At 44.6% G+C, this 144,179-nt stretch overlaps 1 protein-coding gene across 2 annotated transcripts; it reads left to right on the top strand.

The window, feature by feature from the left end:
* The first annotated feature begins 72,882 nt into the window (after window positions 1–72,882).
* Window positions 72,883–122,987, top strand: LOC118881846. Of its 2 annotated transcripts, none has more exons than XM_036827128.1 (3): window positions 72,883–72,914; window positions 120,155–120,341; window positions 122,363–122,987. In XM_036827128.1, the coding sequence occupies exons 1-3, from the start codon at window positions 72,909–72,911 to the stop codon at window positions 122,821–122,823; spliced, it is 654 nt and encodes a 217-aa protein (XP_036683023.1). In that variant the 5' UTR covers window positions 72,883–72,908; the 3' UTR covers window positions 122,824–122,987. The 2 variants fall into 2 exon arrangements, with proteins under 2 accessions (XP_036683023.1, XP_036683024.1); XM_036827129.1 differs by lacking the exon at window positions 72,883–72,914 and adding an exon at window positions 97,356–97,432.
* The last annotated feature ends 21,192 nt before the right edge of the window (window positions 122,988–144,179 follow it).

Below are 144,179 nucleotides of genomic sequence, written 5' to 3'. Positions count from 1 at the left end.
CTTTCTTCTGAGCTGCCACAATACAGTAGGTCAAATTCAGGTCCTTCAAATCAGTCTATTTTGTATTGCAAAAGACAAAAAAAATTTTTTTTTTTTACTTGCTGGAGGTTCTCCCCTGCCTTTGATGGCGTGTTTTCTTCCCTGTACATTTTCTCTGTGATTCTTTAAGAGGATGCGACTGGGAAGGTGCTGCTTGTTTGTTTGGTGCCAGAGAGGAGCAGGTCTTCCCTGAGCTTTGAAGCATTTGTACAGCAGCCAGACAGCATCACAGATACCCAACAAAGAGACCCAGGGGGACAACAGCGCTCCCTATCCCCACTCCATTCTTTTTTTTTAAAAAAGGGAGGTTGGCTAACTTGTGAGCTTCCCATACCTCATGGACATTGCAGGCGTGTCTGAGGACTCAGGTGAGCATTTTCTGAGCTGTGGAAATGTCAGGGGAGTTCCGTTTCCAAGACTCTGGGCTCTGTAAGCTGTGTCTTCTGAGGAATGTTGCAGACTACGATTCCAGCCAGAAATAAAATGGAATGTGAGAAATAAAAGAGTTGTCAACAGTCCTATTTTTATTTCCATACATCGCAACGAAAAGGTAACCTGTTTGGAGCATTCAGTGTGGAGGAAATGATGTTATCCCAGCACAGGGCCACGCAGGCAGGTTGGGTCTGTCCCCGGGGCCCCCAAACACTGTAAGTCACCCCAGAAACAGATTAATAGAAATCTACAGAACAGAATAGTGTAGAGGAAACAAATGTGAAGTCTCATATTTGCTTCTGTCACTTGAAAATGAACAGATGCAGAGAAAATCAAGTTCACTTTATATACTTAGCACCCATCACACTTTTGCATTTGAATTGGGCTTTATTTTCTGCTAATATTTGTTCTTTTGACAAGGAATATTTTCTCATAATATGCAGTGTTATATCACTCAAATTCCAGCATACGTTTCCTTGATTTTAATGTCTCCATAATGATCACGTTCACTAGATGAATTTCATGGGTGAATAGGTTTTATCGTTTGTAGAACAGCCATTAATGGAGTCCACAGGAAGAATAATGTTATTTGAATAATACCATCTTCTAGGGTACTCACTGGGTTGGTTTCCAAATAGATCTCAGGTGGAATATTTTTATGCTTTCTTCTTCCTGAATTATAGGGGAAGTATGCTAGATTCTTATGTTGATGTCATGAAAATACCTGTTTTCTAAATCTGGAAAAGTAAAAATTAAACAAGCAAGGGCAAGAAGTAAATGTGTACAGTGTTGGTTATATTATATTTTTTTCTCTTTTATTTACTATTGGTTAATAGAAGCTTTGAGATTTCTTGGTTGAGGTGATTGTTAAAATCAGAAACAGAGTATCTGTATTATATAAAATGTTAATATAAAAAAGATAAAGAAAAAGTCAAAGAAAAGGAACATGCATGCATAAAAGGTAGCATATCAGTGCTGATCAGAGCCTATTTCAAATAAGTATAGCAAAATCTAATTGATGGATGAGTTTGTTTGGTCCCAGCATTGACTGTGAGCTGTTTTGGAAAAAAAAGAAAGAAAGCAATAGGAATATGATGCTAAGAGCATATATGTCATAAAAATTCAGATTTCTGGAGTTTCACTAAAAATTAGTACATTTGGCAAAATTGTGTTTGAATTTCCATGAAGCGTCAGTTAGCTAGAGGTGAGTCGTGGCTGCCTCTTTGAGAGGCTTTCCTGTTGATCTGCTCTAATCCCCACCACTCCCTATTACTCACCAATATGGAGTCCTCACACTAGCACCGTTTCTCATCTCTTTGTGCTTCAAAATAACTCAAGCTCTTTTCTAGTGCATTTTATACCCTTCAGGAACACTTCTTAATTTCTTCTCTCCCCACCCGTTCCCTACCCTCACAGTCACCACTTGCTTCCCCTAATTTAAAAAAAAGTATTCCTCCAACCCCAGATCCTGCCACCAAGAATCAGTGGGTTTGTCCTTTGTTCCCATGGGGCAGCGCTTCTCCGACACTGTTCCATCCTGTGGCCCGAGGTCGGGTTCTCAGCCCATTCTGGGGCAGTTGGAGGGAGGCAAACATGTCCACTTTATTCAGCCTCAGATATTAAGATAGGACATCATATTTAGTTTGAAAATCAGTTCTCTTGTTAGATGTGAGCTCATCACTATAGGCAAAAAGGGATCCCATGAAAACTAACCCTGGTGCTCCATTGGCATGGGCGGGCCTGGAGATCTGGAGACCCTGCAGAGCGGGATTCAGCATGAGCCTTGCAGGCGCCGTGGGTCACCAGGGACGAAAGAATCGGAAAAGTCTTTAAGAGGTGGAAGCAAGGGGTCTGTAACCACAGAGGACTATAAGAAAGGAATAAATCCTGGACAGGGGTTTGCTGGGAAACAGCGTTAGTGAATGTGGCCCTTTCATGCCTGTGGTACACACGTGTAACATGGCACTGAGGCTCTATTGGGAGTGACCTGTGTTTCTGGATGATGTGTGTGTGCATGTGTGTGTGTTCATGCACACTTATATATGTTGTACACAATTTCACAAACATTACATGTTCCCTTGAGAAAATTTGGACCTCTCGCCAAAAAAAAAAAAAAAAAAAAAAAAGGCACAAATAGAAGTTGCCCATACTATCCACCTAGAGCTCAGTGTGATTAATATTTTCTGGGTTTTGTTCTTGTTTTACTTCTATGTCTTCTTAAAAAGTTTTTCAGAAGACTAAACAGTATTTTTTTACTTGAAAAATACACAATTCACAAGTCCTATAACCTTATGTCTGTGTCACATTGTATGTTTCTCTGTATTTCAGAGAACTGAACATATGTAAGCATTTCAGTTCTCTGGCTCACTCCCACTTTTTTCTTTTCCGTTATAAACAATGAAGCAATGGACATTTTTGTGCATTCGTCACGTGCGTGTGGGGAGCAGAGAAGAACGGAGCTCTTGTCCTGTGCTCTGGCTTCTGGAAGGTCTGAGCCTCACGCCCTCTCATCCTAGTTGTCACCTTTGCAAGATGATAGTCGTGAGTCCCTACTTCACAGAGTTTTGTGAGGATTAAGTGAAGCAATCCCAGTAAAGAATTTAAGACAGAGCAAATGCAATAAACGTTTACCTAAGCAAACGAATGAGCAAACAAATAAACCTGTGTTTGATTTCTGGTTCAAATGACATGCAGTATTTTAAAGCTTTTGATAGACAGACCTACTGCCAAGTTGTCTTCCAGGAACATTTTGCCAATTTCAACATTCACCAGTAATGCATTCAACTACTCTTTTTACTCTGTTTTCACCAGCTCTTGAAAATGTTTCTTAAATGCACATATTTTCAGTGTGGCAGCTTAACAAATGATATTCATGGCTGTTTAAACTTTAATTCCTTTGATCATTACTAAGTTTGAACATTGCCTTTTCTACTCATTAGCTATTTGTGATTCTTTTGTGATTGTTTATTCTTGTGAATTGCATATTACTCTGTTTTTGTGAGGATTCATAAATTAGCTATATATATAAAGAGATTAACATTTTCTGTCTTATAGGGCAATTTTTTGCCAATTATATGGCATACCTTTCAATTTTTGTAGTGTATTTTGTATAGAAAGTATTTTATTTTTTCTGCAATTACATATGAGGTTAATGGAATCATGATTGCTTTTCTGTTTTTTAAACTTAGGATTTCCTTGAAATGTGGAATATATGTGGACACATGTAATTCTTTGCAGTTTCATTTTTCACATTACCTGAAATCAAATTAGATATTGATATTTTTCTCTCATCTTAGTGTTGGTATTGTTTTGTTTGCTTTTATTCATGTATGTAAAGTGAGAGGTCAGAACATTTCTCAGCATTCCAAATGGTAATTAATATCCTTCTTAAAAGGTGTTGGGCAATTTCCACTTTTCCCTCTGAATTGATTCACCACCCTTATCATTCTCTAACTCACTGCATAGTTTCTTTAACATCTTTAATATTATAATTTTACAATCAATATTTTCTCATCTTAATTTTCAGACTTTTTTTAGCCACTATTATCTATTCATTCTTCAACATAAGGTTTAAAATATTTTGTCTAATTGAAAAAGAAAAAAATTCTGTTTGCTTTTGATTACAATTCATTAAATTTATAAATCATCACAGCAAAATTTAGAGTATCGTGAATCCCTTCCCAGCAATAGAGGACATAAAACCAACCATTTAATTATTTAGTTTAAACATTAATTTGATAATTATCTTCATATGGAACCTATACATTTCTTATTAAATTGATTTTAAACATTTTACATGTCCATGTCTGCCGTGAATATGATCCTTAATCAGTCATATTTTTTAACTTGTTTGGCTCTTATATAGTAAAACTACTGATCTTTGTCCTTTCTGTAACTCAACACATTAGTGGACACTCATTATTTTTATACTTGCAGTTGATCTTATCAGTCTTTCAAGATGGACAGTGTCACCAGCAAGAATAATTCGATCTTCTGTTTTCTAATAATTATACCATATTGATTTTTTTCTTGTTTTGTTGAATGAGCTATATTTTCTGAATGTTGTGATGTAATAGTGGTAATAATGAGAATCCTTGTCTTTTCCTTTCATCTCTGAGATTCTCATTCTAATTCCTTCAACTGTGGTCCAAATCACCGAAGCCTGACCTTTGGAGTCAAAGAAGGGCATAATATGGCTGTGCATCAATATTTAAGTATAAACATATTATTTCAATTTTATTTATGATAATTAGATATGGAAAACAATCTAAATATCAAAAGAGTTTGGTTAAATTAAATTACTCTGTAGCCATGAGATCACACCACTTACAGTCACTAAAAGTAACTGCTTTAAAGAATATATCTTGGCACGGGAAAGACTTATAAATGTGTAAGATAAACTGAAGTATCAGGTCACATGAATGTGAGCTGTGCATAGGAACCCCTGGGTTCTAATCCCATCCAGGACCCACGAGCTGAGTGAGCAGAGCAGTCTACTTAAACCTCCGTGACCTGTTTCCTCATTTGTTAAATGGGGTCATAATGTATGTCTCTTCTGGGGTCCTCACAGCTATAAGATACTACGTGTCCTTGTGCCTGACACATAAAAGGTGCTCATTAAGCATTGGCTGATACCGTATTATCCTACACAACACACTTCAGGCCTAAGACTTGAAACACAGTGACTTTTTAACAGAGTGTTTTTCTTATTGGTGGAATTCAGGGCAAATTAAAGATGTTTCTTCATATTTCCTTCAGCATTTTTCACAATACTGGCATGTAGTTTTTAATAAAATCAGAAAAATAAATAAAGACAAAGGTAGATAATTCTGATGAGTTAAGACTGTGTTACGGGACAGGACATAGGAGAAGGATGAGATGGCTTCAAATCCAGAAAGAGGTGTGGAGCTGAGGGACAGAGTGACCAGTGAAAAGGGTGTGCGTTAGGGTTCTTCAGAGGAGCAGAACCGGTAGGGTGGAGTTACATGTCATATGCCTATATATGATACGTATATGCACACACTATGTATGTATGTATAAAACCTCTGTGTATACATATATGTCTTATACATGTACATATATAACCTATATGTATACATGTGTACCTACATATGTACATATAGATAGATAGGTAGATAGATTTATTACGAAGGATTGGCTCACACAAACATGGAGGCTGACAAGTCCCAGATCTGCCATCTCCAAGTTGGAGATCCAGGAAAGCCGGTGGTGCAGTTCATTCCAAGTTTGAAGGTCTGGGAACCAGGGGAGCCAGTGGTGTAACTCCCAGGCCAAGATCCAGAGGGGATGAGATGAGAATTCCTGACTCAAGCAGGAAGGAAAAGGGGAGAATTCCTCCTTCCTCCACCTTTTGTTCTATTCATGCCCTCAACACATTGGGTGATGCCCACCCACGCTGGGGAGGGAAATCTACTGAGTCCTCCGATTCAGACGCTAATATCCTCCAGAAACACCCACAGAGACACACATAGAAACAATGATGAATCTGGGCACCCCGTGGCCAGTCAGGTAGACACATAAAAGTTAACCATCACAGGGTGGACCATCTATACAGTGGAGATGCTCGACCACAGGCGGTGGTGTGTGCACCCAGACTGCAAGCTCCCCAACCTGACCCACTTTACCCTGCAGATGCTGAGGGTGCCCAGAAGTGGGGTCCAGCAGTCAGCAGGACCTCAGGACACAGGTGGGGCTGCATATGGTGTGATGAAAGCCCCAACGCTGAATGCAGTGCCCAGGCTGAGCTTGGAGGGCAGAAGTAAACTCACCTTAAACCCAGATGCTCCTTTGCTGGACCATGCACTGCGTTTGTCACACTGTTAATGTTTTATGTGTGACAGAATGTTCTAGGCTTTTTAAAGAGGTTTTTGTTTGTTTTGTTTTTTTGCATCCTCTACTTGTCTTTTTCTCTACTTTGCAGAGTTTTGCAGAACTCTGTGTACTACATGGATATACTAAGTAAATTAGCACATATTCAATATTTATTCATGTTTGTTCAGATACGGCTGTTTTGGAAACAAAAAGAAAAAGTTGTGATGGATGCCTCAGAAATGCAGTTGGCATCATTACGCTTTATAATTCAGATGTTGTGAAAAATGGGTCGCTACCAACTACAAAACCCAATCGACGCATGCAATGTCATATTGCTAAAAATACTTAGTGCTTTCCAAGGTGAAGAGAGCATTTTATTTTATTTTATTTTATTTAACATCTTTATTGGAGTATAATTGCTTTACAATGTTGTGTTAGTTTCTGCTGTATAACAAAATGAATCAGCTATATGTATACATATATCCCCATAACCCCCCTCCCTCTTGTGTCTCCCTCCCACCCTCCCTATCCCACCCCTTTAGGTGGTCACACAGCACCGAGCTGATCTCCCTGTGCTATGTGGCTGCTTCCCACTAGCTATCTATTTTACATTTGGTAGTGTAGATATGTCAGTGCTACTCTCTCACTTCGTCCCAGCTTACCCTTCCCCCTCCCCGTGTCCTCAAGTCCATTCTCTACGTCTGCGTCTTTATTCCTGTCCTGCGCCTAGGTTCGTCAGAACCACTTTTTTTTTTGGATTCCATATATATATATGTTAGCTTGCGGTATTTGTTTTTCTCTTTCTGACTTACTTCCCTCTATATGACAGTCTCTAGGTCCATCCACCTCACTACAGATAACTCAATTTTGTTCCTTTTTTATGGCTGAGTAATATTCCATTGTATATATGTGCCACATCTTCTTTATCCTTTCATCTGTCGCTGGACACTTAGCTTGCTTCCATGTCCTGGCTATTGTAAACAGAGCTGCAATGAACATTGTGGTATATGACTCTTTTTGAATTATGATTTTCTCAGGGTATATGCCCAGTAGTGGGATTGCTGGGTCATATGGTAGTTCTATTTTTAGTTTTTTAAGAAACCTCCATACTGTTCTCCATAGTGGCTGTATCAATTTACATTCCCACCAACAGTGCAAGAGGGTTCCCTTTTCTCCACACCCTCTCCAGCATTTATTGTTTGCAGATTTTCTGATGATGGCCATTCTGACCGGTGTGAGGTGATACCTCAATGTAGTTTTGATTTGCATTTCTCTAATGATTAGTGATGTTGAGCATCCTTTCATATGTTTGCTGGCAATCTGTATATCTTCTTTGGAGAAATGTCTGTTTAGGTCTTCTGCCCATTTTTGGATTGGGTTGTTTGTTTTTTTGATATTGACCTGCATGAGCTGCTTGTATATTTTGGAGATTAATCCTTTGTCAGTTGCTTCGTTTGCAAATATTTTCTCCCATTCTGAGGGTTGTCTTTTCATCTTGCTTATTGTTTCCTTTGCTGTACAAAAGCTTTTAACTTTCATTAGGTCCCATTTGTTTATTTTTGTTTTTATTTCCATTTCTCTAGGAGGTGGGTCAAAAAGGATCTTGCTGTGATTTATGTCAAGAAGTGTCCTGCCTATGTTTTCCTCTAAGAGTTTTATAGTGTCTGGCCTTACATTTAGGTCTTTAATCCATTTTGAGTTTATTTTTGTGTATAGTGTTAGGGAGTGTTCTGATTTCATTCTTTGACATGTAGCTGTCCAGTTTTCCCAGCACCACTTATTGAAGAGGCTGTCTTTTCTCCATTGTATACTCTTGCCTCCTTTATCAAAGATAAGGTGACCATATGTGCATGGGTTTATCTCTGGGCTTTCTATCCTGTTCCATTGATGAAGAGAGCATTTTAATTGAAGAAAATTTATTATGCCAAAAAAAAGGAAAGATGTATCTTATTGTCCCAACATTCAAAGGTAACTACTTGTAATATTTCATAAATTTGTTTTTTCTAAATTTGTTTTTCCCATTCAAAGATCATCTGTATATCTGTTTGAGATTTTAAGTAATCACAAACCATCCACAGCCTACAGTGAGGTGTGGGAATGCCATAGTGAATGACTGTCTCGAACAGAGTTTAGGTCATAGAAATTTTGGAAGGTGACAGACTGGTTGAAAGAGAGCTGCCCCACCCCCTATTCCTGAATAGAGTAGTGGTTGGCTAATAGTAACATTTAATAAATATTTGATGAAGGAATGAATGAATGAACATGAGACTTAAATCAGTAAAACAACACATGCTAGGTATGATGAATAATATGCTGTCCTAAAGAGAGAGACGGCCCTTCAGAAAAAGCTGGCCTTTCTTTAGGTGAAGGCATTCGGGTTTATAAACAGTGCTTGGCCTTTCATAATATGCAGGAAAAGAGGGTATGGGAGTAACTTGCGTCTGGCCTTAAATCATGAGACTTCCGTGAGGGCACAGAGTTCAGAGGTCTGGCCACCATCCTGGAATGAGGAATGGGAAACATGGGGAGCAAAACACAAAATAGTATCTCAGTAAGTCATCCTGCCGTGAGCAGCTCTACAAGCCAGTTAGGAATCTAGGTTTGAGGCTGTGGGGAACATCATAGCCTCTAAACACGTGAGGCCGCATCATTTCTGGAGCTGGGCAGTTTTGTCAGGTGAAATCCCTGGGCTGCAGGGATTCCAAAGGAGAGAAATGGGCAAAGTTGACAAATGGCTGGGCCGTCCTCTGCTGGAAGAGCCGGTCCCTGGGGGGAGGAAGATGAGCACACGCAGACAGAGGTTTGCAGGAGGCTGCTGAGGGGGCCCTTGGGGTCCTCAGATCTGGGTCACACTCAGTGGCGGGAGATCTTGGACAAGTCTTTGACTAGTCAGACCTCGATGTCCCCATCCTCAGGAGGAGAGGATCGTGCACTCGTGGCGAGTGAGGATTCCTGGATGACGTGTGGCTTGTCCCCCACACATTAAAGTTTCACAAGGAGCAGCCCCATTCTTTCCTTAGAACTCAGTTGTGTCACTTCCCAGCTGGTGGCCTGCTGAGAGGCAGTCCCTCCGGAGCCTGTGCCTTGTGATTTAAGCATAAACTCTTGCAGAATTTCTAAATGGTTTTGCTTTACACGTTCAAAAATATAGGCATCACCTTGAGCAGTGTCTGAGAATTAGGTTTAATTTTACTTAAAGCAAATGATGTGGTAGCATTTTGTATATTTGCGAAAGTTGGGGAGAACCAAACCCACTTCAGACCACCTGCCGATGGTGGCCCCCATTTAAAGAGTTAGGGAAGTTTTTTCTTTTCTTTTTTAAACAGATTTATTGAGGTATAACTGACGTACAAAAAACACTGCACATTTAACAGATACAGTTTAATGAGTTTGGACATATGCATGCCTGCATGGTCCTGTTATCACAGTCAAGGTAACAAACATATCCAGAACCTCCAAGTTGTGTGTGTGTGTGTGTGTGTGTGTGTGCGCGCGCGTGCGCGTTAAGAACGCTTAGCACGAGATGACTTTTGAACGAATCTTTAAGTGCACGATGCTGTTGTTAACTCCAGTCCCAGTGGTGTACAGCCGATCTCTAGGACCTGTTCATCTTGCATAACTAAATCTCCATGCCCATCGAACGACTCCCCATTCCTATGAAGGAAGACCACCCAGGGGCCCACGCCGAGATGTGCCTGCAGTAGGCGTCCCGGAGCAAAGCCCGTGCCTGGCGTCAGCCAGCAGTTCGGTTCAGAGAGCCCACAGCAGCCAGCTCTGTCCTCCTGACACTCCATGCCCTGGAAGCATGGAGACGCCCAGAGCCGTCTAAAATATAGCATGCATCGCTTCTTCCAGGAGCAAGCCCGCATCCCTCATTCTTGCAACTGTCTTCATCCACCGAGTTTATCCCAATGCAAACTAGGACAGCGGCAGAGAAAGTGGACAGCCTGCTGTCCTCCCGGGAAGCCACTCTCACTGGAAGAAGATGTGCGATCCCACCTCTTCTTACTGGAGTCAAGACCGCCTGGAGTTCGGGAGATCCCCACTCCTGTGGGGAACGGGGTGCTAATCCTTCCCCAGTAACTTGGGCTGGGAGCCTGCCTCTCTGCCCAGACAAGGCAGCTGAAGCCAGAGCCGGCCACGCTGGGTCGCAGGCAGGGCTGAACCAGTTGTCAGCGTTACAATTATCGTCCCTGTCATCTTCGTCATCATTGCCCTTGGAGCTGCCACGTATGTGACCGACGCTGCATCAGATACGCTAGTGTGGTGCAAACACTCGGGCTCAACAGCCCATCTCAGGTTCAAGTGCCGCCTTCATCACTTGCTGGCTCTGTGACCTCAGGCAAGGTGCTTATCCTCTTTGTGCGTCAGCGTTCTCATTTGCAAAATGGGTGTCATGCTACTGGCACTTCACTGGGCTGCTGCGGTGGAATGAGTGGTACAGAGCCCACAGAGCACAGGAAAGGGCACGTGCACAAAAAACAATGGTTTCTATCATCTCATACAATCCGATAACAACCCCATGGAGAAAGGAGTGTTTTTATCCTCATTTTAAAAGTGCATGTTGAACAGACTCGGTTCTTACGACTGGGGATCCATTTATGAACCAGACTGAAAGCACCTTTGCCCCTGTGGAGTTTTCACTCTAGACTTGGAAGACAACAATAAACAAGAAGGCAAATGAATCAGTCACAAAATTTTAGCTCATGGGAGATGCCAGGAAGGAAACCAGGTGGGGCCATTGCTGGGGAATAAATGGGAGGGAAGACCTACCAGACAGTGCAGGCAGAGAAGGACCACTTGAGCTGAGACCTGAGTGCAGAGAAAGGAGGTCAACCCTTTGAATATCAGGCGGAATTGAACTGCAGGTGAAGGGAGTGAGCGTGCAAAGGCCCCAAGGCAGGAAGCAGACATCGTCTTCCAGGTAAGGCAAGGCCGTCGTGGCTGGAGCTTAGTGAGCAGTGGCTTCTGCCCTCCTCTGACTGGCTTTGCTCTTGCCAGAGTTTTTAGACATAGTCCTTGATTGTGAAAAAGAGTCTTTCTGTAAGCAAACATTTTGTAATGCCTCCTCTTCATCCTGAAATGAAATCCGTAAGTAACACACACTACCTATTACATATATTTTTTAAAATTCACTATAAAGCCCTACTTGTGACATAGGGGAGAACAGAGGAGCATAATGTTAATAAAATAAGAGGTATTCAATATTTACATGCTCAGTACGATGGAACTAGAACCGAAATGCCCCCACAGGCTTCAGAATCATCTCCTGGGGACATCACGGCTGTTGGGAGCCTGTGACCTCACAGCAAAGTGGGAGTGCAGCGTGGTGGAGACCCCGCTCCTGAGATGATTTGGGGCAATGAAGGCCCTCTCAGCAGCCTCATCCGGGGCCCCGTTGAGCCTGGGCCCCTGCTCATTTCCCCAGTGAAGGAGCTGCTGCCTCTGAGCAGTGAGTGTGATAAGCTCCTCCTGTGGCCCCCGGGGAGTGCAGAGGACAGGCGGGATGTGGCTGGGACCATCTGGAGGAGTTTATTCTCAGTGTCGCTCTGAACACGAGTCCTTTCCCGACCCGCACTTGCTGAGTCATCAGCCTCTGCCGCCACCCCTGGAGCCCGCCTGTGCCTGTGCCTGGGGTGAGAAGTGAGGGTCCAGCACCCTCTTCTGGGTCTGAAGACACAGCCCCATGCATTCCAGATGGGGAGGCGGCAGTCTGTGAAAGCGTGCCCGAGCCGGGGGTCTCCCTGAGGTCTGTAGACAGGGCCGGGGGAGGTGTGGTCATCAGAACTCAACCTCAGCGACCCCCTCCGATCTGCCCACGCAGGAGGAGCGTCTCCCCGAATCCTCCAGTTCAGGAGTCCCCAGCCCCAGGGCCGCAGACCGCTACTGGTCCTCGGCCTGTTAGGAACCGGGCTGCACAGCAGGAGGTGAGCGGCAGGTGAGCGAACGAGGCTTCATCTGCCGCCCCCCGTCGCTCCCCGTCGCTCGCGTCACCGCCTGAGCCATCCCCGCCACCCCCACCCCGTCCATGGAAAAATTGTCTTCCACGGAGCTGGTCCCTGGTGCCAAAAAGGTTCAGGACCACTGCTCCACTTTACCTTCAACTGTTTGGGTCTTTGTTTTTAAACCTCGCCCTGAACTTGCCTTCTGTTCTCAGTCAATTCACACATGTTTATTGAGGTTCCAGCGTCATTGTATGGACTGCGTTCCACTTAGTAAATGTTTACTGAGCCCTCATTCTGAAAGGATAGGGTGAGCAAGGATCCCGAGCAAATACGGAGCTGTCTTCTCACTCCAGGAGGCTGAGGGCTCTCCGGGAAGCTGGGCAGGCGCACACACTTTACAAGGAAGAGTGGCTGAGAGCGGAGGCTGGGCTGGTTCCCCGGATGGATGTGCCCGTCAGTGAGCAGAGGTGCCCCGCGTCATGCTGACATGGGGGCACGTCCCCTTGGGTGGGGACCAAGGGAGCTGGTTTTGAACAAAGCAACCTCATTGTCGTGCACCCCCGCCTCCTTCCTTCCCTCCCTTCCTTCCTTTATGTTTTTCCTTAGATGTAGAGTTGGGTTTATCAGGCTCCAGCTCATAGCACATCATCTTTATCCATTGTGAAAGTCCCTTTTTTTTCCCCCCATTGCCCAAGAGCCCCACCTCTATCTGTCTTCTCCCTTTTGGGACTCACTCAGATGTGACTGATGTTGGTCCATAAAATACACATGTATCCTCATAAAATACAGAGGGTCGTTGTGATGTGGCATTGTGCTCTAACTCTCATTCTGTTTCTCACATCTTTCAATCAACACAACATTTTAAAACAATCTGTGCCTCTGCGTGCACATCGAGTCTGTTACTTCTCACTGCATCATAGCCTCGCACGTGTGTATCCACGGCATCACATACCCCAACATACAGAGGCTAGTTTGCTTCCGGCCCCCAGCGCCTCAAAGACTGTGCACCGAACATTTCTGGGCATATCTTGGAACAGTCACTTTAAGTCTGGTCGCAGGGCACGGTTCAAGTGGGCAAATGCTGCCCCACCGGGAGTGGATGCGCTGGAGGGACTGGGCGTGGATGAAGCTGTTTCCTTCCCAGAAGCAGCTGCTGGAGACAGAGGAGAAGAGGCTACATTCCCTCCTCTGTTGACAGGAAAGCCGAAGTCTCAGACAAGGAGGAAGGTGAGAGCAAACTAGGTGCACGTGTGTGACATCGGGTGAAGCATTAGCGGACGCCTGTGTGTGGTGCCTGGACACCCGAAGTCTGTACTTGAAGAAATGAGTGAGGGGGTCTGAGCAACTCTTCTGGAAGAGGAGAGGCCGAGGGCGCAGGCAGCTCCTGAGCTCAGCTCCTGGGATAACGACGCTGAGCAGCCGAACTCGCCCTCCCCTGCGAGCGTCCACAGAGGACCTCACTGTGGGCCGCCCTGTGCTTGTCCTCCCGCCTTGGCTGGAAGGGCCGCCGGAAGGAGCAGGACGGGGTCATCGCACGTCCTCTGAGGACGTTTCCTAGGCCCCCATCAAGGGGGCAGTTTCCATGATCACCAGACAACCCGGAACCTGAGACTGGGGCCAGTTAGCGCCTTGCTAGCTCCACTAAGGAGACTTCAGAAGAGCTATCCTGTTTGCTTTCCAGGCCATCAGACGCAAAGGTGCCGAGGGCCGCAAGGGACCATTAGGGATGACGGCGCCTGCTGGGATGTCGGGAACGGCAGGGGCTGGGCTGCTGGGCTGATCTCAAGGCAGGAGCGGTGCCTGCAAACCAAGTGGGGTTTGTGCAAGCAGTGTCCCCAGACGCAGGGCAGCCCGGGCTCCGCTGCCTGCCTTTGTCCCAGTGAATTGCTTGGTGAGCCCCTGTCTCTGTGGCTCATGGGCACCAAAAATGCCACCACGTTAGGCCAGGTCTGGTTCCCTGAGGATGAAAGAGGTTGACTCCAGGATCAGTTTCCCCCAAGACTTTCTCGATGTGCTGAGATTCATTAAGGAAACTTTCAAAAAGGAGAAAATGACAATAAGCGGCCCCTGAAAGTGTGTTTTTGCACCTTGCTATGCAGCCGCTCTGTGGAGGGGCCGATTCTGTGTGAAGAAGTGAAATTCATTTTTTCATCCATTGAGAACACTCCGAGTCACTGTCTCGCGGAGCTTACGTTTAGTGTCGTGAGGGCAGATAAACACACAACTCAGTACACACAGAACAGAATGAGGCCGAGGGCAGAAGTGCTGTGAGGGGAAATAAAGGAGCAGAAGCCTGAAGGAGAGAGCGAGCCACACACGTGGGACAAGATTCCTCAGAAAGGGGGACATGCGTGCAAAGGCCGGGAGGTCAGAGACCCATGAGGAGGCCAGTGCAGCAACTGGAGGAAGGGAGATGTCACAGGAGGGCTGAGAGGTGGTCGGCAGCCAGGTCACTCAGGGTGTGTGGACCACGGCTGGCGGGGGCTTCACTTCTCATCCGGCAAGATGAGCAGCCCCTGGGGGTTCCTGAGAAGAGGGGTGACGTTGGTCTAACTGCTGAGTGGTGAACAGACCAGAACAGGACAGACATCAGCGCATGGGAACAATTCAGGGAACGTCCAGGGGCAGACAATGGCCGCTCAGACCAGGGTGGGGAGAAGTGGTTGGATACGGTTGACTTTTGAGAATAAATCTGTCGTTAAGGGGAGGAAATACATTGTCTTCATTTCTGCAGAATCTGAGCTTTGAGACAAAAAGGAATCCAGTGCTTCTGTAATGTGAAAGGAGAATGCATAGATGCCATGGCGCGTGGCCCAGATCCTCCCATCAGGACCGAGACCCTCAGCCCCACCCCCCCATTGCAGGGCTTGTGGGTGCTTATGGATGCCTCACAGCTCTGTCCCTCTCTGGACACGGACCCGGCCCGCGGCCGCCACCTCGCCCAAGACCCGCCCCTTCCCGGCAGCCTGGGTCCCATGTCCCCTTGGGGTTCACCTTCTCCCTGTGCCTATTCCTTGTCCCCTCCTCTCAGGTTGTTCCTGAGACCACTCCCTAGTGAACCCGCTAAGGACAAATCTCCACCTCACATCCTGTTTTCTGGAGACCCCAACTTCTGGCAATTATCACCTTTTCAGTGGTTGGACTGCACGTAGAGACCCATTTAATTCTACCTTCTAATGGAAGGTTTGGGGCAGGGGAGATTCTTGTTTCAAAGAGCAAGATCTCAAGGCAGTGAGGGAAAGCACTCATGGATATGCGTGACTAATAAACTCCTAAAGATGAGTTTTACATTGTGAATACAGAGGTAGGTGGAGAAGAACAAGCTATAGAACTTTCCAGAACATGGCAAAATAGGGGCAGATAAATGGGGTGCCTTGTAACAGAGCCGTCCTGAAGTCAGATATTTGGTCACCATGTCTGAATCATGAAAATCCTAAATATGATATGGCCAGACGTGCCTCTCCTTTGTCGTTCACTGCTCCTGGAAACCCATCCCTCAGCTCATTTTGTAGTGTTCTTCAGAGATTGATGGGAAAAAAAAAAAAAGCATGTCCTCAGTTACCAGACAGTACGGGCAGCGTGATCTCAGTGGAGATTGAGTCCGGGAATGCTCTTTGTTGTTCTGTGACGAGCTGGGAAGCTCTGGGAGCCTGCTCAGTCCCGCAGGCATTTGCGCTTGTCAGAGGGAGAGAAGAGCCCAGGCTTGGAAGGCATCTGTTCACGGCAGAGGGAACATCCCCAAGGGCTCCCTGGAGGAACAGGAAGAAGGCTGTGCTCATGGAGATGTTATTTTCCATAACAGAGAAGAGAGAGGGGACAGGATGACAGGTAGACTGAGCACAAGCCAGTGACAAGAGGTGGGTGACCGTGGAGAGGGAAGACATCAGAGAACCCAGGATCTGTGACTGAGACAGGAGTGCTCTGAAACCCGACATCGCCTTCAAGATTCCCGCCCGAGAGCAGGTTAGTTCACACCTGTTTCCTCTAAGCAGCGATGGACACAGGTGCCAGAACCTTTTGACTGTGGTTTGTCCAAAGGAAGCCACTACCATTGGCTTTCAGTGGAGAACCCCCCACGTGTCATTTGGAAGGCGGGGCGCGTGGGCTCCATAATTAGCAGAAAGGGCCGCCTCCAATTCCAGCGGTTAGAATGAGGCCCGAGGCTGTGGCGATTGATCTGAGGAACCAGCAGCAGGCCTGCTGGAGCAAATTGTACCTGTCAAGGTGTTCTGCAGGAAAGGCGCAGGTATGAAGAGTGCCGAGTCAGCAGCAGAGGGCCTAGGAGTCTCCTGGGGTCTGGTCCAGGAAGATGCGCTTTAACAAGCTCCCCAGAGGATTCTGGGACTAGATGAAAGGCCCTTTCCCATCTGTGAGTCCTCACCTCCTTCCAGGAAAGATGAGATTGTTTCATTCCTCCGTCTCTGCCCCCACCCCGTTACATTTTCCCCCAGCAATGGATTTTTGCCATAATCTATATACAAGGTACACAACCCCACTGAGAATTTAGCCAACTAATGAAACCTCAAATTCCACTCCAAATCTTTCTTATTGATTTGCTTTCGGAAAGTGGGCCCTAATTGGCCATTAAGAAAGTGTGCCGTAGGTTCCTTTATGGGCCCCCTGGATTTATCCAGCTGGGACCCGAGTCAGAGGGAACGAGAGGCTTTCACTCAATGTCACAGAACGTTTAACTAACCGTTTCATTTCTTCCCAGACCTAAAGGAACAAACACATTTATTAAAGCATTTTGATCCTTTGGAGACAGATTAATACGAAGTTTGTGTCAGTTTTGTAGGATAAAATGAGTCAATAAAGAGAAATGCACACTGACAGGAGATCCTCTGAGCCACAGGCGGGACGATGCACATGTGTATTGTCACAGAGAAACATTACTTAGGAAGAATAATCCGCAGTGTTGTATTTCTCTTACTGAGTGGATACTCGAAATCTCAGTTTGCATGTGTGTGTTTGTGTGTGTTTGGGGTGAGTCTATTTTTTTTTTTAACTGAATATAGTGAACACATTTGAATAAGGTTTTGAACTCAAGTGTAGCAATGCCATGAGTTTCTATTTAGCCTCTGCCATGATTTGGGGGGCCATGTGGTCTCCATCGAAACTGCCCATCTGTCACAGTTATTGTGCCAAAGTGAACACAGACATCACTTAAACACACTGTGTGGCTGCATTCCAATAAAACTTTATTTATAAAGTAACAGGAGGAGACCCACTGAAGCCAGGAAAAGCCCCATATCTGTCCATCCTGAAGAGGCAGTCTGTTTTCATATCTCGTTACTAAAGGATTGTTTATTCATTGGCGATGTATTCTGACCTTGTATTCGGGGGGTAGTTCAACTCTCAGGAACTAATTCAGGAAGTATGTATGTGTATTATACTTCTTGTAGTTGGAGACTCTTCCTGGCAGATGCTTTATTCTAATTTAAATGAGTTCTCCTTTTAGAACAGGAGTTTAACATGGAAATAATGTAGATTGTATTTTGCAAGCAACACCTTCATATCTAAGAACAGTCATTTGCTTTAAAGACAATTCAGACCCTGACTTCTTTTACTTTAAAAAAAAATTAAATTTGAGTAAAATTTAATTGTGTTGAAATGGAGATTAGCATTATGGTTTAATAATAACTAGGAAAAGGTCTTTCATTTTGACTAGGGAATTCCTGAATTCAATAAATGACAAAGTTAATTAGACAACAAGGACAAAAGCGTCTGTTTCATTAATCCTGTAAGCAAAATGAGACTTGATGGGGTCACTGGCAAATTGGTGTTTCTGAAGTTCCCAGTAAACACCCCACTCGTGTTCCCAATTTGGGGAAAAAGAAATTCAGAACAAGTGTTACTACAGGAACACCAAATCTCTTTTTTGTTTTGCTAATAATGGATTATTATTCATGCCTCAAAGCCAACATTATTAACCTTTAAAACTACATGCTTAAAAAGGAATGACTCCATCTAAAACCAGGAGCAAAATTAGATTCAGGTGATGGTATCTGTGGCTGTCTTCTGATAACCTGGTTCCTTCCTAATTAATTAGCCTCTCAGAACCAGGAGTTGCCAAGCAGGAGAGTGTGTGGGGAAGCTTCTCCAGGAACGTGAGACAAACGAGATGCAGGCCAATCATGGCTTTCCTCCTGGGAAGCACAGCTGTTCACAGCCCATATTTGTGTTTAGACAGGGGAGGAGGAGAGGAGGGGGAGACAGAGACACGGAGAGATTCCAAACTGGGGAAGCCATTTCCCTTTCTAGTTGGAAACAAACACATTCTGAACCTTTCCTCCATCTGTGCAGCAGAAAATTATGACAACAAATGTTTGCCAGTCACAACGTGATTTGCCATATTATCTTACCATTTAACGATCACACACGCCTCATCAAGTAAGTGCTAATATGCCTAAATTACAGATAAAGAAACTGAGGCTTAGAGAGTTCAGGAGGTTTCCTGGGATCATAAAGGAGATCCTGGAAAATCTGACTTTTTTCGGTCCAAAGTCACTGGGTGCACTTTCATCACCATTGGTTTTGGCCCAGGGTTCCCTGGATTCAGTGTAAGTAGCAGAGACTGATTATAAGCGCTTCAGTAAATGCTGTCTGCCTGCCTGCTCGTTCTCCAGGTCATTGCTTTTGTATCAGCAGCTCATCCGCAGCGGGGGCAGCACACACATCTGTGACTTTCCTTTTCTTCTTGATACCTCACTGTCTCAGGCCACACTGGGGTTCATCAGAAAGAAAGAGGGCCAAGGGTTCCGTACTGAGCCACAGCTGTCATCGTCCCCACGCTGCAGTTCTCACCTGGGCAGTTATCCCTCTGAGCCCTGGATGGACGCCGTTTCTCACAGCAGTTCACCTCCTGGCCACACAGGACGTCAGTGGGCTCCGCGGCACAAAACTCACTTGCCAAATATTGGATAACTGTATCCTGTTGTAACATTGTACACAGTTGTGTACAGTTACATATATTGTACAGCATAAAGGAACATTTACAGGAACACGTTTATTTAGAGATAAACTCATAGACGAACAGCTCCTGAAAGAAAGCTGAAAGTTTAGCATCAAGCAGACAGACAGAATTTGCCTTTGTAGGGGAATTCAGTGTCTAGCTGAGCCTGAATGGAGGCTGCGAGATTGCCACGTCCCTCGGTTATTCCCGATGGGATCGATTGGCAAACTAAAAATAAGGTGAAAAGGAGTGATTCTGGCACCCTGCTCTCCATCTGTTACTCCTAGCTCAAAAGATTCCCAGGCTGAGATCTGACTTTGATCAGAACCCCATTCTCCCATGGGTGAGGCCACCAAGGATGGAGACCTTGGGTTGAAAGATGCGTTGCTAAGGAGACCAGGATGTGGACGCGGCAGATGAGCCCTGAACCCCGAACACACTTCCTCTGGAACAGACGATTTGCTCTTTCCAGTCTCAGCTTCCCCATAAATCAGACACAGGCCCTGTATTAATAACGGGGCAAACTTTGGTTTTGCCACTACGTAAAGACGTTTCCCCCACGACTTTTCTTCCTGCTTGCTACGAAAGGACAGCTAAGAAAACAAGATGCCTATTTGGCATTTAATGGTGTGACAACAAAAACACTGGTGATAATTACATGTTATTCATACGCATCATGAACCATTCGCTTTCACCCATTCCGCCACGCCGTCGGGTATTTGCAGCGGCCCTCTGAGGAAGGGGCTGTGTGATTATTAGAATGACCGTATGGCCTGGTTTTACTGCAATGGTCCCACTTCCTGTTGCATGGCATAATTATACCTCACCGCCTTTCTATTCTTGAAAGTGTCGCAGCTTGGACAACAGGATGCATGGTCACCCTAACTTTCAAATCCACACTTTACAAATCTGGAAGTCGAGAGTCGGAGAGGCTAGTTGCCCGGGCATACCCAGGGCAAAGGGCAGCCTTGGGATCCAAAGTCAGAAGGAAGATTCTGAACCACTCGTGGTCTCCTGAGTCTCACACGATGGCAAGGGGCATGTCGCTGACCACAGCCCTCCTGACCGTTCTGCCACAAGAAGGCTAGTTTATGAGTCGCTGAAGGCAGGCCAGGGGGCCCTGGGAGCCCACATGTTAACATAACAACAACAGTCACATTTGGGGAAACTGAGATCATCAGCCAAACCCTAGCAGTGCCTGCCTGCTTCTTCTTGTTCCTGATGTTCAGGCTCAGGCTTCGGGCTGGAATTGTCAATGGACAGGCTACCCCTGTCTGGGCTACCAGCCCAATGGAGAAAGCGGGGGTTTGGGGGGAAAGTGCTCTAAAAGCTGTTTCTATATCATAAAAGCATAAAGTCTTACGGGAAAATCAAATTTTTGATGGACTTCCTTCACCCTAGTTGGCACGTCTATTGTTTAAATTTTAAATGATGGATGTGAGAGTGGGGGCACCACGTTTTTTCCTGATGCTGTGGATTCCCCAGGCCTTCATGGGACTCGACCTCTGTCTTGAAGACGGAACGTCCTACCTAGTAGAATTTGGAAGGTTGTGTCTGTGTCTGGAGGTGAAGTCCACTGACAAAGGCCCTCCAGCCATCAGTAGCCAGGAAATTAGTATGTGTGCATCCACGGTCTGTCTCAGCAGGAGAATGATTTACCTAATGCCTGTGATCAGCAGGACACCTAGTAGATCAGAGGGTGTTTGGAAGGTCTTGGGCTGGACCCTCCGGTGAGAAAGGCTCTTGAGACAGGACACATAAAATAACAGGGCCCTCAGGGGCGACGGAGCGTCTCTGCCCCTGCCTTTGATTCCATATGTTTGCGTTCAAAACTGGCCTCTTAACAACATGGGGCTTCCCGCTTTTGACCTGAGTTGCCTAATTCAAGGCCCATCCTTCCAGGAGGTGTCAGGGCCTCCTGTTTCCCAGTTAAAGGTTAGGAGCACCCAGTGGTGACCATGCCAACATGGGTTGGAATTCACCAGATTCTACAGCTTTAAAATTATGTGATTCTGAGACTAGATAGAAATTACAGGGAAAAATCTGTAAAAAATACAAACACATGGAGGCTAAACAATACACTACTAAATAACCAAGAGATCACTGAAGAAATCAAAGAGGACATCAAAAAATACCTAGAAACAAATGACAGTGAAAACACAATGACCCAAAACCTATGGGATGCAGCAAAAGCAATTCTAAGAAGGAAGTTTATAGCAATACAATCCTACCTCAAGAAACAAGAAAAATCTCAAATAAACAATCTAACCTTACACCTAAAGCAACTAGAGAAAGAAGAACAAAAAACCCCCAAAATTAGCAGAAGAAAAGAAATCATAAAGATCAGATCAGAAATAAATGAAAAAGAAATGAAGGAAACCATAGCAAAGATCAATAAAACTAAAAGCTGATTCTTTGAGAAGATAAACAAAATGGATAAATCATTAGCCAGACTCATCAAAAAAAAAGGGAGAAGACTCAAATCAGTAGAATTAGAAATGAAAAAGGTGAAGTAACAACTGACACTGCAGAAGTACAGAGGATCATGAGAGACGACTACAAGCAACTCTATGCCAATAAAATGGACAACCTGGAAGAAATGGACAAATTTTTAGAAAAGCACAACCTTCTGAGATTGAACCAGGAAGAAATAGAAAATATAAACAGACCAATCACAAACATGGAAATTGAAACTGTGATTAAAAATCTTCCAACAAACAAAAGCCCAGGACCAGATGGCTTCACAGGCGAATTCTATCAAACATTTAGAGAAGAGCTAACACCCATCCTTCTCAAACTCTTCCAAAATATAGCAGAGGGAGGAACACTCCCAAACTCATTCTACGAGTCCACCATCACCCTGATACAAAAACCAGAGAGAGATGTCACAAAAAAAATTACAGGCCAATATCTCTGATGAACATAGATGCAAAAATCCTCAACAAAATACTAGCAAAGAGAATCCAACAGCACATTAAAAGGATCATACAACATGATCAAGTCAGGTTTTTCTCAGGAATGCAAGCATTCTTCAATATACGCAAATCAATCAATGTGATGCACCATATTAACAAATTGAAGGAGAAAAACCATATGATCATCTCAATAGATGCAGAAAAAGCCTTCAACAAAATTCAACACCCATTTATGATAAAAACCCTCCAGAAAGTAGGCATAGAGGGAACTTACCTCAACATAATAAAGGCCATATATGATAAACCCACAGCCAACATCGTTCTCAATGGTGAAACACTGAGACCATTTCCATTAAGATCAGGAACAAGACAAGGTTGCCCCCTCTCACCACTGTTATTCAACATAGTTCTGGAAGTTTTAGCCACAGCAATCACAGAAGAAAAAGAAATAAAAGGAATCCAAATCAGAAAAGAAGAAGTAAAACTGTCACTGTTTGCAGATGACATGATACTATACATAGAGAATCCTAAAGATGCTACCAGAAAACTACTAGAGCTAATCACTGAATTTGGTAAAGTAGCAGGACACAAACTTAATGCACAGAAATCTCTTGCATTCCTATACATTAATGATGAAAAATCTGAAAGAGAAATTAAGGAAGCACTCCCATTTACCATTGCAACAAAAAGAATAAAATACCTAGGAATAAACCTATCTAAGGAGACAAAAGACCTGCATGCAGAAAACTATAAGGCACTGATGAAAGGAATTAAAGATGATACAAACAGATGGAGAGATATGCCATGTTCTTGGATTGGAAGAATCAATATTGTGAAAATGACTATACTACCCAAAGCAATCTACAGATTTAATGCAATCTCTATCAAGCTACCAATGGCATTTTTCACAGAACTAGATCAAAAAATTTCACAATTTGTATGGAAACACAAAAGACCCCGAATAGCCAAAGCAATCTTGAGAAAGAAAAACGGAGCTGGAGGAATCAGGCTCCCAGACTTCAGACTATACTACAAAGCTACAGTAATCAAGACAGTATGGTAGTGGCACAAAAACAGAAATATAGATCAATGAAACAGGATACAAAGCCCAGAGATAAACCCATGCACATATGGTCACCTTATCTTTGATAAAGGAGGCAAGAATATACAATGGAGAAAAGACAGCCTCTTCAGTAAGTGGTGCTGGGAAAACTGGAGAGCTACATGTCAAAGAATGAAATTAGAACACTCCCTAACACCATACACAAAAATAAACTCAAAATGGATTAAAGACCTAAATGTAAGGCCAGACACTATAAAACTCTTAGAGGTAAACGTAGAACACTGTATGACATACATCACAGCAAGATCCTTTTTGACCCACCTCCTAGAGAAATGGAAATAAAAACAAAAATAAACAAATGGGACCTAATGAAACTTAAAAGCGTTTGCATAGCAAAGGAAATCACAAACAAGACGAGAAGACAACCCTCATAATGGGAGAAAATATTTGCAAATGAAGGAAATGATAAAGGATTAACCTCCAAAATATACAAGCAGCTCATGCAGCTCAATATCAAAAAAACAAGCAACCCAATCCAAACATGGGCAGAAGACCTAAATAGACATTTCTCCAGAGACGATTTACAGATTGCCCACAAATACATGAAAGGATGCTCAACATCACTAATCATTAGAGAAATGCAAATCAAAACTACAATGAGGTGTCACCTCACAGCGGTCAGAATGGCCATCATCAAAAATCTGCAAACAATAAATACTGGAGAGGGTGTGGAGAAAAGGGAACCCTCTTGCAGTGTTGGTGGGAATGTAAATTGATACAGCCACTATGGAGAACTGTATGGAGGTTCCTTAAAAAACTAAAAATAGAGCTACCATACGACCCAGCAATCCCACTACTGGGCATATACCCTCAGAAAACCAGAATTCAAAAAGAGTCCACAATAGCCAGGACATGGAAGCTTACTTTAATTTAATTTTTATTTTATTTGTTTATGTAAAAAGCCCATCTGTGAACCCCTGGCTTATTTTCCTTTGAAAATGACTAATTTCATATTTTATAAGTGCACAGTGAATGCCGATGAGTCTTCATTTGTCACTGGGTGCCTGTGATTGGAACAGTCATTCCCCAAATATATCTTGCAGAAGAGCCAGCGGGATCATTGGTGCTGGTTGCACAGAAGGGAGGCTTTTTCCTGCCACGTCCCTGTCCATCTGGCTTAGTGACCTCCCTCAGACTGCAGGTGTGTCAGCATGATTTACACTCATATTCCGTGTGGTCCTTTGCCAATAGAATTGACTGGCCATTAAAGAGGAGGAGAGAATTCTGTAGACATCCATACACATCCATTTCAGGATATATGGCCCATCAGCTGCTGGTGGTTAAAGTAATACAGAGGCCTAAAACCATTTTGAATATCAATATCCATCCCCAACTTTCAACAGCATTCTAATTTGGCAATGCTTGGTGGTGCTTCTGCCTTTCCAGCCAAATGACATTTGTCACACTCAAGTAGGAACAATTATTAATAATTTTCATTTCATTAGAAGCACTACAATAAAATGTCAGCAGTCTTAAAAGTGCATCAGAAGTGTACAAATTAATTTTGATTTTCTGAAGTGTAATTACTTTTGTAAGTACTAGACTGTGTAATCACTTTGGGCGTTGTTACTTGTGCAATCAATTATACTTAAATGCACTTATCTGTTTTCAAACATGATTTTCAGAGGTCACCTGTTGGTGCTTTTTGCTATTATAATAGGAAGTTGCTATAGTTCATATTGGACATGCAGTAATAACCAAGGCATGGTTAAGGTAGTGATGAGATGAATAGAAATATAATAGTAAAAATTGTCTTAGTAAGAGACCAACCCAACCCACAGAAGACTTTGGGGCTTAGTTTTGATTTAATTCTGGCTGGGGGACTACCTAGTGACTACAAAATGTTTTTACAGTGGAAAAATAAAGGTGGTAGTTCATATCTATTTTAGAATGTGGATGTTGAAAACTTGGTTTCTGATAGCTGACTTTCCAACTTGCTAGCTGTGTACCATTGAGTACATTCCTGCACACCTGTTTGCTGTTTACTCACTTATAACATGAAGGGGATGGAGCATCTATTCCCATGAATCTCTGGGCCTGCTTCCATCATTTCATCTTTACTACACAGCCTGGTGCAGAGTAGATGTGAAATTAATAGTTATTGAAGAAGTAAATGAATAAGCATTGATGAAAATTCAGTGTTAAAACATAGAACATGATGATTAGCTGTTAGCTAGTATTATTAATCATCATGATCAATATAGTATTAATAATGATCATTTCAATCTTAGAAAAATCTATTGATTCCATTTATTTTGACCAGGAAATGGAACCAAACTCAATATAGCCATGGAAAGATTCTACACGTCACTAATAATTACATAAATGCAAGATAAAGCATCAATTGAATACCTTTATTGCTTACAGTATATCGAAATGAGATCAATAGCATTCAGAGATGGTGGAGTGGTGGAGACACGGGTGCTTTCATACACTGTTGACAGGACTATAAATTGGCTCAACCTTCCTGAAGAGTGATTTGGCTAAATATATCACAATTAAACATGTACACATGTACTTTTGGCATCTAAGTTACAGAAATAACGTTTAAGTAGACAAAGATATATACACGAATGATTTTTTTTGTAGTATTAAATGCATAAAATGGATACACCATAAATGTCCATCAATAAGGTATAGCTAAACAAGTTATGGTTTGCCCAAGATCAAAATTTTATATATACGTTAAGAAGAAGAATCTTTGTGAATTGGCATGTACGTTTTTCTAAATTACTGTGCTAAGTGATACAAGCAAGTTGCAATCCAACATGTATCATAAGCTTATATATATTTTTAAAGAATGGACTAGATTGCATAAAACCTAAGAAGAAACTAGAAAGCGAGTTATGATCAAGCATAAAGAATTACTGTCTTTTGGGGAATGGATTGCATGTGTGTGGCTTTGACTTTTATTTATTATTTCACATATTTTAAGTAGTGGTATTATGTGTGGTTTTAATTTATTTGGCATTGGTAAGAAATTTAAATAAATGCATCACATTTATTTAAAAATAGATGTAAGCCTATGAGAACACTCTTGGTAAGTAACCAACTGAATCAATGAAAGAAGGGTAACCAGACCCATCTGAATCATCCCCCCGCCGGGTCCATTTGGGCTGTGTTCCCAGGCTTATGCCTTAATTGGCTCCCAGCTGGAATTGATTAGCAAGTGTACCAGTATAAATGGACGCCTCATGAAAAGGGGTTGGTAGATCCCTATAATTTATACAAAGAATCTTTACTTAAACTTCAACATTCTCAGGACCTTCCAGTAATAAAACTCGGAAAGTAGGACTACTCTCAGTACTTTCCAAAAATATGGATAAACTCTCAAAATTATGTCTTTCTCCTCAAAATGATTTCCTTAGCTGTTAGCTAAATTCCTGCCAAAACGTCATTGTACGGAAATGGTGAGGTCCTGCCTCCATGGAAATGGAAATAACAGCTCCAGCTCTTTGTGAACGGGAAACAGAGTGGTGGTTTCTTGTCTTTGTTAGAATCCATTCCATTTGAGGTCCATGAATGGGGTGTCTGCCTCACTTTTACCATGTTGATTTTTAAGAAAGAATCACATTTTAAAACATTGTATTAGTAAGTAAAGTCATAATTACAAGAAAAATGAAATAAATAAAATAAGAAAATAACATAAAATAAAAAAGTAAGACCTATTTTTTTAAAAAAATCTCCTGCTCTAAATAACATAAAACCTTGCATTGACCTGAGTACTTGGCTAATGAGGCATTTGCCAAGTTGTTTAGTTTTTATGGCTTGCCAAGTGTGTAATTACTTTGCTTGGCACTTTTAGAAAATGTTATTATGAACCCTTCTTCCAAAGAAAATTATGCAACATAATTATTAACTCTAAAATTACACACACATTTATCTGCTAGTATTCGCTTTCATGCTTCAGCTGTCACTTAAACATCGCCCGCTTGAATCACGCACCTGTTCACAATGATGTTTTCAATGTGTTTCTGCTAATTTCCCATTATATGGTAGAAAGCCAAACACTGGGAAAAGGAAAGTAACAAAAACTGGGCTTTAATGGAAAATCACTTCCTGTAACGTCTGAGACCCTGATAGCCTTCACACGGAAGGAGGACCATTGAATCCTTGTCCATCGTGATCATGTTATTCACGGCCTCTGTTGTACATTTTCACCCATTTTGAATATTTCAACCAGAAACAACAGCACTTCTGACTCACACACAAAGGCAGGCTGGATCATGTCTGGGTTAGATTCTATTCTTGCTTTCTCTTGAATGTTGCCTCTGAAAAGAAAGAAAAGAATGCCTTTTTTTTTTTTTTTTATTAAATTTATTTATTTATTTTTTATTTATTTATGGCTGTGTTGGGTCTTCGTTTCTGTGCGAGGGCTTTCTCTAGTTGCGGCAAGCGGGGGCCACTCTTCATCGCGGTGCGCGGGCCTCTCACTGTCGTGGCCTCTCTTGTTGCGGAGCACAGGCTCCAGACGCGCAGGCTCAGTAATTGTGGTTCACGGGCCCAGTTGCTCCGCGGCATGTGGGATCTTCCCAGACCACGGCTTGAACCCGTGTCCCCTGCATCGGCAGGCAGATTCTCAACCACTGCGCCACCAGGGAAGCCCAAGAATGCCTTTTTTAATGGACAGAAGTGAAAATGTCCAAGGACAAAGTTTCATGAATAAAACTTTCATTTCAAGGTGGTCTTCACCCAGATTTCATCTTTGAATTCCCTTTATGTGAGACATCTGCTGTCTGCTAACCAGAAGCTCCCCAAGGGCAGGGCTGGGTATCATAACTGCCCAGCCTCAGCACGTGCTCAAGCTTGGGGGTCCCCCTGATGCTCAGGAATTATTTATTAATAGGCTGTTTTCCTTTTGCTTCAGTTCATCAGTGATCAGAACATAAGAACTATTATGGATTGAATTGTGTCCCCCACTAAATTATATGTTGACATCCTAACCCCCAGGACCTCAGAATGTGACTATATTTGGAGATGGGACATTTAAAGAGGTGTTTAAGTTAAATGAGGTCATGTGGATGGGCCCTCATCCAATGTGGCTGATGTCTTTATAGGAAGAGGAGATTAGGACACAGACACATGCTCAGAGGGAAGACATGGGGAGAAGACAGCCGTCTAAAGGACGAGGAGAGAGGCCTTAGAAGGAACCAGTGCTGTCAACACCACTGTCTTGAACTTACAGACTCCAGAAAGGTGAGAAAATAAATTTCTTTTGTTTAAGCCCCCCTCCCCCAGTCTGTGGCCCACTGTTATGGCAGCCCTAGCAAACTAATATCTTGCTCTGCTTAGTAGAGAACTCTTTGTGAGTAGCTATGGAATAACTTGAGCTAATTCCGTTGAAGCTTCATTTTGAATTTCAAGACAGAAGAGAAATGGATTCAGCAGTGGCAGTGTGGTGGGATCTGTCCGTAGGGAACTTCCACCCCCCAGAAACCCTGGGGAGTCAGGAGTCCGTGGTTCACTGGGTGACCACGTCCAGGGAGACGGGAAAGTGCAGAGTCAATATATCTGGACGATTGTGGCTTTCTTTGTAAGATATTGTGCCAGCATTTTCCTGGACAGTAGTGGACAGCTTTACTGTCATATTTTAATCCATTTCCATTATACAAACTTCCCAAATTGTCAGGTTAAAGATCCACTGTAAATTGCTGGAAATGTCATAGTTACGGTGCAAAGGGGAATTCTAAAAATGCACTAACCTATGCACATGGACACTGGCTTCCCAAGACCTGAGGGGCAGCTGTCATCTTCTTCTTGTAAAGTGATCAAGCTCCAGACGTTGGGTTGGTTGCCCTCTTCTTGTAGAAATGTGATAGTGGATCAAACTCCAGCTAATCTTCATGGGTGCCCCAAGTCAAATGAAAGTCTGATGCTGAATACATTGTTGTTTGCAGGGAAACAGCTTTTATTGAAGCTTTACATGTTGAACTAGGATGTATATCACTCAAATAATTTTTTAAAAACCTGTGTTTAGAGTTCTTGAGACACAGTGCTGGATTATTTCCGCATTTACTGGCCCTACACTTCCTAAATTGATTGCTTCTTTTGCTTCTGGTTTAGCAATAGAGATTAAAATTTATTTCTCTGGGGAGAGAAAAAGGACACAAATAAGAAAGCTCTGGGAACATAACCTTTTTTTCCCCTGTGAGCCCTGAGAGTTTATCAATATAGACCCATGTGACCATACTCTCTGGTATGTTATCAGATATTATTTTGCTTTTTGCTGGATGCCTCCTTAGATAATCCAAGAGAAATGACATGCAAATCTGCATGTTGCATTCTTAGAAAACATTTTTAGGTCCCATTTTAAGGAAAGAGTGAGACATATTTTCACTTTTACACCTTCTGTTCCCAAATGAAAACATTGACTTGAAAGCCAGGCTTGCAAACAGCTTCCCACTTAAACAATGAAAATGCACTGAAATCTTTCCAGTGATACAGAAGTTATATGTAAGATGTAGAATTCAGGTGCTTATAAGCATATAGAATATATGGAAATTCACCAAATTAAACCAATGAAGCATATTACTTTTCAATGCAAAGTGATATATTAAAGAAAAGTAGCAACAGTCTCTGCTGGAATGTTCACTTAGCCCTCACGGAAATACCAAATTAAGCAACAAAGAAAAAGATGGTTCTGCTTATTATGCATTGGATATAAGAAAAGAATACAACCATCTAAGTTGTATTCATGGGGAAACCCCCACCTTTTTGCAGGAAGAAGTGACTCTCCAAATTGAAGGCGAAGTTTATTATCACAGAGTTAGTTCATGTGAAAAATGGAGCATTCAAATAGGGACTCCTAGACCGTTAACAGCAGAGATCCCACGGTGATTACAACTGTAAACCTGGAGTGTGCATTTCCCTTTGCCAAATGTATTGGTTTTTTTTCCTAGTGATTAACTGGAGGAAAAAGGTAAAGTCAGGCACATATTAATTTCCAAATTCAAATAAAGTGGTGTGACACAGTACCTGGCTAGCCTCATTTTAATTTCCACTTGGTACAAGGACATTCTCTTAGATTTGTATCTTACTGTTCTTTTTTATTATGTCTCAGAAGCTTGCCATGTGGGGAAAAAATCATGCTGCTCATCAGATAGACTTGCTCTAATACAATCTCAGCTCTAATCCCTGGAAATGTCTTGCGTTAATGCTTCGTAAAGCTCATCAGTTTTTACTATCTAACTCAAATCAGGAACAAAAAGATATACTGTTTCCTTGAGTCCATATGTATTTAGCAAATTTACCTTAAAACCCACTGTCTACAATAGACAATGCATATGTTATATAATGTGCTTATAACTCTAGGAAAGCTTCTTTGTTTAATGAACGTAATATCCTGCGAAGTTTATCTGAACAATAAATGGTGTTTTAGGTGCACGAGGAGCATTTGAAGCTACTCTTTCAGAAAAGCCACATTTGCTGAAATTTGTCTGGTTTCCTGAATCGTGTTGAGATCACAGGGTTTTCAGGTAAGACACCAAAACTTGCTTTTTACTGGAACTCTTACTTTGGAAGGCACAATTCTAAGCATCACACATTTGGTGGTAAATTGATGTTTAGCCGTGGCCGCAGTGACTTTTCACACCATCACAGAGGAGTGTGAGAGTATGAGAACCTCTCATGGAAGTGGAGTGAGTGCCTGGGGTGGAAAGCGCTATTTTAACCCAGAGATGGAGACAGCGCTCCAGGGCGGGGCGGGGGGGGCGGGCCTGGGTGTGCGATGCTGGGCATCTTGAGGTCTGAACTCGGCAGCAGAGGGTCCCTCACCGTGTCCTCCTGGAGCACACTCCCCATAACGTCATCTCTGGACCCAGGGAGCGAGGACCTGTGGGGCATTCAGCCTCCAGCGTGGTCCCTTGCTGCCCATTCACGTCTTTGCGCCTCATCACCTTCATTGCGTCGCCAGGAGCACCAGGCAGGACCTTCTCAGGTGGCGGGTCAGCCGTGCGCTCACACGAGACCACGAAGTGTGAATAAAACGCAGCTTTCAGTTTGCACTGACGTTATTGAATCTTGCTCATCAGCATATTCCTCCCCACCCCCCACCCGCTGCTCAGCCGGAAACAGACTTGCCAGTGAACACTCCCTTGCTTTCCCTGGTCTAACTAGTTGCCCTCGGCTTGGATCGCCCCTTCTGTGTGATGCCCAGTTTTTCAGGTTCGGCTTCTTCCCTCTTCGTCTCCCCAGATGAAGATGGTGCCGCCGGGGGCGCTGCTGATGGCAGTGGGTAGAGGAGGCTTCTGAGCGGCGTGTGGACCCTGGACCACCTCTCGGGTCTTGGTTGGCCTCCGTGGAGGTGCTGCCCCTTGTGCCTGGCCAGGCCACTGTCCAGCTCCTACTGGCCTGTGATCCAGCTCGGGTCTCACTGGCCCTTTTGGGTCTGGCTCATGTTCCATCCTTAGCCGAATGGTTCCCCTTGTACCTCTCTGTCATATCGTCACTTCTGAACACCTCCTGGGACCCATGGAGACCCCAAGGGGAACCTAGGCCCTCCTCTGCCTCATCCTGCCACTCTGAAGGCTTGCCCTGGGTGTGGTCATCTCTGCTGGGGCAAGAGGGAGCCACTCCTGCAAAGTGCTGTCCTCCTAGGCGGCCAAGGGGGAGTCAGATTCCCCACACGAGGCAACCTGGTTTGGTAAAACAGGTCTTGCATTCATATTCCTGATTGCCTGTATTGGAGTCCGGGCCACTTAGGACCTGTGAGAACTTGGCCCAGTTACCTCCATTTCTAATGCTTCAGTTTCCTCATCTGCAAATTGCGGATGATGAAGATAGCAGCCTCTACCTCTTGTGGTAATACTCTTGCAGTATTTAGAGCAGAGAATACCATGTCGTTAAGCCTCAGCAATGACTGCTGTTATTGCTAATACAACCTGAGTCCACGATGGTAGATGAGGTGGAGGGAGAGAGTCAGTGCTTTATTGCTGGGCCAAGGTGATGCTAAGGACACTCCAGGAATGCACCTCTACGGCTGGATAACACACGGCTGCTTGCTGTGCGCCAGGTATCAGAGCGGCTTGAGAGTGGCTCTAATTTAGCCCAATTTTACAGACAAACCAGATCAGAGAAATTATGTTACCTGCCCTAGGTAAAGAAATCTATCTTTTTTTTTTTTTTAAACATCTTTATTGGAGTATAATTGCTTTACAATGGTGTGTTAGTTTCTGCTTTATAACAAAGTGAATCAGTTATACATACACATATGTCCCCATATCTCTTCCCTCTTGCGTCTCCCTCCCTCCCACTCTCCCTATCCCACCCTTCCAGGCGGTCACAAAGCACCGAGCTGATCTCCCTGTGCTATGCGGCTGCTTCCCACTAGCTATCTATTTTACGTTTGGTAGTGTATATATGTCCATGCCACTCTCTCACTTTGTCCCAGCTTACCCTTCCCCCTCCCCGTATCCTGAAGTCCATTCTCTAGTAGGTCTGTGTCTTTATTCCTGGCTTGCCCCTAGGTTCTTCATGACCATTTTGGGTTTTTTTGTTTTTTTTAGATTCCATATATATGTGTTAGCATATGGTATTTGTTTTTCTCTTTCTGACTTACTTCACTCTGTATGACAGACTCTAGGTCCATCCACCTTCCTACAAATAACTCAATTTCCTTTCTTTTGATGGCTGAGTAATATTCCATTGTATATATGTGCCACACCTTCTTTATCCATTCATCTGTCGATGGACACTTAGGTTGCTTCCATGTCCTGGCTATTGTAAATGGAGCTGCAATGAACATTTTGGTACATGACTCATTTTGAATTACGGTTTTCTCAAGGTATATGCCCAGTAGTGGGATTGCTGGGTCATATGGTAGTTCTATTTTTAGTTTCTTAAGAAACCTCCATACTGTTCTCCATAGTGGCTGTATTAGTTTACATTCCCACCAACACAGCAAGAGGGTTCCCTTTTCTCCACACCCTCTCCAGCATTTATTGTTTGTAGATTTTTTGATGATGGCCATTCTGACCAGTGTGAGATGATATCTCATTGTAGTTTTGATTTACATTTCTCTAATGATTAATGATGTTGAGCATTCTTTCATGTGTTTGTTGGGAATCTGTATATCTTCTTTGGAGAAATGTCTATTTAGGTCTTCCGCCCATTTTTGGATTGGGTTCTTTGTTTTTTTGATATTGAGCTGCATGAGCTGCTTGTAAATTTTGGAGATTAATCCTTTGTCAGTTGCTTCATTTGCAAATATTTTCTCCCATTCTGAGGGCTGTCTTTTCATCTTGTTTATGGTTTCCTTTGCTGTGCAAAAGACTTTAAGTTTCATTAGGTCCCATTTGTTTATTTTTGTTTTTATTTCCCTTTCTCTAGGAGGTGGGTCAAAAAGGATCTTGCTGTGATTTATGTCATAGAGTGTTCTGCCTATGTTTTCCTCTAAGAGTTTTATAGTGTCTGGCCTTACATTTAGGTCTTTAATCCATGTTGAGTTTATTTTTGTGTATGGTGTTAGGAAGTGTTCTAATTTCATTCTTTGACATGTAGCTGTCCAGTTTTCCCAGCACCACTTACTGAAGAGGCTGTCTTTTCTCCATTGTATACTCTTGCCTCCTTTATCAAAGATAAGGTGACCGTGTGTGCACGGGTTTATCTCTGGGCTTTCTATCCTGTGCAATTGATCTATATTTCTGTTTTTGTGCCAGTACCATACTGTCTTGATTACTGTAGCTCTGTAGTATATAGTCTGAAGTCTGGGAGCCTGATTCCTCCTGCTCTGTTTTTCTTTCTCAAGATTGCTTTGGCTATTCAGGGTCTTTTGTGTTTCCATACAAATTGTGATTTTTTTGTTCTAGTTCTGTGAAAAATGCCAGTGGTAGTTTGATAGGGCTTGCATTGAATCTGTAAATTGCTTTGGGTAGTGTAGTCATTTTCACAATGTTGATTCTTCCAATCCAAGAACATGATATATCTCTCCATCTATTAGTATCATCTTTAATTTCTTTCATCAGTGACTTATAATTTTCTGCATACAGGTCTTTTGTCTCCTTAGGTAGGTTTATTCCTAGGTATTTTATTCTTTTTGTTGCAATGGTAAATGGGAGTGTTTTCTTAATTTCACTTTCAGATTTTCATCATTAATGTATAGGAATGCAAGAGATTTCTGTGCATTAAGTTTGTATCCTGCTACTTTACCAAATTCATTGATTAGCTCTAGTAGTTTTCTGGTAGCATCTTTAGGATTCTCTATGTATAGTATCATGTCATCTGCAAACAGTGACAGCTTTACTTCTTCTTTTCCGGTTTGGATTCCTTTTATTTCTTTTTCTTCTGTGATTGCTGTGGCTAAAACTTCCAAAACTATGTTGAATAATAGTGGTGAGAGTGGGCAACCTTGTCTTGTTCCTGATCTTAATGGAAATGGTCTCAGTTTTTCACCATTGAGGACGATGTTGGCTGTGGGTTTGTCATATATGGCCTTTATTATGTTGAGGAAAGTTCCCTCTATGCCTACTTTCTGGAGGGTTTTTATCATAAATGGGTATTGAATGTTGTCAAAAGCTTTCTCTGCATCTATTGAGATGATCATATGGTTTTTCTCCTTCAGTTTGTTAATATGGTGTATCACATTGATTGATTTGCGTATATTGAAGAATGCTTGCATTCCTGGGATAAACCCCACTTGATCATGGTGTATGATCCTTTTAATGTGCTGTTGGATTCTGTTTGCTAGTATTTTGTTGAGCATTTTTGCATCTATGTTCATTAGTGATATTGGCCTCTAGTTTTCTTTTTTTGTGACATCTTTGTCTGGTTTTGGTATCAGGGTGATGGTGGCTTTGAAGAATGCGTTTGGGAGTGTTCCTCCCTCTGATATATTTTGGAAGAGTTTGAGAAGGATAGGTGTTAGCTCTTCTCTAATTGTTTGATAGAATTCGCCTGTGAAGCCATCTGGTCCTGGGCTTTTGTTTGTTGGAAGATTTTTAATCACAGTTTCAATTTCCATGTTTGTGATTGGTCTGTTCATATTTTCTATTTCTTCCTGGTTCAGTCTCTGAAGGTTGTGCATTTCTAAGAATCTGTCCATTTCTTCCAGGTTGTCCATTTTATTGGCATAGAGTTGCTTGTAGTAATCTCTCATGATCCTTTGTACTTCTGCAGTGTCAGTTGTTACTTCACCTTTTTCATTTCTAATTCTGTTGATTTGAGTCTTCTCCCTCTTTTTCTTGATGAGTCTCACTAATGGCTTATCAATTTTGTTTATCTTCTCAAAGAACCAGCTTTTAGTTTTATTGATCTTTGCTATGGTTTCCTTCATTTCTTTTTCATTTATTTCTGATCTGATCTTTATGATTTCTTTCCTTCTGCTAACTTTGGGGTTTTTTTGTTCTTCTTTCTCTAATTGCTTTAGGTGTAAGGTTAGGTTGTTTATTTGGGATGTTTCTTGTTTCTTAAGGTAGGATTGTATTGCTATAAACTTACCTCTTACAACTGATTTTGCTGCATCCCTTAGGTTTTGGGTCGTTGTGTTTTCATTGTCCTTTGTTTCTAGGTATTTTTTGATGTCCTCTTTGATTTCTTCAGTGATCTCTTGGTTATTAAGTAGTGTATTGTTTAGCCTCCATGTGTTTGTATTTTTTACAGGTTTTTTTCCTGTAATTGATATCTAGTCTCATAGTGCTGTGGTCAGAAAAGATACTTGATACGATTTCAATTTTCTTACATTTACCAAGGCTTGATTTGTGACCCAAGATATGATCTATCCTGGAGAATGTTCCATGAGCACTTGAGAAGAATGTGTATTCTGTTGTTTTTGGATGGAATGTCCTATAAATATCAATTAAGTCCATCTTGTTTAATGTATCATTTAAAGGTTGTGTTTCCTTTTTTTTTTTCATTTTGGATGATCTGTCCATTGATGAAAGTGGGGTGTTAAAGTCCCCTACTATGATTATGTTACTGTCAATTTCCCCTTTTATGGCTGTTAGTATTTGCCTTATGTATTGAGGTGCTCCTATGTTGGGTGCATAAATATTTACAATTGTTATATCTTCTTCTTGGATTGATCCCTTGATCATTATGTAGTGTCCTTCTTTGTCTCTTGTAATAGTCTTTGTTTTAAAGTCTGTTTTATCTGATATGAGAATTGCTACTCCAGCTTTCTTTTGATTTCCATTTGCATGGAATATCTTTTTCCATCCCCTCACTTTCAGTCTGTATGTGTCCCTAGGTCTGAAGTGGGTCTCTTGCAGACAGCATATATACGGGTCTTGTTTTTGTATTCATTCAGCCAGTCTGTGTGTTTTGGTGGGAGCATTTAATGCATTTACATTTAAGGTAATTATTGATAAGTATGTTCCTATTACCATTTTCTTAATTGTTTTGGGTTTGTTATTGTAGGTCTTTTCCTTCTCTTGTGTTTCCTGCCTAGAGAAGTTTCTTTAGCATTTGTTGTAAAGCTGGTTTGGTGGTGCTGTATTCTCTTAGCTTTTGCTTGTCTGTAAAGGTTTTAATTTCTCCGTCAAATCTGAATGTGATCCTTGCTGGGTTGAGTAATCTTGGTTGTAGTCTTTTCTCCTTCATCACTTTAAATATGTCCTGCCACTCCCTTCTGGCTTGCAGAGTTTCTGCTGAAAGATCAGCTGTTAACCTTATGGGGATTCCCTTGTGTGTTATTTGTTGTTTTTCCCTTGCTGCTTTTAATATTTTTCTTTGTATTTAATTTTTGATAGTTTGATTATTATGTGTCTTGACGTGTTTCTCCTTGGATTTATCCTGTATGGGACTCTCTGTGCTTCCTGGACTTGATTAACTATTTCCTTTCCCATGTTAGGGAAGTTTTCAACTATAATCTCTTCAAATATTTTCTCAGTCCCTTTCTTTTTCTCTTCTTCTTCTGGGACCCCTATAATTCGAATGTTGGTGCGTTTAATGTTGTCCCAGAGGTCTCTGAGACTGCCCTCAATTCTTTTCATTCTTTTTTCTTTATTATGGTCTGCAGTAGTTATTTCCAGTATTTTATCTTCCAGGTCACTTATCCGTTCTTCTGCCTCAGGTATTCTGCTATTGATCCCTTCTAGAGAATTTTTAGTTTCATTTATTCTGTTGTTCATCACTGTTTGTTTGCTCTTTCGTTCTTCTAGGTCCTTGTTAAACGTTTCTTGTATTTTCTCCATTCTATTTCCAAGATTTTGGATCATCTTTACTATCATTGTTCTGAAATCTTTTTCAGGTAGACTGCCTATTTCCTCTTCATTTGTTAGGTCTGGTGGGTTTTTGCCTTGCTCCTTCGTCTGCTGTGTGTTTCTCTGTCTTCTCATTTTGCTTAACTTACTGTGTTTGGGGGTCTCCTTTTTACAGGCTGCAGGTTCATAGTTCCCGTTGTTTTTGGTGTCTGCTCCCATTGGTAACGTTCGTTCAGTGGCTTGTGTAGGCTTCCTGGTGGAGGGGACTGGTGCCTGTGTTCTGGTGGATGAGGCTGGATCTTGTCTTTCTGGTGGGCAGGTCTACATCTGGTGGTGTGTTTTGGGGTGTCTGTGGCCTTATTATGATTTTAGGCAGCCTCTGTGCTAATGGATGGGGTTGTGTTCCTGTCTTGCTAGTTGTTTGGCATAGAGTGTCCTGCACCGTAGCTTGCTGGTTGTTGAGTGGAGCTGCGTCTTGGTGTTGAGATGGAGATCTCTGGGAGATTTTCACCGTTTGATATTACGTGGAGCTGGGAGGTCTCTTGTGGACCAGTGTCCTGAATTGGCTCTCCCACCTCAGAGGCACAGCCCTGACGCCTGGCTGGAGCACCAAGAGCCTGTCATCCACACAGTGAGTGGCAGAGGTGCTGTTAATTTCCTGCGTTGTTCACAAAGAGAGCAGCTTAAATCCTCAGTGGCATCGGCAGTTGGCGACAGGGAACCTGAATTGCAGAGTGAACATCTGTCTGTGACCATCTGTCTGCAAGCCTGCTGGGGGTCAGAGGCACAGTGAAATATAGACCTGACCTGTTGTGTGGTAAAGGGGGCAAGAGGGGAATCTATCGTAATTTTAATTTGTAGTTTGACTTATTATCTTCAAATTAAGGTGTAACTAATTCAACGCACATGTGTGTACTCAGGTATTGAATATACACATATATAGATAGGCATTCAAATTGGCTTTCTTCATTCATTTTGCTGATGTGTTGAATATAGGTGGGATTTAAAAAATAGCTGTATTTCCAGGAAATAATAAAGTAAAACCTGCCATCTTAAAAGGACAACATGATGTTGGCATCTGTATTAGTTCTCTCTTGCCCCCAAACTTAGAAGGTTAAAACGGCAAACATTTATTATCTCCCCTAGTTTCTGAAAGTCAGGAATCCAAGAGCAGTTTAGCTAGTGGATTCTGGCTAAGGGTCTCCCGGGAGGTTGCATCCCAGCTGTCAGTGGGGCTGCATCTGCTGAAGGCTTGAGTAGGGCTGCAGAACCCGCCTCCAAGGTGGCGCCCTCACCTGGGTGTGGGTGGGAGGCCTGGGTTCCTCACCACCTGGGCTCTGCACAGGGCTGCCTGAGAGCCTCCTGGGATGGCAGCTGACGCCCCCTAGAGACTGATCGGTAAAATACACAGCAAGCAAGAAGCCACCGTTTATCACCTGGTCCCCACCATCACTTCTGTTTTATTCGTTAGAAGTGCATCAGTAAGTCCAGCCATTCTCAGAGGGAGGAGAATCAGGCTCCACCTTTTCAAGAGGGGATTATCAAAGGATGTGTGGATGTTTTAAAACCACCACCGCATCCATTCATACTGCTTTAAACCCTGGTACCCCACTGTGCACCAAGAGAGCCCTGTGGTTTGCCCATGGCTTCTTCGGGGGTGCTTTGGTTGTGCTTCAGATGGCGTGCATCGGGCATGCACATTATTGCCTGGAGTCACCGCAGACGGGGCACACACCTGGTCAGCTGCTGTGACAGAGATACCTGGCTTTCCCCCATCTAGGCAAGGACCCAAAAGCATCATATTTCTAGGTTGTAAGTGCTGCGAAGGTGATTTTGCTCCAAATGTGTACTCAGCACCTAAAACAGTTTTTAGCACATAGTAATTGCTCAATAAATAATAGTCTATTGAATGAATGAATGAACAAATGAGTGAATGAATCAATGACCATGCCTATCGACATGCAAGGACTGCATGTCAGTCTCAAAGAAGGAAGAGCCTCTGAAGGGGAAGGAAGGCTTAAGCACCAATGGGGAAAAAAAAATCCAAAACAGAGTGTGTGTGTGTTTTCAGACATTTATACAGATTATAGCTAAGAAAATAGGGAGAAGTCTATGCAGACATTGTCAGCTTCAATCACATATCCCTGAACTTGTAGCTAAAAGATAATAAAATCCAGCATCTCTGTTAGCACTCAGAGTTATTAATTCACAGGCAGGCACTTTGGATGAATTCTGGATGAGAAGCTGAATTTTCAGGAGCACAGCAGGAAAATCATCACTTACCGCAGTTGAGAATGGTTATCAGTGATTAGCGTCCCTGTGTTTGATGTGGTAGCTTTTGTGCTACGCGCAGCGTGGGGTGAAGTAGCCGACTCTCTAGACGAGAGTCTCAGTGCACTGAAACAAGCCGTGTATACAGGGCGCAGTGAGCATGGCCAGGCGTTGAGGGCAGATACAAGAGGCTTCTTCACCTGGGAAAGAAGAGGGGCGTGCTGCTGGCCAGGGCTCCACACCCAGGTCAGAACGCTTCCATCAGGGGATCGAACGGTCATGGGAAGGAGACGTGGACAGAGCACATTTCATACCCAGGCTTAGCCTCACATTTGTGAACAGATGGACATTTAGATCATTTTTCTAGCCTGAGATGATTCCCTGCATGGAGCCAAGATGCGCAGTTGAAAAGTGAGAAGTATAGCCTCTCAACATGAAAATTGGCGTCCGTGCACTGGAACTATGGTTAATTGGTATTTGGCTGAAGCATTGACTTTAGCTGGAGTGTTCAGTGTGGTGCCACGAGGGTGTCTTGTGAGCCTGCCTTGCTCCAGGGTGTGTAGCCCTGGGAACTCAACACGTTGATCAAAGTCTCTGCCATCGCGGGGGTTTCTCTTAAAAGACACTGTGGTTGGTGCTGCAATTTCATCTAAAAATGAAGCAACAAGAATCTCTCCCTACATGTGCACACCTTACATCTTTTGGAGTGTAAGTGGGTGGGCATGTGGATCTGTGTGTAGAATCCCAGCCTCTCAGAGCTGATAGTAGCCTCTCTGTAGGATTAGGGACTTTGGACAGTCTGTTGACTCTTTCCTCAGAGCACAAATGTGGTAAATTATCCTCAGAGAAGACAGGCTGGGGTCCCCGGGGACGGATGATTAAAGAGGAGAGTAGGCATCCGTGACTCATTGGCAGTTGGACATATGAATTGTTGCTAAGCTTTGCTCAGTGCTGATCATTTATCAGAAAACAAACCCACATGGCTTCTTAAAATGCCTCATAATCATCCATAAATGGTTTTTTAAATTATTCCATTTCATAAGTACAGTCAACTTGGTTGCCTCTAAAAATACATATACCACAGAAATTTATTTGGACAATTGACAGTTTCTCTCAAGCTTGTTCCATTTTAATATTTACTGTGATCTGTAACCAGGTTATAAATGATTATATTCCTGGTAAATTTATTTGCCTCGGTGAAATACAAAATTTAGCTTAAATATCTCGAATCTGTGATTGGTTTTAGGATATAAATATTCTCTCTGCTGTGAAATAGGTATGAATCATCAGGTACCAGTGGAAAACATTACACAGTCATTATGCACTCTCCAAAGGTGACTGATGACTGCTTATCACAATTTCTTCAGAGAGGTATTAGGCATCAAATGATTCATCAGTCATATTTCAGGAAGCTGTTTGACTAACAGGGGTAGAATTATCTGAGCATCCTTTCACACTTATATCGCTTCCGGTAAAAACCACTCCTGTCTCTTCTGCGTGCACTTAATGAAGTCTGTGATCTTGCCAGCCTGTGACATTTGACATGCTCAAATGAAAGCAAATAACAAAGATGCTAGATGACAGTCCATGTTCTTAATTAAAAGATTTATTTTTCAACACTGTGTGTGGCATTTCTTCACTCTCTTATAAATAGTTTACAAATTTTGAGAGCGTCAAACTTAAAACACCAATAAGCTAATAAATTAACTCAGATAATTGAAGAACAGTATCCTTAGAGTTCTAGGTGTTTAATTTTTATTTTTGATCGTCATTGGATTTGAATTTTCTAAAATTAAGCACTGTAGAGAAATCTATATCTGCAGGGCATGTTTAGCCTTCTAAGTAACTTCTTTAGAATGGCCCAAACTTGGTTGCCCTAAAAGTATCAGAAAAATTAATTATTAAGAACTCATCACTTAATATAAATAGTGAAAATGTTTTGGAAGCTGCCTTTCTCCTTTTCTTCTCCCTCCATTTCTGTGGTCACTGACATTCCCTCTGCTGGAAGCACTTTTCCCCACGTAACCACCTAACACACTCCCTCATCTTCCCCAAGTACTTGCGGAGATTTTCACCTTTCAATGTGCTCTACAGACACCATGCTATTTAAAATGGTAACACCCCCTCCCTACCCCCTCCCCAGACCTCCTGCTTCCCCTGGCCCTGATTTATGTTTTTCATGGGGCTTTTCACTTTCTGACATGTTGTGTTAGTATTGACTGGCTGTCTTCTCCCACAGGCAGGGAACCTCCGTGTGGCTGTTTGTTTTGGTCACCACTGGTCCCCCTAACCGCTAAGATGGTGCTTCTCCCCTTCTGGGCACTCAGTTAATGCCAGCAACCTGGGGTGACCTCTACCTGCCAATTCATCTGAGCACCTGGCCAGCTGGCTAGAACATCCACCTTTAGTGTAGTGATGCTTACATCTCTGGACCACGTGGATGTCTTACAAACATTTCTGGATTGAGAACCAAAACGTGAAAGCTGAGTATTTGGTGAGGATTCACCCACTTCTGCATTCTCCATTCCTTGGAGTGTACAGCTGTCTCAAAAATACTGCTACTAACCTTTCTGTAAACAAATTCCTACCCAACACCAGAAGCTATTTAGTTACACTAAAGCATGAGATGTGAGTCAAGTGGATTTTATATTTTAGGTTATAAAAATGGAACTTTGGCACAATACTCAGACCTTTCACAAAAGGGAACATTTTTCCCTCTTGTTATTGTAGGCAGATCTGGATCTAGAACTAATCATTTTCAGATTGTTCTCATGGCCCTGAAATAGGATTGTCCTTTCCACGCCTGCTTCTGTCATGTGCATCCAGAGAAAAACGTTTCCCCTCAGTTCCTTTCTTCTTCCTGCATTTTGATCCATAGTCTAACCTCTTAAAATGTATGAATTAACATTGGGATATATACTTAACAGAAAGTCAAGATAAACTCCGTATAAGATGGCTACCTTTAGAAATATTTAAAATATGTTATTATAGAATATTCTACTTTACGGGGATTTTTCCATTTATAGATAAATTGGTCTATTTGAGGAAGCTAAAATTATGATTTTGCTTTCCCACAAAACTCTCTTTAATCCTGGCGTGACCAGGCTGACCTGTAAAGATAATATCCTAAATCTACCTTAAACTTCTTCCATTTCGGTTTAATTCTGATTCCTTTTCCTGCAAGGCAGCATTTGTAGTCTCTAGGGGAAAAAAGTCACGTGGGTTTAAAAATGCTGAGGCAGGCCAGGGTGACCCGTTTGTACATCCCCACCCAGCTCATCTTTCCAGAGGATGTCTCAGGGGTCCCTTGGGGTCTGGACTGGTGGATCCTGGTGTCTGGTGACATGGAGTAAGTCCACAGTGGAGGGGGAGGCGCCTGATTGGACCTCATTGCCCTAACCTTGTGGTTGCTTCCGAGAGTCTCCTGGTCTTGGCTTGATTTTGGCCACACTTTCGCTCTTATTGTCTCTGAGACATCAACAGGCGTTATTCAACAAGTAAATGGTGCTAATTAGTGCCAGACACACCTCTACACACTCTACAAGATGACCTCATCGAAGACCACATGACCCCCCGCCACGGGGTAGGTATTGCTGTGATGCCCATTTTATAGAGGAGTAGATGGAGGCGAAAGCAAGCTTGGTGTCTGGTAGCAACAGGGTTAAACAGGGTCTTGTGGGAAAGCAAAATCATCTAGCCCTAATCACCTCCCCAAGTGCCCTCTCCAGAAACCATCTCACCGTTAGGGCTTCAACATAGGAGTTTGGGAGGGACGCAAACATTCGTCCATAACACAGGGCCTCCCGGTCTCAGCACTACCGACATTTGGGGCCGGGTGATTCTTGGCAGTAGGGGCCGTCCTGGGCATTGGCGGATGTTCAGCAGCTTCCCTGGCCTCCACCCTCAAGATGCGAGTAGCTTCCCTCCAGCCATGACCCCAAAGTGTCTCCAGACAGGGACAAACCTCCTCTTGGAGGTAGAGTTACTGCCACTTGTGAATCACTGGGCCAACCCACCTCTGAAGCTTGGGCTCTCAGCTCCGATGCCATCCAAGGTCACCTTGCAGATGATCCCGTGGCTCTGGTTTTAGTGGCAGGGGTTGAACAAAATGTCTTTAAACTACCCTCTAGCCCTGACATCCACAAGCCTTTAATCAAGAAGCTTATGACTTTGTAGGGACTTCCCTGGCAGTCCAAATGGTTAAGAATCCATGCTTCCACTGCGGGGGTGACACAGGTTCGATCCCCGGTTAGGGAACTAAGATCCTGCATGCCTCGGCACAGGCATTAAAAAAAGTTTATGACCTTGTAGAAGAGGCAAGGCATATGCAGAATTAACCTTAAGCATCTTAGTGCTTTGTTTTGATTTTTTTCTCTCCTGAATTGAGAAAGTGGAAGGTACTCTCTGTCCTGGAGAAGCAAGGGCACACTTTTAAAGGGCCAGTTACCTCTGGCTTTCTTGAATACAGCCCATGAAAGATCTTAGCCAGCTCCACGCCAAACTCCTTGGGGCAGCCTTTTCCTTGTAGGGCTTACAGGATCCTTTGGTCCTGAGCAGGACTAGGTGATGGCTTCCTAGGAAGGAAGGCCTTTGCACAGGGGCCTGTTCTGGCAACCACACCTGCATGCTCAGTAGAGGGACCGCTTGCTGCCTGTCACTGACGGGAGGTGCTCTGAGACCACCTACATATTCAGAAGATGGAACCAAATACGTGAGGATTAAGTACTTCGGTGAACCTGAAATTACAATTGTAATATATTTTTTAACAGAAGTGAACATGTGGTGTTTTAAATTTATCCAAGATTAACCCATATTCAACACTTTAAGCACCCAGGCTGCTGTAATAAACATTGTCTAATTATGCATTCTTGGGAGTGCACTTTATGTTGGGTTTTCGAGTTGGAATTTGGATCCGACTGAAGTTATCTACACAGTGCAGTTTTTGTGTATAATAAACTAGGGATTCAAAATAGTAAGTCTTTTTTGAGTAACTCCACTTTGGGGTCTCCTTGTAGCTTCTCTCTAGAAAGGAATGTAGTTGAGCGCAGTGCTTGCCTGAGTTTAGAGTGGCCTCTCTACCTTTGACATTCTGGTTGCATTCAGGTACATTTTTGGTTGGTACAGGGTAGCAGTGCAGTTTGCAGTCCTGCGTTTTCCTAAAATTCAGCTTTTTCTCCATGTTCGGTGATATTATTGGAGGTTTCATCATGACCCAGATTCTGCCAGTTTTGATTTTAAACACGAAGCAGTGCATTTACATCACTCGAGTAAAGGGTCTGGTCCTTCCTGACTTCTGCTTCAAACTAATGCAACGTGGAGGTAGGTGGCCCCCAGATGATAGCAATAGAAGTGACACTTTTGGCAGAGGCAGTAGGATAACCCGATGTCTTACTGGTTCCCACTCTCTTGGGAGATTTCTTAGCTCCACCTCAGGCTGGGCACTGCAACATTTTGAGCCCAGCTGATAAAAAGAATATTTTGATAACTTTTTTTTACCCTTTCCATGACAGCATTTTAATGGTCCCCTTCCATCTTCCTAACAATGCATCTCCTTCCGGGAGCATCCAGCTGGGGATGGGAGAGGCAGCCTGTTGAGATCAATTCTGAGGCCTGATTCCCTGCCCACCCTACCCTGCCACCTCCTGCTCTTGAAATGTAGACACATGGACTCCTAACGTCTATTCTGTACCCTGTGGGAGTTTAAAACCCTCCCAGGATTTCTGCAAATGCCCCAGGGCTTACATTCCCATAGTCATGTTGAGATCAGAGCCCTCACTTCCTCGGGGGGTAAGTTGCTGTAACATTCTGCATGAGGTGTTTCTTTAAACTTCTGACCCAGAAGCCCAAACCAGCCCCTTTCTCTGTTTCTCACCCTCCCCGCAGAAGAAGCCACTTGAGGAGCTTTGTGTCTCTGGCACACTTTCGTCAGTGTTTGTAGGGACTGAGACAGGGCAGGACTCAAGCTGTAGGATCACACACTGGGTTTTCTTACGCAGCAGGTTAATCCAGATTCCTCCCCCAATTTAGCTCCGGGCTGCTCTTGGCACAGGCAAGCCCATCCCAGAGCTCAGAGCATGAAGGCTTTTTCCTATGAGAAGGGAGGCTACCGAGACGATGGGGAACGCACCTTCCCTCGCTGGCTCCAATCTCCTATCCTCCCTGTGGCTTCTCAGCTTATAGGACCCACTGTGTCCTCACAGGAGCATCAGAGCTCTTTCACATGTCACAGGAGCTGTTCAGAAAGCGACCTTGCCCAACAGGAACCAAGGATAGTTCTTGAACCTTATCACCAAGGACAGCTCTCACGCCCCACCCCCATGCTCAGCCGCAGAAACAAGAAAGGTTCCCACATTATATACAATTTGCAAATTAAACAGGGAAATATCAAAGGCAAAAATGTTCTAAGGCCAAAGGCAATGCCGTTTGCTTCACATGCAGCTGTACCTTGTTTTATTGTGCTTCTCAGATACTGTGTTTTTTTACAAATTGAAGGTTGTGGAAACCCTGTGTTGTCAGATGATGGTTAGCATTTTTTAGCAAGATAGTTTTTTTTAATGAAGGCATGTACATTGCTTTTTTTAGACATAATGCTATCGCACACCTAATAGACTACAGTCTAGTGTAAACATAACTTTTGTATGCACTGTGAAACCAAAACAATTGTGTGACTCACTTTCTTGTGATACTCACTTTATTGCGGTGGTCTGGAACCAAACCGGCAATAACTCTGAGGGGTGCCTGTATAAGGAAACGCAGGATATTACAAGATTGTTATGGTCCTGAATTTGATGAAAAAAGCAGAGCAATATGGACCAGGTTAAGTTTTAACTTTCAGCCAACCTTGGGCCAGGTGCTGGAATTTTCCCCCCCGCTCCATGCCCTGAACCCCATAGAGGTCCCAACATCACCACTTTACTCCTCTGGGATGGTGAACCCTTGCCCAGTGTGGAACCCTTAGGTTGGTGTTTGTGATTCATGAAAGAAATCATGAATCAATATATTTGGTAAATTATGCCTTAGGTGCAGTTATATAACTTCTTGTAAAGAGCAGGATTGCGTGGCGTCTGTAGCATAACAATTGCAGTTGGATTATTCAAGGGAGGTGTGAATATGCATGTCTCAAATGTTAGACAAAGAAAATCCTTTTTTTTGTAGGGGGGGCGGATGATGTCCATCACTAATGACCAGAGCTGTAAGGGCACACTTGTGGAGATGCTGGGTTTGGGAAGAAGCACATGCTCTCGGAGGTGAGACTCTGGCTTCTCCAAAATGAGGGAGAGGACTCAGTTTAATCATGTCAGTCTGGCTCCCATCCACCCAGCAGGTGCCCACACACCTGCTCTCTGCATCTTGGCTCTGGATGTCGTTTCTCGTTCCCCCGCCCGTCTGCTCCATTCCGGGTCTTTCCTCCTATGCCCCTAACCATCCATCACCTGTCTCAGCCTTGGCCCCCCTCCTCTCCCTGGTCCTCGCTCCTTCTAAAGGCCTCAGGCTCGCATTCTCCAAGGCCCTTCACTCCGCTCCAGCCCCGCGCATCCTCACGTGGGGTGTGGGTTAGAGGAGTTCCTGCGAAGAGAACAGACATTCTCACCAAGGGGAACAATTGCATCATTCTGCCTCCTTGATAAGCAAAGGTTCAGCAATGAGAAGATGTTCTGTGGAGGGAAGAATCTTGGGCATTTGCTGGATTCCCGGCTGTCAGTCTGGAATCCCCTTCTTAGTGTCTATAGGAACATAGATTTGGTGCCTGCAGGTCTGTGTTCATTCGAGTGTCAGCCCTGCCAGGCACTGAGAGTCCGGAAGAGTCTCAGAAGAGAGGTTAAATGACTTACCCAGAGACTCAACACTTCTTCTGGAAATTAGTGAAGAGTCTGATCAAATCTGTGAGTCTTTTAGTCACGTGTAACATTCTTAATCTCGGTGTCGGGCACATAGGAAATGAGGAATACAGATTATCTGACGCTATTATCATTATTAGTGTTGTTATTGTCATCCTCGACTGATTCCAGCACCATAACGCAGAGGACCATCCAGAAGCCCAGAGCCTCCACCCTCAGGGCCCCCACTCCCTGGTCCAGGCAGTGGAAGGGAATGGACTCCTTCCCTTGGAATCAGAACCTGCCTCTCCCTGGGGGCCTCTTGAAGGGAGCTGCATCTCTCCAGATTAAACGCTGCCGTTGCTTTGAAGCACACAGATTTATTCGGTTGTCATATTTGTTGGGTTGCTCTGCAAGAAAATGATTGCTCCTAATTAACATATCAACACATGAATCATTTCTGGAGCCCTAGCAGCACACACTGCCCAGCTGCTGGTCATTTCTTGCAGAAGGCAATCAGGGAAAATATGACAAGCCTGCAGTTCTCACCCTAGCTCGATGCTCCCCTGCCACCGCCCCCGTCTCCCCTGCTGTTCCGGTAACATGACAGGCACTGTGGGATGGGGAGGTGTCAGCTGAGAGCAGGCTGGGGGCTGAGGGAGTGACTTGGTCTTTCTGATGACAGATGTTCTCAGCTAGGTTGCAGGACTCTAATGGGGGCAGGAGGAGGACTTTACAAGACCATTCTGTCTTGAGGACAGAGTTGAGTCTTGTTTAACTGAGGAAGCATTTCGCGGTATCTAAATCAGAGCATGGGCTCAAGCCTCTCCGTCTCTTCCTAAGTGCATAGACCAAGTCCTCATCTTGGCCCGTGAAGCACATCTCCACGGGCATCAGACCCAACCAGCATGGCAGGGCTTCCCAAGTCAGAAACAGGCTCATGGAGGGGGTTTGGGGGAAGGATGCCTTAACACTGAACAAGGTGTGCCCCAAGGCAGTTGTATGTCCACCTTGCATCTCAAAATGCGTGTCCCTGTGTTTGATGACAATTAGAAAAAGAAGATGCGTTTGGATGCCCACTCTTAACGTTTAAATTCCTCAAGGCCTCTGGTATCATGAGAGACACATTTCCAGCCAAAATTTCATTTAGTTGCACTCACAATCCAAGCACACACTCCTATATTGATCATCACAGACAATTAAGTTTGTGAAGAAAACCACAAGCCAGGCAGCACGGTGGTTTTTCCTCCGTCAGATTCTGTCCAGTGTTCACCCGTTTGCTAATCCTACACACATGTATTGCCATCCCTAGATTCCACACCAGGTTATCCCTTATTTGAGTCAGTTCTCAACATATTCAGCCCATGGAGACTTCTCCATGTATAAAGGACAATAGATATGTCAGAACGATGATGAGAAACGCATCTGGTGAATTTGGGTGGTATCTTGGTTAACTGCAACTAATGAATCAAAAATCCTGTTGTTACTTTTAAACTATGTTTGTATTGGCCAGTGTATTTTGATTTCCTGTGGACATTGTGTGTTCTATCAGAAGATAAGTGATACTTGGCTTCACGATTCCTGTTACTGTAAACTCTTAAGAGGTCCTGAACCATATGTGTTTTTGTTCCTCATTGAGTCTCCGGCACTTACAACAGTGGTTAGTACATAGCGGGTGACCAACATATATCAGTTAATCAAATTTTATTTAATGAATGCATGGAGAGGTGGATGGATGTAGCAGTACAGGGGCTTTGAGACAGATGTTGGGTTTTAGTAACTTACATGGCATCTTTCATCCATCTGTACTGAACACCAAGAGTTTTGGAACACAGGCACCTGGCACCTGCTGGACCTTAGCTAGTGACGACCACATCTGCAATGTTTGATTTAAGCATATCTCAATGAGTGACTTCTTACTTCTCGTCTCAACCCTGGATACACACTGGAATCACCTAGGGAACTTTTGAGATGATGAAAATGTAATTATGGTGATGGTTGCTCTATAAATACCCTAAGCCTCCTCAATTGTATACTTTAAGCAGGTTAGCTTTATGAGATGTAAATTATATCTCAGAAAAGCTGTTAAAGAATAGTGAATCCCTCACCCGGAGGTTCAAATTCAACTGGTCTGGAGTGTAGCTGGTAAAATCTCCCTGGGTGATTCTAATATGTGGCGAAGGTTGAGAATTACTGGTTTCCAATCTATCCAGGACTCTGTGACAAATCAATTTCTGCAGACATCTGGGAATCCCGGGCCTACTATGGAGACCATTGATTATTCTATTTGCATAGACCTGGCTACCCAGGGACCCACATCAAGTGTCATGTACTGTCAATAATGTCTTAACTCCACTGTTCCTAAACCTGACCGAGCATCTTACGAAACGGAGATTTTGTAGAAGACATCTCCCCTTGGCCTACCTGCCGACTTCCTGAGTCACCATCCCCTGAGGCAGGGCTTGGAAATCCGAGTCTTTAAGAGCTCTTCCACGGAGCCCGAGACCCCTGATCAGCATTCATAGGGCTACTACATACATGTTAAAATCAGGCACCCAAGACCCCAGCTAAACAGCATATATTCCCAGAAGTGTCTTGTGTGTCACCTTGTTGGAAACTGCACGCACAGTCACAAGGCTGTTGAAACAAATGGCAGTTAGTTTACTTAAAGGGAGAGGGATGTTTGTATGAGGCCATCCAGAGAGAGAGGCTGGCCCCTGCCACGTGCTGGCTGTCCAACCCCGGGTGGTGTGTTTTCCCCGGCACTGCTCCTTCTCTGTCTCGCATACTGTGAAGGCGCTGACTCCTTACACGTGAGGTCTGCTTTCCCGTCTCTGGTCTGAATCCCACGCTTTCATAGGACGCTTAGGTTCTCACTGGCACTTCTTCCCTCCCATAACCTCAATTTCTCAGGAGCCATCTCTTCCAGCTCGTAAACATCCTTCTCTCCCATCTTAACAACAACAAAAAAACCCTCAGTCCCTTCCCGCACGTCCCACACCCTGCAAGCTATACCCCAGTTCCACCTCCATTTTGCATCCAGACTCACTGCTGAAAATACTTGACTGACAGACCACTTTCTGCCTGTTCCTCCGTGTCAGTCCCCTCCCCCCGCCCCCAGCATGGACCCCAGCTCTCTGACCTGCCTTCCTCACCCTTGCCTACCTCACATTCCATTTCAGCATTCTTGAGACTCTGGCCTTTCTCTTTTTTCTTTATTTGTCTTACTCTTTGTTCATCTTGATTTTTATTTGTCTCTTCTTCTTTATTCTTCCCTAGAGGTTCTCATCCACTTCAGTGTATCACTGTCTATAAACTGAAGACACCCAGATGATCACTCAACCCAATCAAAAGCTCATCAGTGCTGCATTTCAAATGCTTCTCGAATTCAGTATCACCTGCAGTTTTCCCTACAGATCTCTGTCTGTGGTCCCCGTCTCGGTGCCTAGCACCACGCTCCATCCAGTGGGTTAACGCAAACTGGAGCCTTGGCGTCTTCCTTCTTTATCCTCCTTCGTCAGTGTTCCCTACATGTTAAAAGTTTTACCTCCAGGTATTTCTCAAATCTCTTTGGTGCTCTTCGTCTCTGCAAACTTGCACTTTTCCAAATTGTTCTTTCAGAATGCAAGACTCATCACCTCTTACTCCTAAAAGGAATCCATAAATGATTCTCTGTGGCTCATTGGATAAAGAACAAAATTTCTAACCACTTCATGTAAGACCCTGGAGAGTCTCACCCTGCTGGCCCCTCCAGCTTCTGGCGGGACCCTCTCCCCCCTGCTCACTGCTCCCCAACCACACCAGTCTCTACCCTCCATGGAGAGAGAGAGGGAGAGAGCGTTCAGTTTTCTGACACTGGTGTCTCAGTGCTTAGCATAGTTGCAGCCTTATGATGGGCCCTGGAAGAATATCTGTGGACCAAGTAAATATTGAACTACCTAAGCCTCAGTCTGCCCGTATGTAAACTGGAGCTGATGATTGTAGCTAACATTTAGGATGACTTCATTCAGATGGCATGTGATAACACCGGTGAGATACTCACACAGTGTCCAGCACATCATTAGGGCACTGATACTGATGGTGATGATGACGATGATGATAAACCCACCAGGGGCATCGTATGGACAGAGCCCAACTCATGCTAGATAGTTAAAGCTATTCCTCTGGAAGCAGGATCTTAGAGGGTTTGTGGGTAGCACCCAATGTGGGCCTCCATTTCCTCTAATATGAAATGGGGGTGTGGGCCTGGAAAGGTTTTCTACTTCTTTCCCCAAGACTTTGATGTGGTTGTGTACCCTGCGGATGGGCCAGAGTTGAGGGCTGGGGAGCGCCAGGGGCACCCCAGCTGCTTGATTGAGAGCAGGGCCCATGTCACGGTTTCCATATTAAGCTCTGGCACAAACAGTCTGTGGCCACAGCCCTGATAGTGATACCTCACTGTGGGACTGGGGGAGGTTTGATGCAGTCAGGATTCCTTGTGCTATAAGCAAACAAAACCCAACCCAAACTGGCCTTGCCATGAAGAAACTATTGACAGCTGGGCTTGCGCCCAGACTCAGGTCCCCATCTGAGCTCCCTGCTCTGCCTTCTCCCGAGAACGCCTCGTCCCAGCCCGTCTCCCCCCGTCTCTCCCCAGGAAGGGCTGAGGGGCCGGCTGACGTCCCAGCTCAAAGGTGCCGCCAGGTGAAGGGCAAGTCTCCAAGCAAGTCCTGAGGTCCACTCTGATTGGGCTAGCCTGGGTCGTCGCATGCCCACCCCCATTCGTGCCCTTGGGAATACGAGGTGCTGATGACACCCCAACCAAGTTGGGTTCTGCACCCCACTTTTGGGGGTGAGGATAAAACCTCCTGTGAGCGTGTGAGCCGGGAGTGTCAGAGGCTTCTCCGGGGGAAATTGCCAAACGGTTGCTAGGAGGAGTGCTGAGAGCAAAATGCAAAGCCCAACATTCTGATGCTTAGACAGTTTTAAATCCTCAGAAGAATCTAAATTCACTCAAGCCATTTCGGTGAAAATTGCTGCTTCAGCTCCAGCTGCCAAATAAAACATTCCTGACCCCCGGCACCTCTGGACTATCTCTCGGACTAAAGAATTTAAACTTCAGTCTCGAGGCCCTAGAAGAAACCAACTGGCCTTCTCTTAACTCCAGCATTGCTAACAGAATAGTCAGGAAATGAACAAAGCTTGCCGGAGTGCTGGTGTCGGCAGAATTCCAACTGTCACGTCTTCCTTCCCCGAGCTGTTTGCACGGCTCTTATCCTCTCTATCTTGAAGATCTTGACAAGTTCCTTACCCATTCAAGCAGCTCCCTCTCCATTACGTCCTTGCTGACCTAGAATATTAGTCTTTTGTGTGCTACTATATCAAACGCTTGCTTGAAGTCCAAGTAAATTATAGCCGGGCTTTCTCCTGTTGACTCTTTGTGCTGTTTCCTTGAAAAATTCTATCAGATTGACCAAGCGTGGTTTTCCTTTGGTGCGTCCATGCTGACTACCTGTAATTAAGCTCAGGCGCGTGCGCCCTGCTTGGTGCCTGGGCTCGTGTTCCGCGTTCTGCGCTGGCTCCCTCTGCAGCCAAGGTGGAGCCCAGCAAGGTCCTGAGGAACACAGAGACGCTGCGGCTCTTTCCCAAAGAACCAGTCCAGGGCTCTACTGCCTCCTTTCCTGTGGATATTCCCATCATGCCTGAGAAGGAGCATCCCCAGGGATGCTAACTTCAGTCCAGGAGGCAGAAGACACCTGGGCTTTGGAGGCTGATGTCTTGGGTCCAGATCCAGCTCTGCCTTTTAGTAGCTTTGTCGTCCTGAGCGAGTCACCAGATACCTCTGAACCTGTATCCTCATCTGTCCAGTGGCAATGACAGTGAGCCCCATTTGCAGAACATCCGTCAGAGGTGTTCTTTCCACAGTAAGCCATACAGTAGGTGAAGAGTGATGGTGTCAATGGCTTATTTCTGCAAGTTGGCTACTTCCCCAGTCTGTATCTAATCTTATTTCCTACTGTAACTGCTTTCACTGTATATGACTTTAAATATATTTCTAATTTAATTTACACATAAAATTTAAATATATTTAAATTTTTATCATGCTTAATAGACTATTTCTTCTACAGTCTTGATGCTTACCTAGGAAAGGGCTTGGCTAGATGCTTGGTTTCTCTCTACCACTTATCCCCGGGGGAGCAGGGAGCTCTGACTGCTGGGTTTGCAGAGGGATCTGGGCATGCTCAGTGAAGTTTTCTTCTCCCTGTGGAATCTGCCTCTCTTCCTGCAGCCAGAAGATTCTGCTCTGTTCTCTGTTTCCCCAGAGCAGTCTGGATTTTCAATTGTCGTTCCAGTGTAATCCCTAACAGCACCTTTTTCTACTCTCATTATGTCCCACTTTGGGGGGTAAACTCTGCAGTCACCCCGGATCTCCGTCATGCACTGAAAGTGTCTCTCCCTCTAAAGGGGCTTCAGCTGGTGGTCCAGCTGGGCCTGCGTCTAGACGGGCTTCATTCAGGGGTGGGCACCCACAAGCTTGCTAGGCTTCTGTAAGGAAGGTGACCTTTTGTTTTCCCCCTTTTCTTTAGCTTCTGTTTGGGTTTTTATTGGTGCTTGATTCGGGAAGGAAGAGAATGCCAAAGTGCTCCTACCCCATCTGGAATTCGTGTCCCCACTCCCCGTCTCACCCTACCCCTTAGTCAAACAAAGTTAAGTCTTATCCAAGGCGTCTTTCCTAAGGCATGGCTCCACCCTCCGTGAGTTGGGAGTAACCCCTGCTTCCTCTGAACTCCCAAGGGACCTCCTGTGCACCTCTGCTGGGACACTTGTCAATTTTTCCTGGTACCCAGTTATGCTGGTGTCTTATCATCTGCTTCTTCAGGATCAGTCCTACCCTGGTCCATCTCTGTCTTCTCTCAGTCCTAATGGAAGCTTTGCTGGTAGGGAGCGTGGAGTGAGAATGTTTTTCTTTATGTTTATCAGTTTTTCATAAAAGGATATGGTAAAGAATACAAATGAACATCCAGATGGAAGAGATGCACAGGGCAAAGAACATGGGAAGGGGACAGAGTTTCCATGCTCCCTCCAAGTGCACTACTTTCTCCACATCTCAGCTTATTCACCAACCCAGAAACTCTCTGAACCCTTCAGAGTGTTGTAAATGAATGTGTGAATGAATAAGTGAATGCACTAGTGCTGTCTTTGCCCTTGGGGTGCATATTGATGCTTCATTCTAGTCCATTCAGGCTTACAATTATACCCACGGATAGAAATGCAAGTTATAAGCATTAAACTTATAAACAAATATCACAGGGGCTAATGGTTGAAGATTACTACCTATGGAAGATGTTTTGAGTTAGTTAAGACTTTTTAGTTGCAAGTGGCAGTGACCCAGCTCCAACTAGCTAACTGACGAGGGGAGTGTATAGGTTTACAGTACATCCCTAGGCTCCAGGGAGTGTTGAACAAGGGAAGGATGGGAAAAACCAAATCTCAGGAGCAAATGCACCAGAAGATTCAGAGGCCGCCCGGACACCAGCCCTCTCTGGTTTCTCTCTGCCTTCGGCTTCAGTCTTTCTCACCACAGACTGGCTTCTTCCAAATGGAGGGGAACTTGGCCACAGGCTGATCTCAGGTATTACTGCACTTGACAGTGAGTCCACGAGAGAGATGGTCTCTTCTGAGACTCTACTGGGAGGAATCTGGTTGTCCCAACTGGTGTCCAACATCTGCTGCCAGGCTGACCACCTGTGGTCTTGGGTGGGTGTTGAGGAGGAAGGGATAGCTGGGAGGGGCACAGCAGTTGCGTCGGGGAGCAAGTGGACGGGAGAGGGTGGGATGCAGAGGAGAGGCTCTAAAAGGAAGGAGGTGCTGGGGGGATGGAGCAGTGGGTCCTTCAGTGACAGTGTGCCGTTGTCCTCTTTGATGCTTGCACTTTAGACATTTGGACCTGGACGCTGGGGTGAAGGGAAAGTAAGGAAGACTAGAAAGAGTCAGAGGAACCTAAAGCTAATGGATTAAGAAGCAGCACCCACTGAAGGTCATTACACCTGGCAGCAGTGAGTCTCAGAAACCACAGGGTAAAGAGGACCATCACTACGTCCACCTGATGATGGACACAGTGCGGTCCTTATAAGTTTGGGCTACGGCCAATCCATGAGCTGGGGTAGCAAGGCACTGGGCCTGGAAACCTGAAGTGGTCTTATCTAAACCACTGGATGCTACTCAGACTCTCCTGTATCCCTTTGCAGAACTTGGGCTAATACTCCAATCACCTGTGAGCCGGGTAACTTTGGACAGGCTTTCGGGCTCCCCCTCCCGGCAAGCCTCGGTCTTCCTAACACTACGTGGTGGTGATTACATCTCATCAGCAGGGGTTTGTGGTGTTCAGAGGGCGGATGTCAGGTGCTCAGGTCACTCAGACCCAGTGACAGGTGCCTGCTCTCATAAGCGATGGAGACGGATCAAATTCCACGTCTTCCTCCTGCTGGGCCCCTGCTGCTTCCACTTCACTCCCCCTCCTGCAGGACGTCATTCTGGCAAGCAGCGACAGCACAGCTCTGCTGTGAGGGTCTTGCTGAGCATAAGCCCAGTTCTGGGATGTTCTGTCTGACTCTGCACCCCTGGAAACATCTGACCTCCTCTTAGCAGCCCCTTCTACTTCACCTGTCGAGGGACAGGGCAGACACTGAGACCACTCACTTCCTGGCTGAAGGCAGATCTGAGAGGTTGCGGGCATGGTTCGTCTTGTTCCCTGGGGATTGCTTGGAAGCTGCACGTGTGTCCAGAGAGGCTGGTGTCATCTTCCTATCATCAGTGTGCAACCTGTTTGAGAGTACACTAGCCCATAGGAAAGCACAACCTGAAAGTGGAGAGAATAAGATCAAAACTGTGTGAAGGTACTGGAGTCACTGAATCCATCTTGACCCGAAGCCAAACCCTTGCTATTTTCTAGGCTTGGAAAAGACCTAAAAATGGACGATACAAGAAGATGCCAGCTCTTCACTTCTCTTGTAAAAGAATAAATCCCTGAGACAATTGTACTAGATGTGCGGGGTGAAGGTGCCCAAAAGGGAGTGGGTACAGCAGGCAGAGGAGGGCAGCATAGCAATTCCCTAGACCAGGGACAGGAAGGAAGTCCAGGGATGCTGTGAACCACCTGGGCTCAGGGATGCAGGTGCAGGTGCTTAAGCACAGCATCTCCCAGCTCCAGCCCAGATGGGACATGCCAGCCTTGTACTCAAGGGCTGGAGACTCACACCAGCTCTGCAGTCCTGAGCCCTGACAGTATGGAAATAAAATTCCTATGCAGCACTTAATTTAATCCTGACAACAGTTTTCAAAGAAAGTTACTGTTTTTCCATCTTGATTTTATAGATTGTGTAACTAGTAACTGGCCGAAATAGGATCTGAACCTGACATTCTACTCAAGCAACTGTATCTTATGCACTCTGCTATTCTGCATCCAAGGACTGTGTCCTGGAACAGTGGGCATTTGGGTGGCGAGCAGGGAGGACTGTGTGGATAAAGGGAGGCTCCTTCTGTGCTTCAGTGCTGGCAGGGTTGGGGGGTGGCAGTGGAGAGCCCTGATGACCTGCCAGGAGGGAGGGGGCAGCTCAGAGTGGCTAAAGTTGAAGTAAAGGCGAAACGTGAAGTTGCTCTTTCTTGCATGGGGTTCATGGGCTAAGATCCTTACTCGCTGCATGTTCCATCTCTTAGCCATCTGAGTTCTGATTTCCGAACGTGGCCAGAGTCATTTAACTACAGCCGCCTCAAAGCCTGGCTGGGACCTACCCAGTGGCTCTGTCTTTGCAACCTTGGAAAGGTCTGTTAATTGAATCTGCAGCTGAAAAGTGTTTAAAATGGGGTATCCTGTTGCAAGAAATTATTTGTAAGTAATCCTCACAGTGATAATTTTGGAAAGTGATAAATGCAACTGTTATAAAAATGCACACCTTGTAATATATAAAACGCAGGTTCATAAATACACATGGAAGGTGCTTAATAAATTACATGCTGAATAAACAGAAGAAGAAATGGATGCTTTGAATTTTCTTACTCAACCCCATCATCTTCTCCATATCCACCAAGATTTTCATATATATTTTTTCAAATCTAATGAAAGTTCTGTGTTATGTTTTAAGTAACTGTGTCTTCATTAAAGTGGGATATGCTGGTATCTTATAAACGTGTAAGCTTCTTTGAAGCAAAATGGATCTCTCTACTCAATGTGAACAGTGAGTGTTAATTCACTAGAGCCTAGGAGGGGAAAAAAAGAAATAAAAGAAAAAATATATATCTCACTAAAATCAGTACTAAGGCTACTTCCGTAAATATGAATTCCACTGCAAGTGGCATCATCATTGCTTTGTGAATCGGCACCCAGACCTTGGCCGTGGAACAGAGACATAGATTACCTATTGATTGCCGGCATTGTTTATTGTCATAAGAGGAATTCTTCCTACATAGTGGGATTATGACACTTCTTGTTGATTAAAGGTCCAAGACATCATCTGAGAATTATAATGCCATCAGTCAGGCTGAGCTGAATTCACGTAGAAATTCAGTCACCATCAGATTTGCAATTGTAAATATTTTGAGAAGGAATTGGGAGAAACGAATGGCACCATCTTTCATTATCTGCGTGAACTAACGTGCCCTGTGTTGCAGAACAAAGTCTGCCGTAAGAGGATTCTAAATGAAGCACGAAGAACGTGCCTGTTTCATCCTCCACAATCGTAGCGCAGGAGGTGTTCTGACACAGTGTTCCCAGAGCAGAGAGTTCAGCTTTGGGCTACCTGAGCTGACAGCTGCCCTGTGAGCCCACAGCACGCCGGTTTCTCTGAGCCCTGCCCGGGGTTTCTCAGTGTTGGCACGGCTGACGTTTAGGGTCAGAGAAGTCTCTGTTGCAGGGGGCTGTCCTAGCACTGCAGGACGTCTAGCAGCTTCCCTGGCCTGGCATCTAGCATCACTAGATGCCAGCAGCACCCACCTGGCAGTTGTGACAACCAGAAATGTTCCCAGACATTGAAAAGTCCGCCTCGGGAGCAGAATCATCCCCATTTGAGAATGGTCCAGCCTCTTGTTCCTTCATATCCTGTCTCGTGTCACTGGACGTCAGGCCTCAGCATTGGTTGTCCCCAAGTCCACGCAGAGGATCCTGCAAGGGTAGCTTGTGCACGCACATCCCTGCTCAGCACGTGGATTCCCCGCTGTTCGACAAGCTTCGTGTCCTGCTCCGAGGAAAAAGGAGCGTTGCATCATCTCCTTCCCTCGCCACCTGTCTCTGAAACAGGGCCATCCTCCTGTCACACATTCAGCCAGAGATCTCCTGTACTGTTGCAGCTAACACAGCTTTCAGTGCAGCCGGATGGGGTTCCTCACTGTGCATCCCAGCTCCCAGGGCAGAATTCAGGCACTCTGTGAATATCCCCTGAATCAATGTGGTTCCCACAGGTGGTCAGGGAACTTTGGGGTGCCCCTCCATCTCTCCTCAACCCTGGCCATTGGACAAGTGTGCCACTCAATTAAAAAATATGTTGTATGTACACAATCTTATTAAGCTATCCGTTTATAATTTAAATGATTGGAATGGAAGAAATTAAATATGTTCTTTACCTTCTTTATATTTCATTAAATTATATGTAACATTATTATGTTACTGTATATTTACTCTAATATTTTTAGATTAAATTATACATATATAATTTAATAGAACTTAAGGAATAGAATGGAAGGAATACACACACCAATGTACATACAGACAGCAGTTTTCTATTTTTTTTTTTTTAATTTATTTACTTATTTATTTATTTTTGGCTGTGTTGGGTCTTCGTTTCTGTGCGAGGGCTTTTCTCTAGTTGCGGCAAGCGGGGGCCACTCTTCATTGCGGTGCGCGGGCCTCTCACTATCGCGGCCTCTCTTGTTGCGGAGCATAGGCTCCAGTCACGCAGGCTCAGTAGTTGTGGCTCACGGGCCTAGTTGCTCCGCGGGATGTGGGATCTTCCCAGACCAGGGCTTGAACCCGTGTTCCCTGCATTGGCAGGCAGATTCTCAACCACTGCGCCACCAGGGAAGCCCCTCTTCTATTATTTATATCCAGTGACTTTCTTCACTAAAAATAATTCTCCACTCGCCCCTTCTTCATTGTTTCTGACCACACCCCGACGTGGGTATGGGATATGGAAAAAACATGCAGAGAAGACATCTAGCTGGTTAGTAAATGTGAACAGATGCAAGGTGGTTGGTCGACTCCGGAAGTCGTCAGGGCTCATGGGTGAAAATAGCCATTTTGGCTGATGTGTTGACAATACAAGTTAAATATTGAAACCATCTGGTAGAGGTGAGCATCTGAAGGGGCAGTGTCTCATACCTTTCATGAGAAGTTAAGTTGGTGCACACGTTTGGGGGACAATTTGTTGATATGTTTCAGAATTTCAGGTGTAGGGATGCTCCATCCGAGCCATCCAATTGCTAGAAAGCCCTCTAAAAAATACACTAATTTTTTAACAGTGGTTACTTGCTGGGAATGAAAGATGGATAAGAGCAGAGGATGAAGAATGTCAGTTTATTCTCTAGTTTTTGTACTGTTTGGATTTTCCGTGCTGAGTATTTATGTATTATTGTGTAAATTGAAAAATAAATTCATAGAGCACTGGAAAATGGACTATAATAATTATAGAAAAGGGCAAATGCCTTTCTTAAATACAAAAATAATCTTCAACACCATTGTTTTAAAATGCATAAAATATTATAAATTAATATAATATTTTAAAATACTATTGTTCTTCATAAAATATTATTGTCCTAAGACTGAAAAATAAGATATAAGTTTGAGGCAGTTGGCATATAGGAGAAGCACACTTAACAATTATTTGTGAAAGTTTAAGTTGGTATAACATTCCTGCTGGACCACTTAGAAATACAAATTTAAAATCTTTTAAAATAACCAAACCTTTTGACCCAGAAATTTGACTTTGAAGATGAGACTCTAAAAAATATTTATAGAAATATAACATATATTAGAAGATGTTCACTGCATTGTTATTTATAATATAAGCAAATGGAAACAGCATTTATATGTTCTTAACTAAGAAGTTGGTTAACTACAATAGGACATCGTATTATGATGAAACATATCATAAATCATTAGAAATAATGTGGAAGAAATAAGTATTACATTGAAAATTCACATCGTGTTTTGCTAAAAAAAAAAAAAAAAGATATGAAGCTGTGTTTGTAGGATGATCCATTCCAGTCTCAAGGTCCGTAGTAATCTACAGGAGATGAGACTATGGGTGGCTTTTAATTTTACTTTGGTGTCTGTGTATAATCAAATATTTGTATTCTTGAGGAAAAAAATTTCAAAACAAACGTGGTGGCATTCATGTCAGGGAAGAATCGACCTTGTCCCTCGTTAAACTTCTCCCTGGGAAGTGACATTTCTGCCTTTACCCCCAGTTGAGCTGTGGGGCGGGACGGGGAGGAGGCACAGACTCGGAGAAGCACCACAAGGAGGTGACTCAACTTCTGAGTCACCTGGAGTTGGCTTTGTTTTCTTTTGCAGTGTGTATGGGGGTGTTGTTTGAAAGTGGGAGCTGCAGGCAGGTTTACAGTCTGACGTGTTGAACAAGTTTGATGTGTTCAAAGCAGATCAATGACTGAGTCAAGGGCTGGAGGGGAAGAAAATCAATGTTCACATTCACGGGGGTTTCGGGGATGCAAGAAAGTAAAGATCACAGAGTATGGAGTAACAGGTGAGGGCAGAGGACCTTTCAGAGGACTCAAGGTCGACCAATTCCCCTCGATGGCCCCAGGCACTTGGGATTTCCCTCCCTGAGACCCTCAGCAAGTTCCCTCCAACCCAGGAGTCTTTCCCGCTCTTCGGGTGCACAGGGGGTCCCAGGGCTGCCCCCAACCTCCCACCCACCTCTGCCCCCGGCTGTAACAAACTCTTCTTTGACCTTTCTCTAACAGGATCTTTGGTCATCCCCAGCTGACCATCTTTCTTGTCCATATTTCTTCTCAGTGTGCCTTATGCCTTGTTGTTTATCCCCAGTGATGGGGGGGCAGAGGCCAAGCATCTGGTATTAGGACAGGACAGCCTGGGCCTCTTCCAGGCTCACCACTCGCCATGCCCAAGGAGTCAAGACAAGTCAGTCAATGTCTCTGCCACACATTTTCCTCTCCAGGAAGAGGCAGAGGTGATGGCTACTTTGCAGGACTGATTCAGGAATCAGGAGTGAAGCACATCTAACCCCTAGCTTAGTGTCTGGACCAAACGTGTTTAATAAATGGTTCTTATTATCATCATTATTTCCAGATAAATTTCCAGCTCAATATGGTGTGCAAGGCTGGAAAAAAGCCTGACTGTATCAACTGCTTCAAGAAGATATTTCCTCAAATGTGGTCCATGGAATATATTCATGACTGTTGCTTTGGGGCAGTGAGAGGATTATACTTCCAACCTTCACTTTTTAAAAGGTATTTTTTAGATATCTGTAGAAAGGCAGCAAACAGAATTGTTCATCTTACTATGTGATAATCTCAGAAAAATAATCTAATGCTCGTGTAGGGCTTCTTATGTGCTAGGTACTATTCTAATGCTTCATATTTCATCTTTAATCCTGTAAGACTATTATTGTTCCCATTTTAGAGATGAGATAGCTGAGGTTCAGAAGCATTAAAGCATTTGCCCTGGTACACAGCTGCTAAGGAGCAGAACCAAGGTTTGGACCCAGGCATCCAGCTCAAAACCACCACACTCTGTCCTTTGACAGATACCCAAGGTCAAGCCTCCCGGTGTCCAGGCAGCACTTGTCAACTGCCCTTCACATGAATGTTGTCTACTGATTGGCCACTGCTCTGTGCTGTGTATTTTGGCTGAATATTTCAACATATATCTGCGGCATTATTCAACATTTATGGTGCCTGAAATATTTATACCGAGCAAATTGCTTCCCCACAGCTCTGTGGCTGGAAAGGCAGTTTTATCAAAACAGCAGCAAAGTGACAAAACCACACAAATTCGTGAGGCTCTCAAACTATCTGGAACTTCTCAAGTGAGAACTTCGAAGAGAAGAGAAGCATATGCAGATTCGGTTTCTGAAATATCAAGATCAGATCAATGAATAAACAATATCAAGGTGAATGAGTTGAGGAGTAACCTAATTCAGTTGCTCCCAAATATCGTGACAAATGTAGTTTACATGTTTGTTTCTTTGCCACGTCATGCATGGAGAAGCAGAATGTTCATATCCCACTCTGAGCAAAAAGTGGAAATAGATTTGATCCTGTACCTCATATGGGGATGAAGCTCAGCAACATTATCCCAAGTTTTAAGCAGCTGTGTGTTCTAGAATAGATCCCAAAAAGTGTTATTTAATAAAACATTTTTTGAAGCATGTCTTCTTTTATTAAAAAATGCACATGCAAAAAAATTACTTTATGTTGATATATTTTATTCTCATTAACTTATGCCTAAGCAGATTCCTCTAATTTGTTTTTTGTTCTGTGAATATGAATCAAATTTTTATTATTTCTTTAAGTGATTAATTCACCTTTGAAAACTTTTTTTGGTGCTGTCTACTTTAATCTAAGCCTACATTTATATTTCATGAACTCCTCTCGGTGTTCCATCAATATATTATAATTTAAAAATGTTTCATGGTTAGGTAAGTTTAGAAAATGCTGATCTAGAACTATCTAAAAGTGTTTTCTTGTCATGTAGAAAAGAGGTAAGATTTTTGTAACTGGGAACAATTCCACTATCTGTTTTGATAATCTCTGATTAACAATGGCATGAAATGGACTATAGATATAAAAATGATTAAGAAAAGTTACCTAGGAAGAAAATGGTGCCCTTGGGTTTTACCCTTGGTGAAATCAGAAGCCACTGGAGAGTTTCAGCCAAGATTGGACAGGAACCGACTTGTGTTCTGAAAGACCCATTCTGGCCGTGTTGACAGAGAAAGGGGAGGGGGGAGAATGGAAGCGGGTTGGGGGAGGTCGCTGCAGTAATCAGGCAGGAGAAGATGATGGCTTGGTCCAGGGAGGTGGCGGTGGGGATGGTGAGGAATGGTCAGATTCAGACGTACTTTGCAGTAGGGAATTTGCTACAGATTGGACATGGGATGCACGAGGAAGAGGGGGGTTGAGGCCACCTCAAGAAATTTGGCCTGAGAACCTGGAAAGATGGATTTTCCATTTGCTAAGGTGAAGAAGACTTTGCTTGAATTTTAGGGTGATGGATTAAAAGTCCAGTTGGAACATTTTAAGTGTGAGTTGCATCTCAGCCATCTCACTGCAGATGCTGGGTGGGAATCGGGATTGTCAGGGCGAGGGACTCGCCAGAGCTCTGAGATCCGGGCCATTAGCATGTGTATGATTTGGCAGTAAACTGGATGAGATCCCTTAGGAAAGTGCTTTTCAAACTTGGCTGCACATGGCCATCACCTGGGAAGCTTCGAAAACGTACTGATGTTTCCGTTCCCCCCAAGAAATTCCGATTGAATTCATCTAGGGTGCGTTGAAAGTTTTCGCAACACTCCAGGTGATTCTGATGGGCAGCCAAGATTGAGAACCACTACCTAGGGAACCTAATAGAAGTAAGGAAGTAACAGAGCTGAGCCCTGAGCCCTGGGCATCCCAGCATTTTGAGGTTAGAGAAGTGAGGAGGAACCAGCAAGGGAGACTCAGAAGGAGTATCAGTGAAGAAAGTGGAGAATCAAGAAAGAAGTGGAGAGTCAATCAGAAGCCAAGTGAAGACAGGAGGCCATGCTCTGCTGTGTCAGATGCTGCAGACAAATAACGTTAACATGAGAACTGAAAGAAGACTTCTGGGCTTAGCAGTGAGGAGCTTTTAGAGTTCTTCTCAGGGACAGTTTTGGTGAATGGTAGGGATATAAGCTCGATGGGTAGGTTCAACAGACAAGGGAAAGAGAGGAACTTGATACAAGTATAGACAACTCTTTGCAGAAAATTAACATAAAAGGGAAAGTCGAGCAGACTGGCGAGAGATAGAGGATCAAGAGAGTTCAGATGTTGGTCTGTTTCTTGAGTTTAGGCAGAAATCACACTACTAACAGATTTTCATTACAAAGATGACCAAGGGTGTGATAGAAGCTGATGAATTGCTGAAGTAGGTCCTGGAATATTTCAGAGGCGAGAAATCCAGTGCCAGAACAGAGAGGATGGACGGCCTTGGATGAGAGCACAGGCAGTTCACCAAAAGTAACAACTGGGAGGGCACCCGTCCACCTGCACGCAGGCTAGTGGGTGTGATGGTGGCAGAACGTGGAAGTCCTCCTCTCACTGCTTCTGTGTTCTTCCTGATGAGGAAGCAAGGTATTCTGCTGTGAGTGAGGATGGGGAGGAGGTATCTCTGTTTCAAAGAGAAGAAAGAAGATGCTCAGTAACCCTCTAGGAGGGGAAGGAGGGGAGAGTGAGCCCCAGACTCGGGCACACGTCCAGTTAAAACTGAGAACGCTGGGCCTCCCCTGCAGGGTCTCTGCTTCAGTAGGTGGTGCTGATGCTGCTGGCTGGGGACCACGTGTTGAGGACCAGTGGGTTGCGGAGCGCGGAGCTTAGAGTCCAGCGAGGCTGCATGGACTTCTGTTGAGGTGAGCTCACGATTTCTGGTTGAGGCCAGGTAGGGTGGTTGCATTTTCCTTTCAGCTCCTTTCAGCTGTGTATGTGCGGGTGTAAACAGAGTTGGATCTGACCAGATGGGACTTGACTAGGTGAGCGCAAGGAAGAAACAAATACCCTCTGTTCCTAGAAAGCCTTTAGAAAACTTGCTTTAATAACGAAATGAAAATAAGTCACCTTTAATAAGAATTCCACCAAGCAGGGTTGGGTAGGAAATATGCATTGATTTGTGTATTAAGAAGCATTATGTGACAGGGACTACCAGAGAAAAGAAGTCATACCAGCATTAGCCAGTAACAATGCCTGGGAATTGCTGCATCTACTTGAGTTTCCTTTGACTTTATCAATGATGTAAAGACCTTGCATATATATGGATATGTAGATGTGCATGTGCATATCACGTAGTTTTTCATAGTATGAAAACTTACAGAAGAATCATGTATGACCTCAGATTTACCTCTCTGAGCTTCATCTTCTCCATCAATAAAGTGCAAACAATGATGATGTCTACTTCAAAGGATTGTAATGATCTAAAAGTTAAGTCATTAACTTCTGTTTGTGGAAGTGTATAGCTAAGTACTTGGAAGAAAGTTAGTATATCTTCACATACTTTTAAGTTGTATAGTTTTGATTACCCTACATCATTCTGGGTCTAATGCTACTTGGGGGTCTTGACAGTCTTGCCCAGTGGTCTCAGAAGGTGGTAAATGTCTTAAGAGTGGGCCTGGTGAAAGAAAATCAAAATGGAGTTGGTATTGCTAAGAGAACTCTCTAAAGTGGAGCGGGGAGGCCACAGAAGAAGTGTGACTTATGTGTGTCTCAGCCTGGATGGGATCTGACCTTTGGGCCTGATGAAATCATCCAGAACACCTGCTGTAAACTCAAGATATTTATCGTACGCTTACCCTAAAATAACTCGCCACAGTCTAGTTATCAGACCCCTACCCAAAAACAACTTGTAAGGACAGATCTTTTCTGACTCGCGTGAGAGCCAATCACTGTTCTCTGCCGGCAACTTGTAACAACCTTGTGGCTTTTGTCTTCATAAGCCCCTGACTCTGTCTCTCAGAACACTCTTTCGGGGTTACCGGAATCTGTCTTCCCAGTTGCAGTTCTTAAGACCCCCAGTAAACTACTTTCTTATTCACATCCTTCTTCCTGCACTATGTTTTGGTTGACGGCCCTAGTTCTCCATCTCCTCTTGCTCAAGAAGCAGATGAAGGCTCCCAACACGATGGCAGCTGGAGATGAGAAGAGAGGAACTTCTAAGATTAGAAGTGTGTGTGTGTGGGTGTGTGTGTGGGTGTGTCTGTGTCTTTGTGTGTTTGTGTGTGTCTGTATATACTTTAATATTTACATATAAATGTAAATTGTGTCTAAATTGCTAATGCTAAAAGCATCTTCCCAGCTTTTAGATGAGAAAAATGGGTATTACGTTCTACCCCAAACATGCAGTCTCTGGTAAGTGAAAAGCTTTTTTTTTTTTTTTTTTTATTTGGTGATATCTTTTTTTTTTTTTTTTTTTTTCTTTAAACATCTTTATTGAAGTATAATTGCCTTACAATAGTGTGTTAGCTTCTGCTTTATAACAAAGTGAATCAGTTATACATATAGAATAGGTTCCCATTTCTCTTCCCTCTTGCATCTCCCTCCCTCCCACCCTCCCCATCCCACCCCTCTAGGTGGTCACAAAGCACCGAGCTGATCTCCCTGTGCTATGCGGCTGCTTCCCACTAGCTATCTATTTTACATTTGGTAGTGTATATATGTCCATGACACTCTCTTACCCTGTCCCATCTCACCCCACCCCCTCCCCATATCCTCAAGTCCATTCTCTAGTAGGTCTAAAGATAAAGTGAAAAGCTTTTGAGTGAGTTCGGTTTTGGAGCCCTCAGCCCCCCACCGAATGCTGTAAATTATGAGATGGGAGGGAGTGCAGTCACCGCCTGACTCCTTAATGAGTTTCCCATAAATCTGGGCCACTCAGTAGAGGTCAAATTGATAACCACGAACAATGAATATCCGCGCCTTCTAGAGTTCTACACAGAATGCGACTGTAGCTACCGAATGGCTGCTTCTTTATCGCGCTTTCAGAAAACAGTGGTACTTCAAACACTCCTAACGGCCAGCCTGAAAATCAGAGATCATTATTGTGTTCATTTCAGTGAATCAAGACATAAAATCCTCTGATGATGCACTTTAGACATTGGAGAACCAATGCTTGATTATTTATTGCTTTGGATTTACAATTAAATTATTTCTCCTGAAACCTTTCTGGTGGCTTTTGGTTTTGGATCTGCACTGTTCAAATTTTAAATACTCATGGAAATCTCTCAATTCCCCTTGGGCTCTTTCCCCTTAAAGACTGAAGTACAGTGTGCTTAAATTTCTGGTCTTTGTATTGATGAAGTTTCTAGCTTCTTAGGAGTGTAGCTTGGAGGTAGGATTTGAGAAAGTTTGGGATTCTCACTGTGCAAAAAGTGAGCTGAAGCCCCAGGATACTTTGGAACTATTTTGCTTGATTTTCCTTTAATTAGACGAAACAGGTTTGAGAAAACAGTCGCTGGGTAAAGGAGCACATTTGTCTCCATTCCACCCCTTTCCTTCTGAGGCAAACACCGTGACACCTTGCCATGAAAATTTCTTACAATGATCTTCTCTAACATTTTGTCTCAGTGATATGGTTCTTTTAGAAATCAGTTCTAAAATGTTGTGTATCTTCTCTAGCAATGGGATGGAGAAATGCATGCAGAAGAGGAATGTTGTTTTATGTAAATTGCAAGTCCTACTAATAAGCCTTAAGGGAAAGGAGGACCCTCTTTAAAGAAAAGTGAAAACAGAATGATCATATTCTTTTATTGCAAAGCTCCAGTGCTGGGGATTGGCACTCATAAGTATAATACTGATAATATGTAATCATAATGGTTGTGGTAGATTGTATACTGCTCCCAATTATTCACTACCCTCCCTGTAACAGGATTACATGACCTTGTCCCTGTTAACACCAGACTTGTCCACTGGACTTGCTTTGGCCAATTAAATGTGAGTGAAAACGGTAAATGCCATCCCCCTATCCATGGCATCAGTCCACAATGATGCCCAAATCCTATGGGAGGTTCTGAGTCTCACTGTGCCTTCCCCCCACCACCATAGAAAGGGAACGGGGTTGGGGGCAGAGCCTCAGAGGACCTTGTCATCGTCAGCCCCTGAGATTCGGGAGGGATTTGTTGCCACGGCACAACCAAAAGAAAACTAATACAGTAATAAAGGTCATCTTTATTAAATCAGGTATTATTCCAAGTGCATTTCTTGTATTAACTTATACAGTCATCACAACAAAGCTATTCTTCTTCCTGTTTTGGAGATGAAGTGAGAGGTTAAGTGACTCGCCCCATGTGAGCAGGTAGTGAGTGACAGCACCGTTACTGTAACGCAGGCAGGGTGGATGGTCAGCGTCCACGCCCTCAGCCTCAACCAGCTGATCATTGAAGCAGACAGGGCAGCTTCTGGAACAAACTGCGATCTGCCCCTTGGATTCTTCCAAACCCAAGGATGGTCCCCTTAGAGGAGTGAAGTCACCCCAAATAAGGGAAGAAATTGGAAACCCCGGGGCCCAGAGCCTGGCGTCGGATTTGGGAAGCATTTTGGAGTCTGCACCATGATCAGCAGAACGTTCCAAAGGAGAAGTTCCTCCCCGCTCCCACGCCTCATATTTTCAGAACGTTAACTTTCAACATTAAAGTCCAGTTGATGTAGGTGACCAAGAGTTACCAAGTTATACCCAGGTGTTTTTTCTTTTACTAGTTTGTAATAACATTTTTATTCCCAATAAAAAGAGCTCTATTCTTTTTTGTTGTTGTTGTTACTGTTTTTTTAAAAATTTTATTTATTTATTTACTTATGGCTGCGTTGGGTCTTTGTTGCTGCACACGGACTTTCTCTAGTTGCGGCGAGCGGCGGCTGCTCTTCGTTGTGGTGCGTGGGCTTCTCATTGCCGTGGCTTCTCTTGTTGCGGAGCACAGCTTCTAGGCATGTGGGCTCAGTAGTTGTGGCTTGTGGGCTCTAGAGCGCAGGCTCAGTAGTTGTGGCACGCAGGCTCAGTAGTTGTGGCTTAGGGGCTCTAGAGCGCAGGCTCAGTAGTTGTGGCGCACGGGCTTAGCTGCTCCACGGCATGTGGGATCTTCCCGGACCAGGACTCAAACCCGTGTCCCCTGCGTTGGCAGACGGATTCTTAACCACTGCGCCACCAGGGAAGCCCACTGTTTTTTTTTTTTTATTGAACTGTTTTTTTAAATTGAACTATAGTTGATTTACAATGTTGTGTTAGTTTCAGGTATACAGCAAAGTGATTCAGTTATATATATTATATATATATATTCTTTTTCAGATTCTTTTCTCTTATAGGTTATCACAAAATATCGAGTAGAGTTCCCTGTGCTATACAGTAGGTCCTTGTTGGTAATCTATTTTATATATAGTAGTGTGCATATGTTAATCCCAAACTCCTAATTTATCCCTCCCCCCTTTCCTCTTCTCTTTTTTAAATAAACTTTTAAAATTTGCAATGATATTAGATTTACAGAAAAATTGCAGTGACGGTACAGAGGGTTCCTGTATGTCCTTCACTCAGTTTTCCTGGCATATTAACATCTTATGTAGCCATCATGCCTTTGTCGAAACTGAGAACTTAACTTGATATGTACTCTTAACTAAACTCCAGGCTTTAGTCACGTCACCAGTTTTTCTAGGAATGTCCCTTTCTCCTCCAGGGTCAATCCGGCATCCACCTTATATTAGTTTCATGTCTCCTTCATCTTGCTAGTAGGCCTGCCATACAAGAAATGCTAAAGCAACTTCTTTAGAAAGAATGAAAAAAAACAATCATATTCTTTTACTGCAAAGCTCCAGTCCTGTGGATTGGCAGTGATAAGTATAATACTGATGACATGTAATCATAGTGGTTGTGGTAGATTGCATACTGCTCCCGGTTATTCACTGCCCTCCCTGTAAGAGGCAAGTGGACAGATGCTAAAGATTATGTAGAAGGGTGTCCATCAAATCTGATAACAGCGAAGCACTGGAAGCGATGTAGATGTTCACAGATAAGAGGCTGGAGAGACACATTACGGTACAATGACAGATTGGAATGCTCCCTGCCACTCGACAGTGTGTAGCTGAGCCCATCAACGTGGACAAACACCCCGGACAGATGATTAAGTGAAAATGCAGGCTCCACATTGCTGCCTCTTCTCCAGTCCGCGTTACTGTCACTGGAGTGGGTTCCCACGTGAATGTGCGTGCACAGCTGTCCGTGGCAGTTATGTGCAGAAACGGTAAACACTTCAGGAAACGCTAAAAGCTATTGCCCACTGATGGCAGGATTCTAGAGGATATCTTACTTCATGCTTTGCTTCATTGTTCAGATTTTCTAGACTATGTATTTAGAGAGGAGCCCGTATTTAGAATGAACGTAGTTAGAGAAAAGCAGTTTTCAGCTTCGAGAGGCGGGAAGGCAAAGCCGAGACTATTTTCATTTCGGGCACAAGCGCCCAGGAGTGGAATGTGTGTTCAGAGCAGCGCCGGCCAGCGCGTCCCAATTGCTGTAACAGTGCCTGTGACGAATTCAGCAGCCTCCTGGCGTGAAGTGTCCAGAGTCCCATTACAGCATCTTCACTAGTGGTGCAGGCCCTGCTGTCCCCGCTGTCCCCCGGATGGGGCTTTGCCACCTGGGAGCTGGGGCATCAGGCAAGTTACTGGACTCCTCGGAGCTTCAGTTTCCCCTCCTTAGCCAGAGAGGATCACAGGTCTTCACGCGGTCGTGCGAGGGTTTAACGAAATGACCTGTGTTCATCCCTTGGTGCACCACCTGGCGCAGAGTAAGCACTCAATAAACCAAGGCTACAGTTCATCTTAACCCTCAGCTAAGCCCGTGTGTGGTAAATATGGTCCTCAAGATAACAGGGTGTGGTCCACTAAAGGATGGATTTCCTGGCCGGGTTCCCAGCTCGTTCACTTGTGAAAATTTGTGAAAACCCTCCATCGGGGTCTGGCCTGTGCTCGTGAAGGTGGCTTTAACCCATCCTGAGGCTGCCGGCACGGCAGTGTGTCCTCCCACCACTGGCTCAGGGTAGGGGTTGGGGTACAGCCTCTCCCTTGGCCGGGGGGGCCCCAAAGAATACCAGGCTGGGGAATAAAAACCCTTCATTTTCTCCCTTTAGAAGAGAAAGCGACAGATTCATGCCTGTCCCCTAAAACACATCAATTAAACCCAACAAAACCACTTTAGGAAGCAAAGAGATCATTAACAACATTCGAGCCTGGACCCCTCCACAAAGGCCACTATCCACAGCTACCATGTTGGCAACACGAATGTGGCTGAAAGATGTCATACAGAAGAGACTTGTGGGGAACAGTGAGACATGGATGGATTTCAGCACCGCAGAAATCCACAGCACAGCCTTCCCGACGTCCTCCGTCTCACCCCAGCGTCTGCAGTGCATGGTTTGACCCAGAAACCACGTTTAAGAAAATGAATCAGACAAGCCAAGTTTGCAGACGTTGCCCAAACATGGCCATTTTATTTCTTTTTCCTTTGAAATCCAAACAGCTTGAGGAGACAGCAGCACATGTGGTTGGCTAATTTCTATACTATGCATACCCTAATGGATTTTTTTTTTAAACCATTATTTTTTTAATAGCTGTATGACTGACATGTAAAAAGCAGTACATATTAAATGTATACGACTCAATGAGTTTGGGGATAAGTATAGTCCCATGAAACCATTGCACCATCAAGGCCGTAGATATATCCATCGCTTCCCAAAATTTCCTCCTGCCCCTGTTATTATTATTAGTTTTGTGGTAAGAGCACTTAATGTAAGATCTACCCTCTTGGAAAATTTTGAGCATACAATACAGTATTGTTAGCTCTAGGCACTCTGCTGGGTAGAATATCTCCAGAACTTACTTCTCCTGCATAAGTGAAACTTGGTACCCCTTGACCAACATCTCCCAGTTTCCCTCCCCCACCTTGGCAATCACTATTCTACCCTTTGCTTGCGGAGTTTGAGTAGATTAGATTTCACATATACGTGAGATCATGCAGTATTTATCTTTCTGTGACTGGATTACTTCACTCAGCACAATGTCCTACAGGCCCATCTATGTTGTTGCAGATGGCAGCCTTTCTTTCTTCTTAAAAGCTGAATAATATTTCACTCCAAATATATCTCACATTTTCTTTATCCATTCATCGGTGGATGGACATTTATGTTGTTTCCGTATCTTGGCTACTGTGAATGAACCGGCAAAACATGCTGTGAACATGGGGGTGCAGGTATCCCTTCCAGATACTGATGTCAGTTCCTTTGGATAAATATCCAGAAGTGGGATGGCTGAATCATATGGTAGTTCCATTTTTAATTTTTTAAAGAAGCGCCATACGGTTTTCCACAGTGGCTGCACCAATTTACATTCCCACCAACAGTGCTCCAGGGTTTCCCTTTCTCCACATCCTCACCGACACTTGCTATCTTTTGTTTTTCTTAAAAGTAGCCATTCTAAGAGGTGCGAGGAGATAGCTCAGTGTGGTTTTTGATTTGCATTTCCCTGATGATTAGTGATGCTGAGTATCTTTTCATGTACCTGTTGGTCATCTGTATGTATCTTTGGAAAGGTATCTATTCAACTCGTTTGTCCATTTTTTAACAGGGCCTGGAGCCTAGATCTGCAGAGAAGTTAGACGTTTACATGCATCACTTGACGTGTTTCCTCATTTCTCCGCTTAGATGCTGGGATCTCTCACTTGGCGTCCAGAGCCCCCATGAAGGTATGTTCATCTGTGGATGGTTGTTTATATCATATTTTTTCTGTGAGGGGACAGAGCCTGTGACCTCCTATTGTACCACTTGCTGATGTCCTTTTAAGTGATTCTTTCTATAGCCATTAAATCACTGATCCACCATCTGGAAAGCCCTCGCTAAAACAAGTCAGGGACACAGATCACTTTCCTTGCTTTCTGGATTTCTAAGCCCAAAGGATTAGAGCAGACCACAGTTCAGGTGAAAATGTTAACAATTGGACACTGAGTATTTGTGATTCCAACATGAGATAGAGCCAGCACAGTGGGGAGGTGTCTGCTCCCGGCCCAGGGTCACCTGCACTGGAAAACCTCCTTCACCACTAGGTAGCTGTTTGACCTCTGGCACTTGATCCTTTCTGGCCTCAGGTTAAAGTCCTCCTTTGTAAAGTACTTACAACTCCTAACTTGCAGGCTGTGCACGAGTTAGGTGCACGGTCCACATTGAGTTCTGTGCATGTAGGTCGTTGTTCTGTTCGAAGCTGCTTGAAGACAGAAATGAGGGAGGTCACAGTCAGCTGCAGGTCCGCATGTGTTTTGGCAGGCCTGGCAGGAGGTAGAGGGACACAACAGCGATGTGTCCTGGAGGAGGGATGGGAACACAAGGCTATTTTCTGGACCCCAGAAGGAGACGGGCAAAGTCGGGGCAGTGAGGCCGGCCTCCCGGGGAAGTTGGGATGGGACTGGAACAGAGGATGTCAGGGTAACGAGTTCGGCCTCTGTCTCTCAGCCCAGGAAATGGGGCCAGGCAGGGGTCAGAGAGCCTGGGCAGGAGGCTGTTAAAATAAATCACGACCGGAGGCTCAGGGGCTGGTCCAGGGCAGTGAGAGGGGAGAGGAGAGGAGGAGTGAAGAGGCAGGTAGGGCAGAAGGGAAAGAATGAACCACAATTCAAAACCTCAGGGGCGTGCAGTGGCTGAGGAAAGGGTATCTCTCATATTTGATTTGTCCTAAAATCAGACAGATACAAGAGCACTGTGCCTGTCACAAAACAGCGTCAATAAAGAAAATACATGGTTGTTTTTTTCTGTGTGTAGTTCTTCTTGATTTCTTTTTTTTTTAACATCTTTATTGGAGTATAATTGCTTTACAATGGTGTGTTAGTTTCTGCTTTATAACAAAGTGAATCAACTATACATATACATATATCCCCATATCCCCTCCCTCTTGTGTCTCCCTCCCACCCTCCCTATCCCACCCCTCTAGGTGGTCACAAAGCACCGAGCTGATCTCCCTGTGCTATGTGGCTGCTTCCCACTAGCTATCTGTTTTACGTTTGGTAGTGTATATATGTCCATGCCACTCTCTCACTTCGTCCCAGCTTACCCTTCCCCCTCCCTATGTCCTGAAGTCCATTCTCTACATCTGCGTCTTTATTCCTGTCCTACCCCTAGGTTCTTCAGAACCATTTTTTTTTTAGATTCCATATATATGTGTTAGCATACGGTATTTGTTTTTCTCTTTCTGACTTACTTCACTCTGTATGACAGTCTCTAACTCCACCCACCTCACTACAAATAACTCAGTTTCATTTCTTTTTATGGCTGAGTAATATTCCATTGTACATATATATATATATATATATATATATGTGCCACATCTTCTTTATCCATTCATCTGTCGATGGACACTTAGGTTGCTTCTATGTCCTGGCTATTGTAAGTAGTGCTGCAGTGAACATTGTGATACTTGACTCGTTTTGAATTATGGTTTTCTCAGGGTATATGCCCAGTAGTGGGATTGCTGTGTCGTATGGTAGTTGTATTTTTAGTTTTTTAAGGAATCTCCATACTGTTCAATTTACATCCCACCAACAGTGCAAGAGGGTTCCCTTTTCTCCACACTCTCTCCAGCATTTATTGTTTGTAGATTTTTTGATGATGGCCATTCTGACCGCTGTGAGATGATACCTCATTGTAGTTTTGATTTGCATTTCTCTAATGATTAGTGATGTTGAGCATCCTTTCATGTGTTTGTTGGCAATCTGTGTATCTTCTTTGTAGAAATGTCTGTTTAGGTCTTCTGCCCATTTTTGGTTTGGGTTGCTGGTTTTTTTGATATTGACCTGCATGAGCTGCTTGTATATTTTGGAGATTAATCCTTTGTCAGTTGCTTCATTTGCAAATATTTTCTCCCATTCTGAGAGCTGTCTTTTTGTCTTGTTTATGGTTTCCTTTGCTGTGCAAAAGCTTTTAAGTTTCATTAGGCCCCATTTGTTTATTTTTTTTTTTATTTCCATTACTCTAGGAGGTGGGTCAAAAATGATCTTGCTGTGATTTATGTCATAGAGTGTTCTGCCTATGTTTTCCTCTAAGAGTTTTATAGTGTCTGGCCTTAAATTTAGGTCTTTAATCCATTTTGAGTTTATTTTTGTGTATGGTGTTAGGGAGTGTTGTAATTTCATTCTTTTACATGTGGCTGTCCAGTTAAGAAAATACATGTTGACTGAAGAAAGGATTCGGGGGGAACCCTCCAGATGGTTGTGTATGTTCAGAACCTTACAACCCTGAACTGGAGTGAATCACAAACATCAGTCAAAATGAAATTATGCAAGATTTCATTTTCCATTAGGTTTTTTAAAAATGCATTTGATCTTAGAAGTGAGTAAAACTTTAAATGTTTTAAAATGCTACGTCATTTTTTCTTCAATTTTCATCCATTAGTCCCTTCCAAAAAGTCTAGCTTGTATAAGTATTTCAAAGACAAAAAGTAGTCTTATTTTTAAAAATGTAGAAAAAGAAGAATTGCCATCAGAAATTTCTGCAGCTAATTGGCAATAATGTTGTATTTGAAAAACTGGTGTATTGCAGGCTGTTCTAAGCATCCAGCAATTTTGATGCCAAATCCCTCTTTCTGTACTGATGAGCCCTCTTTGACAATATCGTAACTGTGTGTGTGTTTTAAGAGAACACCTTGCACCAGCATCTAAAAATCGTTAGGAAAAATGGGATAAAAATGTGCATTAAAGGTGATGAGGAAATTTAGATGAGACCTAAAACAGCCGGGAGGAGAAAGCAGCAAATCAAAGAGATCAAAGGTAGGGCTGGCTGCTCTCAGCAGTGATGCCGGGAAGGAGCCTGTTCAGGTAAGGGCTTAATTAGGGCTGTCAGTCACACTAATTGCCTGTGATTAAATAGTGTGAGTCAGCAGGGCCGCGGTTCGCCCAGCGACAGGCATCACCCCTGAGCTCGGAAGGGCAGTCGGGGACCACGCCTCACCTCAAGGGCAAGTGGCACTGTTCGTGGATACTTTCTGTGAGCACCTGCGTGGGTCATCTGCTTTCTCCAAACAGCAAGCACTTTGTTTTATCAGCACCAAATCATGCGCTGGAGGAAGCTTCCAAAGAGCCCTTATTTGATTTCCGTGCTTCCGAGGTGGGGCTGAGGGCATCAGTTATTAATGAGCAAAGCTCCAGGCATCGACTACGAACCGTCGGCGCCTTGTAATGCTACCAGATCCCTGTTTCTCTCTTTGGCGTCTTTGGCGTCCTGTCTTCACAGCCCAGGCCCTCTTGCGCTGCCCAGCTGGTGTCTGGGGAGGTGCTTCTCTCTGCAGTCCCCCCTGCATTTGTTCTCCATTCCAAGGCCACGGCTGTGCCTTGGCCAAGAAACGCCTCCCCACCACCGCTCCTCTCAGCCCCACCAACCTCCTCTTTTCCAAATCTAACCAAGCTTGGCGGGCGGCGGGCGGCGGTCTGCCTCACATCCTTTTAGGTAACTGCCCCTCCCTCTCCCCACCCCAAGGAGACCCGGCCCTCCTCTGGGTTCCTTTGCACTTGCTGCAGCAGTAATGCACTCTGCCCAGGGACCATCTGTATCCAGTTGACTGAAGTGCTCCCCGAGTGCAAATATTCCTGCTTGGCTCCTCTCTGGGGTTGCCGCACTATTTTGAAAGCACTCTGTATTTTCAAAAATAGTTTAAAATCCAGAGTAGATACTCAGGAGATGTTTATTGGCTCAAAGGAAGTACATACTGCTGGACAGAATCAAAAGGCCTTAGGGAGGGAGGCTGCAGAGAATCCCAAAAGGTCTGTTTTCATCTGGGTGGCTTGGCTAGGATACCAAATAAAGCAATAAAAATGTTAATCTTCCCAGCCCTGCCTTCTGCTTCATGGAGCCTCCGAGGCTATGACAGCAATAAAGTAGGTGGAAAAGTTAAAGAGGAAAACATAAATTAGGTCATGAGAGGATAAAGAGACGGATTTTCAATAGGCTTCAACCTTCAGAGTTGGGAGGGCCTAAATTAAGTGGATCATACGAAATTCAATAAACAAGGATTGTAGACGGCAGGTGATTTATCCCATTATAATTTGAATTAAGCTCAAGCATCAATAACACCCCTGACCCAAAGGTTATTAAGAGACAGCTAATAACATGAACTGAACCAGCACATCTTGTATGTTATTGCTGGGAATTTAGGACTCAGGCATTTAGGGCTGGGGAATTGATTGCCCGAGAGAGAAATTTCATCCCTGGTGCCGTGGAGCAGACCTCAGGGGAAGGAAGAGGCAGCCAGCAGCGTGCCCAAGCCACCCGCCGGAAGCCCAGGACCCGCTCACCCGTGACCAAGACAACCTGAACGTCTCCCTCAGCTTGGGGAAACGTCAGACACATTTCTTCCTAGCTGGAGTTTTCTCACCTCCCCTTGCTTAGAGCACTTACTTAGAAAACTTGAAATTGTAAATTCTTCCTCTGCCCCTTTGCAGATGTCCTCCCAGCCCCTTGCCTGTTTAACAACCCAGGAAATACCTTTCTCGAGGACCTGAGAGGCGCCTCCTTGAAGTGTGGACAGAGAAGGAGCTAGCGCCTCACCTCTCAGTCTCCCTAGGAGAGGAGCAGCCTGACATCCACATCACAGAGGAAAACGTTCACTCAGTGTGCCACACACACACCACTGGCTACCTCCCCGAAGGTGGCTTCCAGCACTTTCCACTGGCTCCCCAGGGCTTAACCTCCCCGCCCCCCCCACTGCTGGTTTCAGTGGAGTTGAGTTTGGCCCCGACTGCACTAGTCTTGAGGAATGTCTCACCTGCCTGTTTAACTCTGTCTGGGGCCAGTTTGACTTTGACACACATCTGCAGGCATCAGTGGATGAGCATTTGCTCAAGCCTGGACCGCCGCTCTAGCAAGCGCTCGGCTGCCCTGTGTATAAACACGTGCGCGCCAGCCAGTTAATCCAGGCCGGTTGCCTCTGTTTGTGTTAGATGATTCAGACTGTGTTCAGACGTGGAAAACACACCGAATCAATCTCAGAACTGGGCCCAGCAAATCTCAGGAGAACTGTTGGACGGCCTTTTGCTTCCCAGCGCACTCTCTTCCCCAGGCTAGCCTAATTTCAAGCTCCCCGACGTCGGCTTTGTATTAGTCACCTACATCATTTGGTGTGATAGGGCTTTTGCCTTTCAGCACCACTGAGGCACAATGTCGGCAGAGTCAAGCTGCCTCACACCAGCAGGGGCCCTTTTGAGCGTGCTCCCGAGCCCCTCCAAGCCCTTTATCCTTTCATCTTACAGGACCCCCAGGAAAACACTGCTAACCCCTCTTCACTGATGAGGAAGCCAGGCTCAGAAAGACTGAGGGTCTTGCCCAAGGTCACATGCACGGACAGAGCCAGAGCTGGGCCCCCGAGACTGCACGATTTCACAGCGGAATGTAGCAAGGATTTAATTGAGTGGAGTAGGAATCCCAGAGGGAACATAAACCCAGCGGGGGTATATCTAGATTGCTGGCAGGGCAGCTGGGTCAGAAACCAATCTCCTGAGGGACCAAAGGGGACTCCTGCTGGAAGGAGACCCTTCCTGGCAGAAGCACTGGAGGAGGGTCTGGGCACTGTGTGTCTAGGGCAGGCGGGGTATTGTCTGGGAAGAAAGGAAGGGATGGGCTACGGCAGGACCCATGGACTCAGCTGTCTCGCTGGGTTCTGCAGGACTTCAGGACCCCTCTGCTTGTGCAACACCAAGGGGACAGAGCCATCCCCCTTCCCATGACAGGACATCATTGAGCCTTGGAAAGTCAAAGGCTTCAGTGCTTCAGCAACTGGGAGAGAACCAGGGCCGCACAAATAAGGCGGCACCAGTGGAGGCTCAGTGGATGCGAGGACGGGGCGGCAGCCGTCCTGGGGGGAGGAGTCTTGCTCATGAGCACAGGTGAGCGCCCGCCACCTGTGGACTTCAGGTACTCCTGCAGAGGGATGTTCTAGGGACTGAAGGGACCACAGGAGCCACTGAGGATTGCTTTTCTGTTGTCATCGTCTCTCCTCCTCTACCTAGTAGCCAGTGAGGGCTGGGGAGGCAGCTCTGCTGTCTCTTTATCGGCAATTTCACCCCCACCTGCCGAGAGTGAGATGCTTCCATGGGAATTTGACTCTGCCTCCCAAAGGTCAAGTTAAAACCACTACGTCTCCGGTGCTGCCTTTACAGGGGCTGGGTAGGGTGGGACCTGCCGATGGAAGTTGATATCTGCCAGGAGAATTGCGTGTCAGTCAGTGAAACTATCACCTGTTCACTTGATAAGAGAAAATTAAATTATTCAGCTCCCAATAACACAAGCAGCACCCCAGCCATGATAGTGGCGTAATTGTTTTACAATTAAGGCACGCCGAGTCATGTTAATAATGTGTGCATTGAGTCGCTTATTTTTTTCCAAAGAGAGGCAATTCAAATAAGTAATTTAGTGGTAGAAATAAACTATGAATTTAATTTATATGTTCATTAATTGTACAATTAAGCAGAATACTAATTGACTGTAGAATTATAGCTAAATGGAACACTGCACCCGGGTAATTAGTTCTCGTCCTGTTTTTCATTGTGAACGTAATTTTTGGTGGTCTCATCCTACCCAATTAGGTTTTGTTTGGCTTTATTGGAGCATAAATCATTCTTCTAGCACAGAGATTTAATCCCCCCAATACAGCTGGTGTGTTACTCCCTTTTTACCAAAGGTTAACTCTTAAAAGAAAGGACATCTGGCTGTAGCAGTCGGGATGGGCTGGTGCTGGCCTGTTCTGCAATTTCCAGTGCGTTCCCTGCAGCAGTAAGGGTAGAGGCGAAGAGTGCAGGTCAGTGATGGTAGCATCTTGGTTCTTCCCCTGCATCCGGGAGGGGCCGGAAGTCTGGACGACCTGCTCACCGCTTCTAAGGTTTTCACCTGGAATGGCCATTTTTAAACCATGGTCCCTTGAAGGCCACACAGGCTGTGGGCTCCGACACGGAGGAAGCCTGACAGGCGGGAAAGGTGTGTATGCAGGAAACGTGGTATCTTTTCATGGAAATGAAACGTCTGCAGTAAACTCAGGACCACTTACCTTTGTGGGCTGCTCCATCGGGAGCTCGCACCTTAAGCTGATGTCATGAGCCAGAGGGTCCGGTTGTGATCAGCGAATCCCTGGTTCATCCTGAGATACATGTTTTCCCAGCTGCTCAGAAAGAAGAAAAGGAGAAGGGAAGATGTGAAGTGGTGGCTCGCTAATGACGCTGGAACGTAGCTTCCCCACGTGCATCGGGGAGGCTGGGGTACAGAGCCCCACGCAGGCGCCTCTGGAGGCACCAGGATCTCGCAGGGGTTCGGGTGGCTTGTCAAAGTGCACATTCCTGGCAGAGGGGCCCTCCCGGAGCAGTTTAAACTTCAGGGCTTCTCTCGGGCACAGTCCCTGAATGCGGCATAAAGTCAGACATGAAGCAGGCTGTTGCCAGCACGTTTTCCTTACACAGAGCTTCTGTGGGACCAGGTTTGCTCAAGTCATCCAACAAACAGGGTGCATCCCAGACATGGTGACGGGCACTGGGGATACAGCGTCGGACAAGGCAGACCCAAATCCCTGCCCCATGGGACCCACGGCTGAGACCACAGCCACGGGGAATGTGACCCAGGGCCATCGGATGAGTCTCCTCGGCCGGCCCTGACCCAGCTGGAGGGGAATCCAAACAGCGGTCCCCGTATCAGCCTCCTGTGGCAGCTGTAACAAATTGTCACCAACTTGGCAGCTAAAACAACACAAACTAGTTATGTGACAGTTCTGGGTGCTGGAAGTCTGACATGGATCTCCTGGGGCAAGATCAAGGTGTCATCAGCACTGGTCCCCTTTGAGGCTCCAGGGCCGCATTCCTTGCCTGGCCTTTTCCAGCTTCTGGAAGCGCCTGCATTCCTTGGCTCGTGACCCCTTCCTCCATCTTCAGAGTCAGCAGTGGTGTCACTCCCACCTCTGCCTCCGTCCTCACATCTCCCATTTTGACCCTCCAGCCTCCCTCTTGCACTTAAGGACCCTCGTGAGGACTTTGGGTCCATCCAGACCATCCAGGACACCCTCCCATCTCAAGGTCTTCAGTTAAATCAAATCTGGGAAGTCCCTTTTGCCATGTTGGGTAACCTGGTTCCAGGGATTAAGGTGAGGACGTTTGGGGGGCCGTTATTCTTCCCACCACCCTCCCCGTGGGGAAAAGGCGTGCAGTGGTGCCAGGTCTTAGATTCTGGGGGAAACAGAGGGTCCTTCTGAGAAGCTTTAGAAATACTTGGTGTTAACTCTTCATTCCATCCTCCAGTCTGCTCCCAGTGACACTGAAATGAGAAATGTGACATTCAGAAGTGACAGGAATGCTCAAAGGCAAAAACCCTTCCTGCCTGTGGAGAGGAACTGGGTGGAACCAGTTTTTGTTTTATGTTTTTGTTGCATTATTTATACCATTGAAAGGCAAATTCCCATAGAAACGAATTATGACAGCAATGAAAGTTAGAAGGGTGGCCTCCCAGGTGATTCCATAATCTAGGGAAGGAGAAATTGCTCAGAACATCATTCACTTTACCATAAAAGTGTTGATGTAACAGGGCCTTAAACTGGAAAATTTCCCTAGTGACTAGTTTGCATGAAATTTATAATTATACATGAAACGTAATTAAAGAGCAGTCATTGTTGGTTCCTGAGTGTCAATAACTGAACATTTACCAGAGGAGAAGGCAAGCTTGCACCTCAGGAGTCTGTGGTGTACACACCCTCCCCCGAACCTTAGTTCCTTCCCGTCTTTATTTTGTTCCTAAGTACTTAGCACCTTCTGATACACTCCATAATTTACTTACTTGTTTTTTTTATCATCTGTCTCCCCCATGAGATCAGGGATTTTGCGTTTTGTTTTCTCTTCCAAGAACTAGAAAAGTGACTGCTCTGTCAAAGGCAGTTGATAAATATTTATAGAATGAATAAGTAATTTACACCATATGATTAGTACACTGTATTTTGCATACGGGAAATAATCTTTCTATTATAGAATTAAACCTGGGTTTTTATTGCTGTTTGGAGGATAAGATTTTTTTTTTTTAAGTGTTAAGTCAAGCCAAGATGCTTTAGGACTTTCCCAAGTTCCCAAATCAGGCCACGCAGTGGGGATTGGTCAGCTCCTTCCCCAACCAGACTCTCTCAAGTTCCCACTAAGATATTCATAAAGGCACAGAGAGAAATGGAGAACTTGTGAAGCTCTTGCACAATGCTGATGGAAAAGTTGAAGAGATAAGATGAAATGGTTAATTATAGATAAGAAAACCAATGTGAGGAATTATAGCTATTTCTAAGGAAAATACCAGAACTACTGAAACAGAGTTAATTATCAATGACATCATTACAGAAAAATTGCTGGAAATGTGATAAATATCTCAGAATACAGGCGACAAATGTTCTCCATATCCCAAGGAAAATCAGTCAAAATGGGCCAAAGTTAGACACATTTCGGCAAGGATTTAAAATGATAAAATAAAGATAAACGCAAAGACCAGTTTTAGAAGGAGAAGATATGGCTGCATAAAAACAAACACAAATGTGTGTGGTCTCAGATCGCTCCCCACCACACTCCTGCCAGAAGGAAATAACGGCAGCTGCTGCAGTTCATGAAAAAAAGTGGAAAATCTGAGAACCTTAGACCCAAGCAGGGACTTTCCCTGTGTGTGGGTGACACCAGGCAGTCTCTGACATCCACTGGCTCATGAAATACACCATCCAGACACATTTTCTTCAAAGTGTTACAAAATGTCTACTTTAGTGCAGTAAGAGATGAATTTAACAGTTGAAGATTCCATCTGAGACTCGAAAAACTCCATGATGTAAGCACATCACAGGGTCTTGGATGTGCTGCAGAATCTAGTAGGACGGTTCTCATGCTGAGGTCTTCAGGGAGTTTGCCCGCCCCCAGAGATTCTGCTTCTGTTCTGTAGCCCGGCCAGACAACAGCTCTAATAGCCAATGAACCCTTATTTAAATTAAATAACTTCACCCTAAATTGCTATCTCTTATCCTGAGAGTTGGGCAGAATGCACCGAAATGTGCAGCTGATTGCCTCTGCCTTTCAGGAACCTGGGTGAGCCTTCCGTTCTCTCTTCTCCTTTGCATTTTCTAGGTTTTTAAAAGAAAAAGTCTTTCCAGTGAAAACAAGCAAAAAAACCAACCAAACAAAAAAAGCTTGACAGAAAGAGAAGAGCCAAGTTTTACAGGTCACAGTGACCTGATACCAATATATTCTAACATTCAGTTCTCATTGGAACAGAAAACCCTGTATTTTTATCTGGCTTTTACAAACCTCTTCAAATATGAACTTCCAGATCCTCTCTGAAATTTCCCTTCTGTGCCACACTCAGTCAAATACATCTTTAATAAAAAGACTGAAAGTGAGTTTTTATCTAAGAGACTCCTGGAAACTTTGGAAGTTAATTCGTAGTTGAAAAAAACAAAACAGGCTTGGGTTTGTCTGGCTCAGCTGTCTGCTGACCTTGAAATTCAGGGTGGGCTGCTTACCTGCTCTAAGCCCATGTTTCCCCATCTTTGAAATGGAGATGATTGTATCTACTTCAAAACAGCAAAGACAGAAATAACGCAACTTGAGGAAAGATCAGAGACCCTCCCTCTCACAGTGTAGACGCTGGTGGTTGTAGAGGAACTGTGACGGATGAGGGAACGTGGATCTTCACCTTGGCATCTGTGGGAGAGGTAACTCTTCATGCTTTGTTACCCTCACATTCAACAGAACCATCAAACCAACAGACTTTTGTGGGTCAGGAGTCCCCAAGACCACCATCAGGTTCAACAATTCACTAGGAGGACTCAGGAAAGCAGTTAAACTCATGGTTATGGTTTATCACAACGTAAGGATGCAGAGTAAGATCAGCCAATGAAAGACATGCGTAGGGCAGGCCTGGGAGAGACAAGGTGTGAGCACCCAGGTGTGTTCCCCGAATGCAGTCGTGGAGAGCATTTACTTTTCCCAGCAATGGTGTCTGACAACATGTGTGAAGCATTGCCATCCAGGGATGCTCACCCGAGCCTTCGTGTCCAAGGTGTTCACGGTGGTCAGTTACACACACAGGCAACACTGACCACCCCTGTGGCTGACCTTTGGTCTCTAGTCCCTCCAGGGGTTGAGCTGATACAGCACGGCCCCAGGCCCCCACCACACATCTCGTTGTTGGCATAGAATATCAGGGGTAGCCCAAGGCCTCCGGTAAACAAGGACACTCTTACTAAACAGGAGGATCCAAGGAGAGCTCACCTCCCAGGAACTGGGCACAGGTCACTCCTTTCCGAGGCGAGGTTGATCCTCTACTGCACATCTCCTATTGGAGGTTCACTATTTGAAAAAGTCAAGACATAGGTGATAAAGACCCATCAGCAAAATGGCAGAAGGGATTCCAGGGCCCTGGGAGAGAGCTGTCTTTGGAACCAATTGCTAACATTTCTGAGAGGACAGGATATAGTTGAAAACTACTGTGACCACATGCCCTCACTACTTGCTGAGAGGTGACAACTTGGACTTTCCAGAACTGATGGTCTACCCCAGAGGTCAGCACACTTTTCCTGCTGTAAATATTTGTGGCTTTGCAGGTCTCGTGGTCTCAGCTCTGGGGTAGAACAAGAGCAGCCATTGACAACATGTAAACAAACCGGGGAGGCTGGGTTCCAGTAAAACTTTCTTTCTTTGTTTGCAGACACTGCAATTTGAATTCCACGTCATTTTCACATGTCATGAAATATGATGATCCCTTTGGTTTCTGGACTACGTGATGCACAGGGGATATTTGGGGGGGTTATGGAAATATTCTGTATGAAACTGTAATGGTGCATACAGGCCATTATGTGTCTGTCAAAACTTATAGAACTGTATGACTCAAAGACCAAACCTTAACGTAAAAGGTGGACTTGGGTTAAGGCTCACAGCTGTAGAAAATGTACCACTAATGTAAGCTGTCAATAGGGAGAAGTGTGTACCTGGGCTGAGGGGGGAAGGGAGCGAGCATGTAGAACTCTACGCACTGTCTGCTCAGTGATCCTGGAAATCTAAAACTATGTGAAAAAATAAGACCTAAAATGTTCAAACATTCTTAGCTCGCAGGTCATAGGAAACCAGAGGCAGGTGGGGTTTGGCCCGTGACACGTCCTCACTGACCCGCAGACGAGGCGGAGGAAGGGCTCACACGTATACATATGTGGCCCCTTGGAAACACCAGGACTGGGTGTGTAAACAACCTGAGCATCCGTGCAGTGCTCACGAAGGGCTTTGGCTTCCGCTGAGCTGGGAGCAGCTGCTGTTCCTACTTGCTTTCCGCTTAAACAGCTGGATTATTTGCAGTGAAGACTTTGAAACGCGGGCCTGAAGGGAGACAGAAATGTCTTCAGGTGTTGTGCTGCCTTTAATAAGCTGCTCTCCCTCCTTGCTTCTTGAAGATGGAACAATCAATACAGCATCCCTTTGAACAGAATAATAAGCACCATTCATTTGGGAAACGTGTGTTGAGCACCCACCGTATGCTCGCCGCCCGCCTGGGCTGCCGGAGCTGGTGGCAGTTATGGGGCGATGTCGAAAATGGCTGGACAGCAACTCCAAGTAAGAGAAAGAACACGTGGGGTCATGTTGCTTTTGTGGAATGTTTGCTAATAGATTTTAGTGCAGCCCTGCGTTCCCATCGTGTGGCTGCCTGGTGCCCACTTGGCTTCCGTCTGTGGCTGTTGAGTCTGCCTGCGTCAAATGATGAGAACGCGTTCATCAGCCTCCCCTTGACAGGATATGCATTTACTGCTTCTGACATTCTCATTACATCCACCGAGGGCTCAACCTAGTTCGTAAAGGCAGCGATGAAGTGGGTTTCCCACAGGAGAGATGAGGATGGAGGCCCCCTGACTCCACACTTGGAGATGGTCAGCAGAAACCAAGTCTGATCCTGCAGTCTCGCTCTCAGCGTTCACATGATTCTCTCTCCTTGGGATTCAGAGGGATCGGAGACCTAATTACAATTTCTCCTCCTGTGTTGAGCATTTACTCCAATTACGTGGTCAATAACTCATTGTATATGGATTTAAGTACTACTTGGGGACTTTCCATTTTTCTCCATCTCTGAGGCAGTGAGAATTGTGTTTTCGTCCATGGAGACCCCTTCCCTAGAGCCTTCTATCTGCTGGCTTAGCTCCTTCTGTGTAAGCCGGTCTTTCAAAGGAAGAACAAGGCAGCTTTAGCAAACCGCTGAGAGCACGGCGTCTGGGTGAGACTACAGGATTCCACCACATATCCCTAGCTCTGAGAATTCACTTCTGGTGCCTCAGTCTCCCCATCTGCAAAATGGGAATAACATTGATGCCTATTTGAAAAGCCCTTAGGATGATGCCCGATATTAAGTGTGCAATAAAGGAATAATCTGTAAAGAGGACAAAGCAGTGAAAGCTGAGCATTTCCAGAGCAGCTTTGGGAAGAGAAAACAGAGAAAAGATGAGAGGCAGCCTGCTCTAGGTCCTGAATTCAGCATGGATCTCAGAGCTGAATGCGCAACCAGAGCTCTCAGTCCCATGTGTAATCACTGCGGGTGTAGAAATGATGCTGCCTTCTGTTTACCGACCTCCTCAGGCCACGGTACTTTCAATGTAGAGACTCATTGCCTTCCAGAGTATTAAGAAAATCCCCACCAAAGGGGGCTGGATCTGCTTCTTACGCTCCCAGGAATGCACATTCGTTAAGAACCAGGCTGTCCCTGAAACACATTCTCAGACATGGGCTATAAATCCACCCTCTTCTTTGACAAACAGCAAATCAAACGTAGGTGATGACATTGATTTACCTGTAACTTAAATCCTTAGAAGTGTCATGTGCAATCTTGCTACTTTACTGGTGGTGCCCACTTTTCACTACAAGCCTCACAAAACATGTGACAAACCTCCGGGTGAAAATGTGTGATCTAAGATAAAACATTTCTCTGCAAGACCTCATTTCTCTATAGATTCAGAAACCTTTTGCACTACAGAGCTGCACTCCTGTGAATGAGGCCCCAGGGCCGGCAGCCGCAGCATCCCAGGGGAGCTTGTTAGGAACGCAGAATCTAGGGTCCCACCGGACCTGCTGACCCCCAGACCCCTGGGTGGTTCGTGTGCTCCTTAAAATGTGAACAGCTGTGCTGTTGTGCAGGTCGAGAGAAGCCAGGATGAGCCGTGTGTGGCTTCTGGCCCTCATCACGTCACTTCTGATCTAGTGACCTCTGCTTCAGCAGCAAGACACCCAAGCTCGACGCCCCGTGAGCTAATGACTTAGAAGTCCACAGAGGCCAGTGGTTCCATGAATGGCAAAGCGTTGCCTCCAATCTGTCATTTTGGGGCTTCCCTTAGAGCACGTTTCCTCATTTTCCACTCCGTGCACTGAAATGCCTCCCAAAGAGCCCCTTGAAGAACGTTGCCTTCCAACAGGAGGACGGCAGAAAAACTGGGGAGAACGTGGGCTAGTTCTACTTTGCTCGCCTGCCATCTCCCCCCCATGCCTCCTTGCTGCCGCCTTGCAGTGAGCCATGTTTTATTTAACATTTTGTAATTGCAAAATGCATTTACACTTTATTTATTGAGTGTCTCTCCTTCTGTGCTCTCGGCCTGCTGAAGAATGATGGGGGTGATGCAATGTAGGAAGCAGAGGAAATGAACTTGGGGTAATGAGTTTTCACTTGACATCGGATGCAGTGTTTTATTTCACTCTCCTGACATGCACTTGGTTAGGGGCCATTTAGAATTACTAGTTAATATCGATACTTTCTATTAGATAATTCAGGGTGTGGAGCAACTTCTTTGTGATGGGTACGCTTTTGCATTTTATAATCAAAATCTATAGAGGAGTGCATCTCAGCTGTTCTCTTTGTGTAATGTTTATGCTACCTACAGACAAAAAAAAAGAGAGATCTTTTTGAAAAAGAAAGGCACATTTTTATTCTTTATTGAAACATGTAATCGAGTTCTTTATATATCAGACGAGTCTATTCATCTGTATTGAATGGTCATGGAGATGTTCTGTCTATTCAAAATGCACACAGCCTCAGTGCAAATGCAGGATGGACTCTTGTGATACCTAGGAAAATATAATGCTTTTCGGAACAACAGTTCCAACCGATTATAAAGTTGCCGAATGTTTGGACATAATCATTTCTGAAAAGACGATTAACAAAAAGTCAATTGATTCTGGCTCCTTTGGACTGACATGAATATTTTAGATTTAACTTGTGGTTTAGATGGCAATGAAGGGAGGGTCCATAGCTGTCAAGTACCTGTTAAAGATGTAGACATACACATACTTTGAAGTAGGAAAGCATATTCAATGTAAATTAACTTTAACATTCAAAGGTGATGGTTCGTGATTTATTTTCAAAATAGTGTATCTGTGAAAAATTAAGAGCCACAAGGATCCAATTATCTCGATGGCAGTCTAATTTATGTGGCATGAAGTACTTAAAGAAAAGTCGGGAGGGATGTTTAGTAAGGCTAAATTGGTGTTGCCTTGCTGGATCACAGCTTGAAGTCTATCTGAACGACATGGATCTCATTAAACATCATCAACTTAAAATCGCTTAGGTGATAAGAAAGATGAAGATGAAGATCAGCCCGATAAAAGTTTCCCTTCTGTTCATAAATGTACTTCCTCTTGGGAGCATCTCTGGCTTCCCCAAGCAAACAGCGCTTTGCCAGACAAGCTGGGAAGGCGGATGGGCTGGGAGCATCTTTCTGCCAAGATGCCCAGGTTTGTGGCGGCCCGACCGTTAGAGGGTGGTTCAGACCATCAACTCCCTCTGTCCCAGAGCCTGAAGTCCTGGCTGCTTGCTGGTATTGATTTTGGAAAGGAGATTTGAAATCGATCAATATCTGTTGGCAGCTGAAACCTTCAGATATTTGTTAAAGAAGCAGATCGTCATGTTTCTGTGGGCAGAGAGGGTGGCTGGTATTCAGGGTTACGTGATTAAATAACGCCTGGTTTAGCTGTTGTTGGTAAGTGACAGGTCGGCACAGAAGCGGGCATTTCCTGTGATTAATCTAAGCAAGAACAACCCACATTGACCTGTTCCTTTGGCACCCGTGTAAGTGAAGAAAATTTGTCATTTGCTGCTTTAGAAGCACTTTCTCCCATCTAATGAGCTCTGCAGACAGATGGGGGGTTCCAATATAAACCTGCCACAGAGACCAGAACTATCAAGCAGCTGCAGGAGGCGGAGGGCCTTCCAGCAAAGCAGAGCACGGCTCAGCTCCCCAGGCGCTCTTTCCACACTCTGAAAGGAGTGCAGGAAACAAAACATCTAAGTCATTAGGCAACCATGGGCTGCAGCCTTTCACAGCAACCGGGAGAAACATCCTTGCCCCATAAGCCTAGTGTCTGGGGGTGCATATGTCTCTACAAATTTATCTAACTAGCTTCAGCCCCTAGTGGCACAAGGGATGCTGAATTCAGAGCAGGCATTAAAATGTATTTCCCTAGTAAGGAAGAATTCCTAAGCAGGCCACTGTTTACCATTTCATCTTCTGTGGAACGTTTTGGGACACACTGATAAAATACTCCATACTTGGCCATTCCACAGAGTCTAGGATTGTCAGCCTCTTCTGGGGTGACTTGAGGTTGGGGGGTAAGCTGGTGCTCATACAATCACAGATGCAAAGGAGGCAATTTAAGATACCCTGAACGTAACCAAGTCAAGTGAGAATATATCCAAGCTCAGGGAAAAAAGTAAAGATTCAAGAGAATCAAGATAGAATACCTGAAAATCCACGGCTGTAACCAGAATACTTAGATTTTATGCATAGCTTTCCATCGTTTAAGACTTTTGGGTTCTCTGAAACAAAGAGAAGAGGGTTTGAATCCTCTTCTGTGTTTGAATCTCTGCTTGGCCATGTATCAGGTAACAGTGTGTGCTGAGTCTTAGATTCCTTATCTCGAGAGAGAAATGATAATCCCCAGCTTCAAGAACCCTTGTGTAGAGTAGATGAGATATCAAATATGCTACCCAGGGAGCAGCTGCGTAATAAATAGTATCTGAAATGGTATATTCCCCTGATGGGTATCTGTTTATTTACTACATGGCTATGCTACACACACACAGTGAATACACAGGTGCCTTCCTCTCTGTGTGTGTGTGTGTGTGTGTGTGTGTGTGTGTGTGTCCACTCTCAGAACCTCAGCATCAAACAAGGCGTCCGTCAGACCTGTGGAGAGCTTATCTTTCTTCCTGATCTCCTGATCCGGCATTGACGTCCTCAACCTGGGATCCCATGTGGCCTTATCCCATGGGTCTTGGGGCCCATTCGTCTTGAGCCAACTCTAAATAATACGTCCTCCGGGAGCCCCAGGCAGATGAAGGGGCGGTTGTTACTGCTGGCATCCAGCAAATGCATCCAGCTCGTCAGTTTAAGTGCACCCTCACCTTTGAAGGTATATGCTCTCCCTGGCAATGGCAGTTTCTACCAAGTTCCGAGCAGACAACACAGTTTGAGCTGAAAAATTTACAAAGGGCTTTCACATGTGTGATTCAGATCAATTGCTTTCTGCCCAGGGGTCAATGACAAACTGTATCAAGCGTTTCATAGCTCACCCTCACGATCAGTAAAATGTCTTCCCTCTCATTTATGCCCAGAACCAAAAGTCATGTGGGTCAGATTTTAATTTCTCACTAGGCCAGAGTCAGAGAATTAACCAGTATCCTTTAATGGAGGGCAGGTAGAAAGACACCTTGTAGGGCGATAAGGGAAAGGCAGAATCTCCAGGCATCAGTAGAAGGCAAGACCCTGAGAAGGATCCTTTTGCTGAGACTTCCACGTGTATGGGGTGTACCCTGTGACATACTGAAGGACCTGTGAATGAAGTATCTTTTATTCGTATGGTGGAGAAGAGGCCCATTACCATCAGGTGTCAGGACAAATTATAGGTCGGCACCAGGAAAAAAAATCTGGTGAGTTCACCACTGGATCCCAAGCCCTGAGCTGCACACCTGGTACCATGGACAGATGCCTGTCACTGAGTGGACGGGAGACAAGGCAGAGAGGGAGGAGAACGGCTGTGTGTGTCTCTCATTGCTTCTGTCATGGCCCCGAGGGGAAGGGAGTTCAGAAAAGAAGAGAAAATGATGAAGGAACAGGAGTGAGGGTCCCTGAGCAGCTGCTCCGTGCCAGGCACCCCTCTCAATAACACTGTGGTCTGAGAGACAGGTGTCATCCCCCGAAGTTCAGAGACAGCATCCTGCTCGAGGCTGCTAAGCGGTTGTAATGGGTCAAATCAGGATTCAACCTCATGGCTTTGCCAAGCTGATGGACCGCTAGGAGGGCCCTGAGTCCTACGGGGAGGAGAGTTGGCGCACAGGTATGCAGTGTGAGAGTCTGGAACAGGCACCTGGGTTCCTGGAAGGAAACCTCCAGCTTCACCTTCCTCCCGTCATGCACCTGGTGCCACCAGCATCCCCCAAGCCTGGACACCTAGACGCTGTGCTCCCCAAAGGTGGCAGAGAATGAGGGCTGGTCTTGCTGGGTTTCCTGAGCCCCTCCTGCCCAGGACCCACCTCATCTTCCCTGGTGACCCAAGGGGCTCCACACGTGGACCCTGCCTTTCCTGGCCATGAGCTCGGAAGCATCTTTGTAAAGACCATAGTGATTAAAAAAGAGACACTTTGCCATCCATGGACACAGCATCGTGCCCGTGATTCTTTAATGAAAAAGACTCTAATCTCTGCCCCTGCTCATTTCTTGTTACCACAATTATAAATGCTTCTGTGGCTTTGTGGAGAGCTTTCTGGAAGCATAGAGGCAGAAAATCTATTTTCATGAAAGCTCTGCTTTTTAAATGAGGCTGTTGTTTCTTGTGGCCCGAATGCCACTCTAATTGCCCCTTCCTGATCGAATGACTCTCTTAATTGCTGCAGGTGTGTCTCTGCAGAAGGCACTTTCCTGGGCTGCCCCTCGGAATGGGTGGTGGCTGGCAGTTCCATCCAAACAGCATCGGTGGAGCAAGTACCAAGAGCTTTATACACGCCTCACCTTGTGGAGGTCTCACAATAACTTTGCGAGATAGATACCATTGTTGCTCCCATTGTACAGATGCAGAAACTAAGGCACAGGGGCCAAACAACTAACCCAAAGGCAGACAAGTAGTCGGTGCAACCAGTAGGTGGCTGAGACAGGGCTTGAGTGTGTGTGGCGTGTCGGTAAACCAGCTCTCTGGGGGAATAAAAATGGGAGGGGTGGGTTTTAGTACTTGCCAATTTCTATAGTGTAAATAATCCCATCATTTAAAGCCACGGATGGTTTAATAGCTGGCTTGCTGAATTCCTAAATATTTAACAACCAGCTCTTGCCAGGCAGGGCAAGTGGGCTTCACTCACCCTCATTACTGGACCTCAGACACCAGCTACTGGGTCCAGCCAAGGCTGGGGGAGGGTCTTTAGCACAGTTGGGAACAACACCCATTTCTATATTTCCACACCCAGGGTTTAGGGTGAGAGGGAGGTGCCCCTCTGGATGTCATCAGAAATACTATGCATTTTGTGAAATCTTCCAAAACTCCTGAAAGGAAGCTAAGTCTAATTTTAAATCTTGAAGGAGTCCATAGGAAGGAATCTCTAGAATTAGGCCTATCACAAGGAAGCTCTGCAACTTTCCAAAGGTAGGAAATGTCTGACCCAAATCACCTTCTTAGCAGGGTCCTTCTATCTTTGCTTCTCTTTCTATCACCTCTGATTTGAGCTGCGGCTACACTGCAGTGTCTGTCTGTTTGGCTCCGTGAGGTCAGGGCAGGGTCCGTTTTGGAGGACCTGGCTCATCTACAGGCCCCTTCTCAGAACGGGCCCTGACCCGGGCCTGCCGAAGGAGCAGGTCTCACTAGCCTGCTGTGTCAGGAGTAGACCCCCCAAGGAGGAAGCACCAGCGCAGTCCTGCTGAGGGACCAGCCCCAGTGGCCGCACCTGACACTGGACCACAGGGGTCCTAACCAGTACTGACCAGCTCGTCTCAGTGATGAGCAGTCAGACGTGGGGATGGCCTTACCTGGTGGTGGGCGCTGGGATTTCATGCGTGTGAACTGCCAGTGGCCACCCATGTAAGGGCCTTTGCAAATGGAACACAAAGTCTGCATTTATTTTCTGATTGATCAAATGGACTCTAAGGATGTACTGTATCCTGGTCCAAAATTCCACCACAGATTAGAAATTCATTTAAAATCATGTTTAGCCAAGTTCCCCAACATCGCTCTCCAGAGGTTATTCAGGAAGCCCAAATAATTCCCTATGATCCAATTCCCATGGAGAAATTTTAGACCAGAACTGGAATTTCTTTTCCCTCTCAAATACAAATGCCAATGTTTTAATCTTTTTTCTTTTCTAGATTGGTATAATAATAAGAGTCTTCCTGACAACATAATCTTGTCCAGAGCGAGGACAGATCCTGTCCTGAGACTCATTGGCTCAGTCTAATCCGGACACGGCAGGTCAGGCCCAGGCCCAGAGTCTTGGCTCGAGGAAAAGCAGTGCTTCCAGGAGAGGACAGTGTGGGAAATACGGCAAGGGACTCACATGTCCTCCTGAGGGATAAGACAGGGCAAAGGTACGTTCCTAAAACGGTCTCAATTCAGGTTATGGTGATGGTTGCACATCTCTGTGAATTTACTAAGTACCATTTAAGTATATACTTTAAGTGGGTGAATTTCATAGTATGTAAATGATATCTTAATAAACATGCTTTAAAAAGGTGCATTGCTGAGGAGGCCACTTCTGTCTTCTATAATGGTTGCATGTTGGTTAAACTCAGGTCGAGTGTATCAAAAAAAACAGAGCAAAACATATTCTTACAAGAGGGGATTGGATTAGCTTAGAACTGGGAGCATCAGACTCGGGAAACTTCAGGCCCAGGTGGATGCGGGGCTCAGAGATGTTTTCAGGGTTCACTGTCTCCCCGTTGTGCCCCTCAGCTTCCATCTACACTGGCCTCATCCTGTGGCCGGGGGCCAGGGAAGTGGACCACCATCTTAGGCGGTGCTTCCCGCTTGGCAACCATCCAGCCCCGTCAGTGCGCCCTCCTCAGGGCCCACCACTATAGCCGGGGAAAGGGGCCCATTAATTGCTTGCACGTGGTCAGAAGACCTCCCCCATGCCATGGCCAGGCTGAGACAGAGTGCCCTGGGCAACGAAGCCCACCAGGACTGAGTAGGATGGGCAGGGGGTGTTTCCCCAAATGGAAGGCAAGGAGGGCACAGTTGCCAGAAGACAGACAGACTGCAAAGCAAACTAACAGTGAAAAAGCAGAGCTCTCTGAGGTCACCTACCCCATAGCTCCCTGCCCACAATGTCTGGTGGACCCAGAAGAATGGTCCACACAGGCATCAGGCTTGGGCTGAACTCACAGCCTGGACCTGTCCCCGAGTCTGGGTCGGCTAAACTGAGGTTGACCCACAGACACATGAGTGAGAAATAAAGGCTGATTGCTGTAAACTGTTTGGGGATGGGGTAGTTCGTTACACAGCATAATTGTGGCAGTAGCTGACCATATACCCCCTTTGTTTGCAGAGCCAGGAATCAGTGTTTTCTCCCAACCAAGGAGCCCCACTACAATGAAAATAGGGTGAAATCCTTCACATGATGAACTACCTGGCAGAGCAGTGACCTCCTGCTCTATTCATGGAACCATCTCTCAACTTTTAAGACCTGGCCTCACAGGGGCTCTGACACAGACATGGAGCTTATGCCTTTAAGTCCCCTTTGCGTCTGTACAGCAGGCCTCCAAGCTCACCTGAGGAGCAGAGCAGAACCGCCGTCCTTGGAATGGCCTGGGTCCATCCCCACCTCTATCTGCGGGGACCACCACAGTGACTGGCATGGACCTCCATCTCCTTCCGCCATTCAGATCTTCACCTTCACCAAGGACACAGGTCAGCATTTATAGTGAATGGGACGCAGAGATCCCAAGTCACGGGAAAGTGTAGCAGCCCTCCCCCCGCATCTGTTTGGTAATTTATTTATGAGATTTCAGCTGTGCCCGGTGTCATATGTCCTTGGAGCACTGATGATTTCATCATGCCCCAAGGACATATGAGGAATCAAAGAGAAAGGTCAGGAATCTTCGTGGGTGTAAATTATCATACCTTCTTGGAAGTGATGTGAGGACACCTCTGGGCAGTGTTTCTTTCTTTTTTTTTTCTTTTCAAGAGTTACTCTTTTCATTTTGAGAAAATTTTAGACCTAAGAAAAGTTGCAAAAATAATTCAAAGCGTACTCATACCCCCCTCACTCAGCTTCCCCTTATGTTAACATCTTTTGTTTTTTTAAAGGAATTCCTTTATTTTTATTTTATTTTATTTATTTATTTATTTATTTTTGGCTGCGTTGGGTCTTCGTTTCTGTGCGAGGGCTTTCTCTAGTTGCGGCAAGCGGGGGCCACTCTTCATCGCGGTGCGCGGGCCTCTCACTGTCGCGGCCTCTCTTGTTGCGGAGCACAGGCTCCAGACGCGCAGGCTCAGTAGTTGTGGCTCACGGGCTTAGTTGCTCCGCGGCATGTGGGATCTTCCCAGACCAGGGCTTGAACCCGTGTTCCCTGCATTGGCAGGCAGATTCTCAACCACTGCGCCACCAGGGAAGCCCCATGTTAACATCTTAATGTCGTTTTTATCAAAATTAAGAAATTATTCTTGCTGTAATCCTGCTAACTAGAGTATGGACGTTCTAACGTAATAATACTCTAACTATTGAATTTCATAGTTTTTCGTTAACCCTTCTTCTGGTCCAGCATCCACTGCGGGATCCTGTGTTTGGCAGTACTGTCTCAGTCTCTTCCAATTTCGGGCAATTCCTCCGTCTTTCCTTATCTTTTGGGACCTTGACACTTTGGACGATATTGGTCAGTTATTTTATTGAATATACCGCATTTTGGGTTTGCTGATGTTAGCTCATGGTGAGACTGAGGTTGTGTATTACTGGGAGAAACGCCCAGAAGCAGCGTCCTCCCCAGTGCATCCTGTCAGGGTGCCTGGCATCGATGTGTCTTCCTGGTGATGCTGCCCTTGACCTGAGCCTGATATGCCCGTGCCAGGTTCTCCCTGAAAACGTACTACTTTTCCTTTTGCAATTATTAAATATTTGGGAGGGCAGCAATGCAAATATCCTATTTCTGCTTAAACTCTGAATGGCACACACAGTATATGAAAATAAGCGAATAACCCTTTTGCTCCAATCTATAAACTCAAGTGACCATGGTTTAAGCCAAGGAAACTGGACGTCTGTCCCATGTCAGTCCGTCTCCTTCGATCTCCTCCCAGGCCCTCCCTGCTGACGTTTTCTGGTTTACGTGTCCAGCCTCCGCTCTACCCTCTTCCATGCCAGCCCTTTCCTTTCAATTCCCAAGAGCATTCTTGGGAGCCTGCACCATGGGCAGCAGTGGCCATGGCCCGGGCGGGCACGTGGCACGAATCCCTCAGTGAGGAAGGATCCTTCCAGCTTCAGGGAAACAGATCCTGGAACAACTGGGGCAGATGCAGAGTGGTGTCCGGGCATTTCCGGTCTTTAAGCCCATCTCATGCCCACACCAGGCGCACACGGTCCGCAGACCTTGGCCTGGCAGCCCCCCACCCAAGGTGTCCCTACATCCCTGAAGCTGCTCAGCGCCACCTCACCCCGTGGGGAAGAGGCACAAGTTTGCAGGCGAGGCCGTCAGAAGATACGAAGAGAGCCTTCCTGGAGTTCTTCCCAAAGCCCGAAACAGACAGTGCCCCCGCTTTCCTGGTAAATGTCACAAGCCGGTGTGTCGGTTTCCTTGGCTAATCTTCAGTGACAAGTACAGTTGGCTGGTCGGATTTCTCTCCTTCCTTTTTCCAACTGAACATAAGGTAAGGTCTCCAAACAGAGACATTGATCCAGGATTTCATTTTCCCCCTCTGCTGTTTCGGCTTTATGAGGACCCAAGTGGTTACTGCAGAAACTTTTGATGGGCCCAGCAGTCTGGCAAATTAAATCTTGCAGCCCAAGCGAATCCTGCCCGGGCATCTCCGCACAATCCCCGGCCTTTCGGTGGATTCATCTGTCTCTTCCGTGACGGGGTATCGGTTTACCCCCCTGCGGGTGCAGGTTAAATAATAAAAAGGCTGAAAACAAAACCAGCTTATATCACAGACAACCTACTGCTATTACTGCTTTTTCATTACAGTCCAGAGAGAAGGGACCACTAAGGAAAAAGTGTGTTCTGGAGGAAGGGGAGAAATAAAAGATGGTGAGTGAAACGGGAGGATCTGTGTGGGCAGCGCCGAGCCCTGTTCTGCTGGGGAAAGGGTGTTGGCCAACCTGCCGTGAGATCCGCTCAGTTCTGCAGGGTGGGGAGAACACTGTAGATTCTCCTTACGGATGGGGGGGCAGCCTGGGTAAAACACGAATCCCCGCGACCCCCGCCGACTCTGACCCCGCGGGCGCACGGCCGGCAGAGTCGATACCCTGCAGGGGGACACGCATCCTCTCTCCTTCACGTGCGCCTCGCCCACTCTCAGTAGAGAAACAGCAACAGTCTGAAAACAGGCTCTTGCCCTGGCCTTGTGGCCCGTCAAAGTCAGAAGCTTCTTTCTTGTGACACACTCCAGCCACCTCTGGCCCCAGGTGGAGCGAGACTGGCCTCTTGCTGCGCTTGATACCAGGTTTGAAGCCAAGGTTCCTGCGGGAGCGGTTGAGCCAAAAAAAGTCCACAGATCTGATTTTCCAAGCCCGCCTGATGCCAGGCCAGTCGCATTTTTAAGTTATTTGTAGTATTTTTTAAAAGTAAGATATTTCACATGAAAATCTGGATTTCTAGTTTATCTAGAAAAACAGAAAGACGCAGCTTCCTCGGGCCCCCTCGCACGGGGAAGCAAGGGGCTGAGCCAGGCGGTGAGTGGCTTTGTCCAGCCGACCACCCTCCTCACGCCGCCCGTGGTGCCCCACTGTCCACCGCTGTGTGTCATCTTAAGGTGTGTCTGCTCTGTTCCCCGACGGATGTCCTGCCGGTCCCCGAAGGGATTCACCGTGTGACCCTCCAGTGGAGAAGGCCGGGTGGGCTTGGCTTGGAGAGAAAGGGGCAGGGCTATCCACAGGGCGGATCTGCTCTGAGCCGGTCCCACTTGCTTTGCTGAGGATAATCACAACTTGGAAAAGATTTACTTAAAAAAAAAAAAAAAAGGAATTAGAGCAGGTTCAAGGTTCTATATGCAGAAATATCACTCAAAAGTGAGAGGCAGCGCGGGTGACGCCGGAGCCCGTGGGCTCAGAGCGGGCTGCCCCTGCTCCACGTGCTTGGGAAGCCAGGCTTGGACCCTCAGTTTCCCCATCTGTGAAACGGGTGTGATAGAACCGCCCTGAAGCTGGTACAGGGACAGGGTGCGAAAATGCAGGCAGAACAGGGAGGAAACAGAGGGGGCCACCGGTTGGCGTGCACTGTTTTAATTTTCTGACCGGCGGCTCTGAGACGCTTGGCTGAACAGGAAAGGCAGGGGACTGAGTGGCAGTGAGCCCGTGGGACGTTTTTCCTCAGCTGAGCGTCTGGGAGAGTGAGGGGCAGCCTCGTTCCTGGACGAGTGTCTGAAGAATGAATGGGGCTGAGGCAGCTGGTGACGGCTTGGGGGTGGCGTGACCCTCAGGGTGGACAGCGCAGCCCCCAACCCCAGTGGCTGCCAGTGGGGAGGCCCCACTGGTCCGGGGCTAAGGGCAGTGCCTTCACTGAGCTGTCAGGGGCCTGCCCATCCTACCCCCGCGCAGAAGGTGGGCACCCGCAGGACCTCCCCTTGAGGCCCGTCTGCGGGCCTGGCCTGTGGGCGCCCCTGGCCTTTGCCTCTAGAGGGCAGCCCTCACCTCCCCAGCAAGATGCTCAACGCACAAGAGCACTTTAGTGTAAGTCGTTGCCCCGCCCGCCGTCCCTGCCGCCTGCGAGTCCCATGAGACCAAGGCCACTCTGTCCACGCCCATCCCAGGGCTGAGCCAAGGGCCTGGTGCAGGGCAGACGCTCAGGACTGCTAGTTGAATGAAGGCGCCTGACACTCTGCCAGACACGGGCAGGCCCCCCGGCCAGCCCCCAGCCCCGGGCATTTGATGACAGCTCCTTTATAACATCGGAACGAAGTTTCAACGGCACCGAAGGTCTGCTGGGCAGTCTGTGCTTAGCGAGTACCGGCCGCTCACGAGGTTGTTAGTGTCCCCGGAGGAGAGCCACAGGGGAGCCCGGCCCGGGAAGCAGCGCCATGGACACTGGGCGAGCTGGTCGGCGTCGGCTGTGGGCACGGTGCGTGCGGTCAGGTCCCGTCTTCTCGGATGTCTTTCCACTCCTCAACCAGTCAGAGCCACGCCACCCCATGTGTGTTTCAGCCTCGAAAATAAGAGGAGGAGCACCCACATTCCCTTCTTCAAAATTAAGACTTGGTCTGATTCAAGGAGTAGACCCTGATTATGGAGAAAACATTCAGAGCTTTTTTTAAAAAAATTAGCAAAAGAAGCAATTGTCAGAGATTTTCAGTCCTCCCCACCCCACCAAGAGGAAGAAAAGGGGAAAAATCTTTTCTGAAATAACCATCTGAAAGGGGATCTGACTATTTTTACTTATAAGCAGGAAGCAGTGTGACCGTAAAATAGGCCAGAAATACTTGGAAAATGCTAGATGCTTATATTTGACTAAATGGTGATAAGCTTATTGATGAACTGAAGGGATTCCTATATTCAGGTCCATCTGTCTTTGCGTTCTGAGGTCCCCACGGGTGCCCCTCAGATGTGGCTTCTTAGCCGTCCAGATTGAAATGTCTAAAACAGCATTTTGCCAAGTCTTATGGGATGTTCTGTGAAAGAAGTTTCTGTAGTTAAAAGTGTCCATGGAAAGCAGACACCTGAATGTCCCTCCCTTCTCAGAGGTTCACGGGGCATGGTGACTTAGTAAAGGCCCTGACAAGTCCTGCAAGAGAGACACTTGTTTCGCTCCATTTAATCCATTTTTCCTGGACTTTTTAGACTAAGGCACTTCTTTGGTAAAGAAACCTTACAACACCCCCTTGTTATACCGGCAACACAGTTTGAGAAAGCCTCATCCTGCAAAAGAAGAGACGCTCCATTGTGTGCAGAAACCGTCGTAAATGAGAAAGAGCACATGAAAACTTTGTCCAACTTTAAAACAATTGAAAGAAGGAGCATTTGAGCTGAATTTCTGAGACAGAAAAATGTCTAAGACATTGGCAGCCAGACGGCACCGTTCCATCCTTCCTTCCCTCAGGAGTGCAGGGCATGGAATATTCTATCAGCCTTGGAGCCGTCTCTCTGCCCCTTGGAGTCTCCCTGGCTTTGCATGCTCTGGTCGTTGCTGCCTGTAACGTTGCTGCCTCCTCCACGTTAGATGGCGCCCCTTTAACCCCACTTCTGCCAAATTGGGGGCCACGTCCACCGAGCGTATGCATCTCAAATGCAAACCGTCACCTTGTTTGTTCTGAGAGGCTGTCAGAGGACTCTGCTTCTCAGCCTTTGGCATTTTAATAGCAGGGCCTTGGCAGGCCTGCCGTGTGCTGCAGGGAGCCCTGCCCATCCGGGGCTCACGCCTTTTGGTGTCTGGGACGGAGAGCGCTCACCTCTCGCTGGCTAGAAAGGAGGATGTCTCAGGGTGTACAAGGCCAGCTTTGTTGCTCCCATGGACGAAGGTTGAATCCCACTAGGATTTTCCCATTAGGCACTGGGCTTTCTGAGGTAGGGATGCTGCAACTAGAGGATGTGCTTCCCGGAAAGGGATTCGACCACTCTCAGCACCGCAAGGGGGCCTGGTTCTGTGTACACGTGTGACCCCTGGAAAGTCATCCCTGAGAAACACAGCCTTCTGCAATCCCCGGACACCTCACTCCATACCACCCCATCTTCAATGGGATTAACCCGACCAAATGGAGGATACAAATCATCAGGGTTTCCCACTGGGCAGAGAAAGAAGCAGCTTTGTTAGCAGTGCCAGTGCAGAATCAAGTGATCACAGAAAGGTTTCTGGGGCCCCTGCTTCGTGCGAGGCTCTGTGTTGGGTGGCAGGGGGCATAAAGCGTCGTCTCAGGCTCAGGGAGCTCAGAGTGTGACTGAGGGGCCAGACGTGTGTGCCCCTCGCCACAGCACAAAGTAATCAGAGGTCACGTGCATTAGGATCTCCTGTGTTTGGGTGTTTTGTTTGCTTGTCCAGCTTGCGTTTTCGGGGTGCTGCTCCTCCCCGATTCCATTTGGTTCTCGGGGGACCATGAATCAGAGCCTCTAGTTCCCCCAGGCCCTGGGGATCCACTCCAGTCAGCGGTACTCCATCCCCAGTACCGCAGAGACTGGTTCAGGCAGGAGCACGTGCCCAAGCAGGGCCAAGGAAGCTTGTTGCCGGAACTGATTTATAGTCTATGAAGGCTGTGAGAGTGAAGGCTCTCTCTGCCAGGCTGCTGAGCTGAGGGATCCTGGGCAGGGCTGGGTCTAGAGTGAGGCATGTAGGGCAGCTGGGGCACAAAGTGGGGGGCGGTGAAGCTTGCACAGCTGTGAGCGTGAACCCCTCCTTAAATTTGAGTCCGAAGCACCTCACCTGCCTCACCCTAGTCCTGGCCTTGATCCTGTGCCCCAAGGCCATCTTTCCTTGCTATGGGAGAAGACCTACTTGGAAGAGGAGAGAAGGATTATATACAGAGGGAAACAGCAGAGACATAGAGAGAAACAGAGCCTCAGTGACTTCATGGGAACGCCTAGATCCAGTCTTGCCTGAAGCATGTCTTTCTAGTCACCAAGCTAATACATTGAATTGGCTTTCTGTCCCTAAAAGTGCCAAGATACAACATAAACGGGTACCTTGAAGTGGAGCGTTGCAAGTGATAGAGTATAAAACACAGACTTGGCTGAGGTGAGGTGGTGAGGAGGCCAGTGAAAATTATGTGTCCCATGCGGGGCAGTTGGTGAGGTTCGTCCTGCAGTGTAGTGAAGCTGTAGATGAGGATGGTACCAGTTCTGTTTCGGGAGTCAGAGTGTTGAAGAGCATAATAGACTTTGTATGGTGTTCAGGAAGGTTCTAGAACAGAGGAGACCTAGCCTGCCTGTCTGAGAGCAGAACAGGAGCAGGGAAGAGCTTGTTTTTTATTATCTTTCAAGACAGGAAAGTGCTGGATCCAGCTGTGCCTGATGATAGCGCATCCTCGATTTCTGAGTTGTGAGAACCAGTACACTGCTCTTTTCCATGAGCCAGTCCACGGTGGGAAGCGCCCACTGAAACTGAAGGACTTCTGATGCGGGCAGGATTGTGATCCCCTCCCCACACGCACTAAATTCTAAGCAACTCGGAGGCCAGTGCCTTGATCCCGCCACCTCTGCCACCCGGGTCAGTGTAGAGACTGACGCCTTACAGGCACGTAGTCAGCTGTGGGAAATGAATGAGTGAATGAATGTGTGGTGGAGAGGCGTCCAGCGCTCCCTCTCGCAGGAGGGCTCACTCTGCCCTGGACGCCCTTCTTGCGATGCAGCCTCTGCTCCCTTGGAATAGCTACTTAGGCAGAGCAGAGGGAAGTTTAAAAGGACCATCTGGGGCCCCAGGGCCTGGGTGCTGACAATCCGCAGCTCTGAGCGAAAGGCACACGTACAATTCCGCCTTTCTGGTCTCCTCCAATCCCCCTGCCTAGGGAGGACGTGGCAGACACACCCAAAGGTGACCCACAGTGCATCGCACCTTGTACAAATCGCCTTCCCTCCAGGGAAGGCAGACCCTGTGACTTGCTTCTGACCAATGGAATGTGGCAAAGGGGACAAGAGGTCACTGCCATGACCACATTACATCATATGACAAAGGTAAAGGGATCTAAGGATGCAGTGAAAGTCTCTGTTTGGTCGACTATGAATTAATCAAACGGATAATCCCAGGTGTGCCTGGCCTAATCAGGCAATGTGGAGGGTCGGGGAGACTTTTCAAGGAGGGTCTCGTCCTTCCCCGATGTCAGAGTCTCCCCATAGAGAGACACTCCCTTGTTGGACATTCAGAAGCAAAAAGCCACGCTGAGAATGGCTGGGGGAGGTGGATGTCCAGGAGCTGGGCCCTCAGTTACGCAGCCGTAAGGAACTGAACACCCTGGGAAGAGGACGCCGACTCCACAGGAGCACGTTGGTCGCAGCCTTGGAAAACCCTGAGCGGAGGACACAGAGGGGCCCTGCTCGGATGCTGCCACCAGAAACTGTGCCGTAATAAATGCGTTTTGTTTCAAAGTGCTGTGTTTATGGTAACTTGTTAGGTGACAGTAGGTAACAAATACGGAGCGGAAAGGATCTGGTAGGGGCAGGAGGGCGGTATCCTCCAGGATCCTAGAGTAAACAGTCTTGCCTTGCAATTCAAACCCGAGGCTACGGGCTGGGAGAAGTGCAGAGAACCGCTCGCCCCAGGGTAGACCTCTCCCGGGAAAGCGCTTGGGCCACTGTCTGCGTTTGCTGATCTAATTCCTACTCCGAGCACCAGTGGGCCCTTCACACACGTGCTGCTCAGCCCGTCTCCAGCTTGGACTTAGGAAACATTTCCCGTTCGTGCCCTTTGTTCCCCGCGTGTGCTCCTGCCTGTTTCCCACTCGGGGACCCTGAGGCTCTCGGGGACCCTGAGCCCGGCTCTACCACGCGGCCTCGACTCTCTCCAGAACAGTCATTAAATAGAGTGGATGCAACGTTCTAATTCCCTTACTCAATTATGTTAAATTATACATTCCCACAAAATCTCTCCCCTTGCTGCATTATTTAAGGAGAAAGAGCTAAATAAAGAAGACTGCTATTTTTCATTCCTAATTCTCAGATAATTATAAATATACTGCTTTTTTTTTTTTCCCCTTAATCGTGGTTTAACTTTTATGGAGATGGTTGATTTCCTTTTTACGGAAACTTGATTCTGACTGAAGCCCTCAACTTGTAATAAAGCTCATGCCTAATATACCTCCCCTTGTGCTCACAAGAATATCTCACCTGGGCATTTCTATAGCAACTCTCACAGCCGAGTGAGAGGCCAAGGAGGAGCTCGCCGAGAAGCCCAGCTTCATTCCTGAGCCAGCATGTCATGTGACCCCGACAAGCCTTCTGAATCCTGGTACTGCCCCCATGGGAGACACCCTCATCATTTTACTCAGGGATTTGCAAATGCTCACTGATGGACTTTTCGCAGCTTGAACTCCAGTTTTCCCATTCATTTACATTTTGTGTTTCCAAACGTGTTTCTAGGGGAGGTTGAATGAGTGTTTGACTTTTCCTCACTCTGCTTCCCGTCCTAATTGTGATAAACCAAAAAGAGGAGCTCTCACTATTCAGAAATCCTAATCAATCAATGTTTGTGTAGAACACAAACTCCTTTAAGTAATGCAAATTATCAGACAATATAGGGAAAATACAGTAAAGTGCCTAAGAGCACAGACTCCAGAGACAGACGCCCAGCACTGCCATAGACTAGCTCTGTGACCTTGGACAAGTGAGTCAGCCTCTCTGTGCCTCAGTTTTCCCATCTTCAAAATGGGATCATAATAGTACTTGACTCATAGGGTTATTGTGAGGATTAAATGAGTCAATGTAGTTAAAGCACTTAGAATGGTGCTTAGCCTATGATAAATGTTACATGTATTATTATTATTATTGTCTTTTTTTATTTTTATAAGATGGATTTCTTTGAATAGCACAGGCGATTTACTGATTTACTCACTCACCCATTCATTCACTCATTCATTCATGCTGCAGGCATTACTTCTGTGCTCCCAGGATGGTGCTGGGCACTGTTGTGATTTGGATATTCATTTTCTGCATCACTTTTCTCATCAGTGGGGAAAAGCTTAGACTCACTCCTCCAGGTTGAGCTGACTTATTTCTGCCAACACTGAGCCTTCTCCAGCTTGTTCCCTACCAGTGACCAGAGACTATAATTGTCTTTCACGGGCTCTGGATGCATCTGCAGAGAAAATGTCACACAAATGAGGTCAGTGGGAGAAAATAAGCCGGATACACTGGTGTAGGCGTTCTCTTGAAGGACTCGCGTCTTCCCATCCGCCAGCTTTCTTGGTTCTTCAGAATCCTGGCAATTCCTGGGTTTTGTGAAATAGATGAGCAACAGATTCAGGCTTGTATTGTTGCCTTCTGAAACCTTATTTCAGCACTTTCTGAGCACAGGTGAGTTTTCAGTGGCCAATAGCCAGCATATAAAGGGAGCGCCTGCACCTGCATCTCATCAGTTGTGCTAAATCTGTTCTGTGGGGCAGAGGTGAGGACAGACGGCTGCTGGGGTCATGCAGGTTAGCACAGACACATGCCTAAGACAACATTAAAGCAGGAAAAAGACGCAACCAGCCATCTTCTCAGGTGGCATTGTTAATTTCTATCACACAGCACTGCCTTCAGCCAGACACTGCTTCGTCTTTTTCTTACTTATGGCAACAATTCTTCCATTTGAGAGGATGAGATTATCTATGCTGCAGCCTCTCCATGCAGATAATCAAATTACGTGTCTGATTATCAGGGGTAACATCTGTCCACCCGAGATGAGACAACTTGCCTGGCACCACCCTCGAAGCAAAGGTGTCCTCAGCAGCTCAGCAAGGATTTGAGGACCTCAATTAATTACCCCATCCATCCTGACCCATAAACGCTCATAAACGTCAGAGGAATCACATCCAGAGGAAACAGATTGAATGAGAGGAAGGCAAAAGTTTTTAAGAAGTCATTTTTAGACATTTTGATAACATCTCTTTGTTGGGAAAAAATTTTTAATTAAAAACTAAGAAAACCCAAAAATCTATCATAGCATTTAGACCTCACTCCTTCTCAATTTGCAATAATTGAGGCACGGCAGTAGTTCTCAATCAGGGGTAAATTTACCCTGCTGGGGAATGTCTGACAATGTTTGGAGACAATTTAGGGTGTTGCTACTGGCATTTAGTGGATGGAGGCCAGGACTGCTGTCAAACACCCTGCAGTGCTCAAGTGAGCCCCTCACAACAGAGAATTGCCTGGCTGTCAGTGGTACTGAGGTCTAGAAACCCTGTGACCAGGACTGATGCTAGGATACAACAAGTTTATTTTTATACAACATAAAAGCATCACTTGCTAGGCTAACTTGTGATGTAGAGATAATTTGAAGAGGAACATTTAACAAAGTGACAATCTGCTGGTGTGTAATTGAGTTATCACCTATCTGACTAAAAATCATTCAGCATTTTTCTCCAAGCAATAAAGCTGCCTAAATCCTCATTTTGTGTCATAAGAGTAATTATCATTATCATAAATATAAAAGTAAATATTTATTGAGCAGTTGTTACTTTCCATAAAATGGGAATGTCCGTCTTGTCATGGGGACTCAGGATGGAATGCGTGTGAAGTGCTTGGTACGGGACCCGTCCGGGCAGTGATGGTGCAGGCAAACAGCAGGTGCCCGATAAACACCGGGTGGTGGCACTAGGCGCTGGTACTGTAATCAGAGCTGCTCATCTCACCAGCACCTGTGAGTTCATCCCACTGGATGGTTCCAAATCTGAGGCTCGGGCCGCGCTTCTACCCTCCTCACCTCCGACACGCACACACACACTCGGGCCGCGCTTCTACCCTCCTCACCTCCGACACACACACACACACACACTCGGGCTGCGCTTCTACCCTCCTCACCTCCGACACACACACACACACACACACACACACACTTGGGCTGCGCTTCTACCCTTCTTATCTCCGACACACACACACACACTTGGGCTGCGCTTCTACCCTCCTCACCTCCGACACACACACACACACACACACACACTCGGGCTGCGCTTCTACCCTCCTCATCTCCGACACACACACACACACACACACACACACACTTGGGCTGCGCTTCTACCCTCCTCATCTCCGACACACACACACACACACACACACACACACACACACACTCGGGCCACGCTTCTACCCTCCTCACCTCCAACACACACACACACACTCGGGCCACGCTTCTACCCTCCTCATCTCCGACACACACACACACACACACACAGACACACACTCACACACTCGGGCCATGCTTCTACCCTCCTCATCTCCGACACACACACACACACACACACACACACACTCGGGCTGCGCTTCTACCCTCCTCATCTCCGACACACACACACACACACACTCGGGCTGCGCTTCTACCCTCCTCACCTCCAACACACACACACACACACACACACGGTCAGCTCAGCAGTCAGCACCGCCCCCCAAGAAATCCAGAGTGAAGGTGGAAGCAGGCCCTGCGGTGGTGCCCGTGCAACCAGCCTGTCTGGGGTGCTAGTTGTTTCCGAGCTGTGTGGTTGCTCATTCATGGGGGGCACGGATCACGCTCACCCAGAGGCAAGCTCCTTTCCAGCTATAAGGCCCCAGAGGCCATGGAGAAAGGTGGAGGTTCTACCATTTTGAGAGACTCGGTCCTACTTCACTTCCTGGATCTTCATGGAAGATCTTGACGACTTTGTGTTTTTTCTTGGCCCAGACTCGTTGGTGCAAGGAGACAGGACCAGGGTGCAAAGGCAGAGCCAGGGTCACCCCACAGCCAACCTCGTTCACTGGCCGTGAGGCTGTGCTTCAGGCTCCCCTGAGTTTCCGAATCCTGCCCCTTTGAGCAGTCAGACCTCCGGCAAGAAGTCCCTGCTTCTTCCTGATCTCCTGAAGGGGCCGAGAGGCTCAGGGAGGAGAGGATGCAGGGAAAGGGAAGGAAGGCGCAGAGTTAGGCAAGTCACACCACCTCTTGGTCTGGACGGCACCCCCGTGAGGTCAGGGTGGTTCTCCCTGCTGCAGGCAGGAAAGCTGAGGTGCAGAGAGGTTAAGTAGGTGTCCAGGGTCCTTGAACTCGTTAGTGGAGAAACCAGGATTTGTCCCAGACTGTCTGATGGCAGATCCCGAATCCTGGGTCACCGGTCAGTGCTGCTTGGGAGCAAGGACGCTGGATTCAAGCAGACCTCAACCACTTCCTAGACTTGTGACATCAGCAGGGCGGCCTGTGCCTCTGAGCCTCCGCTTTCAAGTCTGCGGTTTGCAGATGACAGTAGTCTGTGAGGATCACACGGGGCATCGCAGGGGCAGGGCTCAGCCCAGAGCCCTGCACACAGCAAGGGCGCAGGAAGGATGGCCGCCATCACCACGATTACTGGTCCAGGCATCCAGCGACGTTGGCCGTACAGAGCCTCGATGTGCAGAGGACAAAAGGCCAGTCCGGTGGTAAAACCAGCTCTGCCTGGGAATGGGCAGAACCAAGCAAAGTCTGACGGTACAGGGGAGATGGCCAGGACTCTCTAGGGTACCTTTTCAGACCGTTTGCTCTGTAAATGTAACCCCACTTCCAGGAGATGGTACAAACGTGCCCCATATTGCCTGCCCTAATACATTTATGTAGTTTTCCCCTGGATGGTGTTAAACAGCACAACCTCTATTTCACACCTGAAGTACGATTCTTCAGCCTTTTAGCTCGACCGCAGTTGTGAAAATGGGGGCATGCTATCTGGCCGCCAGTAGAAAAAGCCAAAACATCCCTTTTCCGTGTGTGGTGAATTCTTATGTAATAGCAGGGTGACCTGAAGCAGCCTAATCTCTTTAATCATTTTAATTAACTAGAGTATAGGGTTTTATCTAAATACGCCAGAAAAAAATGCAGTAATGACAGATACAGTAGGCATTTAACAACACCGAGGTCTCAGAAAGCTGATTGGAAAGCTGCAAGCGCTTTTGTTATTTCTCCTTTCTTAAAATAGACTCTGGCCAAATAAGGGAAAAAGACAATGTAAAGCAAATCAAGGCTGCTTGGCTCTGCGCATTATTGTCAATTTTTCACCCTGAGATTTATGATTAGATGAAGGCTTCAGGTTCAGTACAAGGTATCGCCAATGATTTCACCACCCCCCCCCTCCCAGCATGAGTTCACAAAGAGAATAGTTACAATTAAGGCCAAACAGTCATTCTGCATCTTGATGGCTGAGGAAGGAAGCCCCAAACCTCTATTAACTCTGCCGGTGAAGGACAACCTCAAAGCCACTTCCTACACGTGCCAGGCACGGCCTCCGCTTGGACTCGTGTGGCCTTCTGGTCACATCTGCATAAAAGGATCCTGCGGGGGATCCCATTTCCAATTTTCCAATCCCAATCTCCCGAATTCCACTTTTCTCCTCCAATTTAAGAAACGTACAGTGATTTTCTTTTCTTTTCAAACATTTTTTTATACAATTTTTGTCATATAGTGATTTTCTTGAAACGAGGTAAAGGAAAGAAGGAAAGCAAGTGCCGATTCTGATCATCTCCTTGTTGGGGTTGAGGCGCTGATGACCGGGGTGCTTACTGGACCGGCAACACTCTGCAGTTGGGTCTCATGCCGGCCTTGGCAGTGGGGTGTCCACGATTCTGCTGGGCAGACGCTGACCCAGGACGCTGAGAGATGAGAGCCGGTGGCTTCCGAGGCCACCGCTGGGCTCCCTCTGCACAGCCCAGTGGTCCTCCGTGCGACAGCCCGTGGGACGTCTCTCTAGAATCCAGAGGCTGTATAGATGCAAGGAGCTTATAGATCCAGGGTCCCGCCACCGGGGTCTGACAACTGCTCTAAATCCAGTGGCGGGCAAAAAGGAGAGACCCAGACCTCCATGTGTTTGTCCTGAGCGTGGAACGTGGTGATGCTTGCCCAGGGCTTGGCACGTGGTGAGCATTCGTCGTTATAATCAAAACTGCCTTCACGACTTTCTTTGGGAAAGCTATTGTCAAAGAGATAGTCAGATGCTAAAACTATGGATAAAAATGAAGCCAAAATGAAATAGTCTAAAAATGCAGTATTTGGGGGGAATCAGGGACTTCAGAACGGTCTCAGAATAATAAAACCAAGGTCTGTTGTATTCTCATTCCTGATCATTTAATGGGTAAAACATGGAATAAATAAAAAGGCCTTTTGAGCTGAAAAACAATGTGGCACATCATTTCCATAATGATACGTGTTATGGATGTATAAACCCTCTGGTTCCCAGCACGAAGGCCACTGCGTGGTTGGAGTGTCCTGGGTCAGAGAGTCAGATGCATGTGGCTTCTGGCCTCATCAGCCACTCAGGGGTGCGGGACTTGAGCAGGGCACTTCATCTGTCTAAACCTTGGTTTCCCGTCTGTGAAGTGGGGACTGTGGAATCCACCCTTCAGTGCCCTTGTGAGAGGTACTCAAGTGAATGACTCCAAACCGTCCCCACACTCGCCCGCTAAACACATGCCTCTTCCCCTCTTTGTTACGAGGAAGTGTCCCTTTGCTGTACTGGGGGGAGGAAAGGAACGCAGAAGCGCCAGATGAAGAAATCCTAATAATTTTAGCACAGTGGCTGGTGCGCCTCGCTTCCTGATTTCCGCATCTGGGTCAGGCTCTAAGGAAGAATTTTCCCCTTCAGAGGTAAATGCCCAGTCTCATTTTTACTCAATCCTTTCCCCTCTTTACCACTGAAAATATTAATTCTAGCTCTTACTTCCCAAGAAGAAAGACGATGCTATTGCAGTTTCAGTGATTTAAGTGGGCTCCCTTGTCTAACTTTGCTTGCTTTTCTGATTGCACCATGTTCTTTCCTGGCTTTGATATGAATGATGGAACCATTCACAGGGTTTGATTACAGCCGTGGGTTTGTTGGTGAGTGATTCTTCTTTGCTCTGATTTCAATTGCTTTGCAGTAGCAGCAGGTGAATTGGGGGAACAGATAAGGAAAAACAAACAAGGGTAAATAAAGGCAGGATAAAAGTACCCAGGAGAGAATATAGGTTATTTATATGGTGCCCTTTTTATTTTAGTATGCCACAAGAAAAAAAAGCTGCACTTGAAAAAATGGATTTGAAGGCTCAAACATTTATGGCTAAACAGAAAGTATATGAAATACTGTAAACTAAAACTCATCCCTTGAATGTGTTTGCCATGTCCAGTGTGTACAATGCTCTCGCAACTGTGATCTTATTTTTCCTCTAAATGATTCTCTGTGGTCAATGTCATTAACTCTTTCATGGATGACAAATCTGAAACTTAAAGACGTGAAATAATTTTCTCCACAGCCAGGTAGCAGTGCTGGCTGGAAACTAGACATTTTCCCCTAAATCCAGTGTCCTTTTTAAGACCCATGGCTGCTCTCCAAATGCCAGACCAATCATTCTCACTCTGCAAGATTTAAAGACATGCCTTAGGTCGGGGGCCTGTCTTGGAGGGACACATAAGATGAAAAGGCATATACCTTACTTTGGAGGAAGGAGAACATATCTTCTCTAGAATTACATATTTTTTGGCACCTCTGAAAACCCAGTCAGATCAGCTATTCCTTATTCTCGGTTCCGCAACCTTGACACTCTTCATAATTGGCTGATTCGGGGCTGGATGACTCTTTGTTGTGCATTGTAGAATGTTTCGCAGCATCCCCGGTCTCTATACATGAGATGACGGTAGTACCCCTACCCTGCTGTGACCATCAGAAATGTCTCCAGACCTCACCACCTGTCCCCTCCCGGGAAAAACAGCCCCTAGTTAGAAAACTTTGTCTTATCTCTAGTCAGAATACAACTTGTGATTACATATTATTCCTTTTACTATTTAATTGTTTGGGTCTTTAATTTTATGAAAAATTGGGAACTTCCCTGCAATCTCTTGAGTCTTCACTCCAAATTCAAGGGAAAAGGAAAACACAAAACTTTTGCAAATTTGGCATGCCAAAAGCAAATAACCACGATGCCATATGGGTTTATGTCTGGGTACAGAATTTTTACAAACATATTTCAGATTCAAATGTCCAAAAATATCTGTCTAATGATATGTAGTTTCAGAGTAAACACTTCATTTTTCTTCTAAGTGAGCATTCAGTTTATAGAAATGGAAAACTAATGTATTTTTTCTGCTGCCAGAAACAATCTCCATGGTATTCAGAGACCTTTGCTGATTACTTTTTAGCTACATGATGGTTACATTATTCAAACCAAAAACACCAAAATGATGGGTAGAAGGATTATCTTGGATTTGATTCCTTGTCTGCCTTTAAAATCCAGTTTCACATCTAATCATAAAATAAAAGAGAGGCATCTTGATAAAATGGAGAATTGATTGTAGGTATCTTGTGCCACTAACCAAATTCCTACTGAAAGGAACGAAGGAAAACCTACAACAGCATTGAAAAGGCAAAGTCTCTCTACAGGCCACACAGCTGAGGACTTTGTGCTGGCTACAGTGCACGTGGAACAGTGTAAGTACAAGACCGAGGGCTGGACCACAACCCGGTATCTAGACACGGTGGCGCAGGGCCGTGGGCAGTGGAACGAGGTGTGCCTGATGAAATTATGTGAGAGCCAACAGTTTATTGGGGCCTGAGCTGAAGCACAGTATTGCCCGAGAAAGACAGGCCGTGCCAAGGGGTGGTTCTGTGCGGGCTGCAGAAATTCAGGATGAGCTGCCGGGATGGTTGGAGGTCAGCCTCCAAATTCGGAGGAGGGGAGAGCTGGGTCCTTACCTGACTCCATGGCGGTCTCCCAGGAGCCTGAATACATGCTCACGGACCAGGAGTGAAGACCGAACAGACAGAAAATGGGACATGAAAAGCTGTCTCAAAGAACATCATCAGGGCTTCCCTGATGGCGCAGTGGTTAAGAATCCGCCTGCCAATGCAGGGGACAGGGGTTCGAGCCCTGGTCCAGGAAGATCCCACATGCCGCGGAGCAACTAAGCCCGTGTGCCACAACTACTGAGCCTGCGCTCTAGAGCCCGCGAGCCACAACTACTGAAGTGCGCCCACCTAGAGCCCGTGCTCCACAACAAGTGATGCCAACGCAATGATAAGCCCACGCACCGCCACAAAGAGTAGCCCCCACTCACCACACCTAGAGAAAGCCCGCGCGCAGCAACAAAAGACCCAACTCAACCAAAAAAAAGAAAAAGAAGAACATCGTCAGTAAAACCAGAAAAGCAATGACGCCCAGTTTTCTCATTGAGCTGCCTCTCAGCCTTCTGGATATTTTAGCATGAGATCAGGAAGCAGAACCCCAACAGAATCCAGGATGAGAGTGCAAAAATGTGGAGGAATTCAGCTGTCAACACTGTTTAGGGGAAAATATCACAGATATGCAGAGAACACCCCTTACTTACAACATCTTAATACATAAAATGAATGCCCTGTGTCTAACACTGTTCTCTTAACACTGTTATGGAAATTCCAATTCATGCAATAGTTGACTGACTGATTGATAGATTGATTTGCCTATTCTGAAAAGCCAAGAAAAACATAGACAAATAAGAAAGATAAGTACGTTGGGGCAATTTACAAATGATATGTACAGTGCAACAACAGCCAGACCTTACATACCAGACCCTGTGCTAAATGTTTTACCTATCTCTTTTAGTTGAATTCTACATTGTGCTAGCTGTCAAAACTTACACAAATTTATTTAAACTCTCTGGGGTTGTACTTTGTTGGTTTTTTGGTATCTGTGAAGACTTACTTGGTGTCTTAGAATACACCCAGGGCACTTGAAAAGAATGTATTCACGTTGGGTTCATGGATCTAGTTTCCACTAATTGTGACTGGCATGTGTCCGTATCCTTTCCATATCCTTTAATTGTATTATCTGTCATTTGTTGAAACCTGCATTGCTTTTCTCACTATCATTGCCGATTTGGCATCCTCTTGGTTTTCTGTCAGTATTTATTTTTAATTCATTTTGAAGCTGTGCTGTCTGGTGCACACAAGTTCAGGATTGTGTGTGTGTGTGTGTGTGTGGTCTGGTGCACACAAGTTCAGGATTGTGTGTGTGTGTGTGTGTGTGTGGCAATTCTGGTGAATCATCTCATTTCTCATGATGTAATAACCTCTTCATCCCTAATAATCTCTTTTACCCCAAAGCCCCTCGTGTCAGATTCATATAGCTACCTTAGTTTTCCCTTTTGGTTAGTGTTTGTATGGTGTATGTTTTTAAATTCCTTTTACTTTGAATCTTTTGGGACCTTACATTTTAAATTTATCTTTTGTGAATAGCATATGGTTGGATTTCTTTTTTTAAATGCAGTCTGAAAATTTCTTACTTTTAACTACATAGTATAATCTGTTTTTACTTATTGTGGTTTTAAAAATATTTGGATGAGTTTATACGATCATAGTATAATCTTTTCTCCTTCCTGTGGTGTGTTTGATGGACTAGCCTTCATTCTCCTTTTTTTTTAGCCTTTCATCAGATTTGGAAGTTTTGCCTTCTATTTCTTTCCCTTTATTTGTAACTCTTAAAAATTTAACATTAGATATTTAACTTTCAAAGTCTAAAATTAATCAATGTGTATATTATCCTTTCAAAGAACACAACTTTGATAATCCCCTCCTAAAATCTCCTCAAAACTCAACTCTGATAATCCCCTCCTAAAATCTCCCACGTTCTTGTTACTGGCATTTAATTTTTACCTTCTTATAAGCCACCCAAATTAGACAGTTTTCCAGAATGCACTACAGGGATTTATAGAGATGAAAAATAAGAGGCAGACATTATGAGACCAGGAAGGTAAAATGAATAGGTTCAAAAATATATCTAGTAGGATTCTCAGCTATGACAATAAAGAGAATGCAGGAGAAGCAATAATCAGAGGGAGAATGCTTCAGGAATTTCCAGCGTTGAAGAACAAGAACCTACACACTCAGCAGGCTCAGTGAGCTCTGAACAGCATAAACAGTATAAATCCCAGTAAATCTTATTGTGCTGCGAAAGCAGGACACCAAAGAAACCGAGGAAATCTCAAAAGCAATCCTAGGGAAGAAATATTTAAAAAGAAATAACAATTAGTTACTAGATTTTTTTTCATCAAGTACAAGATAAGCTAGAAGGAAAGACAATGAAAGCTTCTGATTGCTAAATGATAAGTTTCTAGCAATCTATACCCAGATACACTATTATTTGAGAATGAAGGTAGATAAAGAACTTCTCAGTCATACAGAAACTACAAGTTTTACATTTGCAGATCCCCACTGAAGGAATGATTGAGGGATTAGATCCTTCAGCATAATCTCCGTATTGCTGTGGTTACAAATTACCTCTGACATCTCAACGCATTAAAAAATGTTTCTTTTCCTTGCTCTGATTGCACTGGTGAGTATAAAGCCAATAATATTCATTTTTCTGCTCGCGTGACACCTACCGCAGCTGGGGCTGTGCTCACAATTCACAGAAGGGAAACTCAAAGGAGCAATTTCCAGATGTATACCCTCCGCCTTTTTACACTTGCACAAGGAGGCAGTGTATACATGGGCTTAGTGTTGCATTTTTCTGTAATGTAAAATAATGAGAGCGATTTTTAAAAATCATTAAGGGAATGTATACAAATTGTGGCCTACAATGGAATACTACAGAGCAGCTGTCAGCAAACTCCCTGTGGCCCAAAAAGCCTAAAATACCTACCTCCTATCCCTTTAACAGAAAGTTCGCCAACCTCTGCTTTAGAGCACTAAAGTGAATCGGTGTAAATACAACTTAAAAAATATCAAAATTGTAATGTGGCAAGGGAGAAAAAGCAAGGTTCAAAAGGATACATACAATCTGATACACTTTATTTTAGTTATGTATAAAACATAAAAAATAATACTAATACTATATGTCCTGGTACATACACATATAAAAAAATAGAAAAAGAAGTGTAAGGAGGAAAGTGTCTATAAATGTCAGAGCTCTGGTTACCTGTGGAGAGAGACGGAAAAGAAATGAGTGGGTGAAGGTGGGAATGTTAGTAACATACTTATCAACATTTCTTGTCCTCCCAAATCTAAATGTGAGCAGAGGTTAAAACTCTAGGTCTTGGTACATTTGAGCTACTCCACAATTTAGAATTTAAAAATTACAAAATAAAGCAGTAATTAAAGAGGAAGTGCCCCAATGGGAAAGCAGGCTAAGGATGGCAGTAGAATCATACAAATGTGGGAGAAAATTACATCCTGAATAATAATCAATGACAAATTAATTTTTAAGAGGAGCATCATTTTTCTGCACAAATGACTCTTCAAGATAATACATCTAAGTGTCAAGGACATGGGAATATGATGGCCACAGTATTCCGTGTGCTGCGTTGTATGTTGTAACAAACGTTTCTCTTTGGGACCCCCATTCCCCCACTACCACACATTCAGACTATAAACTCTTTGTGGGCAAGAGCCACATCTTTTTTCTATCTTTGTATCTCCAGCACCTGTCACTGTCTCTATGAAGATCAGCTATTTATCATACCTGTTTTGAAATAAAGGCAAGATTCTGTGTTCTCTGTGTTGCGCTTAAAATATTGATTTTGAAAAATGTCAGCTGTGCAGAAAAAAAATATGCCAACCATCTGGTGCTTTTCATCCCCAAAGTTTAGAACTCCGGTGAACTCTCAAAACAGGCAGACTTGAGTAGAAGAATAGAAATAAGGTCTTCATTTCCCAATATGGGAGCAAGTGTTAGGAGACATTTGAATGGCAAACAGGTCAATCAGCGTATAATTGCATCTGATAGACACTCTAGAAATCAGAAACATTCTTTACCTAGAGCTGAGTGCCACTTGAAAAGTTGACAGCCTTTCCTCCCTTTGAAAATATCAAAGACAATCAAAGCATCAACTTCCAACCTGATCCTTAAGATCGAACGCCCAGCGGATGACGTTGGAATGAAGACAGCAGCCTTGCCAGGAGAAAAACTACATTACAGACCAAAATGTAAGTCACAGAGGAAACAAATCCCACTGCATCTCAGCAGTACCGTTGGCTAGGCAACTGGCTGGTCCCACTTTGAGTGATCCTCAGCAATCCTGGGTTCATACAGGACAGCATCAGATGGGGTGGGTCGGTAGCCAGGACAGTCACCTCTCTGAGGCTTGAGGGGCATCAAAGAAACATTTCCACCTGCTTGTGCTTCCACTAAAACTCTCCTTTGGGTTAACTTTAAACTTTCCAACGAAATGCAAAGAGTAGCTGGGGGAGGTAATACTTGACTTCAGATCAAACATTCACGCCTCATTTGAATTAACATTAGCGGTTACTTGGCCCAGAGCAGAGTTGAGAATAAGTGGGACTGTCAAGAAAGAATTTTATATCTCTGGTTAGAACTTGTCATCACTTTTAAGGGCAGGTTTTGGAAGGCTCTTCTGTGGATAAATGCATATTGATTCCTGGAAACTAAGCTGTTGGACTTAGTCTTACAGTTTGGCTTTTCAATTGTTGTCTGGTAGGAAAATTTGCCATTTCCTTTTAGAAAACAATTTGCCAATGTATTTGTAATTGACTTTTATTTTGAGATAATTGTGGATCCACATACAGTTGTAAGAAATAACACAGAGAGATCCTGCATACCCTTTGTCTAGTTTTCCCTAATGGTAAGGAGGAGAAAAACATCTCTTTCTCTACCCATCTTGGGTTCATTGGCTGGGATCCTGCAAATTAGAATAATAAAAGACATAACAAAAGAAAACAAACAGAAGCTTATTAACCTGTGCATGGCGTGTACACAGGGGAGTAATCGGTGGTGAGTAACTCGAAAGGGTGGTTAGAAATTGGGCTTCTACAGAATCTTAACAAAAGAACAATACACTTGGTAAAGAAGTGGCAAGACAAAGGAAAAAGGAATTTGAGTTTCTAGGAGCAGAAAATTGTAGGAAGGTAAATATATAGAGGAACTAGTGGAAGAAAAGGTCTATATAGTAATGTTGGTCATGTACATCCCTCTGCTGCCATCTCTGGGCTAAGGGTCTAGAGTTGTCCCTGGTCATTGCCTCTGGCCTTCCTGGTGGAGGTGAGCATCTTTACAAATTTATGTCTTGCTTTTAGGCAAATAGAAAGAGGACAGACAGCTTTTATTGTATCTGCTTCTTCTCAGTTGCCTTAAGTTCAAAATAATCCTTATGCCAAAGTGTCATATTTTGGGTGCTATATTCTGTTACCCTTCAGTAACATCTTGCAAAACTATAGTAAAATCTCACCATCAGGGCTTCCCTGGTGGCGCAGTGGTTGAGAATCTGCCTGCTAGTGCAGGGGACGCGGGTTCGAGCCCTGGTCTGGGAAGATCCCACATGCCGCGGAGCAACTGGGCCCGTGAGCCACAACTACTGAGCCTGCGCGTCTGGAGCCTGTGCTCCGCAACAAGAGAGGCCGTGATAGTGAGAGGCCCGCGCACCGCGATGAAGAGTGGCCCCCGCTTGCCACAACTAGAGAAAGCCCTCGCACAGAAACAAAGACCCAACACAGCCAAAAATAAATAAATTAATTAAAAAAAAAATCTCACCATCAGAATGTAGGCATTGATACAGTCGATATACAAAACTTTTCCATCAGCACAGAATTCTCTCCTCTGTCCTTTCAAACCTTCTCCCCCACTCCCATCCCCAGAAACCACTAATCCCTTCTCCATTTCTAAATGCTATCATTTCAAGAACATTATATAAATGGAACTATGGAGTCTGTTATCTTTGGCATTGGCTTCTTTTCACTGTACATAATACCCTCAAGCTTCCTCTTAATTCTTGCGCACATCAGTATTCCATAATATGGATGGACCACTCATTCATTCACTGAAAGACATCTCAATTGTTTCCACTTTTTGGCTATTACACATAAAACTGTTATGAACATTCATGCACAGGATTTTGTATGAATATACATTTTCATTTTTCTGGGGAAAATGTCCAAGAGTGCAATTGATGGGGTGTGTGGTAGTTGCATGGTCAGTTTTCTAAGAAATTACCAAATATTTTCCAGAGTGGCTGTACCATTTTACATTCCCACAAATAATATTTGTGTGTCAATGTATTTTAAAGGATTGTAAAGCTTCATGCTCATTAGCCTAGGGAATCTATCCTCTGGTGACAACTCAAAATATGGAAAACCAAATAAAAAATTGATATAGGCTACTGTTTTGACTCTGGAAATGCATCGGGTAAGTTAGATGGTTATTTTGTATTTAAGCCTAGGAGAAAACCAAGTTAAAATTATATTTATGGAAAAGTATAATTGAGTGGAAAAACACATTGGCCTATGTTTCTCAGGCAACAATGCTTCTAATAAGCTATTTGTTTTGAACATATGGTCGTATCATTAGTACCACTGTGCCTACATGCTCTCCAGGGAGAAAAGTAAATGTGGAACATCGGGTGAGAAAACCTTAACCATAAAAGGTTAATTGACTGGTGAGAAGTAGGAAACTATTAAGGCCTGGAAAATTCCTTAGACTGGTAGACTGAAGTTACGGGTCACCAAGAGGCTGTGTGTCTGTCAGGGGAAGGGCAGCGGGAGTGGGTGGGAGGGGACCAAGGCAGGAGGATGGGAGGCGGTGGAGGGACCCTTACCCTCTGCATGATGGATGCGAGGACAGCCAGGGTTGAACGTTAGCACCCCCGTGTCCCTCAAGGTAAAAACTAAAGCAAAACAAAAACCCTTCTCAGAAATCACATTTTTCAAAAACTGTTTGAAATCATGAGGTGGTTTTTTTAATATATATAAGATAAAATAGTAACCTAACTAGCTAGCATCAAGGGGGAAAGAATTTAATAACATTTCCTATATCTTTAGGGTCTTTGGAGTGTGTTGCTGGGAAACATTCCAGAAACCCAATATACAAAGAGATCAGAAGCAGTGAACTCCTGGGTCTTGTGTGATGGATCTGGGAGCCGTATCGCAGAAATGTCAAGCCAATCAAATCTTAACACAGAATTCAGTCCACTGTTAACAAATCACAGATATGAAATGATGCCTCTGTTAAATCCATTTCCCATGGAAACAGCACCTCCAGCGGAGTCTGGTGTTCACCAGGGGCTGCTGTTTCGGATGCTGGTGGAGGGAGTTGGGTGGAGTCCTCTAGAGATCCCTGGGGCGTGTGTCCCCAGAACCTGTAGGACACCTGGAACGCTGTGGCCGTGTTACGGGGAGGGATGGAGACACAAAAGCAATTAAGCCCGTGGAAACCATTCCAGAAACCATGAGAATCTGTTAAAATCTTCCCTCCCTAGGTGGAGAAGGGAAAGCTACAAGCTCGTATTTTGGAATTACATAGACCTGGAAGGAAATCTCGTTTCTGCTACAGACTGCACTGCGGGGTCGTGGGAGGTCACGAGTCACATCACCTGAGGAGCTTTCATTTGCTCACCTGGAAACGAGGACACTCATACCTGCTCATGGGGCCATCCTGCGGACCAGGTAAAATTAAAAATGTGAACCATGTCGACTGAGGCGTGTCTTAACGACATTTGTTGCTGCATCGGTGGTGTTGATGTGCTGGCTGCATTCCTCTTGTTGCTGGGATTTGTATGTCGTTGGTGGACTTACAATCACATTTTCTTTAGGATTAATTTATTGGCTCAACGGGTGTTTGTTGAAAGCCCACTGGGCACCAGGCAGCTGTGGACACAGCACCCAGGTGCAAGGAGGCCAGGTTCTCAGGGAGCTTACATTCTGGGAGAGGGGAAGAAACGGTAAACAATGAATCACGCAGCCCAGGCACGATAGATGCTAAAAAGAAAAATAAAGTGGGACCAAGAGATAGAGCGTGAATGTGTGGGTGGAGAGGATGCCATGCTCAAGGTTGGTCAGGAAACGCCTCTGTGACAAGGTGGTGTTTAAACAGAGACCTGGAACCAGCGAGGTTTCGAGGGGAATAGTCGTGACCGTGATGTGATGGCCAAGCACACTTTACTGAATTACTTCCTGGTGTGAGTTCTTGATGATTCCTTTTGATGCGGTGGTACCCAAGACTGATCTGGAAAGAGTTTCTGTTATATTTCGGGAGTGCTACGTGGTCTCTTTGTTTGTTTAGTGGGCATCAGACTGTCTGTCCAGGACGTTTGGGCCTGGCTTCTCCACAGGGATCACTCATGTGCCCGGGTATCTCGGGCCTCTCTGCCCACGTTGGCTCACACGCGAGCTCCACGCTACCACGGTTCCTTGTCTTCCCGCCCGTCTGTCTCCGCCAAGCGGCCTGCAGGCTGCGGGAGTGGGGGACTTGGCCATCTTTTTTTCTCCAGTGTCTAACGTAGCATTTATTTCAGAGCAGAACCTTTTTCAGCCAAAGTCAGGAGAATCACTGAGGAAAAAGGAAAACTAAATGAGTTTGACTTTAAAAATGCATATACTGAATTTTTATGCAGCACATCAGCAGTAACAGAGTTTTTTCTAAGATTCTTGATCTAGGTAAGACAGAAATCCACCCTAACTAGTTCAGGAAAAAGGAAGGAAGGAAGGTGGTCTAAAGATCGGAAAGAGCCTCCAGCCAGGCCCCACCGACGGTCTTAGAGGAATGCTGGGAAGTTTGCCTCCACCCCTGCCCTCTCCCCACAGCCCCAGGTCGCTCCTCCCTGCTTCCTTCATGAATTCTCCCTCTGCCATAACGTCCTGCATGTGTGTGGCGTTGCCTGGCCAGGGCAGTGGCCCGAGCCGGGAAGCTCTGTGACCAGCCTCTTCAAGCCTCTTTGCTCTCACCGTCCCAGTTTTCCATCCGGGAGGCAGACTTTGGCTGGTGCAGGGTCTGGGGGCTGCCCTGGGCCACTCAGCTGCGGGCTTGGGATGGAGTCTGCAGCCCCAGATTTGCCCTTGTTCGCGTCGGGTGGTTTTTTCATGTGCTTCTTCTACTAGTAAGCTCCATGCTGGTAGGGGCTGATGCTTAAAGCAGAGATACCCACCGTGCCTCTCAAAGGATCTAGGGTAGAGTAATGGCTCCATCTACATTTGTCAAGTGTTCATTTAATGTTGAATCGGGGAGAAAGGCAATGATTAGCACGTCTTCCATAACCATGCACTCTTCTGAGAAATTTAAAGTATGCTTTTGTTTACTTAACAACGGCCCATTCTGCACCTAACTACCTCTACACTGGCATGATCCTTCTTTCCCCTCCGGATTTCTGCAAGATAACTAACCCAATCAGGAACCTCCACTTCCTAAACGGAGGAATATTACATTTAGGACTAAAAGGTAATAACTTTCTAAACATTCTAGGTGAAGGACAGCATTTGTGACTTCCACATCCTGAGGTGTAGCACATTGTGTGTGTGTCCGTTCACTGAGCCTACTTTTCTTATCTATTCAATGGAGGTATTACTACTAATAATAATAATAGTAATAATAGGAGGATATACTTCATATGGCTCTTGTGAGGATTAGAGGAAGTATGTGAACAGAGTGACCAGCATGGTACCTAGAAAAACATTCAGCCCTGAATATGCAGGTGCTACAAGTTTTATCAACACTGTCAGCGTCGGCGTCATTGTTACCATCCTTATGAACTTCACCATCAGCATCATCGTCATCATTGCCGTGAACTTCACCGTCCCCACCAGCGTCAGCATCATTGTCGTCATCGTCATGAACTTCACCATCACCACCAGCATCAGCATCATCGTCATGAACTTCACCATCACCACCAGCATCAGCATCATCGTCATGAACTTCACCAGCAGCGTCACCAGCAGCAGCAGCAGCCATGATACCAGCATGACCATCATCCCCATCGTCACTCTCACCTGGTGGGTCATGACGATGGACAAGTGTAGGGCCATCATTTGTGGTTTTCTGATGCAGACAAAAGGACTCAACAAGCTCTATTTCTATTTTTTGAGAGGCAATATGAGGAAAGAACAAGCAGAACACAAATCATTTGGAAAAAAGTTTGATTTATGCCTGCAGTGACATACAGTCACTTTTCAACTCTGTTCATTAGCTTGTGGAATCTCTTGAACCCTCAGCTCTTAAGACACGGTTCTGAACCCGGTGAAGGCTTCAGCTCAGCTTGGAAATGAAATGTGAAGCATGATAAAGATGAAAGACAGTTTGCAAGACGCCTGAGCATGGAAATTGTCTGCAATTTAGCCATTCTTCATTCTGTGTGATTGGAAGCACTGGCCCACTTACAAATGACAATCGAATAAAGAGCTTTAAACAAGCATTTTTTAGAATGTTAATTTACTGGGGGAGGAAAAAAATTGTTGTATCCTGCCAAATGACTGCAGCACCTATAAAATGGTAAGGTCATTTTTTTTTGCAGAAATGTCACAGTGAGATTTTTAAAATAGATTCCTGGTGCAGTTTTAATAATGTCGAGGTTAAAGATAAGGGGGAAAAGTACTTAACAATGAAAGGGAAGCAAAAATATTGATGTTTAAAGTGGATTTTAGGAGTAGCCTTTTAGTATGTCGGTGTAAAATATTACCTTATGTCCTGCGAATATTTTTATAATTGTTTTATTCGTAATTAATAGCCATCAGCTGCACAGCTCCAGGCTGTTGATCCCTGCTCTGACTCTCCTGTGGAATATCATAAAATCAGTCCCTGGAGAGTCTGGAAGGAGGGAAAGGAAATGGGGAGTGTATGAGGCCTTGCAAAGTACTCAGAATTAAAATCTGAGTCAGGTCTGCAGTGGACATTTCTTGGAGTGTCTATACAAACTCTCTCTTGAACTGACACCCATGATTCAAAGCCTCCAGTGGTCAGGATTGTACTAAGTAACCCAGACCCATCCATTCCTTTGTGCCTAGAATTTGTGCTGGGAAAAGAGCCAGAGAGATGGGCATAGAACATATTATTAGTACAGTGCCCGATATTTACTCCCCAGTGGAGGTCTCCAGTTGTTCAGTGTTACTTGGATTCCATAGGTATCTCGGTAACTGTCTGACAAATGACCCCTACCTAAAGAAAACGTATTAATTAGATGGCTTATCATAATGAAAACAATCAACAGAGAGGTTTAATTCTCTTACTGAAGATGTATGGAAGGAGGGGGCCCCAGGGTTAGTTGAGGAACTTCCTGCAGTCTCTCTAATTCTCTTGGCCTTCACTTCAGTGTCACAGAATGGCTGCTGAAGCTCCAAAATCACATCTAGAGTTTAGCCAAGAAGGCAGGAGAAATGTTTTCTCCCTGCCTCCTGCCTCTCCTAGACGTGCCCAGCAGCTTTCCTCTGTGGCCAGCTCTGAATCCTCCAGCGATCTCTAGGTGCACAGAAGGCTGGGGAAGCTTTTTTTTTTTTTGATCTCCCTAACAGAAGGTGTGCAAGAAGGGGGTTGAGAGCGGCTGTTGGGTTAGCGGTGACAGTGTGGGCCCCTCTGCCTTGAGTGGCTTTGTGTTAGCAACTAAAGAGCCCGAATATGACGCTGTGAGCTAAGGGATGAGGAGGCCTTCAGACTCTAGGCTCACATCCCACTATTTGCTCTACCTAAGCCTACAGGAAGGAGGGATGTGGGGTCCAGCCTCAACCCCACCTTCCCTCTCAGACCATGTGGGCAGCTCCACGTGCTGAGTAAGATCCCATACAACCGTGCTCAGCCACCCAGGACACGGGATCTTTACTTCAGTTCCCTGTTTGGAACCATTATTCCATCCTGCCTCCCCCTCTGTCTCCGCAGAGGTCCTGGCTATCGTGAATCGGACTATCACATCCATTCATGGTTTTTAAATATATTTTCCATAAACATAAGTGTTCATAACAATATATAGCATCACATTTTATATGATTTTATAATATTATACAGATGCTGTCATACTGCTTATTTGATCGGGCAGCTTTCTCTTTTTTTCACTCAACGTTAAATTTCTGAGATTTATCCATGTTGGCATATGTAGCTCCAGTTCATATTAGCTACTATGTTCTCTTCTATTGTGTGAATAAATCATTATTTATTTATCTCCCTGCTCATGGACTATTAAATTGTTTCCACTTTATCATCATTATAAGCAATGCCTGAAGGTACATATGTCTTCTTGAGTTTAGGAACAAGCACTGTTCTAGCTGTATGCCTAGGAGTGGAATTTATGGAATAAATACATTGAGGTATGAGCATCTTTTACCAGATTTCACCAGGCTGTTCTCCACCTCCAGCCACACCCCCACCAGCCATGGCCAGAGGTTCTACTTCTGATGGATGAGTGAGAAAGGGCATCTCTGTGGTTTTAATTTGCACTTTCTTAGTTACTAGTGAGTCTGAGCTTCGTGTTCCATGTCTACTGCTCATCTGAGTTTCCTCTTCTGTAAATCATCTGTTTTCCCTCAGTGGTTTGTTTTGTTCTTATGATTCTGTAGGACCTTGCTCCACATACCCGAGTATTCCTCTCCCATCAGTTATGCGCGCTGTCAGCGCATAACCCCAGAGTGTGGCTGTCTTTGTTTTGTTTAAGGTATCTTGTATTTTACAGATACTTTAAATTTAAATGTGGTATCACTTGTTTTGAGTGTGGTCTGTGCCTTTTTAGTCCAAATCAAGAAATTTGTCTCCATTCAAAATTATAAAATAGTCTGTTATAACTTACCTTACGGGGTTTGTTTTGCTTTGTTTGAAATGGTTTCAGGGACTTCCCTGGTGGCGCAGTGGTTAAGAATCCGCCTGCCAATGCAGGGGACACGGGTTCAAGCCCTGTTCTGGGAAGATCCCACATGCCACAGAGCAACTAAGCCCATGCACCACAACTACTGAGCCTGCACTCTAGAGCCCACGAGCCACAACTACTGAAGCCCATGCACCTAGAGCCCGTGCTCCACAACAAGAGAAGCCACCGCAATGAGAAGCCCGCGCACCGCAACAAAGAGTAGCCCCCGCTCGCCTCAACTAGAGAAAGCCCGCGCGCAGCAACGAAGACCCAACACAGCCAAAAATAAATAAATAAATAAAATAAATTTAAAAAAAAAGAAATGGTTTCACTTTTTCATATTTAAGTTTACAGTCAACTTTGAATTTACGTTTGGGTATGATGAAAGTAAGGATATAATGGTCCACATTTCAACCAGGTAGGCGAAGATGCTGGCGCCATTTGTAGAATGCCCATCCCTTCTCTCTGACTTATAGGGCACCCCGTCTCATTCCAGGGCCCCATATGCCTGGGTTCTTTCTGGGCTCCCTGTTTTGTTCCAGTGGCCAGTTTGTTTGACCCTGAACTAATCCTTCATGGGTTTTTATTTTTACATAATAAATAATAAGCAGGGAATTTTTCCTTGACATTGACTGTAATCATTTCAAAACAGTCTGATATTTGCTTGTGGTTTTATCATGTTAAGGATATTCCCTTTTATTCCTAATTTGCTTGCTTTTTAAAAAATCATCTTTGGATGTTGAATTATATTACCTAATTTTGTGTATCTATTGATATGACTGTTCTTTAGAAATGTGTTAGTAAGTTGAATTATATTCACAGGTTTCTTTATATTAAATGGTAAATGAACACCTGTCTTATGATTTAACAGTGTGTACAAGTGTGTGCATAAGTGTGTGTGTCCATGCACATACATACGGGCATTCAGTTTGCTGACATTTGATCTAGGATTCTGTATCTGTGCTCAAAAGTAAGAGAACATATTTGTTGTCAATGCTATAAATAATTCCATCCTTTCCTTTTGATTCTTTTGTGTTAGGAAGTTGATTGTGGGGTGGGGATGATTGATCCAATCTGAAAATTTCTGTCTTTTCAAAGAGGTTATGATGTTTCAGTAGGCATACAGTGAGGTTTCCTGGGACTTATTCCTACTCTTATTTTGGCTGTTGGTTTTCCTTTACCAGGCACGACCAGCACCAGGTTTGTGGGGGAACTGGGGTCCATCGCTCCGGGTGGTGCCCACCGCAGCCCTAGTGGGCGGGCTCACCTTTACGCAGGATCGAGTCTGTGGCCCTTACACAGGGCCGCTTCTGCTAAGAATGTTTACGTGTGTTTCTGCAAATGTCCGTCCAACACTAGAACTGACCAGCAGCTTAAAGGGAGGCAGGTGTCCGCTCGAAGCTCAAGATGAAATTTACACCCTCCAAGCCGAGCAGATGGTGAATACATTGCAGACTCAGATTTTCAGGCAGGGTCTTCAAACGTGTACAAAGGAAAAAAATAAACCACCAACGAAGCCTATTAAAATATCCTTAGAAAGCACAGCTAAAGTCAAGTCAAAAGATCTAAAAGAAAAGATGGTCGCTCTCAGCAACTCTTGTCTCAATACCAGATAGCCTTCCAGTGATCGTAAAAGTTCTTAGTGATTCCTTAGCCTTGATCATTTGGTAGCAGGAGGCTTATTGTGGCAATATTTTGCAAACAGTGTGTTAATTTTATTTAAAGTCCAATCCCAGGAGATACATAAGAGACACAGTGAAGTTAGGTATGCAGAAAGAAGCTCAGAGTCTGGACAGTTGAATAAAAGATGTGCTCTAAAATAATAACTCTGATTTGTCTAAAGTTATTTGTAAAATGGTTCTAAGGATAAAAACGACTTGGAATAGTTGGAAAACATTCCAAGCTAACATCTTTTAGGCCAGCATTATTCATTTTTATGTGCATTTTGGCAGGATCTTTTTTTAAAAAATATTATTCCATTACTGTATTATCACAACCTGTGACTACAGGCCAACTGAGAAAGTGATCAAAGGGGAATTAAGACATTTCCAGGAAAAATGAAATCTCATTGAAATCTTAGCGTTATCACCTAACTCTACCAGCGTGTACTCTGATGAGATAAGAATGCTGATCTTGTCTTGGGACTTACACATGGTTGAATGATGGCCCCCAAAAGATATATCCACAGTGTAACCCCTGGGACCGGTGAGTATTGCCTTATTTGGAAAAGGGGTCTTTGCAGAAGTAATTCAGTTAATGCTGTCGAGGTGAGATCATCCTGGATTATCCCGAGTGGGCCCGCAATCCAGTGATAAATGTCCTTAGAGAAGACAAAAGAGGAGAAGACGTGGACACAGGGGAGAAGAAGAGGAGGAGGAGGCCACGTGAAGACAGAGGCAGAGACTGGAGTGATATGGCCACAGACCAAGGACACCCGGACCCCCTAGCAGCTGGGAGTGGTAAGGAGGGATTCTTCTCTAGATCCTTCAGAAGGAGCACAGACCTGCTGATAGCTGCCCTTCGGACCGCTGCCCTCCAGAACAGTGAGAGAGTGCGTTCCTCGTTCTGTTGTTTGAAGACACCAGGTTTTGGTTATTTGTTATGGCAGCCATAGGGCACTAATCCAGCTCCCGCCTTGTTCCATGTTGTTACCCACGGGTGATCCGAAGCCAGGAAGAGCAGTGAGGACCTCCATTGATACATCGTGAGCAAAAGAAAAACCTCCTGAAGACTACAGTCTGAATTGCTGGATGGCTTTAACAAGGAGACTTAGTAATGTAGATGTAGAATTATAAAAGCCAGCATGGCAAAACCACATATGCACAGGACAAGCAACCGTGAAAACCTTTGAGGGTAACCTTGAAGCAAAGGTGATGCAAATTTGTGAAAGGGTCCACACGAAGGCCAACATGACCCTGAGGGACTTTGATATGAGGCCGGCTTCTAGAACCAGGGACACCTGCCCAGCACTGACCCCACGTGCAGTGCCCCCCGCCCAGTCCTCATGGCCACTCTTCAAGGTGGACACATGGACGTGGGCAGAAAAGGTGCCAGGATGGAAAAATGGCTTAAATCCCACTAAAACAGGATGTTAGCAGATATGAGCAATTCCTTCCAAGATCCACAAGCCACACAACGTGTTCATCTCGCCTGGGGGCTTCCAGAGGGAGGTTCTGAAACCTGCGACCCACACCAAGCGGGTGTCAGGTCAAGGTGCGGGTGCCACCACCTGTCTAAATGCTGGGCGTCCTGGTGGAGCCAGAGGCTTCTTCCCGCTGCTGGTGTTTCAGAAGTGGGTAGAACACCACTCTGCCGGAGGCTGAGTGCTACCCCAGGATCTGAATGACTCTGAGGGAGGAAAGTGTAAATTTCCACAGGAAAGGAGAGGGTGTGGGGGGGAGGGGCACGGAATGGGGAGGGGCCTTAGCATCGGACCCCCCTGGGCTCCTGAAAACAGAACCCCATTTCCTCACTCTCATCAACAACGAAGCACTTGGATACTCACTTCATGTTTGTTAAACTGAACTCTTTTAGTAGTTTAATGTTAGTTTTCCAACCCGATTATCCTGTAAGGATGCCAGTAAGAAACTGATATTTTTAGCACCCAGGGAGTAGAAATGTCAAAGCTTCAATTGGGAAATTTTGTGTAATTGGCATGATTCAGGGGAGGAGTTTTAAAACTCGTTTGACCAGTATTTTACTTGGAATATAGCGTTTGAATGGATACTATTCATTCACGGATCAACAAACGCGTAATAAGTGCTCACTGCATACCAGGCACAGCGCGGCAAACTCCACTCGTGTGCCGGGGCGGGGGTCGGGGGATGGTTATCTAAGCGATTTCTAGCTGTTAACTCACTTAATACCCGTAACAAGCCTAGGAGGTAGATCCTTGTTTCCATTTTGCAAGTGAGAAAACTGAAACCTTGAAATAATGAAATAATTGGGCATAATTAGAATTTATTTGAAATACTGAAATAATTTGAAATAAAATGAAACACTGCAAGTTGGAATAATTTCCTCCAAGTATGTGGCGGTGGCGGTGGTGGTGCCGGGTGTGGACCAGTCCAAGCAGTCTGGCTGCAGCCAGATCCTGGGCTCCTAACCAGGTCTCCACACTCCTGGGTATGTGATGGTGAACTACAGTGTCACCAAGCCCATCCTTGTGTCACTAACAGCCCCAGGGGGAGTGAGACTTTACCAAAAATGCAGAAGTAAATATTCAATCACAGTTGCAATTAGCCCTAGAGAGTGAGGTTCAAAGTGCTCTGAGGTGCACAAAGAGGAATTTTCTACAGTCAAGTCTGCATAGGCTTCCGAGAAGAACGTGACACTTAAGCTGATACCCAAGGGATAACTGTAAACTTGGTTAAGAGGGTGGTCGGGGGGTGTTTCAGGCTGACTGGAGCCACATGCACAAACATTAATCTAGGTTTTGTACAAGATCCAGGCGTGTCCTCAGTGGATTCATGTTGCAGATCCGTTGGCTTCCATGTGATCCCTGAAGCACCAGCACCTCCTGGAGGCTTGTTAGAAAGGCGAGGTCCTGGGTTCCACCCCACAGCTACTGAGGGGGGAATTCTGGACGTGGGCCCAGCACACTGTTCTCAGAAGCCCTCCCGGAGGTTCTGATGCTCACTGAAGTTTGGAAACAGCTGTCATAGAGGATGCAGTGGGGGCCCTGCCCAGAGCCCCTTCCCCAGCGACGTACCTGTCCGGCAGCGGCTGTGAGTGTGGGGCGCTCACAGCTGCTGCCGCTGACTCTGGAGAGTTTCCCTCGGCCTCATGGGAGCGCCAGTCCACGCAAAGTCCCCTCTGCCGTCAAGTTAAGGTCCACTACCTACAAGGGGGCAAGACTTCCTCACATGCGTCCATCCTTGGTCTCATCCACAGCCCTTGAGAAGGTACTGTCTCCACTTCTGATCTCTCCCAGTATGTCTGTCCTAAGTATGTTTGTGCCCAGGCTTCCCTCATTCCCTGCACTTCGCTCTCTCCATCACCAGTCACTGAATTTCCAAACATCCTCAGGGCCCAAACCAAATACCAATTTTCCATAAACTTTCCCCAGATGTCATCCTCCAGCCTCACCAAGAAGTATTAGTTTTCCACTCTCTTTGGCCTCATGGCATTGACTAAAGGAATGAATTAGTGAAGAGTAAATGAATGGAGTGATCTACCTGTGCAGAGTCAGACTCTACCTGACTGCGTTTCAACTCCAGAGTTAAATTTAAGTTGTCTATATGCGTCGTAGACTGTGGAATTTACATGTGTTTTAAAATATCAAAGATGTGCCAACTCAAGTAATCTTCCTCTGAAGCAAAATCTATTGACAACTAGATTTCACTTTAAAATCCTCAAAAACAATACCTGCTTGTCTGTAGTAGCAAGTGGAAAGAAGGACCATCTCTGTGGAGTTTGGACAATTGCTTTTGCGTCTCCGAGGGCTAATCATCAACCATCAGGATTTTGGGTGACACCTACACCTTTGCCCTCACAGTTATGCCCCTGCTTCATTCAGAATATACTTAAGGAAGATTTCATAGCTCAGGAACGTGGGCAAGTGAAATTTCTCTCACAGACAACATTACCTTCCAGAAAAATGGCATCAGCAGAAGAAGGGCACATACAGGACTGCTTTTTCTAAATGCACGTGGGTTTTTATGGCCAACACCAAATAGAGGCTGGGAGAAATACGAATTTCAAAACAGAAAACAATGACACCTCTTCTTGTTGTAAGCGTATTTAGATTCTGCACCTCTGTTGGCATAGAAACTAGTGCCTTGAGCTCTGGTTTAGGGATGACAATGGTATTTGTTTCTTTCCCACCCTCTTCTCCTGGAAAGTGAAGGTGCTGAATGGGTTGCCAAAGCAATCATACAGTAAGCTTTTCTGATCGGAGTATCCCTCGAGTTAACCATGTCAGACCAGGACTGCACAATGGAGGATATTGATGAATAGTTTTATGACTCATTTGGGCAGATCCATGAAGCCAATTACTTCATAAGGTGGCATTTCATCACGGCTGCCTTCGATCCACTGTGACTGGGTCATTGATTAGCGTTTGCCAAGGAAAGCGAGTGGAACGGTCTGGGCCCCAGAACTGCTGACAGTTGTGTCTGGACTTTACGAAGGGCGTTTCCAGCAATGCGCATGGGATTCCCTTGGGCTGGCTTAATTATCCTGCCATTTGATAAGGTCTGGCAATTTGATAGAAAGTGGGAGAAAATCCCTGGTAATATTAGGCAGAATCCGTAATTCTTCACTTCTGGTAGGACTCATCTGGAACAGCCTCCCCACATCCCCTCCCTTTTTATTGAAGAATTTGAACATTGAATCTAGACACGTGTTCATGCATCATTTGCTCGGCTTGGAGAAGTCGATTAAATTAAAATTTCCAGCTGAAAGATATATATATACATTAGGTCTTCCTTTTGATTTTTTTAGCTTAAATACAATAGAATTATGTTTTGGTACACTTTTCATTGATGTACTGTAGGGCTGTGAACAAGAGGAAGCAATTTGTAAGTAGCAAATGCCGTGTGATTCCAAGCACATGCGTAATTGGAAAATTAGGTGCAAATAAAAATATTTTTTGCAAATGATGTATTTTTGCACAGTTTGCTCTCTTTCATTCTCGTGCAGATGCATAGTTGATAGAGTTTTGCGTTCACTCAGCTACCGACTTCTGGAGGCTGCCCGCGGGTGTCTATTCCATCTCAGAGACCCAATGCAGTGTGACACCCAGTGACGTTTCCGCCATCGGAATGCAGAGCAGTTAATGCTGAGGAGGAAGCTTCTTCTCCGGGAAAAGAAGTCCAATCAGGCGGAGACAGTTTCCGCCAGTGCAGAGCTCTGGAAACTTCCTGTTGTCACTGCCATTTAGTTGGAAGGCAGAAGAGAACCACAGAGCCGGGAATCGGAGCTGGGATGACTTGTTTCTTTAAATAAATGTTTTTCTTTTATGCTAAGAAGTTTAGAATTATGGAAAAAACGTGAAGATGGTACACAGAGTTTCCCCATGTCCCACACCCAATTTCCCCTATCATTTTTAAACATTTTACTGAGATGTAATTCACATACCATACAATTTGCCCATTCATAACGTACAGTTCAATGGTTTTTAGTGTATTCAGAATTGTGCAACCATCACCACAATCAATAGCAGACATTTTCATTACCTCAGAAAGAAACCCTGTTCCTAATATCAGTCGTTCTCTTTTAACCTCACATCTCCCAGCCCTAGGCAACCACTGATGTACCTTCTGTCACTATAGATTTGCCTACTCTGGACATTTTATATAAATGGGGTCATACAACATATGGTTATTGTAACTGTCTTCTTTCACTTAGCATAATGTTTTCAAGGTTCAGCTATGTTTCTTCTTGGAGAATTGATTGCTTTATCATTATATAATGGTTCTGTTTATCCCTAATAACCTCCCTACCCTGAACTCTGCTTTGTCTGGCATTAATATAGCTGCTCCAAATGTCTTTTATTTGTGTTAGCAGGCATATCTTTCTCCATCTCTTTACTTTGAACATACCATAGTGTTTCTCTCTAAAGTAGGTATCTTATAGACAATATGTAGTCTGGTCTTGGTTTTTATTTTTTTAATACCCCCTAATAACCTTTTCCTTTTAATTAATGTATTTAGACCATTCACATTTAAAATGACTGATAGAGTTGGATTCATATCTACCATATTTGAATGTGTTTTCCTTTTGTTGCCATTGTTCTTTATTTCTTTATATCCCCTCCATTTTTCTTTCTTCTCTGGCTGAATTGAGAATTTTATATGATTATATTTTATCTGATCTCTTAAATTATCGGTTATACTTCTTTTAAAGATTTTTTTCAAAGATATTTAAAGGATTTACAATATGCATGTTTAACTAATCTACACCCGCCTTCAAATAACACTGCACTACAGGTATCTTATATCACGGGATTCCCAGTTTCTCCCTCACATCCTTCATGACACTATTGTTATTTATTTCACTGTCCATATGCTGTAATCACCCAATATTTTTGTTACTAGTATTAATTTAACATTTAATTTAAACACAGTTATCTGTTAGATCAATTTAGAATAAGAAACATAATATTTTATTTTCATTTATATTTTCTCTGAAGCGCTCCCATTCTGTATGTAATCTGAGGTTTGGATCTTTTTCATTTTCTTTTTCTTGGAGAGTTTCTTTTACCATTTCAAGTAGGGAAGGTCTGTTGGCAATGAATTCCTACAGTTTTTGTTTTTCTGAGAAAGTCTTTATTTCTACTTTACTTTTGAAGGATAATTTTGCTGGATATAGAATTCTAGGTGGGTAGGTATTTTCTGTCAACCTTTAAAATATTTCACTACATTCTTATTTCTTGCATGCTTTCTGTTGAGAAATCCACCATTTTTCTTAGCTTCTTTTGATTTTTTTCTTTGCCTTTGGTTTTCTACCATTTGAATATGTTATGCATAGGTGTAGATTTATTGGTTATTATTATGCTTGGTGTTATCTGAGCTTTATGGATCTGTGTTTTGGTGTCTGTCTTTAATTTTGGAAATTTCTCAATAATTAGTACTTCAAAATTTCTTTTGATCAGTTCTCTCTTTCTTCTCTTTCTGGTTTTCCAAATATTCACATTTTACACCTTTTGAAATTGTCCCAGCAATCTTACATGTTCCATTCTTGGTGGTGTTCCTGTGGTTTCCGTTCTTTTTCTCTCATTCCATTTCAGTCTGGGAAGTTTTCTTCTGACATGTCTTCAAGCTCACTGACTCTTTCCTCCACTTTTCCAGTCTGCTTCTGAGCCCATCAAAGGCATTCTTTATTTCTGTTTTGGTATTTTTGAGTTCTATCATTTTCTTTCGAGGTTTTCTCAGAGTTTCCATCTCTCTGCTTACATTACCCATCTATTCTTGCATGCTGTCTATTTTATCCGCAGATTTCCTTGACTTACTAGTTATAGTTATTTTAAATTCCTAGTCAGATAATTGCAACATCTGTGTCATAACCTAAATCCGGTCAGCTGTCTGCCACTTTATCAGTGTTTTGGACCCTGTGGTTTAGCTCTGTCAACATTTCCTAAAGTGAGCTGAATGGAACATGAGTCCTGTAAAATGACTGACCTGGAAAAATAAAACACTCGGGAATGACACAAACTATCCATTCCCTATTAGAGACTCACACTAGATATTAGTCTGTTGAGCACTTATTCAATAATGAATTAATTTTAGAGTTCTACGGGAAAGAAACTAGTTCAAATCTGTCCAACAAAAAGATTCCTAAACTTATTTAAGGATAAAGACATTTGTGGATACTTGTTAACACTACCTGAATCTTGCTTTCCCTGGGATATGTTTTGGTAAATAATACCATAATCTAAAATGTGCTTCTCTACCTTTTTACATTATTCTTTTCTAGATTTCATTAGACTATATATGTATGTTTTGAACATCAGAAGTTAAAATAATTTACTTGATATTCATTATGAAATTCCCTATGTAATTTTCCAGATCTTAGATGTTCATTAAGACTCTTATTTGTATATTTTTAGTTATGTATTTTTAAAAACTTAGGTGACAAAGTAAAAGTATAGGATATCTTTACCTAGTCAGCATATGTGAAGGCTCTAGTTCCCAAAGAAAACAAATGCCCATCAAATGCCCCTTCATTCTTTCATACACCAAACATCATCTGGTGCCTAAGTTGTGCCATATAGAGTCGAGTTCTTTGTTCCAGCAGAGGCAGCAAAAAATCCTTTCTCTGAGGAAGCTTATATTCCAAGTATATGCCTGTGAAGCATTAGCTCTTTTCTTAGAGACACACAGATAATGACTTTGGCTTTTTCCTTACTTTAAGGCCTATGAGTCATAATAAAGGTGTCATGAGAAGGCTTGACATTTCTAATTTTTGCTTAGAACAAGTTGCATTTAAGTTTGGAAAAAAAAAAAAGATATATATACACCTCGGAGCACTAATCCCATAGACTGTTAATATATGTAACGCAAAACCCATTCCAAGATCAAACATTCCATAGTACTTCATATTTAGGGAAATTTAACATCCTTCCTTACTGAAGGCACTCTTACCTCCTTTCATTTGCTATTGTGTCCAGTGAATCTGTGTGTGTGTGGCTGGCAGGGCAGTCACAGAGTTTCCAAAATTTGTTTCTCAGGAAGCATCTCATGAATGTGGTGTTTCATAATTCACATTTGGGGAAATGCTTTTCTGTTCCCTGTCTACATCAGAGTGCCAAGTACCCAGATAAGACATTTGTAAATATGCCAGTTTTAGATGCCCAGAAACTATGGAAGAAGAAAGGAATCTCAATGGGGAAAATGTCAAAATAAGAATTCTGAGTGATTTGAAGCCTGCAGATGCTTTACAGAGTCAAAAAAAGTAAATCACAAAGGGGGAAAAAGTCAACCTACAAGCTGAAAACAAGCTGAAACAAATGAACCTAATTTTATATCAAAGTGGTAACATAACACAGAGAAAAATTATTCCTTGTAATCTCTGAAAACAGCAACCTGAATCTAAATCCTTGGTGATTATAATTCTAAGGATAAAAAGAACTACAGAGAAATCTTAAAATTCACTCAGTGTTTTTTTATAATAATTTTTATATCATAATTTTGACACCATTTAATGAACCTTTTAGAATAAATAACTGTTAATATTATTAGTGCAAATGTATACAAATATATAAAAATATAAAATAAAAAACAACAAGAAAATAAATTCTGTCATGCTAAATTGGAATAGAAAATGGTAATAAAAACTCATGATTTAACACACGCACACATCCTAGCTCTCTCCAGTGAGAGGGTTTAGAAGCAATAATATCTTGGGGCAATAGCACACAAGCTCAGATCTAATCACTTCCATTAGAAGGAATTAGGGTTCAAAGACATATTACCATGTGTCAAAGGCAGTTCCAGTGGTTAAATGTGGGATTATTCGAGCATTCCCCCAAACACATTTTTATTGTAAAATAGAGAATATAAAATATGTGAGTCCCTCATGTTATTAAACTACAAAACAAAGCAGAACAAACTCAAAATAAAAAACCCAAACAGAGAGGGTGGCACATGAGGAAGGAGAGGCTCTCACCAGCTTCCTTTTCAGAAAAGGGTTTGAGAGCCCATTGCAGGGACGGCAGTCGGCAGAGGGCAGGCACTCAGCTGTCAGCTCCTCCAGGACTGCCTCAAGTTCAGGGAGCCGCCTGGCTCAAGGTTATGCTCTGTGGGGGGCAGGAGGGCTGAGTGAGGCGGGGCTGTATAGGTCCAGCCATTTCAATCCAGCTGGGGTGGTTCCCTATTCTGAAGGGCTGGGCTGGTCCCAGAGTCCCCTCGACGTTGGCCGAGGCTCCATCAGGCTGTGCTGTGGTTTAACCTCTTCCTCTGCCCAATCCTGCCCCCCTTCCCTTCACAGGGGCTGATCTCTAAAGAGCATCCTGCACCCCAAAATCCATCTCAGCGTTAGATTGTGGGGAACCCAAATCGTGACATGATAAAAGAAAAAAACATGCCACTACTGAAAGTGACAACTACAACCACTTCTTACCTTGAAAATTGGTACCTAATGGGAAAGCATTAAGCATTTACCCAGGACCAGTTTATCCTCAGTTAATAAGAAAAACGACTCTTTACAGAAAACTGGCAGGAGATAGATGCGGAAGGAATGGTAGAATTAGATGCGGAAGGAATGGTAGAATTAGGAAATGGTGCCTTTGCAGTCCCCGGTCACATCATCCACCCAGGAGTGTCAGGACGGCTATGATCATTAGGAAGAAGTTTATCAGAGAAAGGATTTGCTTGATTCCAAAGTACATGTCAAAACTTTCCTTGTTATTTGTGAAAAAGAAATATACATTCACATGGATAAATCTTGAGGTCACAAGCTTAACCAAGTGGTAAAATTTATCATGACTATTGGTAGGATAGGCCTCTATTCTATGCTTCCTAAAGAAAATCAGTAAGAAGTAGGGACTTCCGTGGTGGTCCAGTAGTTAAGTCTTCGCCTTCCAATGCAGGGGGTGCGGGTTTGATCCCTGGTCAGGGAGCTAAGATCCCACATGCCTCGCGGCCAAAAAACCACAGCCAAAAAACCAAAACGTAAAACAGAAGCAATATTGTAACAAATTCAATAAAGACTTCAAGAATGGTCCACATCAAAAAATCTTGAAAAAAAAAAAAAAAGTAAACAGCATCACCCATGAAGTGTTCTTGTTGAAAAAACATTTAATCTAAAGTTAATCAATACTTTACAGCTAACCGTAATGTAGGGAATCCAGGGATAAAGGATTAAATGTCCCAACAAGAATGCAATCAAATATTCCACAATGGAAGACATTCTGAAAGCTATCTGACATAGTATCAGAAAAATCATTATTTAAACATGCAGCGAAGAGTTAGGGGAGGGGGTTTAGAACAAAGGAGACAAATTAAATACAACAGCCTCCAAAACAATGTGTAAATGTCGACTGGTTCCTGGAAAGCGGAAGGCCTGGAACACCAAACCCCTCTTAAGCTGTAGGCATAATACACCAGAGTTTAACATGCAGATACCTGCCAATGGTATGTTTTTAATCCTTATGCCCTCGTGCTCAGGGAAGTGGCTGGGACTAGAGATTTTTTAATGGACATTTGCCACTGTGGCCTGTCCCCCGCATCCCTTTTCCCTTTTGAGGGTAAGGGGACCTCTGTGTTCCTTTGCTGAACCAACCATCACCCACTCACCATCCTTAGCTTTGGGAAGAAGGAGACACAAGCCCAACACCAAGGATGATGTCACCTCATACCTGGCCATGCCAGACTCGCAGTGACTGGAAAGGGGTGGTCATGTGACCTAGGGAACCCAGTACGTTTTTTTCTTTTTTGAACTACTGGGAAAGAGTTTTACTCTTTATCAAAAGTTTAGTAAATGAGCAGGCTATCAGCCTGGAGATACTGTGCCCGTCTATACCACAAGAGGGGGTCGAGCCAGAGAAGGAGGAAGACGTGAGAGGGACATCATTTGGGTCACTAGATCCAACCATGCCTGAAGGCGACACCCAGGGCTTTCCAGAAATGGGAGCCAGTAAACTCCCTGTTTGGCTAAAGCCCATTGGGTTGTGTGTGTTACTCCTGCATCCCTGAAAGTGCTGAATAAAACAGATGTGACAGTTAAAAATATGAACAAATTTAGGTGTATGTGTGTGGGAATCTTTTTAAAAGAACTTAGTAGGCAAAAGATGTGATATTTTATTTTTAAATTTTAATTATGAAACGTTTCAAATAAGCATGAAAGTACCGAAGATAATAGAACAGATCATCCATGCACCCACCTCTGAACAGATATTAACATTTTGTCATACTTGCTGCAAATGTCTTTACCGAAGCATCTGCGTGGTTTAAAATGCAAGAGAGGAAAGAGTATATGGCGTCCTATCTGTCCCTATCCCGTCTTCCAGGCACCGTGTCCTTTTCCCTAGAGGCAACCAGGACTAACAGTTTTCAGCATATGCTCTCAGAAACATTCAAATGCAGACACTGGGAATGCATTTGATCACAAACATTGACTTATCTTTGCCTATTCCCACAGAATATACATTGGAGATTGTTCATATCAGAAGGTATAAGGCTACCTCATTCCCCTTAAAAGCTGTGAAAGTTTCCATGGAAGCAGACCTATTGATTTATGTTTAGATCGTGTTCAATATTTTGCTGTAGTGCAGGAGACCGCCACGGATGACCTTGTGCGTAGATCATTTCACACAGATGGGGCTCCATTTTAGCACACATTTCTAAGAGTGAGAAATCTAAGTCAAAGGTTTTGTATAATTGTAATTTTGATAGATTTGCCAAATGTTCGACATAGAGGTTGTATCAATTTGTGCTTCCACTGGTAATGTATGAAAGAATCTAATCCACAAATTCTGGTCAAGTTGCCAACGTGATCGCTAAAAAAATGTCATTTCAAGGTTGTTTGAAGTTGTGTTTCATGTCGAGCAAAATTTTATACATTTAAGAGCCACTTGTCTTTAATTTTCTGTGAACTCCCTGTATTTTGTGCCCATTTTCCCACTGGACTTTTTTTAAAAAAAACTGGCCAAAACTATCTATCAGTCTATCATCTCCCTCCCTCTATCACTTTTTTAAAATGGCCCTTTGTGGCATAAATAGCAAGTGTGTTCCACATTTTCTCATTTGTCTTTTTACTTTTTGTAATGGTGATTTTTATCATGTAGAATTTTTAAAATTTTATTTTCAAATAATCAAATTTATCAGTCTATTTTAGGGTTTTGTGCCATTTTAGAAAGGTATTATGGGATGAATTGTATCCTCTTCAACTTCATATGATGAAGCCCTCACCCCAGGACCTCAGAATGTGACTGTATTTGGAGACTGGGTCTTCAAAGAAGTGATTAAGGTAAAATGGGGTGATGGGTTTTTATTCACTATGACTGGTGTCCTCATAAAGGGAGGAGATTAGGACCCAGAAAGACCCAGAGGGAAGACCATGTGGAGACACAGAGAGAAGACAGCCATCTGCAAGCCAAGGAAAGAGGCCTGGGGCAGAACCTACCCTCATGGTCCTCAGAAGAAACCAACCCTGCTGACGCCTTGATCTTGGACTTCCAGCTTCCAGAATGAAAGGAAAGAAATGCCTGCTGTTTAAGCTACCCAATCTGTGGTCCTGCTTTAGAGCAGCCTGAGCTGACTAATACAAAAGGATTTCTCACAATAGGATTTTTTAAAAAAGCAAAATGTCCCATGTATCTTCCAGACATGTAGGTTATTTTATTGCCAATTTTTGAACTGTATTTCTTCCCTTCCAAATCTTCTTCAGTGGATAAAGTCGGTCTCAGAGGGATGCTACCTTTTTTTTCAAAGAAGGGCCAGGAGATGAGGTGCCAGCTCTCGCTAGGTAACTGAATTTCCCTGAGTGCACATCTGCTGGCCTGTCTGTGCCACCTGCTCGGAGAGCACTGACCCCCGACAGAAGGCATGGGCAGCATCTACGTGAGCATGTAGTTTAGCCCAAGAGAAAATAAAGTGGGTTGGAGATCTGGTCATTCAGTTGCACATCATAAAAATATCTCCAGTAACGATCACCTCCTAGACATGGCAAAAGAACGCTTTTTCAAACTCTGTTTGGCAGCATATCTGCAGCATCCCAGGACCATGGACCCTCCACCAGACGCCCTCCCCGCTGGCCGAGGAGCAGTGGATGCTTAGTGGCTTCTCACCAGACCGTGCGTGCAGATCCCAGGGAGCGAGCACGTCAGAAAAACTCAGCTTGAAGAGACTTGTGTGGACAGCTCTGGCTCCTGCAGCACTGACTTTGTTTTCTAATCAAGCTCCTGGGCTGAATTTATTCACTTTGTCCTGCTCATAAACTCATCATGTAGCTTTTAAGTGGAGGGAAATGTCCCCATTCATTGTGAGTTGATACGGAAAGTGATAAAAGAGCCAGTTTGTCCTTTTCCCCACTGGATATAGATTTGAGCTAACAAAAAGTTACCACTGAAGTAGCTGGTCGTACATCAAAGAGTTTAGATCTAATGGGCCTTTGAAGAGATAGTGTAAACACGTGGGAATAAAGTTCTAAGGGAGCAATGTTGCTTTAGAACGCCACGGGGCTTTTATGACTATCAGCAGTGTTTAAATTTTAAATAGTTCTTCAATAAGTTCTTTCAACTTCTCCCTTTCTCTCCTCTCCCCACAATTAGACCATAAGTAGGACTAGTCGGGATTGGACAAACCGTGGTTATTGTGGTTGGTGTGCAGTGTTGCCAGAGGAGGGGATAAGAAGATGTATTTCACTTTCCCTGCCACACACTTGAGATCTGATGAACAGGACTCTTGTCTGTGCATTTGCAACAAGATACCCCAGCACCCTTCTAAGACTCTGCTCATGGTGACAGATCAGTGGGGCACAATGATGTTTTCTGGATTCGTTTCAAATCTCCTCGTAGGAGGTGCCATGGGGACAAAGGTCAGTAATTAACCTTGGACACTGGACAACTAATTTCACATGGGACTTCTCTTTCTCTCTCTGCCTCACCACTGGGGAGCCAGAATCTGATGTAGTGCCTGGCACATAGTAGGACTCAACAGATATTTATTTGATGAATAAAGGAACATTTTTTATATGGAAGATTAAATAAAGGCCAACCCTCAAAATGAGGACAGCTAGAAAAAGCATACAACATATTAAAAATTCTCCAAGAGGACAGCAGAAAGCTAACAAGGTAGTGAAGAATTAGTGGGATAAGATAAAGGAAATTCAGCTAAAATTAAGAGATGCTTTTCATCTAAGATCACTGAAGTGAACTAGAAACCAACAGGCCATTACAGCCTCTCCAGATCTAATTGTCTCAGTCATTTGAAATTAGATTGAGGTGATCCCAAACATAAATTGAATCAAATAGGACCTGAGTCATTTACAAACAATTGTAAATGTACAATGATTGGCACACTGTATAAAATAACCAAGCACGTTGAGATGGCGAGGCAACATGTACAAAAAGCAGTAGAAGATACAGGTAATAGAAACAGATTCACAGGGGATCCAGAAATGAGAGTTGTTGGACTTGCAAAAAACTATGATTATCATGTTCAAGGAGGTAGAAGCCATTGAGAATTTCTACAAAGAATCTGCAAACTATTAAAAGAAGAATCATTTGGAAATTATAGAAAAATGCATAAAAATTTTAGAACAAGTCAATGAATTTAACATAGGTTGGATGCAGAAAGAATAGTGAAGTAAGAGATAGATCAGATGTCAATGTCAATAGTTAATCATCAACTGACAAATTATGGGACAAACAGAATAGGGTGGAAGAGACACTGAGGATGCTGAGAGGAGGACTAGCACATGTGTAGCTGGAACCCCAGAAGAGTGGAGAGAGAAAACTGGGCCGAAGTAATGTTACATTGGTGGGAACTTTCCAAAGCTAATAAAGCACAAAACTGACAGATCTAAGAAGCTTTACTAACCCAAATGTAGTAAATTTTTCAAAATTACACACTAAGGTACTCTATAGTATAGCTTCTGAAAACTAAAAGTGAAGGGAATTTTTTAAATTCTTAAAGTCAGAAAAAAAGAGGCAAGTTTCCTTCAAAAAAACCCAAGTTAACTGAAACTGACAACTCTCAACGGTAGAAACAGAAGTCAGAAGACAGTGAGATAAAAAGTGTTAAAGAACTAACAGAAAATAACTGCCAGGTTAGAATTCTATACCCAGCAAAATAATAACCTGTAGTGATACTGATGCAATAAAGGCATCTTCAAGCCAGTGTAAACTGTGCGATCCCATCGTCACCAAGCCAGCACTAAGGGAAGTTCTGAAGTTGTTCATCAAGTAGAAGAAGCCAGACTCAAAAGAGTATGAACTATGCTACGCTTGTATCTAATATTTTAAAAACGAAACTGTAATAGATACAGTTGTATATTTGTGTGCTTAAACTATAAAGAAAAGGAAGAAAGGGCTTCTCATAAAAGATGGGAAAGCCAATTACTTCCTGCGAGTGGGGAGAAAGCGATTTGGTGGGGCAGGAAGGGGCTTCTGCAGTGAAGCAATATTCCATTCTTTGGTCTGGATGGTGGTGTCCTGGGTGTGCATTTTGTGACCAATCATTAAGATGTATATTTTAAAATTTTACTCTTTTCTGTATGTGTCATATTCATAATAGCAAAAATGTTTTAAAAATGAAAGAGATGGAAAAACAACCTAGTATTTGACTTAAATATCCTTTTAGGCAAATAGCTCCGTCAAGAACAGGTCTTAGATAAGACCAAGCAAGTCAAGTGTGCATCACAAGAAGGCAGAGCAGAGCACAAGTATCTTAGGTCAGTTTCCATCATGTTTCCAGGACACATTCAGGTTGTGGAATGTGCTGGAAGATGCTGATATGGAATCCTATTAGATCCTCTTGTAATGAGAGAGGGAGAGAGAGAGAGATTTTAAATTTATTTGAAAAGCAATGTATTTCTGTTTAAAAAAATTAAAAAGGAAATACAGTTTATCAAATGAAAGGGATAAACACTTGTAATCCCACCATTTAGATAGGCACCTAACGACACGGTATATATTTATATCTCTATATTATGTCACGATATTTTATCTATGTCAATATAATGCAAGGCATATAAGAGATGTTCAGTAAATGCTATTATCCTCCTTACGTTCATCATAGGAAATTACTTTTATTATTCAGTTTGAAACATGTGATTCTGACCCAGTGCTATAACATAAAGGAAGAACAAGTTCTCTTTTTGTATTCTAAAACTTTGACATTATGGAATTGAATAGCTGCTGCTATTACAGCAGTACTGTTTTGGTGAGGCACGCAATTATCATCATCTAACATTACTGAGCACCCACTGAGGAACAGACGTTGCACCAGATACAGTATGAACCATATTTAAAAGAAAGAGGCAATCACCGCAGCCTGCAGAAAAGGCATTATGATATAAAAAAGTAACTCGACTTTCCTTGGGAAATATTTAATTACATGTGGACATATTTGCATGTTTTCTTTGTGACGTACTTATTGAAGAGCAAGGAGAGATATATTAAAGTATCACAGGCTGGAGGGAAAGTGAGAAATCTAGTTGTTTCCAGTTTAGGGAAAAATACAGAGGAGCAAATACTATTCTCTATTCTTTACCTACCCACCTCTCTCTGGGTCATCTCCTGTAA

Source organism: Balaenoptera musculus, chromosome 15, assembly GCF_009873245.2.
Source record: "Balaenoptera musculus isolate JJ_BM4_2016_0621 chromosome 15, mBalMus1.pri.v3, whole genome shotgun sequence".
NCBI lineage: Eukaryota > Metazoa > Chordata > Mammalia > Artiodactyla > Balaenopteridae > Balaenoptera > Balaenoptera musculus.
This window is presented reverse-complemented; position numbering and strand designations above follow the sequence as displayed.

Bases quoted from the DNA above. Each gene is read 5' to 3' on its own strand.
- LOC118881846 (XM_036827128.1), top strand. The intron at 120,342-122,362 runs GTAAAATTAAAA...CTGAATATGCAG, and splicing joins GGGGCCATCCTGCGGACCAG to GTGCTACAAGTTTTATCAAC.